At 42.2% G+C, this 144,179-nt stretch overlaps 7 protein-coding genes across 8 annotated transcripts; 1 reads left to right on the top strand and 6 right to left on the bottom strand.

Moving 5' to 3' along the window:
- Positions 1–5,796: 5,796 nt before the first annotated feature.
- On the bottom strand, positions 5,797–7,287 carry LOC308302376 (protein disulfide-isomerase-like; the record flags this gene model as incomplete). The annotated part of the gene is made up of 1 exon (XM_080746631.1): positions 5,797–7,287. The coding sequence occupies one exon, from the start codon at positions 7,285–7,287 to the stop codon at positions 5,797–5,799; it is 1,491 nt and encodes a 496-aa protein (XP_080602757.1).
- Positions 7,288–12,161: 4,874 nt separating this feature from the next.
- Positions 12,162–13,658, bottom strand: LOC308302375 (protein disulfide-isomerase-like; the record flags this gene model as incomplete). The annotated part of the gene is made up of 1 exon (XM_080746630.1): positions 12,162–13,658. The coding sequence occupies one exon, from the start codon at positions 13,656–13,658 to the stop codon at positions 12,162–12,164; it is 1,497 nt and encodes a 498-aa protein (XP_080602756.1).
- A 3,263-nt stretch (positions 13,659–16,921) lies between these two features.
- Positions 16,922–18,257, bottom strand: LOC308302374 (toll-like receptor 13; the record flags this gene model as incomplete). Its single annotated transcript, XM_080746629.1, has 3 exons — positions 16,922–17,132; positions 17,828–17,945; positions 18,107–18,257. The coding sequence occupies 3 exons, from the start codon at positions 18,255–18,257 to the stop codon at positions 16,922–16,924; spliced, it is 480 nt and encodes a 159-aa protein (XP_080602755.1).
- A 22,253-nt stretch (positions 18,258–40,510) lies between these two features.
- On the top strand, positions 40,511–75,419 carry st3gal5 (ST3 beta-galactoside alpha-2,3-sialyltransferase 5). Its single transcript, XM_080746427.1, has 8 exons — positions 40,511–40,625; positions 55,204–55,313; positions 63,720–63,852; positions 65,527–65,739; positions 66,439–66,575; positions 67,746–67,932; positions 68,924–69,082; positions 70,392–75,419. The coding sequence occupies exons 2-8, from the start codon at positions 55,282–55,284 to the stop codon at positions 70,656–70,658; spliced, it is 1,128 nt and encodes a 375-aa protein (XP_080602553.1). The 5' UTR covers positions 40,511–40,625; positions 55,204–55,281; the 3' UTR covers positions 70,659–75,419.
- A 13,667-nt stretch (positions 75,420–89,086) lies between these two features.
- Positions 89,087–114,350, bottom strand: ccdc142 (coiled-coil domain containing 142). Its single transcript, XM_080746628.1, has 20 exons — positions 114,256–114,350; positions 112,769–112,900; positions 111,451–111,491; positions 110,769–110,814; positions 109,096–109,355; positions 107,983–108,192; positions 106,250–106,345; positions 104,878–105,928; positions 102,484–102,685; positions 100,778–101,058; positions 100,226–100,312; positions 99,388–99,585; positions 98,581–98,747; positions 97,519–97,671; positions 96,656–96,773; positions 95,742–95,919; positions 95,251–95,361; positions 94,019–94,119; positions 90,419–90,593; positions 89,087–89,264 (listed from the first exon to the last, which is right to left on the bottom strand). Exons 2-20 carry the CDS (start codon positions 112,860–112,862, stop codon positions 89,156–89,158), a joined length of 3,678 nt encoding a protein of 1,225 aa, XP_080602754.1. The 5' UTR covers positions 112,863–112,900; positions 114,256–114,350; the 3' UTR covers positions 89,087–89,155.
- Positions 114,351–118,346: 3,996 nt separating this feature from the next.
- slbp (stem-loop histone mRNA binding protein) lies at positions 118,347–126,035 on the bottom strand. 2 transcript variants are annotated; one of them, XM_080745798.1, is made up of 9 exons: positions 125,950–126,035; positions 123,789–123,944; positions 122,527–122,577; positions 122,112–122,291; positions 121,473–121,535; positions 120,613–120,750; positions 119,823–119,984; positions 119,250–119,340; positions 118,347–118,661 (listed from the first exon to the last, which is right to left on the bottom strand). In XM_080745798.1, the coding sequence occupies exons 1-9, from the start codon at positions 126,009–126,011 to the stop codon at positions 118,602–118,604; spliced, it is 963 nt and encodes a 320-aa protein (XP_080601924.1). In that variant the 5' UTR covers positions 126,012–126,035; the 3' UTR covers positions 118,347–118,601. The 2 variants fall into 2 exon arrangements, with proteins under 2 accessions (XP_080601924.1, XP_080601925.1); XM_080745799.1 differs by lacking the exon at positions 122,527–122,577.
- A 1,077-nt stretch (positions 126,036–127,112) lies between these two features.
- Positions 127,113–137,475, bottom strand: LOC308301502 (caspase-3-like). The gene is made up of 7 exons (XM_080745501.1): positions 137,370–137,475; positions 134,634–134,759; positions 133,257–133,408; positions 132,801–132,929; positions 132,129–132,304; positions 131,344–131,482; positions 127,113–129,251 (listed from the first exon to the last, which is right to left on the bottom strand). Exons 2-7 carry the CDS (start codon positions 134,729–134,731, stop codon positions 129,025–129,027), a joined length of 921 nt encoding a protein of 306 aa, XP_080601627.1. The 5' UTR covers positions 134,732–134,759; positions 137,370–137,475; the 3' UTR covers positions 127,113–129,024.
- Positions 137,476–144,179: the final 6,704 nt, after the last annotated feature.

The following is a 144,179-nucleotide window of genomic DNA, read 5'->3' as shown; positions in this document are numbered from 1 at the left end:
AAAGACACAGTGACTGTGTCCCGTTATACTCATATAAGGTCATGTACACTACAGTACCCACAAGGTCTCCGTCTGGTAGAAATCAGACCTTATCAACTGCCTGGAGCCTGTACCGAAAACAATGAGAATTGTTTTGGTTTATAAGGCTCAGTGTCATCCAGACACCAGCAAGGACATCTCTCCTCCCAGGAACCCTGTATATGGACTCTTTGTCTTGTGTTGAAACGTCATCCATTGACTGATGAAATGACCATACTTATACTCATGTCAAAACATAATTTGTCAGAGAGAGCACGAACCATTGATTATTCTGTACTGTACCTGTCTTGAATACTCTCTCTCCATAGTAAACATTCCATTCTCACTCTGAATCACTCTCCTGTCTTATTTCTGTGTGATGGATTATTGTATCTCATATGGGAATAAGAAGGTGTTGTTGTTTACAAATAATATATCAATCACTGGTTCAGATAGGGATCTCCATATATGGGATTGTATGATGTGATGTCATGGGAACCACTCAAACAGAATCCTCTTTATGCCCATATATGGAGATCCCTGATGTCATCAATATTAAGCCCTGGGGCCCTATCTAACGGAACTTCATATGGGAATGCCCATATATGGAGGAAGACGGCCCATATTTCTGTGGCTGGTACAGACAGGGATCTATGGGCATAAAAAGGATCGTATGTATGATGTCAGATGTGATAGACGTCATAATTTTCACATAACGATTAAGCATGCTTGTAGACTGTCGTTCACTCAAATCTGTGCAGTGACAGCACACTGGTGTAAGAGCCTCATGGTTGCACCGTATGACTGCTATAATAGGCCTGGAAATGGAGTGAAATACCTTGGAGAAGTTTTGAAAAATCCATTGTTAAAAATATGTCACCAGTTGCATCGCTGGTGCCAAAAGGTTTTTAAAACTTGAATCCTCAAACTACTACCACTCCCCAGTGAAATAAATCAGTGGTTCTCAACCTGTGGGTCGAGACCCCCAGGGAGCCCCCAAATTATTTTGGGGGGTCCCCAGATGTTTAGCTTAATTAAATAACATACAGTATAAGTGTATACAGGATATCATGCACATTTCTAAAGTGGCTTTTAAGATATTTTTAGTACCTCTGGTTAAACTTTGGCAAAATTGTCAAATATTAAATTGTGAAAATAGCAGATCAACATGCTCTCAATGCCTCACAATGGAACAGATCAAAGTCAAACTAAATGTAATGCCAACTCCTACAATTCCAAGAGCTTAAGAAATTGGAATTGTAAGAGTTGGCATTACATTTCTTTTATCAGGGTGGGGGGGGGGGTCCCCAGTTGAAATCTGAAAAGGTTGAGAACTAAGGTTGAGAACTACTGAACTAAATAAAGATACAAGATGGACTGGAATCACACAATCAAGGTTTTTCAGGTTTTTCACTCAACTTCCCCTCTTAATTGCGACCGTCAGGGAGCAGTTTACTATGAAAACCTCCACCGGCCGTCCGTCCGTCACACGTCACACGTCACACCTTTGTTTGTGTACGGTGTGATGTCATATATCTTCAGTATGACATCACACCACATGTGTACACAAACCTTTGTGTACGTTGCTGTGGCAACAGTCTGTTGTTGCTGGTCTGTTAGTGTACGTTAGCAACCACCTTAGCAACCATGGTTTTACCCTAGCAACCAACTGTTTACCCTAGCAACCAACTGTTTACCATAGCAACCATGTTTTTTTACCCTAGCAACCAACTGGGCATAAAAGGGATTCTGTTTAGGGATCTCCATATATGGGCATAAAAGGGATTCTGTTAGGGATCTCCATATATGGGCATAAAAGGGATTCTGTTAGGGATCTCCATATATGGGCATAAAAGGGATTCTGTTAGGGATCTCCATATATGGGCATAAAAGGGATTCTGTTAGCTGTTAGTGATCTCCATATATGGGCATAAAAGGGATGCTGTTAGGGATCTCCATATATGGGCATGAAAGGGATTATGTTAGGGATCTCCATATATGGGCATAAAAGGGATTGTATCCCAGATCATGCCCTGTTAGGAGATCCACACTAACAGAATCCATATATGGTCCTACCGACAGCTGCTATAAGCCAACCCTGGCGATAAGGTCTGAGTCGAAGAAATGCTTCTTTCCTGGCAAGAATTGCCCCTTTATTCTGTAGGGCTCGTTTGTGTATTGTATGACATCACGCCACATCATCGGCTGAGGACTGTGTGATGTCATCATATCTCCATATATGGAGACATAAGTTGCTCATGCCCAAATATGGGCTGGTGAGGTCAGACTTAGTGTGATGCGTAGGTTATCTCCATATATGGAGATTCAACTTCAATGAGTAACCATGGCAAACTGTCAACTGCCCGTATGTCTTGATAATTGGTAAAACAAACTTTTGGCCTATTTGTGGAGATAAACGACCAACGGTCGCTTCTTCTTCTTCTTTCGTGTATCATCATCCTTGATGATTGGTTGACGACATTTTATTTCACAAGATTTCTTGTTACTTAGGGGAGGCCATGGGGCTGGCTGTCGTCTTCTCCCCTTGCTGACGTCGCTTATCTCCCGATTAGGGAGTCTTACTGGTTCCCGTCTTTCATGTCTTTGCCAGTGTTCCCTCGTTCTTGAAACCTGGGTAATGCAGATGGCTGTTCTCTTTGAACGATATTCTCTAAGAATTCACAAGTCTCTCTCTGTTCCTCTCTTATTCTTCAATCTTTTGGCAGTTCTTTTTGGCTTATCAACACAGTTTTTCACTCAATTTTTTCACTGTGTTTTTCAAGAGTTTCCCAATTGGATGACGTCACCGGATGCTGCTTCCTGATTGGCTATGATTTTACACAATGGTCTAGATCAGCGGTTCTCAACCTGTGGGTCGAGATCCCCAGGGGGGTCCCCAAATTATTTTAGGAGGTCCCCAGATGAGTAGCTCAATATGCAATGTTGTTTTCTTACTCAACAGTAAACAAACCAACATAAAGTTTAAGTGTATAGACTATAGAGGGTATCTGCACATTTCTAAAGTTACAATTTAAGGACTTTTTAATACCTCTAAAATGACAAATTAAACATTGTCCAAATTGTCAAATATTAGAGGCAGAAATTGTGACAATAGCAGATGTACATGCTCACAACGCTTCGCGTTGCGAGGCGGGGTCCCCAGTTAAAATATGATTATTTTGGGGGTCGCGGCCTGAAAAGGTTGAGAACCACTGGTCTAGATAGTACTATAATGTGCTGCACCTAGGCAACCACACTAATAAAACATCCTTAATTAGGCAGTAAAATAGTTAATACCGGTAGCCATATATGGAGATGTCTGGGTCAGTCCTTGTCCCTTTTATGCCCATATATGGAGATCCCTGATGTCATCAATATTAAGCCCATATTTTGGAATGTACATATACTGTATGCACATACTGTGTCAATCTCGTAGTCTATGACTTAAGACATCTATGATGTCAGAAGTCAGTCGTCCATATTTGGAGGGTGGGTCCAGGGAGAAGATCCGCCTAAAATGTGTGCCCAAATTGGAACAGTTGTGGACACAAAGCTACAATGATTATGGCTACACTTGGCTCACCAAATGTCAGCTAACCCCTGAACATTCATGAATGCAGTGTAAAACATCACATTTCTCTCACCAAATTGTCCTGCTGTGACCACTTACCCTGGAAAAGATGACTGAAAAAGACCTCCACCTATTCTGAGTAGTGAATGAGCCTCAAGACTCATATATAGTCAATTGAGAAAATGTCCACCAATGTGTCATCAATTGATAGGCAAAAATGTATGAATATATTCCAAACTGTAAACTCTACAGATGTTTTAGTGAGAGTAGTGCTGTAATATTAGTAATGTTAAAGTATAGTGTGAGAAATGATTAAAAAAACAAGTAACAATAAGGTAATAATAATGTAATCTTACAATAAATGCGAGAAGTCTCTGTGAGCGTGCGTGCATGTAATCCACGTACTTCGAGAACCGTTCGTCCCACCGGCTTCAGATTCGGCAAGCGCGTTGTGACATCACTTCTGCAGACTCATTCTGACATCAATCCTGCAAATAGTATGCGGAGCTGATGTCTGATATCTCCATACATGGGCATAAATGGACACAGGCAAACAGATGGTCAAAACGGTATTATGGGTTTTGCATTAAAGGGTGGGGCTTTCATTCCCTATTTACATCGTTCCTGAGTAGGCCGGTGCCTGACTAGACGCTCGGCCGCCCAACAGACAGATACAGAGATCTCCATATATGGATATAAAATATATATGGATATAAAATGGATGCAGACAGATGGATACAGATATCTCCATATATGGGCATAAATGGACACAGACAAACGGATGGTCAAAACAGGCCCTATGACAACAGGTATAATGGGGTTGCATTAATGTGCTGTCATAATTAAGCCCATTAAGAAAACTAGAAGCTTGCCCGCCCGAAGGGCAACCTGGCCAACTCGGGAACAATGTAAATAGGGAATGAATGCCCCGCCCTTTAATGCAAACCCCATTATACCTGTTGTCATAGGACCCGTTTTGACCATCTGTTTGCCTGTGTCCATTTATGCCCATATATGGAGATATCAAGCCCATATGTGGAGATTTATGTCTGTCTGCGTCCATTTTATGCCCATATATGGAGATCTCTGTATCTGTCTGTCTGTGTCCCTTTTATGCCCATATGGAGATCTCTGCCCTTCGGGCAGCCAATCGTCTAGTCGGGGACCGGCCTACTCGGGAACGATGTAAATAGAGCATCGCAGCGGAAGTGGTTTACTGGTGCCACTTAAAAATCGTCATTCATTTTCCCCATAGACTTTTACAAAAATATTTATAACAATTGTTGAGCCTAGAACCAAGCCATCCAGGATGGCAGTGAATCATGACCATACAACATTAGTTTCTATGAAAAGAACATTAGAAAATCGCTAAACAAAGGGTAGTTTTAAATGTAGTATATCAAATAATTTAATGCAGAGACTTTCGCATTTATTGTAAGATAATTTAAATGACTGAAATTGCAGCTAAAGTAGGCCTACATTCATTAATTTGTTAAAAGGTACATTTTTAATTATGGATGAAACTTTTGCCAAAGTTTACAAACGGTACATTTTAATTGCACGCTTTTACTTCATGAAAAATCCCATTGTTGGTTTAATGGTGTAACTATAATTTCATCCATTAAACCAGTGGTTCTCAACTTTTTCAGGATGTGAATCCAAATTTGGTACTCTAGACTGATGACTGATCATCATCAAAATTAAGTCAGAGATACTTATGCGACCAATGCCTTTATTGGACCCTGCCTTCTTTTTGTCCCACACATTTATATATTCTATGTAAGCTTTTTTCTTCTTTTTTTCCCCTTTTTTTATGTACAGTATATTTAACTGTTAGTTAAATCAATGGTAGTGGACCAACATTGAGTTATAGATACAAATCAATGATTGATTGACATAATGTGCTCGTCCAAGATCAACATGTAGCCATGACATTTTTAGACCCTGTCTTTTTTTAGACCCAACATGATGTAATTTTGCACCACGGAGGATTAGAACCCACAACCTCCACGGTAGTGGGCAGCTACTTTACTACTTTGCCAACCAAGGGTCTTCTTTTGATCTATTATGGTCCACATACTGTATATCTTCTGCGGAAGGTTGCTAAAGTACTGGTGGAGGTCCACAGAGACATGAAGGAGGTGTCGGTGACCAGGTTAAAGGTGCCTGAGGGTGGGCACGCCTTGACCTTTGTTTTCCCGCCCTCCTTATAAGTCGTCATGTTCGTTCTCTTCAGCCAGTACGCCACCCTCCTCGCCACCACTCTCCAAGAATCTGGTGAAGCCCTCAAGGGTTCTTTCTCCGTAGTAGTCGATGACCTTCCGGTCATCTCCCGCAGGGAAGAATTTAAGCATGGGGAAGCAGTGAACCTCAATCGACTGCAGTTCATTGGCTGTCATGTCGATCTTGGCCACTATGATATCCTCACTGTCCTTGTACTGCTCTCCCAGTTTGTTCCAGACGGGTTCCAGTTGTGTGCAGTGTTCACACCAGGGTACATAGAAATCCACAAAGACATTCTTGGTGGGGTCGAAGACGACTTCTTCGAAGTTCTTGCCCACCAGGACCTTGACAGGGTTTTTGTCCCAGTCTTTGGGGATGTCCTCGCTCTTGAGGTGGTCCTTGAGTGTTCCCTCGGTGAGTAGTGTGCAGAATTTGATAATGTTTTCAGTGGTGATGGCCACATTTTCGGGCATCTTGTATGCTATCTTCTCCTCTTCCAGCGCGAAGACAAGGATGGTGGGGCATTGCTCCTTCTTCAGGCCAAAGGTCTTCATCATTTTGTCATTCACGTCAGTGTCCATGAAGACAAACAGCATCTTGCCCTTGAAGCCTTCTGCTGCCTTCTTGAATTGGTCCATTTTGTCCTGAAAGTCAGTAGCAGCCTTTGACATGAACATGAAGGCGTGGGACTTGACTCCTCCATGGAAGATCCTAGGGACAGTCTGTCTTGAGAACTCAGTGACCAGAGGATGCTGGTTGGCCTTAACGAAGTCTAGGAGGTTGGCTTCGGTAAGCTCTCCGTCAAAGGTGTTATGACCTTCATCAAACTTCTTGAAGAGGACAACACCGTCCTTGGACACCTCAAACTTTGAGTACACTTCGTCATCAGAGGTAATCCCAAATGGGATGTCATCTACGCCTTCTGCTGCTTTAACGAAGACCTTAGCATCCTCAGATTCGGCATCCTTGAAGAAGCCAATGACCGCCACCTCATTTGCGACCATAAACTCTGCCTGCGCGACGTCGGCCAGGATGTCAACAGGGCTTGTGCGTTTCTTAAGCCACTTCACAATGTCATAAGCCTGCCTACCACCACGGTACTCAAGGTACTCGCTGCGTGACTCCTTGTCTCCTCCCTTGAAGAACACGATGGTCGGGATCATCGGGACATCGGAGCGGATCTTACAGCGGAGCTCCTTCTCCACTGTGACGTCTACCTTACCCAGGCGGATATCTGAGCCCACTGCCTTCAGCATGCCAGCTGCCTTTGCATACTCAGGGGCCAGCTCCTTGCAGGGGGCGCACCACGGGGCATAGAACTCCACCAGCAGGTTGGGATGGGCTTTCAGCGCCTCGTCGAAGTTACTCTTCTTCAGCACCAGGACGCCCTCTTCCTCTGGGATCGGATTCGGGGATGACCAACTGCTGGCCACCAGCAGTGTGCTGGACACCAGTAGTGCACAGACTAACTTCATAGTTACCAAAGCAAAGCTTTTGGTAAAGACCCTGGAAACAAGCATCTTTGCTTCAACCGTTAACTGCTAAAAAACACTGAACTTGAGTTCACTGAGTCAAGTCTAGAGCACGTCTATTTATACCCACAAACTCTCCAAGGCATCACAGCCTCACAGGTGACATCACCGTGACACATCCATATATGGGTTTTCCCAGAATCCCTTTTATGCACATATATTTGGGGATCCCTGATGTCATCGATATACATCACTGGCCAGATGGCCAAGACATGACCCATATCTGTGTGGCTGGTTCAGATAGGGATCTCCATATATGGGCATAAAAGGGATTGTATGCTGTGATGTCATGGGAACCACTCAAACAGAATCCTCTTTATGCCCATATATGGAGATCCCTGATGTCATCAATATAAGCCCTTATCTAACGGAACTTCATATGGGAATGCCCATATATGGAGGAAGACGGCCCATATTTCTGTGGCTGATACAGACAGGGATCTATGGGCATAAAAAGGATCGTATGTATGATGTCAGATGTGATAGACGTCATAATTTTCACATCTTCTTTCGTGTATCATCGTCCTTGATGATTGGTTGACAACATTGTATTTCACAAGATTTCTTGTTACTTAGGGGAGGCCATGGGGCTGGCTGTTGTCTTCCCCCCTTGCTGACGTCGGCTTAGGCAGGGTTTGAACCACTCACCTTCTGATAACGATTAAGCATGTTTGTAGATCTGTCGTTCACTCAAATCTGTGCAGTGACAGCACACTGGTGTAAGAGCCTCATGGTTGCACCGTATGACTGCTATAATAGGCCTGGAAATGGAGTGAAATACCTTGGAGAAGTTTTGAAAAATCCATTGTTAAAAATATGTCACCAGTTGCATCGCTGTCGCCAAAAGGTTTTTGAAACTTGAATCCTCAAACTACTACCACTCCCCAGTGAAATAAATCAGTGGTTCTCAACCTGTGGGTCGAGACCCCCAGGGAGCCCCCAAATTATTTTGGGGGGTCCCCAGATGTTTAGCTTAATTAAATAACATACAGTATAAGTGTATACAGGATATCATGCACATTTCTAAAGTGGCTTTTAAGATATTTTTAGTATCTCTGGTTAAACTTTGGCAAAATTGTCAAATATTAAATTGTGAAAATAGCAGATCAACATGCTCTCAATGCCTCACAATGGAACAGATCAAAGTCAAACTAAATGTAATGCCAACTCCTACAATTCCAAGAGCTTAAGAAATTGGAATTGTAAGAGTTGGCATTACATTTCTTTTATCAGGGTGGGGGGGGGGGGGGTCCCCAGTTGAAATCTGAAAAGGTTGAGAACTACTGAACTAAATAAAGATACAAGATGGACTGGAATCACACAATCAAGGTTTTTCAGGTTTTTCACTCAACTTCCCCTCTTTATTCCCCTCTTTCATGTCTTCGCCAGTGTTCCCTCGTTCTTGAAACCTGGGTAATGCAGATGGCTGTTCTCTTTGAACGATATTCTCTATGAATTCACAAGTCTCTCTCTGTTCCTCTCTTATTCTTCAATCTTTTGGCAGTTCTTTTTGGCTTATCAACACAGTTTCTCACTCAACTTTTTCACTGTGTTTTTCAAGAGTTTCCCAATTGGATGACGTCACCGAATGCTGCTTCCTGATTGGCTATGATTTTACACAATGGTCTAGATCAGCGGTTCTCAACCTGTGGGTCGAGATCCCCAGGGGGGTCCCCAAATTATTTTAGGAGGTCCCCAGATGATTAGCTCAATATGCAATGTTGTTTTCTTACTCAACAGTAAACAAACCAACATAAAGTTTAAGTGTATAGACTATAGAGGGTATCTGCACATTTCTAAAGTTACAATTTAAGGACTTTTTAATACCTCTAAAATGACAAATTAAACATTGTCCAAATTGTCAAATATTAGAGGCAGAAATTGTGACAATAGCAGATCTACATGCTCACAACGCTTCGCGTTGCGAGGCGGGGTCCCCAGTTAAAATATGATTATTTTGGGGGTCGCGGCCTGAAAAGGTTGAGAACCACTGGTCTAGATAGTACTATAATGTGCTGCACATAGGCAACCACACTAATAAAACATCCTTAATTGGGCAGTAAAATAGTTAATACCAGTAGCCATATATGGAGATGTCTGGGTCAGTCCTTGTCCCTTTTATGCCCATATATGGAGATCCCTGATGTCATCAATATTAAGCCCATATTTTGGAATGTCCATATACTGTATGCACATACTGTGTCAATCTCGTGGACATCTATGATGTCAGAAGTCAGTCATCCATATTTGGAGGGTGGGTCCAGGGAGAAGATCCGCCTAAAATGGGTGCCCAAATTGGAACAGTTGTGGACACAAAGCTACAATGATTATGGCTACACTTGGCTCACCAAATGTCAGCTAACCCCTGAACATTCATGAATGCAGTGTAAAACATCACATTTCTCTCACCAAATTGTCCTGCTGTGACCACTTACCCAGGAAAATTTGACTGAAAAAGACCTCCACCTATTCTGAGTAGTGAATGAGCCTCAAGACTCATATACTGTATAGTCAATTGAGAAAATGTCCACCAAGGTGTCATCAATTGATAGACAAAAATGTATGAATATATTCCAAACTGTAAACTCTACAGATGTTTTAGTGAGAGTAGTGCTGTAATATTAGTAATGTTAAAGTATAGTGTGAGAAATGATAAAAAACGAGTAACAATAAGGTAATAATAATGTAATCTTACAATAAATGCGAGAAGTCTCTGTGAGCGTGCGTGCATGTAATCCACGTACTTCGAGAGCCGTTCATCCCACTGGCTTCAGATTCGGCAAGCGCGTTGTGACATCACTTCTGCAGACTCATTCTGACATCAATCCTGTGCAAATAGTATGCGGAGCTGATGTCTGATGGGGCTGTTTGTGTTAAGTATGACATCATTTTGTAGGCAGAGGGGAATTTCTGCCCCCAGTTTCCGTGAATCTTTTTACTATTTTTACTATTTACACATTTTTCTTCTCTTTGTTGTTGAAAGGAAAGTGTTAGAATTATACTTTAGTCGTTATTTTTTAGTCGTTGTTTTTTTTAAATAGCGAGGGACAGAAAATGCTCTGGGGGCAGATTCTCCTCTGCCTACAAAATGATGTCACGGCTTAAAAGCCCCATATCTCCATACATGGGCATAAATGGACACAGGCAAACAGATGGTCAAAACGGTATTATGGGTTTTGCATTAAAGGGTGGGGCATTCATTCCCTATTTACATCGTTCCTGAGTAGGCCGGTGCCCGACTAGACGCTCGGCCGCCCAACAGACAGATACAGAGATCTCCATATATGGATATAAAATGGATGCAGACAGATGGATACAGATATCTCCATATATGGGCATAAATGGACACAGGCAAACAGATGGTCAAAACAGGCCCTATGACAACAGGTATAATGGGGTTGCATTAAAGGGCGGTGCATTCATTCCCTATTTACATCGTTCACGAATAGGCCGGCCCCTGAGCTTCTAGTATGAGTAATGTATGGATGAAAAATACAATGTCAATAAATCCTATTAGATTTATTGACATTTATTGACAGCTGTTCAGAGGTCGAAACCTATTGCCCTGGGGCTCAAGAGGCTAAATAGCAAGAAGGGCGTGGGCAGGCACATGCACACTGCACAGGCTCATTGGCAGAGGGCCATCATGAGAGGGGGGGGGGGGGGGTTGCTGTCATAATTAAGCCCATTAAGAAAACTAGAAGCTCGCCCGCCCAAAGGGCGACCTGGCCAAGTCGGGAACAATGTAAATAGGGAATGAATGCCCCGCCCTTTAATGCAAACCCCATTATACCTGTTGTCATAGGATCCGTTTTGATGATCTGTTTGCCTGTGTCCATTTATGCCCATACATGGAGATATCTGTCTTTCTGCGCCCATGTTATGCCCATATATGGAGATCTCTGTATCTGTTTGTCTGTGTCCCTTTTATGCCCATATATGGAGATATCTGCCCTTCGGGCGGCCAAGCGTATAGCCAGGTGCCAGCCTACTCGGGAACAAAAGGGTAGTTATTAAATGTAGTATATCAAATAATTTAATGCAGAGACTTTCGCATTTATTGTAAGATAATTTAAATGACTGAAATTGCAGCTAAAGTAGGCCTACATTCATAATTTGTTAAAAGGTACATTTCTAATTATGGATGAAACTTTTGCCAAAGTTTACAAACGATACATTTTAATTGCACGCTTTTACTTCATGAAAAATCCCATTGTTGGTTTAATGGTGTAACTATAATTTCATCCATTAAACCAGTGGTTCTCAACTTTTTCAGGATGTGAATCCAAATTTGGTACTCTAGACTGATGACTGATCATCATCAAAATTAAGTCAGAGATACTTATGCGACCAATGCCTTTATTGGACCCTGCCTTCTTTTTGTCCCACACATTTATATATTCTATGTAAGCTTTTTTCTTTTCTTTTTTTTTATGTACAGTATTTAACAGTTAGTTAAATCAATGGTAGTGGACCAAAATTGAGTTATAGATACAAATCAATGATTGATTGACATAATATGCTTGTCCAAGATCAATGACATTATTAGACCCTGCCTTTTTTAGACCCAACATGAATTTGTAATTTTGCACCACAGAGGATGTGAACCCACAACCTCCACGGTAGTGAGCAGCTACTTTACCACTTTCCCAACCAAGGGTCTTCTTTTGATCTATTATGGTCCACATACTGTATATCTTCTGCGGAAGGTTGCTAAAGTACTGGTGGAGGTCCACAGAGACATGAAGGAGGTGTCGGTGACCAGGTTAAGAGTGCCTGAGGGTGGGCACGCCTTGACCTTTGTTTTCCCGCCCTCCTTATAAGTCGTCATGTTCGTTCTCTTCAGCCAGTACGCCACCCTCCTCGCCACCACTCTCCAAGAATCTGGTGAAGCCCTCAAGGGTTCTTTCTCCGTAGTAGTCGATGACCTTGCGGTCATCTCCCGCAGGGAAGAATTTAAGCATGGGGAAGCAGTGAACCTCAATCGACTGCAGTTCATTGGCTGTCATGTCGATCTTGGCCACTATGATATCCTCACTGTCCTTGTATTGCTCTCCCAGTTTGTTCCAGACAGGTTCCAGTTGTGTGCAGTGTCCACACCAGGGTACATAGAAATCCACAAAGACATTCTTGGTGGGGTCGAAGATGACTTCTTCGAAGTTCTTGCCCACCAGGACCTTGACAGGGTTTTTGTCCCAGTCTTTGGGGATGTCCTCGCTCTTGAGGTGGTCCTTGAGTGTTCCCTCGGTGAGTAGTGTGCAGAATTTGATAATGTTTTCAGTGGTGATGGCCACATTTTCGGGCATCTTGTATGCTATCTTCTCCTCTTCCAGCGCGAAGACAAGGATGGTGGGGCATTCCTCCTTCTTCAGGCCAAAGGTCTTCATCATTTTGTCATTCACGTCAGTGTCCATGAAGACAAACAGCATCTTGCCCTTGAAGCCTTCTGCTGCCTTCTTGAATTGGTCCATTTTGTCCTGAAAGTCAGTAGCAGCCTTTGACATGAACATGAAGGCGTGGGACTTGACTCCTCCATGGAAGATCCTAGGGACAGTCTGCCTTGAGAACTCAGTGACCAGAGGACGCTGGTTGGCCTTAATGAAGTCTAGGAGGTTGGCTTCGGTAAGCTCTCCGTCAAAGGTGTTATGACCTTCATCAAACTTCTTGAAGAGGACAACACCGTCCTTGGACACCTCAAACTTTGAGTACACTTCGTCATCAGAGGTAATCCCAAATGGGATGTCATCTACGCCTTCTGCTGCTTTAACGAAGACCTTAGCGTCCTCAGATTCGGCATCCTTGAAGAAGCCAATTACCGCCACCTCATTTGCGACCATAAACTCTGCCTGCGCGACGTCGGCCAGGATGTCAACAGGGCTTGTGCGTTTCTTAAGCCACTTCACAATGTCATAAGCCTGCCTACCACCACGGTACTCAAGGTACTCGCTGCGTGACTCCTTGTCTCCTCCCTTGAAGAACACGATGGTCGGGATCATCGGGACATCGGATCGGATCTTACAGCGGAGCTCCTTCTCCACTGTGACGTCTACCTTACCCAGGCGCATATCTGAGCCCACTGCCTTCAGCATGCCAGCTGCCTTGGCATACTCAGGGGCCAGCTCCTTGCAGGGGGCGCACCACGGGGCATAGAACGCCACCAGCAGGTTGGGATGGGCTTTCAGCGCCTCGTCGAAGTTACTCTTCTTCAGCACCAGGACGCCCTCTTCCTCTGGGATCGAATTCGGGGATGACCAACTGCTGGCCACCAGCAGTGTGCTGGACACCAGTAGTGCACAGAGTAGGGCTAACTTCATAGTTACCAAAGCAAAGCTTTTGGTAAAGATCCTGGAAACAAGCAACTTTGCTTCAACTGTTAACTGCTAAAAAAACACTGAACTTGAGTTCACTGAGTCAAGTCTAGAGCACTTCTATTTATACCCACAAACTCTCCAAGGCATCACAGCCTTGTGACATCACAGGTGATATCACAGGTGACATCACCGTGACACATCCATATATGGATTTTCCCAGAATCCCTTTTATGCACATACTGTATACCAGTAAGACTCCCTAATCGGGAGATAAGCGACCGTTGGTCGCTTATCTCCACAAATAGGCCAAAAGTTTGTTTTACCAATTATTACACTCTATGTGAACATTTACATCAACAAATCCCAAGTACTATGCAGAACGACCCATTTCAAGTTTTTAATGTACAACAATATTTAGAAAATAGGTCTACAAGCTGACAGTCCTCGTCCCTTATATTCCCATAGGTTATATGGAGATCTCAGTGTTTGTCAGTCCTTGTTCATTTATGCCCATATATGGACATCTCTATATCTACTGTAACAGTCCTTGTCCCTTTATGCCCATATATGGAGATCTCTTAACTGTAAGTCCTTGTCCCTTTTATGCCCATATATGGATATTCCTGATGTCATCAGTATATGAACATATATGGGCTTTCTGATATGCCCATATATGGAGATCTCTTAACTGTAAGCCCTTGTCCCTTTTATGCCCATATATGGATATCCCTGATGTCATCCGTATATGCCCATATATGGGCTTTCTAATATGCCCATATATGGAGATCTCTGTATCTCCATATATGGGTATAAAAGGATACTTCAGGTCTGACATCAGGTTTGTTTATATTGGGTTGCTAGGTTTGACATCACAAACTCTATGGGCCATCTGACCTAGAAATCTATATTTGGGCATAGATGACTCATCGTGACCTCATCACACGTCGACCGCACGTGTGACGTGCGGTCGACCGCACGTGTGACCGACGGACGGCCGGTGGAGGTTTTCATACTAAACTGCGACCTTACGGTCGCAATTATGGAGATCCCTGATGTCATCGTCGATATACATCACTGGCCAGATGGCCAAGACATGACCCATATCTGTGTGGCTGGTTCAGATAGGGATCTCCATATACTGTATGGGCATAAAAGGTATTGTACAGTATGTTGTGATGTCATGGGAACCACTCGAACAGAATCCTCTTTATGCCCATATATGGAGATCCCTGATGTCATCAATATTAAGCCCATATCTAATGGAACTTCATATGGGAATGCCCATATATGGAGGAAGACAGCCCATATTGCTGTGGCTGGTTCAGACAGGGATCTCCATGTATGGGGATAAAAAGGATCGTATGTATGATGTCAGATGTGATAGACGTCATAATTTTCACATAACGAATAACTGATTAAGCATGTTTGTAGATCTGTCGTTCACTAAAGTCTGTGCAGTGACAGCATACTGGTAGTCGGGGACCCAGTCCCCAAAATGGGAGGGGACCTGTGATTTTCTGCCGTACTTTTTATTTCTGTTTTATCTATTAGTTTGGTCATTAAGGTCCACAGAATGAGAGGCCTGCTCTGCCGGAAACATCGCGAAAAAAAGTTATGGCCATTTGTATATTCACTGTCCCATTGACTCCACTAGAAATATTAAAAAAATAAAAAACATCTGCTTTAATTAGCATGTGAGGGGTCAAATTAGGGGTTCTTCATGATTCTGAATCCATTGCAAGCATTTGTTTTGCATAAAAAACATTGCTTGGGTTACTTTTCGGCAGCCCAAAACTGTGAAAAGTGGAAAAAAAGTGATGACTCATCACTTTTGACTGTTTTGGGGGGTTGATATCATGCCCAAGGAATGTTTTTCATGCAAAACAAATGCTTGCAATGGATTCAGAATCACAAAGAATCCCTCATTTGACCCCTCACGTGCTAATTAAAGCAGACTTTTCTTCTTTTTTTAATATTTCTAGTGGAGTCAATGGGACAGTGAATATACAAATGGCCATAACTTTTTTTCGCGATGTTTCCGGCAGAGCAGGCCTCTCATTCTGTGGACCTTAATGACCAACCTAATAGATAAAACTGAAATAAAAAGTACGGCAGAAAATCACAGGTACCCCTCTTTTCTTTGAGCTTTTGGCCATGTGGGTCCTCGACTATGGTGTAAGAGCCTCATGGTTGCACCGTATGACTGCTATAATAGGCCTGGAAATGGAGTGAAATACCTTGGAGAAGTTTTGAAAAATCCATTGTTAAAAATCTGTCACCAGTAGCATCGCTGTCGGACAGAATCCCTATAGGCCTATCTCAATTTTTCAACTTTTTGAACGTTTGTTTTTATTTTGTATTTCGTAAATTAACCCATTAAGACCTGAGGCCGATTCTACAAATACCTCAGTCAGTAATTCTCACTTTCAAGATCTTTCTATTTTTTTATTGTTTTTATTTTTCAAAAACAGCAGATGTACAGAACAAGCTCCCAGCTGAGCTTGTACATCTATTTTTGAATAGCCAGCGCAAAAACAGAATAATAAATGACACGGTATGCTTTCCCGGTTTTTAATGGATCCAACTAGAGTTTTGTGCAAAAAATTGCAAAGTTGTAAACTTGTAGATTGGCTATTTTTAAGTGTCTGTGGGTTTTTAGGTTAGCTTTTATTTCATAAAGCATATTATAAGATATGTTATTGCTCCATTGCAGAGCAATTCCAATTCAGGTCGGTTATGTTCAGAATGTAAATTAAAGAGAAAAGGTGTCTGCAAGTTGATGGTGCATAATACTTTGTTTTCATTTTTTTTTAGTATTATTGCAACCATTTTAGTTTTCATATTTTGAGTATTATTGCAACCATCTTGTCGCGACATTGTGTCTCGGCATTGATTCAGAATAGACAGATTTAGACGACATTGAAATATGACCCAAAAGTGGCTGTACTGTTTTGACACACACACACATGAGTTAAAAAAAATTAAACTGCATTCCTTGTATGTGATTCTCTTTTTATCATAGATTAGAAGTGGAAGAAGTTGGACAACTGATTGAGATTCGAAACCACTGCTTTTAGTGCTTTACAAACTACATCTCTGCTTTCAATAACTCTGTTTTGTTGAAATCACTCCACAGGAAGAATAACAATAATAGATACCTATTTCCTCCCGCAAGGGTTATGGTCCCTAACCATAACCATTAAGTTATCATCTGGGGACCCCCCCAAAAATAATTTGGGGACCCCCCTGCTGATGTCTCAGGGGGTTCAGGAGGCCAGGTCAGTGTGAGGTGTGTCCAGAGCTCTGCGTAGGTTCTGCCAGAACAGTCCAGGGTGCCGTCCAGTCTGGGACCAGCTCAGGTAGGTGTGTCTCTTCACCAGCCTCCTCATGTGATAGTAGGGAGACAACTGGTGGGCTGGAATGTCCTCCAGAAACACCAGGATCAATACGTCCTTCTGTTCATCAAACAGACGGAAGCTGCACACAGGAGACCAGAGGACATTTACACTCAGTCAAGCTGAATTTACATTAAAGGACCGGAGTAGTTCATCCCCAAAATGACTTTCAATCGATTACTCACCACCGCATGGAGAGTTGACTTCAATAAGATATGTCATACAATAGACAAAAAATAAGGAGACTCTTTGTAGGCCCATTGATTACAGATGGAGACCAAAATGCATTTGGGTCTCCATCCGGAATCAATGGGGGTATTTCATTATAATCAAATCATTGGCTTAGGAATGCGATAAAAACTAAAAGAATATATATTATTGAACTCAAGTCTCGATAGGGGAGCAATCGATAAAGTCATTTTAGGGGTGAACTTTGAGTAACACTTGAGTAACACTTTATTTACAATGAGACAAAATACTTGCATTTAAAAAAATAAAGCATTGTCTTTATTTTCTGTAATTAATGCTTTATTAATGCTAAATCGTAATTATTTATGTTTCAGGGACCATCAACAGCCAATGAGGGACCAGCATTCTTGGTGACATCACCATCAAAAAGTGCGACCTGATATCAATAAATAACATAACAAGGCATGCTCTGCTGGCTCGCAAGTAGGCTATGATACATGGCTACGAGTGCACAAGGCGTAAGTTGGCACCTGGACAGAGTGCAGTCTATGATTTTACAGTGAAACATAAGAGAAGTGGCAATCCCACCTGGCCATCTGGATCTCTCTAGAGCACCACTCACTCTCCAGGTAATGACGGCTGATCACACAGATGGTCTTTCTGCTGCCATAGATGGCATCTGTGATGTTCTCTATGATGGGTTTACCTGGAAACAAAACATTACAATATTATTCACACCTGATTCAAAACAATTTCACTTCTAAATCTATCGATGGATGGATGAATGGATAGCACCGATTTTGACGAAGAGGTTCCTACAGACATTTATATAAATACAGTATAACTTAGAGAAATAGAGGTTTGTACCTGGTAGGAAGTCTCGGTGGTGCAGACAGAGTCTCCAGCCCTGCTCTCCCTCCAGGACTGGAAGCATTTCTCTGCAAACCCAGAGCTCATCGTGAACGTTGTAGGAGATGAAGGCATCGTAGCACTGAGGAGACCCCCTCTTTCTGTTCATGGCTTCATAAAGGAAGGCCAGGAAGAGGTAGAAGCCATAGAGAAGATGCAACCTCAGGAAGTGGTAGGTGATGGATGTGAGCAGAGTTAGCACAATCACACAAGTGGAGGACATGAAGCAGATGAAGCTAGTGTCCACCAAACAGGAATGATAGTCAAAGTCCAGAAACCTGGTTCCCTTTTTAGCCAGAGGAAAGCCACACGAGTAGTTATGAGCAAATATTACCTGCGTCTGATTGTTGTTCAGCATCCACTGCCGAAAGTCATAATTAGAGCAATCACAAGTGAAAGGGTTGCCGGCCATGTTAACATATTTGAGAGCAAGGAGGAAACTGAACACAGAGACATTGATCACAGTCAAGTCGTTGTGGCTCAGGTCCAGCCAAGAGAGTTGGGTCAGGTTGGCTTGTGCCAGGAAATCCAGGGACTTCAATATATTGTTGGAGAGATCGAGAGACTCTAAGTTTTGTATTGGGTCAAATACCTCTGGGGACAGGTATGTCAGATAACCGTTCCAGGTAAGACTCTTCAGCTGTGGTACATTGTTAAATGTGTCTCGTTCTAGTAGTTCATCATTTGCGTTCTCAGCCAAAAAGTGTTCCAAATGTTTCATCGTCGAGAACATGTCTTTTATTATAATGGATGTAAATCGAGCTTGATCGGATTGTGGTGGGCTGAATTTTATTCTAAAGTTCTTCAGGCTCTTATGCTGAGCTGGACATATCAAAACTGCACTAGGGTTAAGATAAAAAATTAGACTAAGTGTTTCAAGTTCGACTAGTCCTTCCAAAAAGTTGTTTTGCCAGTAAGAGTCCCACAGGCCTAGTTCCATTTTTAAATGCCTGAGTGATTTCAGACTTGAAAAATCTCTTCTCCTGAGAATCGAGACAACGTTATTATTTAAATCAATTAATTGTAGTTTCTGTAGACCAGTCTTGAATGTGTCACCAAATGTCCATATGCGATTGTCACTCATAGTTAGAACCTTTAACTCATTTAAATGATGAAAAACACACGGTTTGAGTTCCAAGATGTGGTTGTAATCTAGATGGAGGTGTGTGAGTTTGGTTACATTGAAAAAGTCTGAGCAGCTTAAAGCTAGAATATTATTATTACTTATGTTTAGGATCTGAAGCATGGAGAGATTCTGAACATCGTCTGGCACTTTGGAAAGGTCGTTCCAGGCAAGGTTCAAATGACTCAGTTGATTCATTTGTTTTATTGAACCATTAGGCAGTTCATTCAGGCTATTATATGATAGGTCCAGGTAGGTTAGCTGAGTACAAGGTGACAGTATTTCACTTATGTTGGCAAAGTGGAGGTTATCGATTATATCAAGTTTCCTCATTGTGGGTATTTGACAGGCAATATCTAAGAGACCTCTGCCTGTCCATTCATTCAGCTGTAGATATTCTAGTGAATCAAGGCTCTGTAGAGCCTTTCTAGCTGTGTTATAAGACATATTAGAACCCAAATACACCTTAGTTATATTCCTTAGAAGATACTCTTCTGGTATGTCCCACTCCCATCCAGATTCACTACAACAGTCTGACAGGTCGATTGTCTTAAGATGTGGAAATACAGCTGTTGTGATACTGAACCTTTTTATGGACAGTGACCCTACGCTCAACTCCCTGAGCTCAAAGGTCATGTTTAATGGCAGATATTTTGTCTGAAAATCCACTAACTTATCATTTGTGATGTTCAGCACCTGTAAGTGTGGTAGTTGTAAGACCGGGATGATATCTGTCATTTGATTGGGTGTCAGACTTAGTTCCTGTAAGCTGGTGAGTGACTGGAAGGCAGCAGGGTTGATGGATATGATGTTATTCAATAACAAGTCCAGTATAAAGAGGTTAGACAGTCCCTGAAACATATTCTCTGTCAGTGTTGTTAGGTTGTTAGAGTTCATTCTGAGCACTTCAAGATGCACCAAAGGTACAAAAGCACCATCATCTACATGAGTTATTGAATTAGAACTCAGCTCCAAATCTGTGAGATTTGACAGATGGTAAAAATCTGTCATGTGTATCTTTTGAATATTATTGCCCCATAGTGATAATGAAATAACGTTGCTGGGAATGTCCTCTGGTATGCTAACAAGATCACGCTCTCTACAATCCACTGAAACACCAGCAGAGACATTGTCAGAGTAAAGAATAGTGCAACCTTTTGGGGCATAAGCCAGTATGGGATTAAGATGTAGCGTGAACAGCAGAAATAAGAAGGAGACACAATGGCAGCTTCCTGTCTGTAGCATCATGGCTGTCTTCAGGGTCAACTGTCAGGTACTTTTGGTGGAGTAATTCTGCTGTGGACACTGGTTGGTGACCACACTGTTCAGCATTGATGATCTAAAGAGGATACAAGAGTAAAACAGTTACAGTACACATGTGACCTTTTATTTGATCTTCAACTCTACATACATTCTCAGTACAGTATATATTCCACATGTCTCATGTTCCCTTTAAAGGGCTATATCATCATAATTTGTGAACAAACTTGTCCCATGTCATTGTGATTTGGGACTCACCAAAATAACTGAACAAGATATAAAAATAAATGCACTTTAAATATGTAGTAACAAAGAATGAAGAAACATTCCACTGTCAGCTACAATTTACAATTTACAATGTAGGCATTAGCAGACGTTTTTAATCCAAAGCGACTTACAATACGCAGATAATACATCAATATAATAAGTACATATAACATTATAATAAGTACATAAGTACATATATCAGTACATCAACAACAATATAACAAGACATAGGAATATCAATCTAGAAAAACAATTACATACTGTAGGTAGACCACGCACCTAATCAGTAAAAACGTTTCTAAAACCTAAAAAAATGCTATCTTCATGTATGATCATTGAGGGAAGGGGAGTGTTACAGTATTGCTATGGGTTTAGGTGGAGTCTGAAGAGGTGAGTCTTCAGTCCACGGCGGAAGCTAGGGAGTGAGTCTGTAGTTCTAAGTGCGACAGGCAGTTTGGGGGCCAGGAGTGCACATTTTCTATAGGACGAGAGGATTTTTGTCCTGGGGTTTTTAGTGAGGGTTCTGTCAGCATCCCTGTGTTGGCTGATCTGAGTGAATGGGTGGGGTTGTAGGGGTTGATCAGGTTCTGGAGGTATGGAGGAGCCGTACCTTTGGCTGCTTTGAAGGTCAGCATCAGTGTTTTGTATTCAGTGCAGGCCAGGAGCGAGTGGAGGGAGCGGAGAAGGGGGGAGACATGTGAGGATTTTGGCTGGTTGTAGACCAGTCATGCTGCGGCATTTTGGATCAGTTGGAGAGGCTTAAGTGCACAGTCAGTGCCGCTTTGTTTTATGGCTGTAGGAATGTGACGAATACAACAGTATGTAATTGAACTCAAGTCTCCTTGGCATGACTAATCAATAGAAAAAAAGTCACACACATACACTGATGCGCGTGCACTTATGTGTGCGTGTGCATGGAGATTGAGATTGGGGCTTGAGAGAAAACCTTCACCCACACGCGACCGAGTATTTCCCGGTGAATCTGTGCGCAACGGTGGGGGCTTGGGAGTGTGGGGGACACGCACCACTGACTATTGCTGATGATGGAGAGGTTATATAGCTCAGCTTTTATGTATTATGTTATGTAATGTAATCTTGCCGATTTAGTAAGAGACTCGTCGCCAATTGCAAGATATTTAAAAGTTATTTGCGGCCATGATGATATCCTTTTCTTCCCACAACTAGACTAAGGATTTACATTGTCTGTGTTATTGTTTACAACCACAATTATTCACGTGTGGCAAGATCGCGGTTCACTAGTTTTTAGTAGGCTATAGTGTAGGCTTAGAAGCCTTTTCAGAAGTTAATTTAATGTTTTCCATTTAATGATTTCGTTTATCCTCATAATCTTGCGCTAATGCACGCAACTGTTTTTGCCATGTTTTAAGGCCGTGTATGCTTTTCATAAGTTAATTTAATGTTTTCCATTAAATGATTTCCTTTATCATCATCTTCCGCTAATGCACGCGACTGTTTTCGCTAGGTTTTAAGGTCTTATTTTAGTTGTTTCTCATAAGCTCGCAACCCTCCGTGCCCATCAGCCCCCACCTTTGCGCACAGATTCACTGGGAAATACTCGGTCGCCACCCACACAACACCGCCCAGTACTGGGTACAGAAACCTGTCCTGAACATGCTGATAATAGAGCTCTGCATTGACCCTAGGGCAAGTTCATATCGTATTACATTTTCTGCTTATTTATTTCTATAAATGTTACAGAATGTACCTGGACATCTTTGGCGTTCGCTGCAACTCACTGTATCGTTAAAAGCCCTCCTCTTGAGTTTGAGCTTTTGTCCCCCTAAAGGCCCATTCCCACTGGGCCAGATGAGATAACAGATAAAAAAATCTCTTTCTCCAGATATTTTTCCATTCAAGTGGATGGTAGATACTGAAAATATCTGTCACAGATATTTGTTTTATCTGTGACAGATATTTTTGTTATCTGTATCTACCATCCACTTGTAAAAAATATCTGGAGAAAGAGATTTTTTTTAATCTGTTATCTGGCCCAGTGGGGATGGGCCTTTACTCTCTATACTGGTATATACTGTATTAACACTTATTTTACCCCAAAACAAAAGAAATAGGCCTAACCTATAAGTAAATAGAATATAACATTTTGGTGGGTCACCAATTTCATCCAATCAGGAGGGAGAGCACCACAACGCAGAATGTTTCATATTCTTGTGGTGTTTTTCCACATTTCGTTTCAATATTAACGGCAGTGAATTACGAAATCTAAAATAAGATGAGACTTTTATTGATCTCTGAGGGAAACGCAGGCTCCAAAGACCTCGATACACTTAGCCTATACAGCAGGGGTGGGCAATTATTCTTTCCATGGGGCCACATGAACAACAGAAAATATTGTGGAGGGCCAGGCCAAAAGATGTGCTCCTCGCAAACTAAACACACAGCTTTACCTCCAACTTCAGTAAATAAATACTTAGCAGTCAATTTTTTTTAAACTCGGCATTCGGCATCGACCTTTCTTTTTTTTAGCCACTTTAGCCTTTTTTGATGGGTAAGGTAAGGCAGGTCGTCTTGATGTGTGACCAGTTTGACCACCTGCTTGTTATTGAGACAACTGCTGATGTACGCATTGCGTCCATATGTACATGAATAAAACTTCAAAATAAAAGAAATGCAGCTTTAGTCCATGCATGAGGTAAAATTAAAAAAAAATGTTTATTTTTTAATTTGCCATTAACCCTACAAGGGCCGGTCAGAGTGAACCAAAGGGCCGCATACGGCCCCCGGGCTGCACAATGCCCAGTATACACACATTACACACAAAGAATTTCAAGAGCTAGAAGTTAAAACATTGACTGGTCCGGCTCTTTAACATAGAAAGGAATCTATTATATAAGATATAACGTCACGTCAGATATGTCACAATGAACAATACTTTTCAGGATGAAGGAATTGTAACATTGAATCCTACCTGAACTCCTAAACATCAGTGACAACCATCCTTTCAGGGTTTTACTCAGACAGGAATGAAGTCCATTTGACCACAGCTCAGCTGACACCACAGAAATATGATGGGGTGACAACAAGTAGTGAAAGAGGAAGCACCCTAAAAATGCAGAAATACAAAAATACTTCTGAGAGTTTCTTCACTTTAGTGCAGGGGTAGGTAACATAAAGCACGGGTGCCAACATTGGCACAGAGGGTGATCACTGGCACACTGGCAGAAGTGTGAGAGAGACACTTAGAAAAAAAATCTAATCTTTTTAAACGTGGTCAATTAGCCTAAATGAAGTCACCTAATTTACAGCAAAGTACATCCTGCAAACAATTCTACATTAATTAAAACTCTGAACGCTGACTGGGGAGGTCATCAGGGAGATAGGTGTATTATTGCTCTGAGTCTAATGATCATTATAACAATGTCCTGCCGCCAATCAAAATATGTCAGAATGTTTGATGGCGTGTCATTAAAATGTATGTTGACATGGCACACTGACTATCTATAAAATAATAAACATGGCACTTCATTTCAGAAAGGTTGCTGACCCCTGCTTTAGTGGAACTTGCACTTGTGAGATTCATCTGCACTATGAACTGAACTGTGACACATTAACTTTTTGTAATGCTGTTTTTAATGCTGCTGTTTTAGCGTCGTCCAATTCATCCCCTATGGAAGTCACATGGTTTCATGCCTCTAGCAAGCCTCTTGGCTTAAAGCAAGCTTGCTCACTTTAGTGGAACAAGGACCGAAATATCAATCTGTGTGAACAACACGTTTACAAGGTCATAGGTCGGACAGCAATGAAGTCCATTTGACCACAGCCAGGGTCCTCACAGTGTCCAGACATGGACAAATGAGTCTGTGGCAAGACTTGGCCTTGTCCGTGACAAATTCTAGATTTTTCGTTTTTTACATAACATTGCATGTTCTTATTTTGATCATAAGACCCAATTATTGAATATCACTCTCCAGGTTCTCCTCAGAATACGGTATGTATGACAATGATTTACTATGACACTGTCACTATGTATGGCACATTAGGAGTCCACTAGGACAGTGTACAAATGGAACCAAATTTACCCTACGGTTCCATTTGTACGCTCTCATTTATGGCTAGCTCTTTACCCCTTCTCCCTAAACGTTTGTTTTTAAATAGTTCAAATAGCAGATCTACAAGCTCACAACGTGTTGATGTTGTAGTTTGTCAAAATAGTAAAATATATGGCTAATAGGTTTAGGGTTAAGGGACGCACAAGATATGTGTGTTTGTCTATTCATTTTGTATGTCCATGAAAAAAAATATAATATTGACAAAAATATCCACCACAACCAGCATGGTGATGAACCATGACCACAGTTGACACCTCAGAAACATCCTGTGGTGACAAGTAGTGGGGAGAAGTGAAAGAGGAAGCACCCTAAAAATGCAGAACTAGGTCAGACTCAGTAACTATATCAATTTAAGTGTAAACAGCAAGGTTACAAGGTCAGAATTATCCTTGCAGTCTTATGCAAAGGTTAAAATGTAATTTAAATAGCATGTTATTTAGACAGCCGTCAGGTTCATTTGTTGACCTGACATCCTATAGTTTGTAGTTTCAATGTACGGTAGCCTACATTATAATATCTATTTATTTTTTAATATCATGGTCATCAAATTATTGGCATAGGAATGCGGCAAAAACAAAACAAATATCCATGAATTTAAGTCTCCATGGGGTGAGTAATCAGAAGCAAAAAAGTCATTTTGGGGGTGAACTATCCCAGTCAATGAATCCATAAATTCAACTCTTCAAATTCAGTATTTTCTATTTCTATTTATTATGTATTTTATCAATAAATCATACGATTAGCAAATCAATTGAAATCATGTGTCACACAGTACTCAAAAGATTGTCAAATATGTATTAGAAGTTATCAATACAAAATTAATAGGGTCAATCCATCTCATCAGACAATAATGACCAAAGACATATATTCAATACAAATTGTATATAATATTAAAGGAACATGATCTGTAAAATGTATATAAAAGAGTATAATGAAAATAATGCATGCTTTACATGAGCAAATTCCATTAATTCCATTAATTAAAATGATATATCATGCATGCATATCAAAGCTGATTAATGTGGTAATGAGAAATGAAGAAAGACATGAAAGTACATGTAAAGTTATGGAGAATAGAACCTCAGTTAGAGGTTGTATTCTGGAGTACAACCTTTGAATAAATCCACTTTTACATTTACACTAAATTGAATTAATACAGAGTACAACAAAATTAAATTACACATTCCAATCGAAGGTGAAATATGAAGTGAGATAAAAAATTAAAAAAAATGTAATTATAATAATAGAAATAGGGTTACGTAAAGAAACCAACAATTACAACAATTACTTCAAGAGGTGAGTCTTACGAAGTGCTTTAAAAGTTCACATTGAATAAATGTTAATGTTAACAGCAAACAACGAAAAAGAAAATGCTCTCCCATCCCCAACGGGACGGTTTCACCCTTAAATATCTATTAATTCCTCTCCAGATTCCCATTTAGTTCTCATTCACTGCAACATACACAGCAGATTATTCATTCAAAGCCAGTTCAGTGTGAGGTGTGTCCAGAGCTCTGCGTAGGCTCTGCCAGAACAGTCTGTAGTTGGTATCTGGGCAGTGAACCTCTGAGTTTCTTATCATTAAACTATTTGGGTCACTTGACTAAAAATATTCCATCATTCGTAACTATATGTTATTAATTTCCAGGTTACTGTGAGGTGTGTCCAGAGCTCTGCGTAGGTTCTGCCAGAACAGTCCAGGGTGCCGTCCAGCCTGGGACCAGCTCAGGTAGGTGTGTCTCTTCACCAGCCTCCTCATGTGATAGTAGGGAGACAACTGGTGGGCTGGAATGTCCTCCAGAAACACCAGGATCAACACGTCCTTCTGTTCATCAAACAGACGGTAGCTGCACACAGGAGACCAGAGGACATTTAGACTCAGTCAAGTTTAATTCACAAAGGGTTTGGTTAAAGAGATGATTGAATATTTGTTGTTGATGCTTACTGGTTATTATCAATCTATGCCATGAAAAATAAATAAGAATGAAAGTCAATTCAGCATAATAGGCCTCACAAATTGTGCTGCCTCTTTCATGTGTGTAAATGTGGCCCTCATATTATTCTTTTCATGAATTTTACAGTGAAACATCAGTGAAATGGCACTCCCACCTGGCCATCTGGATCTCTCTAGAACACCATTCACTCTCCAGGTAATGACGGCTTATCACACAGATGGTCTTTCTGCTGCCATAGATGGCATCTGCAATGTTCTCTACGATGGGTTTACCTGGAAAGAAAACATACCACACATACATTTTTGTCTCCGCCAGGCCGAAAGGCAAGACTATGTTTTGCACCCTGTGTGTGTGTGTGTGTGTGTGTGTGTGTGTGTGTGTGTGTGTGTGTGTGTGTGTGTGTGCGTGTGCGTGTGCGTGTGCGTGTGTGTGTGTGTGGGCTTGCAAAGCTATCTTTGTGGGGACCTCATGTCCCCACAAAGATAGTACAATCCCGGGAAAAAAACGTGTGGGGACAAATTAATACGTCCCCACAAGGTCTTTAGGGGTTAGGTTAAGGGTTAGGGTTAGGGTTAGGGTTTAGGGTTAGGGTTAAAATGAATGGAATGTCCCCACAAAGATAGTAGACTATGTGTAATGTCCCCACAAAGTAGCAATTGCAAACCTGTGTGTGTGTGTGTGTGTGTGTGTGTGTGTGTGTGTGTGTGTGTGTGTCCGTCCGTCCGTCCGTCCGTCCGTCCGTCCGTCCCTCTGTTACCAGCTAATCTCCGGCACCGTTGACCTGGTCGCTGCCAAATTGTGCACACACACTCCCTGGATGCCAATTCAGAACCTCTGCCCCACACCATGATTTGTTTTGCAAAACATTTTTATTTAATTTTTAAGGAAAGTACTCCTTTAGATATTGTCAAAATCTGGCAAATCAGTAGACAGCATCTCTATAGTCATGTGATCACGACAGATCTGTGCGATATTTCATATTACTTCCTAATTGGCTAACATTGGCTTCCAAAGGATTGGTCCAGTTTGAACAAAATACCTCAAATCATGAATTCAGTGTCAGATTGCTGTGAAAGACCGAAGAATATCCTTTTCAAACTGCCCCATTATAGAGTGACCGAGGCCACAATAACCTACAGTATACCTACCCTGGCGGAGACCTGTGCTTGGAAGAACACTAGCTGGTTCTAGTTCACACTAGATTCAAAACTATTTCACTTTTTGAGTGACAGAGAGATAGATATTATTAGCCTACATACTACCAGTGAGACTCCCCAATCGGGAGATAAGCGACCGTCAGGTCGCATGTAAAAATCGGCCTGATGGTGGCGCTAAATGGGACAGATCCATGTTGATGACATAACTCTATATACTGTGTACCACTTTTGTAATTTTAGGGCAAAATCTGTAGGAGCAGTGTCCAAAGATTTGTTTGAAAAAAATCAGCCTGATGGTGGCGCTAAATGGGACAGATCCATGTTGATGACATGACTGTAGACATACTGACTACCGCTTTGCATGATTTTATGGCAAAATCTGAAGGAGCAGTGTCCAAAGATGTGTTTGAAAAAATCGGCCTGATGGTGGCGCTATATGGGACAGATCCATGTTGATGACATGAGTCTAGACATACTGTGTACCGATTTGCTTGATTTTCCAAATATGTGTTTTGCAAGAATGGGTCTCATGCAGACACGTTTAGAAAAATACAGTATTACTGTATTACCTGGTAGGAAGTCTCGGTGGTGCAGACAGAGTCTCCAGCCCTGCTCTCCTTCCAGCACTGGAAGCATTTCTCTGCAAACCCAGAGCTCATCGTGAACGTTGTAGGAGATGAAGGCATCGTAGCATTGAGGAGACCCCCTCTTTCTTTCTTTGGCATCATAAAGGAAGGCCAGGAAGAGGTAGTAGCCATAGAGAAGATGCAACCTCAGGAAGTGGTAGGTGAAGGATGTGAGCAGAGTTAGCAAAACCACACAAGTGGAGGAAATGAAGCACATGAAGCTAGCGTCCACCCAACAGGAATGATAGTCAAAGTCCAGAAACCTGGTTCCCTTTTTAGCCAGAGGAAAGCCACAAGTGTAGCGGTGAGCATCAACTACCAGTGTTTGGTTGTTGTTCTGCATCCACTGCTGAAAGTCAGCATTAGAACAATCACAAGCTAAAGGGTTGTCATTCATTTGAATATACCTGAGAGCAGGGAGAGAACTGAAAACAGAGACATTGATCACCGTCAACTCATTGTGGTTGAGGTCCAGCCAGAAGAGTTGAGTCAGATTGGCTTGTGCCAGGAAATCCAGGGACGTCAGATTACAGCTAATTAAGGAAAGAGTCTTCAGATGTGGTACATGCTTAAATGAGTCTGGGTCCGGTTGTTTACCTCGCTCAACATACAAAAGTTCCAAATGTTTCATATCTGAGAGCATCTCCCATACGATAGATGTAAAGTCCGGGGAACGTAAAGAAACTACTGGACTGAATTGTATTGTGAAGCTCTTCAGGCTCTGCAGTGGGGTGGTATTATAGTTTTGCCATTGTAACTCATGGGGAGGTGAAGATGTCATTGTCAAGGGGTCATTATTAAAATTCAGATTAAGTGCTAGTGTTTCAAGTTCATCTAGTCCTTCAAAATAGTTGTTGTCCCATGGCTCCCAGACAAACATGGTATTGCAATCCATGCCTAAGTACTTGAGTGATTTCAATCTCATTTCTTCATCGTCAGTGGGCCATTGGATGTTATTAATTTCTAACGCCAAATACTCTAGTTTTTGTAGGCCGGTCGTGAATGTGTCACCATACGTCGTAATTAAATTGTGAATCACAGTTAGAACCTTTAACTCATTAAGTTGTTGAAAAACACACTGTTTGAGTTCATGTATGTCGTTGTGATCTAGATGAAGGTGTGTGAGTCTGGTTACATTTAAGAAGTCTGAGCAGCTTAAATCATTGATACGATTGTAACTCAGGTCGAGGATTTGAAGCATGGAGAGATTCTTAACATCGTCTGGCACTTTGGAGAGGTCATTCTTGCGGAGGTTCAGGTGACTCAATTGTTTCATTTCTTTTATTAAATCCTTAGGCAGTTCAGTCAGACCATTAACTGATAGATCCAGGTTGGTTAGCTGAGTACAATATGACAGTGTTTTACTAAGGCTGCCATGTCTGAAAGATTGCACACTGAGTGTCCTCAGTGTGGGTATTTTGCAGACAATATTTAAGAGATGTCTGTCTATCCACTCATCATGCAATCTCATCGTTAGGTTCTCCAGTGAAACAAGGCTCTGTAGAGCCTTTCTGGTGGTATTATAAAACACAATAGAACCATCCAAATATGCCGTCGTTATATTTCTTAGAAAATACTTGTCTGGTATGTCCCACTCCCATCCAGTATGATTACAACATCTTGACAGGTCAATTGTCTTAAGATGTGGAAATACAGCTGTTGTGATGCTAAACCTTTTTATCGACTGTGAATCAACACTCAACTCCCTGAGCTCAGAGGACATGTTTAATGGCAGGTCTTTGGACTGAAAAGACTCTATTTCATCAATTGAAAGTTTCAGCACCTGCAAGCTTGGTAGTTCTAAGATGGTGATGATATCTGTAATGTGATTCGATGTCAGACTTAGTTCCTGTAAGCTGGTGAGTGACTGGAAGGCAGCAGGGTTGATGATTTGGATATCATTATGATCCACATCCAGTTTCAAGAGGCTAGACAGTCCCTGAAACATGTTGTCTGTCAGTCTTGTTAGTTTGTTATTGTACATTCTGAGCTCTTTAAGTTGCACCAAAGGTACAAAAGCACCGTTATCTACATGAGTTATTGAATTCATAGCCAGATCCAAATCTGTAAGATTTGACAGATAGTAAAAATCTGTCCTGTGTATCTTTTGGATGTTATTTGCATATATTTTCAATGATATAACGTCTCTGGGAATGTAATCCGGTACACTATAGAGATCACACATGCTACAATCCACTAAAACACCAGCAGTGAAATTGTCAGAGTAAAGAATAGTGCAGTTTTTCAGGAAGTAAGCCACTATGGGATTAAGATGAAGCGTAAACAGCAGAAATAAGAAGGGGAAACAATGGCAGCTTCCTGTCTGTAGCATCATGGCTGTCTTCAGGGCCAACTGTAGACTGTGGACGCTGGTTGGTGATCTAAAGAGGATACAGTAAAAATGTTTGTACACCTTTTATCTGATCTTTTGTTTATTATTCTACTTAGATTCTCAGTTTATATTCCTCATGTCTTGTGCCCTTATAAGCATCATCTGGACAGACATGTCCCATGTCATTGTTATTTGGGACTCTCTTATCTTAAAAAAAAAAACAATATTATCATTTATTATTTTTTGAAATGCTGGACATTCAAATCAAAACTTTCAAACAAACATTTGAAACGATGCCAGGTAAACAATTGACCTTGCATCTGTCTTAATAACATGCTATCTAAAAATAACAATACATTTGGTGAAAGAGAAATACAAATCTAAACTAGAAGCAGTGCTCTTCCGAGCACAGGTCTCCACCAGGCCAGGCGTCCTGGTGGTGCTACTGTATAATAGGCCAGTGTAAAAAGGGTGGCATAATTATGTTCTTCACCTTAGCCCTGCAAGGCCCGAATACATTTCTACTGGCCAAAGAATTTTGAAAAAAATCAGATGGTGTTGTAGGAGTCCTAATCACAGGAAAATGTAATGTTAAAAAATTTATAATGTTTTTGTAAGGTTTTATAGCCATAAATCATAAATCATGCTCCAATTTGCATTTTGGGGATATTTTTCACAATAATAACACATGTACATGTTCTAGACATTCTAATGATCACGGAAAACAATATTACAGGCATTTTACTTTACTTTTTGTGAGGAATAGCTTCAGTTAAAAAGTGAGATGTTGTTCGTCCAGACGCTGGAATTTCAACTTCTCTGGGAAGTGTGAATGTCAGCCTCTGGGGCGTATTTATATGCAAATATCGTGGCCAATGGCATTGTAATACTAAACAATAGGATTTAATGATGATGTTAATGTGAAAAAAGAAGAGGAAAACTAATTATAACATTTTTAAAAAAATGATTTAAGAAACGTTGCCAAAAAGCAACGCTGGGCCTTGCATGGCAATCGGACGCTGCATGCATGATTTGAAGCATTGTGTTCCAAAAATGTGTTTTGCTAAAGTCTACCTGCTGGTGGCGCTATAACAGGCCAATGTGAAAAGGGTAGCATTTGTTCCTTGACATAGTGGGAATATGTGTGGCAAATTTCACGGTAATTGCAAGCTGCGTTGATGATTTGAGGCATTTAGTTAAAAAACTGAGCAATCCTCCAAACTTTGGAAGCTAATATTAGCCAATCAGGATGGAATATGAAATATCAGACGCATCAGACTTGATCACATGACTATAGAGATACAGTGTACTGATTTGTGTTATTTTTGGAGAAAATCTGAAGGAGTAATATCCAAAAATGTGTTTTATATAAGTCTGCCCAGAGGTGGCGCTATAAAAGGCTGACGTGAAAAATGCAGGGCAAAGATTTATCCTTAGCCTCTAGGGAGTGCGCTTACAAAGTTTGAAACTGATCGGTGGAGTTATAGGTAAAACCACAAATCGGCCTGTTATAGCGCCACCATGAGGCTGATTTAAAAAATTTGAAGTGGCATTTCTTCCTCGACCTAGTGGGAACGTGTGTGTGCGATTTCATGATAATTGCACTTTGCGTTTGGGATTTGAGGTATTTTGTTCAAAACGGCTCAATCCTACAAACTTTGGAAGCCAATCTTAGCCAATCAGGATGGAATATGCAAAATCGGACAGATCCGTGTCGATCACATGACTGTCGAGATGCTGCCTACCGATTTGTAGGATTTTTGGACAAAATCTGTAAGAGTAGTCCACAGAAATGTGTTTTGTGAACATCGGCCACTAGGTGGCGCTAGAAAAGGCCCATTTGAAAAATTTAGGGCAGAGGTTCTAGATTGGCATCCAGGGAATGTGTGCGCTCACTTTGGCAGCGACCGGACCAACGGCGACTGAGATTAGGTGCACACAAACTGCGAGGACGCACGCACGAACGCACGCACGCACGGACGGACGGACACACGGACGGACGAAGGGGAAAACATACTCTCCCCCATGCCTTCGGCTGGGGGAGACAATTATAAAAACATGAGAACAAGTAACCACGACATAAATGCATATTGGGACACAAGTGAACACTCCTACAGTATATGTATCTCTTTTTCTGTCCTGTTTCATAACTGCTGTACTGCCATTACAGCAGAATGTACTGCATGAATAAAGGTCTGTCTGTACAGTATGTCTGTCTGTGTCTGTGTAAAACTTACATTGATACAGTAAATAATAATATTCCACAGTCTCACATTGTGTTATATAGCGAAGATTATTGCTTCACCAGCGGGTGAAGCAGACATTTTTTCAATATTTAGCTGCTCGTTCAACAATCAGTCTTCTCTCACTCTTTTTGCCTTGCCTTTTGTTGCCCCCCCCCCCCCCCCCAGTCCTTGCATTAGTTGCAAGGAATTAAGCTACATAGCAACGATACTGTATGGTTAAAAGCCGTTCTCTTGAGTTTTTTGATTTTTTTTTTTACCTAACTCTCTATGGCAACAACTGTTACTGGCGGGCACCTATTTCAGCCAAATATAAAACAGATAGATAAGTTTATAGAAATATAATTTCATGGTCATGGATTTCATCCAATCTGACCAATCATCACCACAAAGCGAATTTTGATACGAATGTGCAATTTTGAATGGCTTGTTCTACTTGGGTACTAGGGTCGTTTTGATTACGTTGTGGATTTCACATTCTTGTAGTGTTTTTTCCACAGTATTTCAATGTGAACCGCAGTGAATTACGAGATCTAAGATAAGAGAAGACCTTTATCGATCCAACGGAGGAAATGCAGGTGCCAAAGACCTTGATACACTTACAGCCTACAGTATTTACACAAAAATAATTTCAAGAGCTAGAAGTTAAAACTTTGACTGGCTCAGCTCTTTAACATAGAAAGGACCTTATTCCTATATATTACTGTACATAATATATAACAGAGAAAAGTCATAATTAACAATACTTTCCAGGATGAAGAAATTGTAACATTGAATCCTACCTGAACTCCTAAACATCAGTGATAACCATCCTTTCAGTGTTTTACTCAGACAGGAATGAAGTACATTTGACCTACAGCTCAGCTGACACCTCAAAAAAATCATGGGGTGACACACAATGAAAGAGGAAGCAATACATTTCCATATGTTTTTCTTATGGTTCTCAGAAAGACTCTTGCTTGTTGAGTGAGATGGCTGTACACAAGTATAGCTACGTACAGAATGCAAGCATCTAACTTCCTGCCATCCTTTATTTAGGAGCCGTGCACTGTGGTTGCACGTCGCTCCGTCTCCTATTCAGCTTACCTTGTATTTGTGAACCACAGCAAGCATTTACGTATAAGGTTTAACCAATGTACCCTTTATGATGTTTCATAATATGTAACCTCCTTTTTAACCTTCCTTAACCCACGTGACTGCCACTGGGCTGCACTATACCGTACAATATCTTGTCTGAGTGAATAAAGACAGAACATATTGAACTCCAACAACTGTTTGTTGTTTCGGTCTGTTCTCCGACAATCCATTGTCTGTTTTTGTGAACCACAGCAAGCATTTACGTATAAGGTTTAACCAATGTACCCTTTATGATGTTTCATAATATGTAACCTCCTTTTTAACCTTCCTTAACCCACGTGACTGCCACTGTGCTGCACTATACCGTATAATATCTTGTCTGAGTGAATAAAGACAGAACATATTGAACTCCAACAACTGTTTGTTGTTTCGGTCTGTTCTCCGACAATCCATTGTCTGTTTTCCTGCTAGAGGTGACTTGTCACTCTGGGTTTTCATAATTTCTCTCATCCTCATCACCATAACAAACTCAAGGGATATAGCAGCGATTTTGCAACACACCCTAAAAATTCAGAAATGCTTCACTTTAGTGGAACCAGGACAGGGGAGGCTCTCTCCATTCCGACATGTCGCCACTCCGAAATTGACTTCTTATTGTCGGAGTGGCGACACTCCCATAGGCCTAAGGTTTAGGGTTAGGGTTAGAGATAGGGTTAGTGTCGGAATGGAGACATGTCGGAAAGGAGACATGTCGGAGTGGAGAGATGCACTCCCAGGACAGACACTTTCAGTGTTAACAACAAGACTCTTCAGGTCAAGTATGATAACTTACTTGCCCTCAATGCCCTGATGAAGACCAGTAGGTCGAAACATGTTGGCTTTTTATAATAAAAATTACGTTTAAAAAAAATAAAAACAGACTAAAAAATGTTGATATGTCAAAGACAGTTTGAGTTCCGTTCATGGCACAGAGTTCATAAGTAATTGCGACCGTCATGTCGCCTGACGGTCACTTATTTCCCGATTTAGGGAGTCTTACTGGTCTCACAAGTTCAAGTTCCACTAAAGTGAGGCAACTCTCAGAAACAATCAGTTTGCCTTTGTTTCTTGAAGTATTTCTGTATTTTTAGGGTGCTTCCTCTTTCACTGTGTGTCACCCCATGATTATGAGGTTTCAGCTGAGCTGTGGTCAAATCTACATCATTCCTGTGGTAAAACACTGATAGGATGGTTAACTTGTCACTGAGGTTTAGGAGTTCTGGTAGGATTCAATATTACAATTCCTTCATCCTGGAAAGTATTGTTCATTGTGACCTTTCTGTTTTATATCTTATTGCGACCGTAAGGTTACTATGAAAAGCTCCACCGGCTGTCCGTCTGTCCATCAGTCTGTCCGTCATGTCACGCTCTTATCTCTACCCTACTCTTATCCAGTGGCGTCAGTTCAGAAAAAGCTAAGGTATGGCAACATGACTGGTGTTGCACGCCCGCCTCCGCGCGCGTGCAAGACACCAGTCATGTTGCCAGCCTGGAAAGGTTGTTCAAGTGCAGCTAAACTGGGCATGTTAGTAAACGTGCCACAATTAACAATAATGCATTGCACCTGTGCAGCTGACCTGCGGAACCTGGGAATATACCATTTTGTCAAGATGGGGAGAGTAAAAGTGTGGAGAATATAATTATAATAAAGTGACCATTTTGTTAAATTTTGCATTTGTAGTTATTTTACTGTAATTTAACAACATAATAACCAGCACAGATAGACAAAGAGACATTCATGGATTTATATTTAAAAGTAACTTTTATTTTCCCCCTGGAACCCAGGGTATGGCAGCTGCATACCCCTGCCATACCCAATTGACGCCCCTGCTCTTATCTCCGCTCTGGCACCGTTGCCCCTATCCATGCCAAACTTTACACACCCACTCCTTGGATGGCAACTCACAACCTCCACCCCTCATTTCTCACATGGCCCTCTTCTAGCGCCACCATCAGGCAGATTTTTTGCAAAACACATTTTTGGACACTGCTCCTACAGATTTTGGCCTAGCATCACGTAAAGCGGTACACAGTTTCTCTAAAGTCATGTCATCAACATGGAGCATCAACATTTCCCATATTCCCTCCGATTGGCTAGGGTCTTCTCTTATTTTAGATTTTGTCATTCACTTCCGCTCATATTGAAACACTGTGGATAAACACTCTACAAGAATGTGAAAGCCACAAAGTAATGAAAAAAAGACTGTAGTGTTTACCTAGTACAAGACATTTAGTTAGTTACTACAAGGCTTTGTGGTGATCTCCCTCCTGGTTGGATAAAATTAGTGACCCACTTAAAATGTTATATTCTATTTACTTCTATTTACTATTTACTATTTACTATTTACTTCTTTCTTTTGTTTTTGTCTCAAATAATTGTTATACCAGTGGCAATTGTTGCTAGCGAGAGGAGGGCTTTTAATGATACGATTGCCAAAAGAATCCATGTACATTCTGTGATTCTGTGTGGGTGAAGGTTCTCTCTCTCTCTCTCTCTCTCTCTCTCTCTCTCTCTCTCTCTCTCTCTCTCTCTCTCTCTCTCTCTCTCTCTCTCTCTCTCTCTCTCTCTCTCTGTAAAACCATAGCTTAAATGTACAGTATTGTCTAGTATGACACACAGTCCAGTCCTGTTCTTTCATCTATACTCTACAGGCACTATACCTTTCTAATACGCTTCACACACACCTTTCAAAGTACATTTTAAGACCAATTCGCAAGTTTGTGTTCATAATACTAGACAATCCCTTTATCTCCATTATCCCTTCAGTTGTAGGCTACCACTTATAGCCAGTTCTCCATTAAACACAGAGGTTCTTTACTCTGGAATACACATCATATTACCTCACCTTCACCCAGTAACTTTTTTTTATGACTCAATGTTTATTTAGTTTTTTATATATTTTTCACAATAACATGGAACAAAGTACACAGCAACCATAGAACCGACAAAAACAAAACAAAACAAAACACAATACAATACAATAAACGCAACCACAAGACAAAAAAAAACAGCCACATACTGTACATAATACAGTATAATACAGTATAACAGTATATTGCGCCATAACCACGTCTCACATCCTATTGGTCATACACATTATAAAACCTCCCCATTTGCGGATGTATTTATCCATTCTATCAGTCCTCCTATAAATCATTTCCTCGTAAGCAGCCACCCTGCCAATCTCTCCATACCATTCTTCACCCAGTAACTTTAAACACACTTATTACCAACCTCTCATCTTCACTAGGGATGGGACGATGTGAAAATTTCATATCACGATTATTGTGACAAAAGAAATCGTGATTTACGATATTATCGCGATAATCAAAATCCATTATCCTTGAGTGGAACTTTTGCCAAAAAAATAGCAGATCTGCTATTTTTTGGCAAAGATATTTGATAGAGAGTGAAAAAAAGACTGTGTTAAGTACGTATATTATAGCCTAAGTACCTTTTACCAATTCTAGAGGGTTTAAGTGGTACCGGATATGCAGCTCAGCAAAAGGTGAATTGAATCCAGTGACAGAGGACGATATCACGATAAATGAAACCTCCACGATAAGATTATCGTTTTTTTATCAGGATATATGATAATATCGCTTATCGTCCCATCCCTAATCTTCACTCAGTAGTAACTTTAAACATAGATTGAGGGCCAGTGTCCTTACATCATTTATGGACTCCAGTCTAACAGTCTAGCAGAATGGAAACTCTCAAAAGATCAGCAAACCTTGACTCAGATATGATATTAAATGATAATAGAAAGATTGTATTTACTGCGCTTTAATAGTCACACAACGTATACACTTATGTCCTACATCAGCAAAGCACAGAGATTGACTGACCAGCTCTTCCCTGACTCTCAGTTCATCATTGGCTAAAGCAAAACAATAACACATTTGATTTTCTCCACTCTCTCCAGCTTGTTAGAGCTAAAACCTTATCTCCTTTGCACAGCCATAAAACAAAGGGTCACACCTTAAGCTGGCAGCTGAGACCTTCCATATACTCCCTACATTCTGACCTTAAATATGATCAGTGTTTTCTTTTTTTCTTTTTTTCTTTATTTTTTTAAGTGGAATGTTTCTTCATTCTTTGTTACTACATATCTAAAATGAATGTATTTTAATGTATATATATCCCAGCCTGAACTAAAACATATATAAAAATAACAGTACTACCCTCCTTTACAAAAAAAGGAAGTCAGACACGCAGTCTAGACAGACAGACAGACAGACAGACAGACAGACAGACAGACAGACAGACAGACAGACAGCAGTTATGAAACACAGAAAGAAAGAAAAAAATACAGAAAAAGAGGCTATAGAAGCGTTCCCTTTTTGTTCAAGATGCAGATATGTCTTGGTCACAGTTAGCCCCACAGCCCCACAGGACCCCCCCCCCCCCCAACCTGACGAGCACTAAGAGTTGAGGCATTACATACGGTTCTATTGTGAAAATAGCAGATCTACATGCTCACAACGCCTCGCAATGCGAGGCTTTGTGAGCAGGTAGATCACCTCTGTGAAGTTGGCACCCCATATGATGAAAACATATAAAAATGGTGTCATTCTTTAGTGCTGGATTTGTGCTGAATTGTGCCGTAATTTTATAATTTGTGCTGGTATCATTTTTATAGTTTTGCTGAGCCTAGCACCCCCAATTTTTGGCTCCAAATCGGGAAAAAGGGTCTCATTCTTTAGTGCTGGATGTGCTCTAATTTGTGCCATTGAAATCATCAATTGTGTTTTTATATAATATTTATTGCGACCGTAAGGTCGCAGTTTAGTATGAAAACCTCCACCGGCCGTCCGTCGGTCACACGTGCTGTCGACCGCACGTCACACGTGCGGTCGACGTGTGATGAGGTCACGATGAGTCATCTATGCCCAAATATAGATTTCTAGGTCAGATGGCCCATAGAGTTTGTGATGTCAAACCTAGCAACCCAATATAAACAAACCTGATGTCAGACCTGAAGTATCCTTTTATACCCATATATGGAGATACAGAGATCTCCATATATGGGCATATTAGAAAGCCCATATATGGGCATATACGGATGACATCAGGGATATCCATATATGGGCATAAAAGGGACAAGGGCTTACAGTTAAGAGATCTCCATATATGGGCATATCAGAAAGCCCATATATGTTCATATACTGATGACATCAGGAATATCCATATATGGGCATAAAAGGGACAAGGACTTACAGTTAAGAGATCTCCATATATGGGCATAAAGGGACAAGGACTGTTACAGTAGATATAGAGATGTCCATATATGGGCATAAATGAACAAGGACTGACAAACACTGAGATCTCCATATAACCTATGGGAATATAAGGGACGAGGACTGTCAGCTTGTAGACCTATTTTCTAAATATTGTTGTACATTAAAAACTTGAAATGGGTCGTTCTGCATAGTACTTGGGATTTGTTGATGTAAATGTTCACATAGAGTGTAATAATTGGTAAAACAAACTTTTGGCCTATTTGTGGAGATAAGCGACCAACGGTCGCTTATCTCCCGATTAGGGAGTCTTACTGGTATATATATATATATATATATATATATATATATATATATATATATATATATATATATATACATAGGCCTATATAAATATTGATATGGTTATGAATTAGCAGAATTTAGCAGCAGTACAGTCTATTGACCTACAGAGGGCGGTGTAGAACAGCAGTACTTAATAGTAGAACATAGCAGCAGTTGTGTGGTGTGTAGAATATCTAAACAATGATACCAGCACAAATTATAAAATGTATGGCACAATTCAGCACAAATTCAGCACTAAAGAATTACACTATTTTTATATATATTTTCATCATATGGGGTGCCACTGCCAACTTCACAGCTATTTTCACAATTTCTGCCAATGTTTAATTTGTCATTTTAGAGGTAGACCTATTAAAAGTCCTTTAAATTGTCACTTTAGAAATGTGCAGATACCCTCAATACACTTTAAACACGTTATGTTGGTTTGTTTACTGTTGAGAGAGAAAACAATGTTGCACAATAGGTTAATCATGGGGGTCCCGACCCACAGGCTGACTGTAGGCCTAGAGTATTGGAGCTTTTATTGTGAAGGCTGCGGAAGGGGCGTCCAGCTCAGTCCAGGCCGATTCAGAGATAAAACTGCTGCTGCAAAAAAAATACAGAGAGGCTGGGAGGCAGGCAGGCTGCTGCTGTGGAATAAAAAACACAGTCTGATCCGGACTAAATGAACGTCCGAACGGCCGAACGACCACCATGGCGGCTCATTATTCACACCTATAGACGGGTGAGTCAGAGGTTCATTCATTTAGTCAACTATCTAAAGCAAAGAAAAAAAGACAACGGACCAGAAAGAGACAGAGCTTTTAAATCTGACTGTTACTCATCGCGATCCGCTATCCCGCTACACCTATATGTGTGACCCGTTAAAGCCTGTGACCGACTCCGAGCAATTATAAGAGACTTATCTGGGCTTGTTTGTTGATTGATTGAAGTATCAATAGGCTGTTGCAATGTAGAAATACTCTGTTATTCCAACATGTAAAAGTAAAAGTAGCCTACAAAAGTATTGGCATCAAAATAAAAGTAAAAGTAGGCTACTCATAATGTAGAATGTCCCGTTTCAAGTTTTCTAATTTATAACAATCTTTTGAAAAGTAAAAATATTTAAGTAAATGTAGGCCTACTTAGTTAATTTACACCACTGAATGTCAAGGACACCTAAAAATGTAGGCTCTATATCAGAATCATTATTGCAGTGTTAATTTTGACAGCAAATTCTGATTTCGTGAATAACACGCCATTTAGTATTAGTCCTATTTTAAGTCATGCGAAATTAAATAGGCCTAGCACTGCTGGGGGGAGGGATGGGGGGGGGAGGGAGAGAGATCAATAAATAAAATAATGTAGCCTATGTGCCGTTTGTCTACAAGCACACAACAGTTGTGATTGATTGATTGATTGATTGATTGATTGATTGATTGATTGATTGAATAGGCCTACATCATTAACAGTTTGCAAAAAAAAAGGTAGGTAGGCCTACAAAAGGATGCTAAAAGCCAAAAAAGCCTATAGTTGGCATATAAGCTTTTTTATAGGACCTCAATGTGTAGGCCTATAATAGTATTATTGGCCTACACATTGAGCATTGAGGTCCTCCTACTATTCAATTCATCTAGCTCCTTGATAGAGAGGCTGGTGTGTGTGTGTGTGTGTGTGTGTGTGTGTGTGTGTGTGTGTGTGTGTGTGTGTGTGTGTGTGTGTGTGTGTGTGTGTGTGTGTGTGTGTGTGTGTGTGTGTGTGTGTCCGTCCTCATGTGCCCTCCTTTTGCGCTTGTTTTTGTAGTCAGTCACCAGGTCCAGTCCAGTCCGCTTGTTTCTTGTGTAAGATCTGGCAATGGCAACACTGATTGATTGTTGTGATTCTGAATCATCATCTTAATTGCTACTCTGTGTGACTTAAATGAATTCAACTAATTAACACACACCAAGCAGATCGTTTGAAGTCAGAAGGCTTGCTTCTCCATCCAAGCATGCCCTGAGCTGACTGCAGCCTTTTAGCCAACTTCGTGATGTCAGTTTCGTCGTCGGTCAGACGGTCACTTAATTCGATATGTCACCACAACCGGTGTAACCTAGCGTCGTTTTACATGCACTGTTAGGTTTTCTTGGCAATAACAGATTAACATGCACACACACAACGACAAAGCAACACCGTTCAGGCAGTTTAGTTAGTAAATTGTTATTCAGGTAGCTATTATTAGGTCAATTCTGTCTTTTTTATTATTTGTAATTTTTGTATTCCTTTTTCCTTCTTAAAGTAGCCTATGTGCAGGCTTGCCGTTTGTAGAATGCGTTGGCATCTGCCATCCCTGAAGAAAACAACCGCATTGTTATGTTGATTATTAAACATGATAATATGAAAAACACAAACATGCACAGCACAGACATGCATGGCATGCTCTCTGACTCTCTCAAAAAAGGGCTGCAACACTATCATCTTGTTAACGAGTAATCAAACAATCGAGAATGTGTTTATTAATGTTGTGTATGTACAAAAAATACATGTAGCCTACAAAATAGACGAAGCATTATTTCTCGTCCAAAAATAGCAGATCTTCAAGCTCTGAACGTGTTGTTGTGAGCTTGTGCACCTGCTATTTTCACGTTGTTTTAATTATTAGGCCTATATCACCACAAATTACATATGGCTACCCAAATAAACATAAGATAATTTATGAATCAATTATTTGATTAAATGAACTATGTATAGGCCTACAGGCTATAGGCCTATAGACTATATTTGTTTTATTTTCAAGGCAATGTCATTCCCAAAATAACGTTCAGTTAGATAATTGTTATTTTTTATTTTTTATAAGAAATTTTGCTGTTGCACAAGGTGTAAACAGCATGTGTGAACCACAAACCGAGCCACTGCTTACTGTTGCACCCTTTTGCTGTTGCACAAGGTGTAAACAGCATGTGTGAACCACAAACCGAGCCACTGCTTGGGAACCACTGATCAGACTTTTTCAAACGTGCAGTGTGAACATAACACATTTCCTGTCAGCCCCTATACTCTATCTATGGTCAGCCCCAAGTGTATTTCCTGTCATTGCTGCTGTGGTTTACAGTAGGCTCACGCTTGTAGATCGGCTACAAGCGTGAGCCTATGTGCAGGCTTGCCGTTTGTAGAATGCGTTGGCATCTGCCATCCCTGAAGAAAACAACCGCATTGTTATGTTGATTATTAAACATGATAATATGAAAAACACAAACATGCACAGCACAGACATGCATGGCATGCTCTCTGACTCTCTCAAAAAAGGGCTGCAACACTATCATCTTGTTAACGAGTAATCAAACAATCGAGAATGTGTTTATTAATGTTGTGTATGTACAAAAAATACATGTAGCCTACAAAATAGACGAAGCATTATTTCTCGTCCAAAAATAGCAGATCTTCAAGCTCTGAACGTGTTGTTGTGAGCTTGTGCACCTGCTATTTTCACGTTGTTTTAATTATTAGGCCTATATCACCACAAATTACATATGGCTACCCAAATAAACATAAGATAATTTATGAATCAATTATTTGATTAAATGAACTATGTATAGGCCTACAGGCTATATAGACTATATTTGTTTTATTTTCAAGGCAATGTCATTCCCAAAATAACGTTCAGTTAGATAATTGTTATTTTTTATTTTTTATAAGAAATTCAATTGATCAGGTTGATTTAACTGTTGCACCCTTTTGCTGTTGCACAAGGTGTAAACAGCATGTGTGAACCACAAACCGAGCCACTGCTTGGGAACCACTGATCAGACTTTTTCAAACGTGCAGTGTGAACATAACACATTTCCTGTCAGCCCCTATACTCTATCTATGGTCAGCCCCAAGTGTATTTCCTGTCATTGCTGCTGTGGTTTACAGTAGGCTCACGCTTGTAGATCGGCTGTACCTAGGCTATTTTCAAATAGCCTACTGTAGGTATAAAATAGGGCTAACATGGATTAATGTATGGGCAAGGTCACGCAGGACGGAATTCATTTGCAAGTGTGATTCGAGTTGCGGTTGGTTGTTTAAGTTGGACTGGTTAAACTGACACAATATGTCCATATATGGGCATTCCCAGATATGGGCTTAATATTGATGGCATAAAAGGAATTCTATTGCAGGCTTGCCGTTTGTAGAATGCGTTGGCATCTGCCATCCCTGAAGAAAACAACCGCATTGTTATGTTGATTATTAAACATGATAATATGAAAAACACAAACATGCACAGCACAGACATGCATGGCATGCTCTCTGACTCTCTCAAAAAAGGGCTGCAACACTATCATCTTGTTAACGAGTAATCAAACAATCGAGAATGTGTTTATTAATGTTGTGTATGTACAAAAAATACATGTAGCCTACAAAATAGACGAAGCATTATTTCTCGTCCAAAAATAGCAGATCTTCAAGCTCTGAACGTGTTGTTGTGAGCTTGTGCACCTGCTATTTTCACGTTGTTTTAATTATTAGGCCTATATCACCACAAATTACATATGGCTACCCAAATAAACATAAGATAATTTATGAATCAATTATTTGATTAAATGAACTATGTATAGGCCTACAGGCTATATAGACTATATTTGTTTTATTTTCAAGGCAATGTCATTCCCAAAATAACGTTCAGTTAGATAATTGTTATTTTTTATTTTTTATAAGAAATTCAATTGATCAGGTTGATTTAACTGTTGCACCCTTTTGCTGTTGCACAAGGTGTAAACAGCATGTGTGAACCACAAACCGAGCCACTGCTTGGGAACCACTGATCAGACTTTTTCAAACGTGCAGTGTGAACATAACACATTTCCTGTCAGCCCCTATACTCTATCTATGGTCAGCCCCAAGTGTATTTCCTGTCATTGCTGCTGTGGTTTACAGTAGGCTCACGCTTGTAGATCGGCTGTACCTAGGCTATTTTCAAATAGCCTACTGTAGGTATAAAATAGGGCTAACATGGATTAATGTATGGGCAAGGTCACGCAGGACGGAATTCATTTGCAAGTGTGATTCGAGTTGCGGTTGGTTGTTTAAGTTGGACTGGTTAAACTGACACAATATGTCCATATATGGGCATTCCCAGATATGGGCTTAATTAGGGATGTCCCGATACCACTTTTTTGCTGACTGAGTACAAGTACGAGTACTTCATTTTGAGTACTTGCCGATACCGAGTACCGATACGAGTACAATTAATAATACAAAATGTCTTTAAATTAAGTTTTTTTTTTTATTTATTTTTTATCAGATGTTCCTCACTTTCTGGCTGTATATAACACATTAAATTGCATTGCTTTCCTAGAACATGGCACAACTGCCACACATTTCACTTTTTTTTTCAGGTTTAGCCCATGGAAATTCCTGTACTGTGCATGATCTTCTAGATCTGCTATGCTCAAACATTTTGTATTTTTACTTTTGATACTTTAAGAGAGAGAGAGAAAGGCGAAGTGGCGGAACACACAGAGTACTCGGGCGCTTTGTGAGCAGTATCTGACGAGTACCGATACCGCAAAATAGGCCGGTATCGGGGCGAGTACCGATACCACGAGTACCGATACCGCATCCCTAGGCTTAATATTGATGGCATAAAAGGAATTCTATTAACACTTAAGTTGCAGTGATTTTTTCTCTTCAATGTCCCGCGATGCCATGGTCTCCATAGACTTCCATGTAATTTATAGTGCACGGATCGTGCACGCCCATGCCTAGATGATGCACCACGTGCATGTGTGCACACTGTTCACAGCTTTCAAACAAAAAGATCCGCTTGGAAATCCGTTCAGGCATTCTTGATTTATCAGCCATTATGTTTTCTTCAGATGTAAACAAACATGGCTGCCATGTTTGAAAGAATCGGTTGGTATGGGGGTTAAACATGCAATTTCGCGATCGCGATCATGCCTAATACATTTCTGGAGGTCCAAAAAAAAAAAAACGGCCCAAACTCGGGAAACTCTGGGTTGGCACAGGGGTGGTACCTTTTGATTGATTGATTGATTGATTGAAGACTTTATTAGAAGTTTGCATAGGAAAAGGTACAGTTTCATGACGGTACAGTTCACTGGTACAAGGTCTACTAAAAGGAGATCCATGAGCTTAAGCTTATTTCCACAGGAAACCATTTAAGTATCTCATATAACATTGAATGACAGACGAATAGAACACAGTACTATGCAGTAGATATGTAAAGAAAAGAAAAATGAGAGAACAAAAAAAAGAGTCTAAACAGTAAGTAAATAAGTATACAAAGAAGGGGCAGGGGAGGGTAGGGTTGGGCTAGGTTAGTTTTTTTTTTTTACCAGTTGCGAACGGCTGCTGCCTGTAAGTGGGATGCTAGTGATCCACACTCCTTTATGGCCTTCGGTAAGGCTTTCCACATTTTGGTGGTATAGCAGAAAAAAGAGTTTGACCCTTTGGGAAACTCGGGGTTGGCACCAGATGTGTTAATGTGGTTGCCCTAACAGGGCATCATCTGGGAATCAGATGTAGAGGGCAGGGATCTCCATATATGGGCATAAAAGGGACAAAGTGGTCAAACACATTCAATATTGTATCGCATCACATGAATGTCTTCTCTCTTTGTACACCAAACATTAAAGTGTTACTACAAGATGTTTAGTGATAACTGCTGATTTTACCATTGTATTTGTACTACAGTGGTTCTCAAATGTAGGTCAAATGTAGGTAAAAAAAATGTTTGCCTATAATAAAGACATGCCTAAAACAAGTAAAATAGGGACTGCAGGTTGAAAGTGGTCAACGAACTCAAGACAACACGTGATGATAGATAACATGTGATCAGTGGTGGAAAAAGTACTCACATGTTTTACTTAAAAAAGTATCAGTACTGCAATATAGAAAAACGAACCCTATACAAGTAAAAGTCCGGAATTCAAAATGTACTTGAGTAAAAGTACGAAAGTGTTGACATCAAAATGTACTTAAAGTACCAAAAGTAAAATGTTTGCACGACTATTTTCAAATAGCCTACTTTCTGGCCTGTACAGCTCATACATCCAAACAGAAAGGTCCTATCTGATTGCATTAAACAATGTTAACTTGTTGAGTGCCGATCCCGAACTAGTTCGGCTTTATTTCAATCCAATACAATTTTTGTTTTATTAATTGACTTACCCTGAGCTGCTTGTAGAGCCGTGGGTGGTCCTGGCTCGTCCTACGCTAGCCAGCTAGCCATTTTACATGGTCCGACGATATATTCCATTAAAAATGGTTTAAAATACATTTTTGAGACCCCCAATGTTCACCGAATGTTCAGCGCCGCTTCCGGAACGTAGTCCAGTGCACCGTCGGCGTGGCCGTCTGGAGAGGCGGGAGATTCCCCGGTGGGCCGCTAGGGGGAGTCGCCGGCCAGCGGCCGCTGCAGGTCACTGCAGTGTATATTATTATATGCATTTTATATGACGACGCCGGCCGTGATACCTTTTTGACTCTTTGAAGCACCCTTAGCATTGCTTCTAAGCCAATCACAGCATTTGGGGGGCGGGATGTTTTACACAACTGGTTTGGGATTCTGTAGACCTCTTTCTCATCCAATCATAGTGACTGTTTAACGTCTTCTGACAAGCCCGCTGACTATGTTTTCAGCTGTTCAAAGAGGGTGGATTTGTTGTTGTGTGTGGGTGGCTGTGCCTCTGTGGAATAACCAAGCCCAGGACAGTCTGGAAATCTGGGCACCTTGATATAAAATTGGATATTTTGGCGCAAGGTAAGACTTTATTTAACTGTTCCCTGTGGAATTAGCCAGCCTTGTGTGAGTGTGTGTGAGTTGTGCACTCTTCTCTCCAGGCTGTTTCAGGTACATATGGAGAAACGTTCATCCCATGGATACATAATGTTTCATGCTATTGCCCTGCAGTCTGTGTTTTATTGTGATTTGAAGAAGAGATGACATTATTAATGTTTGTAGTGTTTTCTCACTGTAAACACAAAATATTCACATGAGCTAAGCTAATGTAATGTTGCTGTCTCTAACTTGACTGGTTACAGTTGAGGGTTTGGAGGAAACATTTGGTGGATACTAAGCTAGTATGCACAACTCTAAAAGAACTGGTGCACTAATTGTGATGGAGCGCCTCCGTGAGGCCTCTGTGCGGCTATACGATGTATTGATGTTGATGTATTACCTTGCTTATTGTAAATCACTCTGGGTTAAGAGCATCTGCTAAATGCCTAAATTGTAAATTTTTAGTGTGTCAGGGTTGCCATGTCTGCTTGTCTGCAAAGCAACTTTGTGCTTATCTTTCTGGTGGCTTTCTGGTGGCATTTTTATGGTCTGATATTTGTTGAATTATACTGTAACTGTTAGTATCATGCAAATCTATGCTGCTTAGAGAGCCATAGTAAAATAAATATGTTGTGTGTGTCAGGGTTGCCATGTCTGCTTATTATAAGCAACTTTGGTCTTATTTTTCTGTAAAGTTGCTTAAATATTGGTTGTTGATAAATGCCTAAATTGTTCATTTTTTGTGTGTCAGGGTTGCCATGTCTGCTTGTCTGCAAAGCAACTTTGGGCTTATCTTTCTGGTGGCATTTTTATGGTCTGATATTTGTTGAATTTGTACTGTAACTGTTAGTATCATACAAATCTATGCTGCTTAGAGAGCCATAGTAAAATAAATATGTTGTGTGTGTCAGGGTTGCCATGTCTGCTTATTATAAGCAACTTTGGTCTTATTTTTCTGTAAAGTTGCTTAAATATTGGTAGTTGCTGGTTACGGTTATGTTCCATTATGGGGTGTGTGTGTGTGTGTGGGGGGGGGGGGGGGGGCACTTATATTTGAGGTCGCCCTGGGGCACTACACATGGTTAATCAGGCAAGTAGATGGGGAAAATAGCTGTTTGTTACTGTTTATATTAATAAATAATGCAAAGAAAATTTTGCTCGTGCGCCTTGCGCGCGCGTGCATGAGGGCTGGTCTGATTCAAATCCCAGGGCTGAAAATTGGTCCCACACCGAGCCTGGTCCCGTGTGCCGATCCCGAATTAGTTCGGCTTTTTTAATGAAATGAATAAAATGATCCGAGGCCTTCTGAAGCCTGAGCCTTAATTTAAAATCCAGTGGTCCAAATCCTGGGGAAGCCATGCCGACCGTGAGCCGCGAACGTGGCCGCGAATCGCCGCCGAATCCAATGAAACACCACATCTTTGAAGGGCCATATCTCTGGATTGTGTTTTTAGGGATGTGGCGCGAGGTTTATTTACGGCGAAATCGCCGAAAAATGATCTTTAAAATGACAAAATGGGAATAGCTATTCTGTTAGCATTATCATCCGGGACCTTTCCATGACGTGCACGAACGTGAGCACGCGCGTCACTGCAACGTGAGCCCCCGGATGCTAATGCAGTCCCCTATGGGAGAAAGTCTGGCATTCTATGGCGCCATCTAGGGGCTGGCACTGAACAACATTAAACTCACTTTGCCACTGGATTTGCCATCCACTTTATAGTCCTGCAGCAAGCCCTCAAAAAAGGCCTTAGTTTTTGAGATACCCCTACCCGAGGTATAACCAAACACAACCATGTTTTTTCTTATGTTTAGGGTCTCCCATTAATGAAATGGATTGTTGTGAAATTGTACTTTTGGTGGAAATGTGTTTTTTTTTGGGCTATTCTTTAGACCTACCCCAATCTCTGAAAAAGGCAAATCCGCCTAGGTCAAAGCTGACAAAAATGCCTATAACTTGAGAATGCTCACTCTTATCTTTATAAAATCTGCTGAGATGTGAACCAGGTGTTTACCCTACATCAGCAAACAGTCAGAATGCAATTTACCTAAAGAAATGCTGAAATATTAGTCTTTAAACACACCTTTAGTTTAGGTGGAAATTGTACTTTTGTGGTGGGGACTTTACTTTCTCTCATTTACAAGAAAAACATACATTTATGTCAAATAAGATGTTACTGCATTGCCTAAGATGCCACTAAACAATAACCAGTGGTTGTGTGGAGATAGCTTGTACAGTTTTATTGCAAATAAGATTTCTTTAGACCCCCTCCCCTGAAAAAGACAAATAATTCTGAATGGGAGTTAGGTGACATACTGTAAGTTTTTTTTGGGAGGTCCAGTTGGCTGTACTGTACCACAGAACCAAACTATCACAATATGAATAAACCAATAATGTATTTAATCTAAAATGACAACATTGATCAAAACACAGCAATGCCTTTTTCCCCCTACTACTCCCGTTCATAAAGTAATTGTTGTGGAAATGTATTTTAAGGCAAAAGGATAAAATTGTGCACTAAATTCAGAAAAAGTTGAAAGTGGTCTTTCTGGAGCGTACCAGGGCAACATAATGCTGTCTGGCTTTTCAAGACACTGTCTGAGTACACAAGTGATAATTTCACCTGTGTACTTTAAGCCTCTCTCTCTCTATATATAGGCGAAGATTTCCATGGATAAATAACACTCAACGTTTGGATATGTACCAAATTATAAGGTTTTCAAGTCAAGCCATGGGAATTAAGGAATGCACACACGGTCAACAACCAACCCATATAAACAAACATTATAGACTTGATTGAAGTTCTTGAACACCACCAAAGCCTTTTCAACTTTCCCAAAGTTGCATAACATGCGCATGGACACACTATGTGTCACCACTCAACCAGTGAGTAGTTGATTCATTGCTGGCCAAATTAATCTATCAACCTCATGAAATGATTGCTCAGACCTGACTTTTAGACTATATAAAGGCATAAAAGCCCCAAATCAATTATATAAAAAAAGACATGTGTTGGCATGAAACATGATGCAACAGAAACACCTTGTTGTGACCCTCTATTCTCTCAAGTTTTCCTCGTGTCATGAACTGTATCTTAAGGGGAAAGATTTACATATTTGTCATAAATGTAAGGTGCTGTAAAGTAGTGTAATCCAGGGGTGCCGTGGACGAAAAGGTGGTGACCTGAGGCAAAGGTGTTTGAGAACCACTGCTCAAGTAACACAATTTGATATACAATTACGATTAAGGCATTTAGCAGGCGCTCTCATCCAGAGTGACTTGTAAGGTGAGATCAGAATAAGCAGAGAAACATGAACTCTAGCAGACAAACAAGAAGGTGAATAGTCGCATAAGTAGAGTGAAGAGAGGACAATGTGGTGTCTCAAAGAAACCATAGGATACCAGGTAAACAATGGACCCGGCATCGGTCTAAACATGTCTAGAAATAACATTTACATTTTGCGGTTGAGAAAAAAACAAAACAAGAGAACGAGTAAAGGGGAACACACACCGGAGATGCCGATGGCGCGCGGCAAAACAGCCGCCCCCATTATTTTCAATGAATCTACCCACACCGGCGGCGTCAGACGCCCGCATGCGCGCGTTCACGGCACGCCCGCCGCTCCGATATCGCTCACGATGCACAGTTGTTCTTGCGTAGTGTGAAATGCCTGGTGATTATGTTGAAGTGGCTTTTTTACAACCCTCCCGACGGTAGAAAATATCGGACATATTTGAAAATCAGCGCACAGCGGAGTATAAATCCTGTAGTGGAAACGGGTAGTAAGATATTGCATGCGGGCAAATCTGTGAAGTCCCTCCTTTCTTCCCTCTCTCTTCCTGAGTGCAATGTCATTCTTTGTCGCTTTCTGATTGTCTATGACTCTATGGGCATGGACATGGTCTGTGATTGATTCCGGGTGTAAACATACTGTAGACCAGTGGTTCTCAACCTGTGGGTCGGGAGTCGGGACCCCCAGAGGGGTCCCCAAATCATTTTGGGGGGTCCCCAGATGATTAACTTAATGTGCAACATTGTTTTCTCACTCAACAGTAAACAAACCAACATAAAGTTAAAGTGAATAGAGGGTATCTGAACATTTCTAAAGTGACAATTTGAGGACTTTTTGCGGATTAAACATTGGACAAAATTGTCAAATATTAAAGGCAGAAATTGTGAAAATAGCCGGTCTATATGCTGTGAGCATGTAGATCTGCTATTTTCACAATAGAACCGTGTTATACATAATGTAATTCCTCAACTCTTAGTGCTCGTCAGGGTGGGGGGTCCCCAGTTAAAATATGATTATTTTGGGGTCGCAGCCTGAAAAGGTTGAGAACCACTGCTGTAGACAGAGAGACAGAGATTCCTGGAATTATAGATAAATGGATGTGAATGCTTGTCTTCAATTACAGAAAATAAATCACAGTGTTTTGAATGCTGGGTAAAACACAAATGTCACTTTATGATCTAAACTCTATTATTCACTTGATTTGTGATTAATTTAAAGAATGAAGGAGGAGGAACATACAAAATAGACAGAGAGAGAGAGAGAGAGAGAGAGAGAGAGAGAGAGAGAGAGAAAGAGAGAGAGAGAAAGAGAGAGAGAGAGAGATAGTTTCTCTATGTCTCTCTCCCACCTCTCTAACTCTTTCTCTCCTCTATCAGTTGTCCTGTCCACCTGCCTGAAACCTTTACTTCTCTTAACACATTTCCTTTTGGGAAATCCGCAGAATATGTGAATCTGAAAATAGCTGCAAATTCAGACCAATACATCTCCGTTATCTTGCAAAATCATCGTGCATTGCACAGATGGTGTGCGTCAGCTTCCGGCGCCGCAGCCGAGTGTGATCTACAAGCTCACAACGGTTGCATCTGCGAGTCTGCGACGCGATGTGAGCTTGTATGTCTGTTGTTAACCGGAAGTGCCACAGATAATGTCCCACAGATAATGCTACAGTAAGTTCTCGCGGAAACAGGTGGATAATGACATTCCTACAGTAGGGATCATTTAATAATTGGGCAAATCTTTAGTTTAAATATATATACTTTTAAACAAACTTTTGTAAATCTTTGCTTCTGGGGGGTCCCTGGAACAAAATATTTTGAGATGGGGGTCGGCGGTCAAATTCATATATTTCTAGGGGTTATTGACATAAAATAATGTGAACACCACCGATCATAGAAACTCATAGAAACTCAAATCAGATATACAAGCTCACAGCACGGCACAGAGTGCCGCGTTGCAAGCTTGTAGATCTGCTATTTTTGAAAAGTCGTGAAAATGTGTGCAAAACTTATTTAAGCAAACATTTGTAACTAAAATGTTGCTTCTGGGGGTTCCCTGGAGCTAAATATTTTGAGATGGGGGTCCGTGGCCAAATACATATCATTTTGGGGGTCCTTCACATCAAAAAGTATGAGCACCTCTGACATAGAAACATGGGTTTTTTTCAAAAAACCTTAGGAGGATTTGAAATATTCAAAGACATATTTTCACGATTTTTCAAAAATAGCAGATATACAAGCATGCAGTTTGTGAGCTTGTATATCTGTTATTTTTCAATAGTTAACCCATTTAGGCCTAACATTATTGGATGCTTTAACTACTGTATTAAAAAATAGCAGATATACAATCATCATCATGTGAAGGACCCCCAAAATGATATGTATTTGGCCACGGACCCCCATCTCAAAATAATTAGTTCCAGGGACCCCCCAGAAGCAAAATTTGAGTTACAAACGTTCGCTTTAAAAATACATATATTCAAAGATTTGCACACATTTTCACAACTTTTTCAAAAATAGCAGATCTACAAGCTTGCAGCGCGGCACTGTGAGCTTGTATGTCTGCTATTTTTCACTGGTTAAAGCATTCAATAATTCTAGGCCTAAATGGTTAAAGTACCCAGGGACCAGAATTTGGTGTGACACCCCTGCCTGTTGCATCCCATGGTTCAGAATCAGTGGGTTCAGGTCTTGTGTCACAGTGATGCTCCCTCCCTGGCCTCTGTTTCCAGTCAAGTCAATGGACCAATAACACACCACAGATGGTGTGAATAAGGTAACTCTTCAGGGAAGCCAAGTTGCTGGAGCATCAGAGTCTCGTAACACAGAAATCTCAACGATCTCTCTCTTTTGCGAGATCACGTTAATTCGGTTACATGATTTCCACTCTATAGCTGCGACATTTGACATTGTAAGGAAAATGTGAAAGGAAGTACAGTACATGTACAAATACAGTAGGCCTGTACAGTGTATCAACCTAATGCATATTTTGAGAACAGGCATAGACCACCTTTTTAGCGGTGAAATATCAGCGCTACAAGCTCGCAACACGTCACTACGCGCAGTGTCATGTATGTATGTCTGCTATTTTCGACACGCAACAGCAAGTCTGAAGAGTCGAGTGCTATGCTAGGGGGTGGGTGAGGTGGAGTCTGAAGAGGGGAGTAGTAGGTGGCGAGGTGGAGTCTGAAGAGGTGAGTCTTCAGATTACGGTGTAAGATTGGGAGTGAGCCTGCAGGTCTGAGTCCAATGGGGAGTTCATTCCACAGTTTGGGAGCCAGGAGGGAGAAGAGTCTAGGACGTGTGGAGCGCTTTCCAGGGCTCAACGCTACTAATTGTGTTTTCTGTTTTGTTATGTTATTTTGTTCCTTTGTGTTTGCTCACTGGCAAACTTGGCTTTCCTTCCAGGGTTAGTAAAGAATTTGGCTCAGCTGAAGTCTCTCCAATTCTTTATCTACTCTCTTGGCTGCTCATCGTCTCAATTCCTTTTAACAGTAACCAGACACCTGAATGGACGCAGTAATAAGGGCTTGTGTGTGCGTGCATGCATGTGCATTCTTGAATTGCTATACTTGTGAGGGGCAAATGTCCCCACAAATAGGTAGAATTTGAGAAATAATTATTAGAAAAGGATTAATGTCAGGATTATAGACATTTAGAGGCTTAAGGTTTAAGGGTTTGGGGATTCGTGCGGGGGATGTCATCATAGCAGCTTGGTTCATTTGCAGCTATTTTTAATGCTGTCCTAAAATGTTAACATCCTCTCAACATATGGTATTACATATTGTGCGTGCGTGCATGTGTTGTGGTGTAAATTAACTACAGTAAGTACACTTACCTTTACTTTTGGTACTTTAAGTACATTTTAATGCCAATGCTTTCGTACTTTTACTCAAGTACATTTTAAATTCCAGACTTTTACTTGTACAGAGTATTTCTACATTGCAGTATTGATACTTTTACTTAAGTAAAAAAAAATGTAGTACCTTTTCCACCACAGTCTGTGCGTGCGTTGTAAGAGAAGATAGCTGTGCAAGGATGCCATCATGATAGCCGCTCGGCTCATTTTCAGCTATTTTCAATGCCACCCTAAGATGTTGACGTCCTCTCAAATTAATACATATCTTGTGTGTGTGTGTGTGTGTGTGTGTGTGTGTGTGTGTGTGTGTGTGTGTGTGTGTGTGTGTGTGTGTGTGTGTGTGTGTGTGTGTGTGTGTGTGTGTGTGTGTGTGTGTGTGTGTGTGTGTGTGTGTGTGTGTGTGTGTGTGCAGGGCCAGTAGCATGAGAGGCAGGGTGCAGCAGAGAGCGTTGTGTCCCCACAAGAGCAGAACAACAACACCAACAACAACATGAGGCTGCCCAAAGGCTGCAGAGCCCACAGGTAATGATGACGTGTATGACTCTCCACTTCACGCACGCATGCACACACACAGATATTGTCTCCCTGCCCAGGGGTGTCGCACCAAATTATGGGCCCTGGGTACAAGGATTCACTATGGGCCCCCCATGAATGTTCTAACCCATTTAGAATGGGAACACATTATTACGCGTTATAAAAAAAATCTTTGAATATTTTTGACCAGATTCTATTCTAAATCCTTTTAGAAAAGGTTTTTTGAAAAACCTATGTTTCAATGTCAGTGGTGCTCAAACCTTTTCATGTGAAGGACCCCCAAATTGACATGTATTTGGCCACAGACCCCCATCTAAAAATATTTAGTTCCAGGGACCCCCCCCCCCCCCCCCCCAGAAGCCATATTTGAGTTAATGTTCGCTTGAAAAATACATATACCGGTATTCAAAGATTTGCACACATTTTCACGACTTTTCAAAAATAGCAGATCTACAAGCTTGTATATCTGCTATTTTTCAATAGTATAAAATAATTAAGGCCCCCTCCACCTTGGGCCCTAGTAACTCAGCCCCCCCCCCCCCCCTTGTGACGCCCCTGTCCCTGCCTACCCGTCTGCATGCCAAACTGTCTCACTCCGCCTCCTCCTCTTCCATGCCGTCTCACAGAAACGCACACCTCTGTAGTGTTAACCCATTAAGTCCGGGGAACGCATCTGTGTCACTCTACTAGATTTGAACCACTTTTACCATTATTTTATGCTTTAGCTATTATTAAAAAAAAGAAATAGCAGATATACAAGCTCACCGCGAGCAAATCAAGACTGTTGACTATCATCACCTGGATCTCCATATACCGTATGAAGATCACAACACTGACCTCATCAAAAACCCTGGATATCCATACATGGAGACGACTGGATGGAGACACCTAGATCTCCATATATGGAGCTGGTCAATACCTCTACGTCTGACCTCACGGACTCCATATATTAATATAGCTGACCTGTTCTGACATCACAGTGATGACTCGACCAGCTCAGCAGAAGTGTATGCCAAAGCACCCATGTGCGTGACCTCACCCTATTCTCGCCCTTAGGGTGTCTTACTCGCAATGATAATTATAATTTGGGATCCCCCTCTCCCCTGGGGGTCCCGACCCACAGGTTGAGAACCGCTGCATTAACAGGACCAAACTGGATGAATCTGCTTGTCCAGTCAGTCACAGTCTAATGACCAGGCCTTCGGTCATTGTTCCTGCATGTGAGCGACTCTGACCAAACATCATTTGCCTGATGTTTGGATGACCTGGATGCAAATGATCCCGATAATAATCATTCACGCTTTTCATATTGTTGGAATAAGAGAGCTCACAGCTCGCATTGTCATTGACAACAACAACTTTTACAACACATTTTCAAACCAGTGGTTCTCAAACTTCTTCCAAGTCAAGTTCTTTCAGTTCATTGTGTTTTCTGTTGCATGCAGCGCTTTCTCAAACACGTTCACGGCATAAGGACCCTCTAGGTCGATTCTGTATGATTTATGTAGTAGTATATCTGAAAATATTGTGGTCACAAAAGAGCTAAAATTTCAGAAAAAAGGTGAGCTTGAGGATAAAATAGTATTATTTCATACAGAAGGATGGTCTTCCCGCTAGGCCTTGGGCCTGTCGCACCTCCAACTGTGCCCATGGTGGTCTATAGTGGCGTTTCCATAAAGCCACTTTTTGCGGCTTATTCGCAAAATCTTTTTATGGAAACACTTCAAAATGCGAATAAACTTTCATTATCCGCAAAAAAAATTATCCGCTTGGAGGAGGTGGATTTTGAGCCTTTATCGAATAAACTAAATGCGCATTTGTGAATGGAAACGGGTCAGACAATAAATGCAAATAGATTTTGACGTTCTGGGTCCATATCGTCCTCCAATTTAACACTTTCCCCTGCCGCTTAACGTCCATTAGCCCACAAAACAAACCGGTTGTTTGTTACAAACGGAGTGACACGGTCCTCTCGTTTTCACGTCCCGGAATCAAGCCATCCGTGGCTAACCCTTCCTCATCACACGGTGTTGCGTCTTGCGTACCAAAAGTGGACGATCTACAAGCTCACAGCAGCTCGCATCCGCGTCTCCGCGCCGCGTTGTGAGCTTGCAGATCGGCCACCTTCCAGAGGATGCTGAAACTTGCAGGATGAGCACTGTGCAGCGACGCGACCGCGGTTTTTCCCGGTGAACCTGAGCGCAATGGTGGGGGCGCGGGAGTGTGGGGAACACACACCACTGACTATTGCCGATGATGGAGGTTATTAGGTTATATAGCTTTATGTATTGAGAGGAACTCTTGCCAATTTCGTAAGAGACTCGTCGCCAATTGTAAGATATTTAAAAGTTATTTGGGGCCATGATGATTGAAAAAATCAGCCCGATCAACTCATGCGACCGTCGCTAATTCGAATGACACCCGCAAATGGAAACGGCCTAAATTCGCTTTGTCTTAATGCGTATTTCTGATAATTCGCTTCCCTAATTCGAATAAGTTTATGGAAACACGGCTTATGCATGGCAGGGGCGTGCTCTTCCCTGAGCCAGGCCTAAACCTGACCGCATACCCCCCCAAAAAAAGCCAGAGCAAAGAGCTTTGCTGGCTCCCCGTAGCCTCATGTCCTTGAGCAATGAGCAGGCAGGCGTGACGTATAATAGCAGTAGTATAAAATAGTAGTAAGTATAAAATAGGGTTAACGTGGTGGTTTGATGCTATACTAGGTAACTCTACTAAAGTTTATTTTGCTGGGGACACCCTGGAATTTAAGCCCCTTGAGGACTCCAATCTCCAGTCCCAGGGCGGACAGCGGACACTCTAACCACAAGGCCAGTGAGCTGGTTGAGAGTTGTTGTTGTATTGTGTCCCATATAAAACGCCTCCTTAAAAACAGCCTGATGGTAGCTGGCAAATAACAACATGTTTAGCAGATCGTCTCTGGCGGGTGGAAACCTCATATTTGTCCAAAGCTGTTAGTTTTCAGGATTCAAATTCAAAAGTATCAAAAGTAGCAGATCTACAAGCTCCAAATAGCGCTGTGTTTCGACCTTGTGGATCTGCTACTTTTGATTCTCACGTGTGACGCTGTAGTGTGATCTAGTATAGGGCATTTGTTTACGAAACGCAAAAGGTTAGACTATGGAGGTACTGTAAAGGCTCTAACAGAGTCCAGGGTGAAGAGCTATTCACTTCACCGCGTTGTAGTTTCCTAGCTATCACCTAGGCTTTGTTATGTATTTTTAGGTGATAGCTAGAAAACTACACCGCGGTGAAGTGAATAGCCCTTCACCCTGGACTCTGATAGAGGCTTAAGAGGTTTCTGCCCGACAGCTACAGTGATATAGTGTAACATTAGACAGACACACAGACTGAAAGAATGTCAGCAGTTTGGCAATATTTTTACACTGGAAACTCCCCATTCTTACTATTCAGCCATGTGCACCAGGGCCTGTTGCTTGATGCTTGGGGCAGGTTCTCTGAGGGAGTGGCCGAGATCCAACTCCCCACTTTCTCTTTTGGATTTGTGTGTCAATGTGGGATCCATTCCTGACTTCCAACAGATCCACGTTGCTTAGAATGCTTACTTTGTCTCTCCACCAGATGTGTAGAGGTAGCTCTCCACCACACCGACGTTTGCGGCGGTAAGTGTTGGAAAGCATCTGTTGCTTAATCTGCCGTTGAATGGGCGGTGGGTACACTGTTAAATGTGCTGTTGAATGGGCGGTGGGTACACTGTTAAATCTGCTGTTGAATGGGCGGTGGGTACACTGTTAAATCTGCTGTTGAATGGGCGGTGGGTACACTGTTAAATCTGCTGTTGAATGGGCAGTGGGTACACTTTTAAATCTGCCGTTGAATGGGCAGTGGGTACACTGTTAAATCTGCTGTTGAATGGGCAGTGTACACTTTTAAATCTGCCGTTGAATGGGCAGTGCGTACACTTTTAAATCTGCCGTTTAAAAGTGGAACTAGATGGAACTAGATATTTTGAGATGGGGGTCTGTAGCCAAATAAATATCATTTTGGGGGTCCACATGAAAAGGTTTGAGCACCACTGACATAGTAGTCTCTCAAGAACAGACTAACTGAGCTCCAGTTAAGTGAAAAGGACCTTTTCTTTGACGATGGCTGGCCAGATTGCTGACATAGAAACATCGTTTTTTTTTTTTTTTTTCAAAAAATCTTAGAAGGATTCAAAAGACACTTATAGAATCGGGTCAAAAATTCTAATTTTCACGATTTTTCAAAAATAGCAGATCTACAAGCTCGCAGCGCGGCACTCGGTGCCGCGCTGTGAGCTTGTATATCTGCTATTTTTCAATAGTTAAAGTATAAAATGTGTTCAGGCCTAAATGGGTTAATATGTCAACTATATTAACCCTGATGCCAGTGGATATGGGTCGCAAGTTATTCATATGAATCATTAACTACAGTAAGTTCCTACTAGTGAATAGATCGATTTATATTGTAAAATGTCAATGTTAATTTAACTCAAGAGAGTCGGTTCCATTTGGTTCCATTTGTACACTCTCTGAGTTACAGACCCATTACCCATTCGTAACTATCATTTAGCTGGGGACCCCCTGGAACTCCTTCTCCCCACTTTGAGAACCAATGAACTATCAAACATATAATTATCCAAATGTCTGTCTGTCTGTCTGTCTGTCTGTCTGTCTGTCTGTCTGTCTGTCTGTCTGTCTGTCTGTCTGTCTGTCTGTCTGAGTGTCTGTCTGTGTCTGTCACATCGTTTCTCTTCGTGGCTGGACCAACTGAATCCGCATCACCATTATCATATGAACAGACCTGACATAACTGCAAAGCCCGTTTGTCACTTTCACAAATCGTATGCTGTATATTAGCATTTTTATGGTGTATCTATTCTGCATCTAGCATGAGGCATATCTATTCTGCATCTAGCATGAGGCAACATTTGTAACCAAAATCTTTGCTTCTGGGCCGGGGGGCCCCAGAAGAAAAAAATCTGATTGAGATGGCTTCTGCGGCCAAACACATATCTTTTTGGGGGTCCTCGACATGACACAGTTGGAATATGTTTTGTTGACTCAAGAATGCTGTGTCTGCTATGCTGGGAGGAATGTGTGTGTGTGTGTGTGTGTGTGTGTGTGTGTGTGTGTGTGTGTGTGTGTGTGTGTGTGTGTGTGTGTGTGTGTGTGTGTGTGTGTGTGTGTGTGTGTGTGTGTGTGTGTGTGCTTGCGTGTGTGTGTGTGGGGGGGGGGCTACACGGCTCTCTCTCTGTGTGTGTGTGTGTGTGTGTGTGTGTGTGTGTGTACTTTCAACACATTGTCATGTTATATTGTTTTTATTATATTACAAATTGATGCTTTTTACATTTTGCTGGGTTCTCCAACATTTCTTCTGTTATTCCTACATTTCCACATGCAAGCACTACTCATCCCTCATATAGTCTATTGTACACACCCCATCACCTACACTCTGCACATAATTTGAAGCACATATCTTTGAACGGGTAGGACTAGTACAACCACATTGAAGGAAAGATCAAATCATTGTAAAACATTATAATAATAAGAAGATAAGAACAGACTGCAAGGTGCCCTGTAGAGCACCCTGCATTCCATTTCTATTGCCTTACTGTATGTGTCATGTGAAAAGTATGCACTTCTTCCACTCACACAAACATCCCCTCTCTCTCTCCCCCTTCTTACCATACAGTTGTTTTCCTATGAATGTGTACAGAATCACATTTCTCTTCTTTTAAGATATACTGTATTCCCCCTGTGTAGACCTATATTTAAGCCCAAAATATCTGCAACTCCGTGGCAGCAGCAGGCTCTTGCCATGTGCGACACAACGTGTGGCAAAGTCAAGGTGCGCATGCTAAGAATATACTGTATATCCAAAACTGTTGGTTTTCAGGATTCAAATTCAACAACCCACAAAAGAAGCAGATCTACAGTACAAGCGTTTCGAGCTTGTGAATCTGCTACTTTTAATACTTTTGTGTGACGCTGTAGTATGATGAAGTGTAGGGCGTTAATTCAGGAAATAAATACAAAAAGCATATAAGAGCTTTCTGCCCGACAGCTGGTTGAGGTGGACACCTCAGAGGCTGCTCTGCTGGCAACACTCGACCTCGTTGGCTCCGCTCATTTGATGTTATTGTGGAAAGCCGCAGGCCACCAAGCCCCAGGGGAGGACAGATAGACACGGGCTAAGGGATAGGCTACAACTCAAAGGACACATGTGCACCGTGCAAAAACACATAGGCTAATCACAGGACCGCTGAGACCAGACAGGTAACAGCTGCAACAAAGGAGGGGAAACCATGATTACTACAAAATAAGGATTGTGACGTGTTCAAGCTACAGATGAGGAGTACCTGTATGTGGATATGGAGGATGTTGAGGGGGCTTTGGAGGATGAGGTAGGCCGGGGGCGTCGAGGAAGATGATTTTGAGGGTGCCGATTAAAGAAGAGCGACAACATGATGGGTACTTTCTCTCTCTCTCTCTGACCACTGACCCTGATTATGAGTGGGGAGCATACATATGTTTAATTTAGCAAAAGATACATTATTATGAATAATGTTGATCATGAAGTTGTCTCCATTCATTGTTCTCCCATGGGTCAAATTCCAACTTGACTTGGACTTTAGCTCCTGAGATTGATTGACCCGAAAAATAATAATGAATAATATCAGAAATGGATTCTACACATATGAAAACCGATGAAAATGAGATATTACTCATCAGTCTAGGTCAGTATAAGCGGTTCAGAAGTTGGATTTTTGAAATGGCGTTTGGCCATTTCAAAGCACCAGGGGAGTACAGATAGACTCACTGTAAGTAACTTTGTAACAGATCGTCGTGGACTCACTCTTGTGCACAAACACAAAACTGGATCAGGGGTGGAGTGTCACAGGCGTACGTCTGGTAAGGGATAGGCTACAACTCAAAGGACACAGATGCACCGTGCAAAAACATAGACTAATCACAGGACGGCTGAGACCAGACAGGTAACAGCTGCAACTAAGGAGGGAAACCAGGACACTAGGATCTTATATATACATTCCTCCTATTGCCGCATCCCACTTCCAAGCCATTAACGCCCCCTTTACATCGACTTCAACTCATAGGTAGTCGTTGTCTAGGACGTAAGGAATACAGCCCCTAACCCTATGCCGTCCGCTCATTCGCTAAGCACGAGAGAGAGGAGGCAACAGGAGAGGGGGGCGGGCAAGCGAGAGAGAACAACCCTTTGCCGTCCGCTCATTCGCTAGAGAGCAAGAGAGAGAGAGAGAGAGAGAGAGAGAGAGAGAGTCTCAGGTTACAAGAGGGAAGGGGGGGGGCCGCTGCACAGGGGAGAGAGAGAGAGAGAGAGAGAGAGAGAGAGAGAGAGAGAGAGAGAGAGAGAGAGAGAGAGAGAGAGAGAGAGAGACTCAATCGCTAGCCGAGAGCCTGTATCTTACAAGAAGTTCGCGGCCCTTCGGGCCACTCACCTCTAGAGTTCACAGCAAGATACTGTCTGTCTGTCTGTGTGTGTGTGTGTGTGTGTGTGTGTGTGTGTGTGTGTGTGTGTGTGTGTGTTGCTAAAATGGAAACATTGAAATAATGAAAATAAAACATTGGCAGGCCTATTACAGTAACAATAATAACACAATTAGGCCAAACCTTTTTTTTTTTCAAAAAACTTTTTTTTTTTTTCAAAAAAATTTTTTTTTTTTTTTTTTTTCCTTTTTTTTTTAATAAAAAAAAAAAAAAAGCGGGCGTGTTACTACAAAATACGGATTGTGACGTGTTCAAGCTACAGATGAGGAGTATGTGGATATGGAGGATGTTGAGGGGCTTTGGAGGATGAGGGGGGGGAGGAAGAGAGACAACGTGATGGGTACTAATACTAATACTAATAATATCAGAAATGGATTCTACACATATGAAAACCGATGAAAATTAGATATTACTCATCTGTCTAGATCAGGATAAGTGGTTCAACAGTTGGATTTTTAAAATGGCATTTGGCAGCCATCTTCAATTATGCACATTTCTAGACTTTCCCAGTTTGCCATTTGGGCAACCACGCTCAAATTGTTCCTGATTGTTAATGATTCCCAATGTCGCGGACATATTTTATTAATTCTTGTTTTCCTACATATTTGTTTTTCTAAGGCATAGTTTCATTAATAAATACAAAATAAAAACATTCCATAAATTAGAAAACAAGTGTTTAAGAAGTTGTGAAAATAGCCGATCAAGCTCACAATGCAAAGTGATCTGCTGTTTTCACTAGTTTGGGTCCCTCGCAAACGTCAAATTTCATTTTATTTGGGTCTTGAGCTAAAAAGTTTGGGAACCTCTAGACTAGACCATTTCTCTCTCTCTCTGTGTGTGTGTGCGTGCGTGCGTGCGTGTACAGGCGTGTCCTGGTTCCTCTGCTGGTGGTGGGTTTGGTGAGTTTGGCGATGTTCTCTCTGTCGCTCTTTGAGACGGAAGCGGAGACAACCAAAGCTCCGGCCCTGCATGTCGACGTGGACCCTAAACACCGACAGGTACAACTACAATAGAGTACGATTCTTGCAACTTGGGGTCACCTCTTAAGAATTCAAGAGGGTTCCCAGTAGTGATGCGCGGGTGAGGTTTTTTTCATAACCCGCACCGCCCATAGCCCGCACGGAACGTAACCCGCCCGCGCCCGCGCCCGCGCCGCAGGACAATATATAAATCAACGAATCCGCCCGCCCCGCAACCCGCATTTAAAAAAAAGATGGTATGTCATCTCCACAATAGCTCATCTTTATATATGGCTCTTCTAAGTACCCAAAGTCGCTTTACAGAAAGGTTTACAGTAGCACAATATTGTCATGGGCTAAATAAACAAACGTGGTGTTCAAATTGGCGTTTAGCCTAAAAGACATTCATTCAAAGACGTTCATTCTCTCTGGGGCATCGTCGGGGTAAGAATGGCGTTACAGGTTTTATGTCAATCATATTTATACAGCGCCTCGCACTTTAAACAGACAGCAAAAGACGGACAATATTAAATCCTGTTGGTTATTGATTAATCACCAGATTGGAGAGATGCATGGGAGCGACTGGAGTCTCGAGGTGAGCGTGGTTGGTTCATTCAGTCAAAAAATCCGTCTCATATGCGAAAGTTGTGTTTCAAATCGTATCCGTTGACTGGCTGGTTATATAACTTAACCGACACAAAGTATTTATAAACAGACTTGTGTGGATGACAGAGACATATAGGTCTAAGTGAAATCCTGATCAGCGACACGCGCTGAATTGTTTGTGCATCTTCTCTGCTGTGCTCACGTTGTGTCAAATGTTGGCAAAATGTGGTTCGCGGGCCCAACAGGAGCGGAATTGGGACGGTCCCCGCACCAAGGAGCGGAGGAGAAACCTCGCTCCTCTGGCGCATTTTAAAACTCACTCACTCGTGCTCGTATTCAAACGTTGTATTCTTATTCTTGTAGGCCTACTCTTATTAAGAATAAAAGGCAAATAAGAACAGGAGATTATTCTTATTTATTTTTTGCACATGAGAGTGGTGATAACCCGCCCGCCCGCCGCCCGCCAATTGAGTCTGAAAACCTCGACCCACCCACCCGCATGCGGGTGGGTTGGCGGGCGGGTGGGGGCACCGGGTTGATCCGCCCATCACTAGTTCCCAGTGTTATTACTTTGGCATATTTAGTTATTAACCCCTTTACTGCCCAAAACACCACAAATCCACTCAAGTTTTATGGTATTTCATGCAAAATACTTGCTCTAAATGCATCAAATTAACTTTCTGCAGTGTTTATCCATGAAAGTGGATATGTACAATGTATTTTATTTCAGATTTTAACATTTTTTGGATATTAACCCTGTCATGCTCAAAACAGCAAAATCCCATAAAATACAATAATGCTGAAACATGTTCAACAACTCTTATATGTGGTGTGGTGATGTAAGTATGTAAATGTTATTTGTATGGCACTTCTCAAAGAGACAACTCACAAAGTGCTTTACATACAACAGAGATAAAGACACAGCACGAAGCATTCAAATGATTAAAAACAACACAAAATGAAACATTTAAGCTTGTTTAAACATGCATGTTTTTAAGTGGTTAATATTTCCTCCCTTGGGGGAAAGAGCAGTTAGGGGTTAAGTGTCAGGGGTTAGGGGTTGGCATGTCAGCTCAGCGTGCATTGATCCTGTGCACATGTTTTCAGCTCGTGCACACGTACGTGCGCAGCGTGCTGCAGGCGGAGTGTCAGCCCAGCTACGCCAGGCGGAGCCTGTTGTCTCGACTTCCTGCGTCCAGCCTGGAGACCACACCCTTCCTGTCCAGCAAGGACACGCCCCTTCCCAACAACCTCTTCCTGTACCCGCCCCCTTTTGGATTCAGAGGACTGAGACGCAAACTGGAGGACCTGCTGAAGCTGGTGAATAATCCATTGATTGATTGAATAGAGGGTATGCGCGTGACATCAACATCATCATCATACCCGGAACTTATGTGGGAACGCCTACTGAGTGGCAAAAAAATACTTTCTGGCCTTGACAGCTCATACATCCAAACAGAAAAGTCCTATCTGATTGCATTAAACGACGTTATACAACGTTAAACTCACTTTGCCACTCGATTTGCCATTCACTTTATGCGTGCGCATACCCTCTATACTTTATTAACGGTTTTGGGGGGAAAAGCACAGTTATTCAATAATGCTAAAAGGATAACACAAAAAGCCCTGAGGACTTGTTTTCACTGTGGTCCTATGTTTCAATTCATCAAGACATACAGTATAAAGCCATCCAAGATCCTAATGAATCAATTATTTCTTTTACACAGAATTAAAGCTTTTATGGTCATGATTCACCAGGATCCTGGATGGCTTTATTCGAGGCTTAAAAGAATTTGATATAACGATATTTTCGTAAATCTCTATGGGGAAAAAATGTATGTCCAATTTATTTTGTGGCACCAGTAAACCATGCCCACTGCTATACTCAGCTGGAAAGCCCGGGTAGTACCGGGGCTAATCGGAATGGAATCTAAAAAATGTGACCGATGGATCCTGATAAAAATGACTACCGTTTAATTATTAATAATGTTTTGTCCTGTGATTGATTCCTGGTCTAAGCTGCCAGACTCGGACTCCACCGCACCTCAACTGGACACAAAGAAGGAGTGCCAGCGCTGCGTGGTGATGGGGAACGGAGGCATCCTGAGAGGCCTGGAGCTGGGTCCCCTCATCGACCGCTTCGACACCGTCATCAGGTCAGTTCAGAGCAGGGGTCACCAACATGTCCGTACACGGACAGACGCGTCCGTGGCAGGACATGGTTTAGTCTGTGGCAAATTCTAGATTTCCTTTTTTTACACGCCATTATAGTTTTCTTATTTTCATCATAAGACCCAATTACTGAATGTCAGTAATCAGGGTTTCTTCAGAATAGATATGACTCTTATTTACTAAGACACTATGGAATAATAGGAGTCCAACTAGTACCAGTGTTACTCAATTTCTTTATTTGCAAGGACACCCATAACACTGAGTGTGTACACATTTTACGGGTCCATTTGGTTCCATTTGTACACACTCATAGAACTGTTGGTCACTCAGGGCTAGCTCTTTATGTGTTTCTGGTTCATGGGTTAAACAGTGGTCCTCTCCTTTACTGTTTCTCAATGGGTTAAACAGCCGTCCTCTACTACTTTACTGTTTCTCAGGTTAAACAGCGGTCCTCTACTTTACTGTTTCTCCAGGTTAAACAGCTGTCCTCTACTTTACTGTTTCTCCAGGTTCTGTGCCAGATGCCAAAATGGCTCCAAGGTAGCTGTGCCGAGATTTTGTATGTTTTTCTTTACTATGCAATGAAAAAAAATGATTTTTTTTTTATATAATTTTTTTCCCCCACAGAAACAGACACAGTTGTTGTGATTCAGTGGCAAAAAGAATTTTGTCAATCGGACAAATGGTTCCAGAGATAGAGCTGTTTGAATGAAAAAAAGTGTCCATCCACTAGAATGGACACACATGAACACACATTTTCTCAATCAGCTAAACGAGGGAGCGAACACACAAACAGAGAAAAGCATCTCTCTGATCTCAGGTCATTTTGACATCTTTAAAAAAAAAAAAAAAAAAAATGATTTTTTTTTTTTTTTTTTTTTTTATGTAAAAAACACAAAAACCGTCATAAGCCGTCATTGGCACACAGGGCTATTGGAAAAAAAACGTCATAAGCAGTCATTGGCACAGAATGAGTTAAACAGCTGTCCTCTACTTTACTGTTTCTCCAGGTTAAACAGCCGTCCTCTACTTTACTGTTTCTCCAGGTTAAACAGCTGTCCTCTACTTTACTGTTTCTCCAGGTTAAACAGCCGTCCTCTACTTTACTGTCTCTCCAGGTTAAACAGCCGTCCTCTACTTTACTATCTCCCCAGGTTAAACAGCGGCCCGCTGGGGGAGTTCAGTGTGGACGTGGGGAACAGGACGAGCATCAGGATGAGCTACCCGGAGGGCACGCCCCACCAGTGGCCCGACACGGACCCCCACGCTCTGTTCGTAGCCGTGGTCTACAAGGCCGTGGACCTCAGCTGGATCTCTGCCATCATCAACCGACACGCTGTGGTGAGTGGAGTACAGCTCTGTGTGTGTGTGTGTGTGTGTGTGTGTGTGTGTGTGTGTGTGTGTGTACACACTATCTTCTTTACTCTGTAATAATACTAATAATTGCATAGCACTCACACACATACTATTATCTTGGCTCCAGTGACATGCTTGGCTCTGTGTGAAGACAGAGACTGTAGAAGACTGCACACAGCTCTCAGCTTTGCACTGTTATTTGCAATGAATGCTCAGGTCTCCATTTATAATAACTCAGTCCAAGCTAAAACGTAGCCCAAATTGCTATTTGCATAGATAAGGACCTGAATGCAAGGAGTACAGCACCAGCAGGTCACAGCTGCTGGGGAGGGAGTAACAGTAAGCCTTTGTTTTATGACAAATGTTTTATTGTTTTCCTTTAGCCATAGGAATGAGCCTGGCTGGAAGCATATCAATGGTCCCATTGTGTGACCTGCTGAGGGCCGTAGGTGTAGGCGTACGGTCTGTCAGATGTTCTGAAGCAGTCCACAGAGAACGTTTGGATAACAGTGGCTGATGGATGAAACTAAATAATTAACTAAATCAGTGGTCCTCAACCTTTTCAGGCAGTGACCCCCAAAATAATCATATTTGAACTGGGGACCCCCCACCCTGACGAGCACTTGGAAATGTAGGAGTTGGCATTACATTTAGTTTGACTCGATCTATTCCATTGTGAAAATAGCAGATCTACATGCTCACAACGCCTCTGGCCTCGCGTTGACCAGAGGTACTAGAAAGGGCTTTAAAGTCCTTAAATTTTAACTTAAGAAACATGCAGATACCCTCTATACACTTAAACCTTATGTTGGTTTGTTTACTGTTAAGTGAGAAAACAGTGTTGCACATTAACTTAATCATCTGGGGACCCCACAAAATAATTTGGGGACCCCCCTGGGGGTCCCGACCCACAGGTTGAGAACCACTGAACTAAATTACGGAGGTGTCTGTCTGTCTGTCTGTCTGTCTGTCTCAGCCCCTGTGGGACTGGCTGTTCTTCTGGCAGAAGGTTCCAGAGCAGCTGCCGCTGGAGCCCAAGAAGATCCGCGTTCTGAACCTGGAGGTGATCAGAGAGACGTCCGTGGACCTCCTGCAGTTCCCTCCACCCAAATTCCGCCTGTGGGGCTGGGACCAGGTACCTTACAGCACTGTTTAACCCTCCACCCTAACCTGGGACCAGGTACCTTACAGCACTGTTTAACCCTCCACCCTAACCTGGGACCAGGTACCTTACAGCACTGTTTAACCCTCCACCCTAACCTGGGACCAGGTACCTTACAGCACTGTTTAACCCTCCACCCTAACCTGGGACCAGGTACCTTACAGCACTGTTTAACCCTCCACCCTAACCTCCACCCTAACCTGGGACCAGGTACCTTACAGCACTGTTTAACCCTCCACCCTAACCTGGGACCAGGTACCTTACAGCACTGTTTAACCCTCCACCCTAACCTCCACCCTAACCTGGGACCAGGTACCTTACAGCATTGTTTAACCCTGATCCTAGCCCTCCACCCTAACCTGGGACCAGGTACCTTACAGCACTGTTTAACCCTCCACCCTAACCTGGGACCAGGTACCTTACAGCACTGTTTAACCCTGATCCTAACCCTCCACCCTAACCTGGGACCAGGTACCTTACAGCACTGTTTAACCCTGATCCTAGCCCTCCACCCTAACCTGGGACCAGGTACCTTACAGCACTGTTTAACCCTCCACCCTAACCTGGGACCAGGTACCTTACAGCACTGTTTAACCCTGATCCTAACCCTCCACCCTAACCTCGGACCAGGTACCTTACAGCACTGTTTAACCCTGATCCTAACCCTCCGCCCTAACCTGGGACCAGGTACCTTACAGCACTGTTAACCCTTTTTTTGATGTAATGTAAAGTAATGTTATCTGGGTTGGGCGACTGCACAACAGAAAAGTGAAGCTTTTGGTCATGCTTCACGTGACATCACAATATCTAATATAAATGGTAAGACGGAAATTCATTTCCCAGCGGGTTTCTTCGCGACTCACGTCACGGCGACCACACTTGCAATTTCCCCATAATTGCATCTTTCTAGCTGACATTTACCCATTTTTTCCTATCCCGATTGAGCTCATTTCTGTGTCCCCATCTGTAAAAAGTGCCCTCTCCAGACCAAGAATGCAGTTTTTACTATCGTGAACAACATGCAAATGCTCCCTTTCCATGCCATACCTGAAGGCAGCATTCAAGATAATTGCCTTTTCCAAACTCTCCTGAACTTGAATGCAGCATCTTATGTTGAAAGATATTTTGAAAGAATATTGTAACTAGCAGACCTCCAAGCTCACAGCGCGTCGCAGCGCTACACGTTGTGAGCTTGGAGGTCTGCTATTTTCCACCCTGCTATTTTCCACCCAAAAGGCCCTTTTAGAAATGTCAGCCCCTGCCTCTCTAACATTCTCTGCAGAACGTACCCACGCTGGGCGTGACGGCGCTCAACCTGGCCAGCCTGCTGTGCGACGAGGTCAGCCTGGCCGGCTTCGGCTACAACCTCTCGCAGCAGGGGGCGCCACTGCACTACTACGACCGGCAGCCCATGTCGGCCATGCTGGAGCAGACCATGCACGACGTGGACAGAGAGAGGGCGCTGCTGAGCGGCCTGGTGCAGGAGGGTGCCGTCACCGACCTCACGGGGGCGCTGCACTGCTCCTTCTGCACCCACCACCCCAGCTGAAGAAGAAAATACCACCAAACCACCACAGGGGGTCACCACTGCCCCAGCCCCTGCCCCGAGGAAACTCAAATTTAAGGAAAAAAAGTCACCAGCGTCATTTTCCCTAACGTGTCCAATTCCAGCCGGCAGATTCATCGCCACGGGGTGGCGAACTCACACCGGAAGTTTGGTGAAATGACATTGGTGTCTATGAGAGCCGGTTGGGCAGCTTGATGATGAGCTTGAATAATGATCATTATTTCCAGAAAGATTGAGACCTTTTGAAACACAAAGACATATCACACATTGTTTTCTGCTCTTCTGCTTTCCGATGTGTACTGTGTGCGCTGTATAATTTTATAGCTCGGTATCTAAAAAGCACAAAGTACATTTCTGAACTAGCTAGTATCGCGAGATCCTGTCTGGAAACCAAATCTCGCGATACCTCCAAGACAGAGACGATATCTGCCGCTGTTTAGATGCATCAATAAAATGATGTAGCGTGTACATCAAAAAACAAGTGATTATAAAACAACTGTGATATGTCTTCTTTTATATTCCTGAACCGATTATATGACAAAGGTCTCAATCGTTCATAAATAGTGTTTGTTCAAGAGCTGGTCCAGCCGGCTCCATTCACTCCCATGTATCTCATCGCACTTCCGGTGCAGGTTTTGCCGCCCATGAGTGTTATGGCGCATCCCCGGCAACCAGCGTGTCCTTTCCTTTCATTATCTTCCTTGTTCTGCCCCACCCCAGCTGAAGAAGAAAGACCACCCACCACCACAAGGGGGGTCCTTCTACCGTAGATATAAAAAGCTAGATATCTCATTCGCCGCTGCAGTTCATTGGAGCGACATCCGAACGCACCCTGGGTTACCTGCCTCCGATTGGCCTACCGAACTTCCGTTTCTGTGACGCACACGGAAGCGTGCTTCAGAATTCTGAACGCCCCAGAGCCGAAGGAGGCGTCTACCTTTGTATGTCTATGCTTCTGCCCCACCCTCCCCCCCAGCTGAAGAAGAAAGACCACCCACCTCCACAAGGGGGGCTCCACTGCTCCTTCTTCACCCCCACCTGTATATAAATAAGCTCAGCAACTTTGTGTTGATAGCATGATTGGTTATAGAGATTTAAACCTAACCTATGCATCCATATTGTATCCACTAATAACCACTCTATTGGTTGTCACTATTTGAAGCATGTCATTATTGGCAAACATTTGACAAAAACATCCTTATTATACTGTTTGAATAATTCATAAAATCTCCCGGCAATACATAGAAGACCTACAAGCTCACGACGCGTCACACGCCGACAAGTCCTGAGCTTGTAGATCGACTGTTTTAATTTTTTTTATGGAGGGGTCTACTGCCGGTGTCAGAGGAGATGCTGTGCACAAACCGTGCATGTGTATAATATATATATTATGTTTATTTTATTTTATTGTATTCCTTGGAGAGGTAGTGTAGTCTTGTATTGCTTGTAAATAGAAAAGAAAATGCTAATAAGGGTGAATCGTTGCTATTTTTGAAGAATTTGACAAAGATTTGAGAGTTTGTGATTTTTGTAAACACACTGTTTTCAGTTGGTTATTTTATTGTATTTTATTTATTTATCAGTTAACTCTACTTGATTGCCATTTTGATTGCCTGATGACCAAAATAGCCTAATAACTCCCCCTGCTGGCCATAGAGTTCTATGGCACCGCAGCATTCTGGAAGGAAACTGGGCCCCTTCCTTCCTTCCCAGGTCCTTACCCTTACTACTAATGAAAGCTCTGCTCCATTCTGGTCAAACCTGTTGGCTCACTGGAAACTCAAAATGTGTTCCAGGTACCCTTCCAAATGGCCCCTTTATAGGTGTGTAACTCTGAGAGTAGGCTATACAAATGGAATCAAATGGGCCCTTACCATTTGGTTCTATTTGTACCCTCTCAGAGTTATGGAGGTCCTTGAAATTAAAAGGTTTGAGAACCACTCGGCTGCACTAAATGGAACAGAGCCTTAATTAGTATAATTGGTAAGGGAGTAAGGAAGAGGCCCAATTTCTTTACAATATGGCTGCTGTGACATAGAGCGTATTCCCCTTCAGGCCAGAGGTTAAGATGTTGGCTTTCCACGCTGGAGAAAACCCAAGATGATTCTGGGGCGTTACACCATCTCATTTCCTGACTTATTTTTGTATTACTGTGAATGTCTCTGTTCCTCTCTCTGTCCAGCTAGCTAGCGTCTAGTTTTCATACTACATGAACATGAGTCATGTCATATTTCAGTTATCTCCTTTCTCACGCTCTTCATCAGGAAAGAAAAATGTAAACTGGAAATGTAGTCAGCTTAATTACCTATTTAATTGCCTACATCATCACCTTAATTACTTAAATTACTTACTCACCGTAACTCCACAAGGCTTCCGTCAGATTTGATGTTATTAACTAACCACTTAAACAAGTTCATTCATTCCCTGGTATGCCGTCCGTTCCACTTGGGTTAAGCCCAATTTGTTGTTGCGGTCGTTAACTTTTTTTATGTTCTTTTTTGTAAATGAATGCCTTACATCGTCTTGGAAGAGTGTCTCGCAAAAGTAGTGAGAATAGCATATCTACAAGCTCACAATGCATCGCACGTTGACGCGTTGTGCTGTTCTAGATCGACTGTTTTCACTATTTTAAGTTTTTTAAGAAGAATTATAATAAAAAGCGATTTTGGTCATGCAAATAAACAGGACCTGCTCTGCTGAATTGAGACGGAAGTTGGTGCTAAAACTCTTTTTTGATGAGAAATGTTTATATTATATGGGCATTGGGCACACATTGGACTCTTTATTTTTGGGGGTCTTTTAGTCAGAGTGCAATAAAATAAAAGTTCTGACTGCCATTAAAAAAAAATCCGTCCGGTTGGCGAATAGGTTTTATTTCTGGCCGGAATGTTAGTCACATTAACCCTGGCGTCCCAATTTTGGGCAAAATCTGAGATAATGTATCCAAACTTTTTTTTTTTTTTGACAAAAAGTATAAAACATTGCTGTCGAGCAGAATTATTGGCCTACTGCCCTACTTCATCATACAAGACAAATTTGTGAAGCTACATGTTTTGAGCTTGTAGATCTGCTGCTTTTGCCGTTGTTTTAATTTGAATCCTGAAAGGTTACAGTTTTGGACATACTGTAATTATGAGGCTTCCACCCGACAGAGACGATTATTTCTCTTACAGTTTTAGTTTTTTTTTGTTTTGTTTGTTCCGCCGTTACATTTCGCACTGTAATAATGATTGAGTTGCATTGCGTTTTGAATTGAACGAAGACTCTCTGTTAAACCACTTAGGCCGCGCTCACACATGTGCGTCACGCATCATCATCTTAACGTCTGAGAATGGCCACTGGGGGCGCCGTACTAATGCATTGTCAATGGAAGGTTGTTTGGTTTTTTGTCGTTGCCGTGTCTCTAGCTCAACCGCAGCCTGTACGCTCTTGAAGAGACACAGCAACGACAAAACACCAAACAACCTTGCATTGAGAATGCATTAGTACGGCGCCCCCAGTGGCCATTCTCAGACGATAAGATGATGATGCGTGACGCAGATGTCTGTACGGCGCCTTAAAGGTTTCAAGAGGAAGTAAGAAAATAAAAAAAAAATAATAATAATAATCATGACCTCAACTGCACCCCAAAAGAAACAGAACTTTGAACATTCAGTGGATTTTCTGTGGTCTGGGGTTTTCTGAATAACCAGGCTCAGAAAAGCGGAGCAGAGGCTACAGACAAATATACTGTATTATGTAAGCCTGAGAACACAAAGAAAAAACTGCCATGGCTCACTGGAGTGGATTATTATTGTTTTGTTTTATGTTATTTTATTTTTTCAAAACGTTTTAATACGCGTTTGAAGGACCATGATAAAGACTTTGAATGTTTTTTTTTTTAAACCAGCATGTCATGTAACCTTTAAACACTCTATTCTTAATGAAACAGACCTAACTTTAACGACTTGTACGTGAACCGCTTTCTTTTCCCGCCTATGCCAAAAATAGCAGATATAGGCTACAAGCTTTTGTGAGCTTGTAGATTGGCTATTTATGGAATGTCCCCCTGCCCCCAGAAAAGGCATGCTGCATGTGTTCAAGTGGTCAAACCGATGGAGTGATACACAGTTGGGAACAATTTGCCTCAGTTTCTTTTGCTCTTGTTTTTAACGTGGCTTGCTTGCAGTGGTGTAAAGTAAATAAGTACATTTACTTAAGTACTGTACTTAAGTACATTTTTTAGGTATTTGTACTTTACTTGAGTATTTCCAATACTTTTACTTCTACTCCACTACATCTCGGATCCAAATATTGCACCTTTACTCCACTACATTCATTTGAACACTTTAGTTACTAGATACTTTGCAGATATAAATCATTATATTATAAAACATACACCATTTTAGTCCTATTTTATACCTAGGTTATTTGAGAATAGCCGATCTACATGCTCACGCAATGTGCGTGAGCTTGTAGATCTGCTATTTTCAAACATTTTGTACCTTTACTTTTGATTCTTTAAGTACACTTTCATACTTTTACTCGAAGTACATTTTGAATTCCGGACTTGTAGTTGTAACGGAGTATTTCTATTTTGCAGTATTGATACTACTTAAGTAAAACATGTGAGTATGTTTTCCACTGCTTGCTTGCTGCTTTATGAAGACATACTGCATCTCCTGTCCACACTGCTATCTTAATTTTTCTGCCTTTGTACAATAGATGTGTTGACTGATTTTACAACAACGATTCCTTATTATTGTGTACAGACAATTATGATGAGTTGACTAATTTTACAATGATGTTTTCTTTATTGTGTACAGATTATAAATATTGTTTAAACACAAACATCAAAGTGATTCGTCTATATTCGTATCCACTCCTGTTACGAATTATCATCAATGAGTCTGTGGCATGGATCTATCTTCTCCGCTGCACCACCATGGCTCATACAGTGATGGTTCTCTTGCACAATTCGTCTCGACGAGCTATACAACATACCAAAAGATAGGCACTATCGGAAATTTAAGACTTAAAATCTATGTTTTGACGCCTTACTTATAGTCTTATGTAATTTTGGGGGTTCAGAAGACAATCTGAAAAAAATGAATTAATTTCATATCCAAGTGTTCGTTTGGAAGAGCTATACAACATACTAAAAGACGGGCGCTTAAAACCTATTGGTTTCCGAGTTATCGCACTTTGAAAAATCTAGGATTGCATTTGTCGGAAAGAAAGTAGGGTTCCAGGGGTCGCACAGCAATGTGTTACACATCCACACGTTCGTCTCGACGAGCTATACAACATACCAAAAGATAGGCACTATCGGAAATTTAAGACTTAAAATCTATGTTTTGACGCCTTACTTATGTAATTTTGGGGGTTCTGAAGACAATCTGGAAAAAAAAATTAATTTCATATCCACGTGTTCGTCTCGAAGAGCTATACAACATACTAAGAGACAGGTGCTTAAAACCTATTGATTTCCGAGTTATCACACTTTGAAAAATCTAGGATTGCATTTGTCGAAAAAATTAGGGTTCCAGGGGTCGCACAGCAATGTGTCACACATCCACACGTTCGTCTCAACGAGCTATACAACATACCAAAAGATAGGCACTATCGGAAATGTAAGACTTAAACTCTATGTTTTGACGCCTTATTATAGTCTTATGTAATTTTGGGGGTTTTGAAGGCAATCTGAAAAAAAATAATTAATTTCATATCCACGCGTTCGTCTCGAAGAGCTATACAACATACTAAGAGACAGGCGCTTAAAAACCTATTGGTTTCCGAGTTATCGCACTTTGAAAAATCTAGGATTGCATTTGTCGAAAAAAAGTAGGGTTCCAGGGGTCGCACAGCAATGTGTCACACATCCACACGTTCGTCTCGACGAGCTATACAACATACCAAAAGATAGGCACTATCGGAAATGTAAGACTTAAAATCTATGTTTTGACGCCTTACTATAGTCTTATGTAATTTTGGGGGGTCTGAAGACAATCTGAAAAAAATTAATTAATTTCATATCCTCGCGTTCGTCTCGAAGAGCTATACAACATACTAAGAGACAGGTGCTTAAAACCTATTCGTTTCCGAGTTATCAAACTTTGAAAAATCTAGGATTGCATTTGTCAAAAAAAATTAGGGTTCCAGGGGTCGCACAGCAATGTGTCACACATCCACACGTTTGTCTCAACGAGCTATACAACATACCAAAAGATAGGCACTATCGTAAATGTAAGACTTAAAATCTATGTTTTGACGCCTTACTATATAATCTTATGTAACTTTGGGGGTTTTGAAGACAATCTGAAAAAACAGACATTTTTTTAAGTGTGCCTGCAGCTCCCTATTAAAGTGTGTGATGTGCTGGTGTTGATTTAGGCAGCGTTTTACTGATATCAGACACTGGTATCTAATGCAAAATATCAATACGACCAGTATATGTATAGAACTACAATTATACTCCACCCCCAAATCAACATTCCTGTAAGTGCAATCAGCAGGACACCACAGGGAATTGAACCCCATCCTAGTAAACCAGGAGTGCCACACCAGTGTCTTTTGCTTCTTGATGTATTTACAGGTTGAAGACAAACTCAACAATTTTCCTTTCATAACGACACTACACACTGAACTAAGAACACATTTACCTAGGATTACCTGTGCAATTTCAGTGTATTACAAATAACCGTTACCTTAACTAATGTTTAGTGCCGATCCCAAAGTATTTTGGGAAATACATATGCGTTACACGTGGTTTCATACACTGCAACTTTTCATCATCCTCCGCAACACATGGTCTCACACATGGACGGATTAACCCCTGCGAGGGCCCCTGGCCAATAATTTTTTAGGGCCCCCCACCCTCCATCATAACCCCGATCCCTCCCGATGCAGTCTACCCAGCTCGTATTTTAAGCCATGATTATCATCTGTGGGCCAATAAAGCACCTGTAGACAACAGAGGAGGGGCCCACACATTAGATTTGTAATTAATGTATACATTTCATTTGAGTAAATTGTCAATGACCACGCTGCCCAGTTCTCCCAAGGGCCCCTGAGAGCCAAGGGCCCCTGGCAACGGCCCCACCGGCCCAATGGTTAATACAGCCCTGTTGACAACCCTGTGTGAGAGATGGTGTAGTTGTATAAAGATCTGACAGTGCAGAGGTCCCATGTTCAAATCTCAGTCCTCCCACATTGCTGTAATACATTTTCAACATTAAAATACAAAAGAACTGTATTGGCATATGCTTTAGCGGACTGGTGATTGGACTCTTAGTTCAAAGGATCCATGTTCTAATCCGAGTCCTACTAGGAATAAAGTTAATACCTCTGATAGATGGTCTACCTTGTCAACCCTGTTACATTAGAGTCAACCCTGTTACATCAACCCTGTTACATTAGAGTCAACCCTGTTACATCAACCCTGTTACATTAGAGTCAACCCTGTTACATCAACCCTGTTACATTAGTGTCAACCCTGTTACATTATAGTCAACCCTGTTACATCAACCATGTTACATTAGAGTCAACCCTGTTACATCAACCCTGTTGCATTAGAGTCAACCCTGTTACATTAGTGTCAACCCTGTTAGATCAACCCTGTTACATTAGAGTCAACCCTGTTACATTAGAGTCAACCCTGTTACATTAGTGTCAACCCTGTTACATTAGAGTCAACCCTGTTACATTAGAGTCAACCCTGTTACATTAGTGTCAACCCTGTTACATTAGAGTCAACCCTGTTACATTAGTGTCAACCCTGTTAGATCAACCCTGTTACATTACAGTCAACCATGTTACATTAGAGTCAACCCTGTTACATTAGAGTCAACCCTGTTACATTAGAGTCAACCCTGTTACATCAACCCTGTTACATTAGCATCCCTGTACATTCATTGTAATTTCTGGATTCATATAAAGAATTAAAATGTCTGTGAGTGTACGTGTGTGTGTGTGTGTGTGTGAGTGTGTGTGTGTGTGTGTGTGTGTGTGTGTGTGTGTGTGTGTGTGTGTGTGTGTGCGTGCGTGCGTGCGTGCGTGCGTGCGTGCGCGCGGGTTCAAATCTCACTCCTCCTATGTTGCTCTTTTATTTTAACATTTCTTTCAAGGTTAAAATATAAAAGAGTAAGTCAAAAGCACTGGAAAATGAATCTAGTGGTCTAAAGATCAGACCCTCAGTTCAGAGGTCTCATTTTCAAATCCGAGTTCTCGTACAGATCATTGTTGTTGCTTTTCAAGGTAGAGTCAACCCTGTTACATCAACCCTGTTACATTAGCATCCCTGTACATTCATTGTAATTTCTGGATTCATATAAAGAATTAAAATGTCTGTGAGTGTACGTGTGTGTGTGTGTGTGTGAGTGTGTGTGTGTGTGTGTGTGTGTGTGTGTGTGTGTGTGTGTGTGTGTGTGTGTGTGTGTGCGTGCGTGCGTGCGTGCGTGCGTGCGTGCGTGCGTGCGCGCGGGTTCAAATCTCACTCCTCCTATGTTGCTCTTTTATTTTAACATTTCTTTCAAGGTTAAAATATAAAAGAGTAAGTCAAAAGCACTGGAAAATGAATCTAGTGGTCTAAAGATCAGACCCTCAGTTCAGAGGTCTCATTTTCAAATCCGAGTTCTCGTACAGATCATTGTTGTTGCTTTTCAAGGTTAAAATACAAAAGAAGTATTCAAAGCACCAGATATAGTCTGCTATGGGAGATGGTGTAGTGGTTTAAACATCAGACTCTCAATGCAGAGGTCACATGTTCAAATCCATTCCTGTAGTGCTTTGACCTTTTCAAGGCTAAAATAGAAGAGAACAACTCAAAAGCACCAGGAGATACCTGTTGAGGGCCCAAAGGTGCCTTGGCTCAATGGTATGGTCGCTTGATCGGTTGTCCCTGTTACAGGCAGGTTTCAGACAGGTTCAAGTCCCATGCCCAAGGTACACGGAGGACCATCGTGGAGGGGTGTCCCTCCCCCTGTTTCCTGAGAGCTAAAGGTGAGGGGTTATATCTGAAAGAACTATGTCCAACAGAACTTTTATAGAATAAATTCTCATCTACATGCCTCGAGAGCAACTGAAGAATCTGCGAAAATTGAGACAATTTTAGCCTTAAAAAGGTCAATATACTCGACAGATGGACTGTAGGTTGAGTGGGATTTGAACATGCAACCTCTTAACTGAGAGTCTGAGCAGTGGACCATTAGGCCATCTTTTGCTGTAAATGTGATCCGGTGCTTTTGAGTACTTATGTTGTATTTTAACCCTGAAAAGATCCAAGTAATAGAGCAGCAATTAGTAGGGTGACTGGGTTTTGAACACAGAACCTATGCACCTTAAGTCTGATCTTTAGACCACTATACCATCTCCAACCTAAAAAACATCAGGTGCTTTTGAGCAATTATGGTGTATTTTAACCTTGAAAAGATCCAAGTGTTAGAGCAGCAATTAGTAGGGTGACTGGGTTTTGAACAGAGAACCTCTGCATCTAAAGTCTAATCTTTAGACCACTACACCATCTCCAACCTAAATAACATCTTTTGCTTTTGAGTAATTATATTGTACTTTACCCATGAAAATGTCAAAGTAAAACAGCAATGTAGGAGGATTGAGATTTGTACATGGAACATCAGCAATGAGAGTCTGATCTTTAGACCACTACTCCATCTCTCACTACCTTCTGAGTGCTCTTGAGTAATCCTTTTGTATTGGAACCTTGAAAAGCTTAAAATACAAAATAATTACTCAAAAGCACCAGGAGCCATCTACGTTGAGAGATGGTGTAGTGGTCTAGACATTTGCCTCTTGTTGCAGAGCTTCTGTGTTCAAATCTCACTCCTCCTATATTGCTGTTTTACTTTTACATTTCTTTCAAGGTTAAAATACAAAAGAGTTAGTCAAAAGCACTAGAAAATGCATCTAGTGGTCTAAAAATCAGAGTTCTCGTACAGATCATTGTTGTTGCTTTTCAAGGTTAAAATACAAAAGAAGTATTCAAAGCACCAGATACAGTCTGCTGTGGGAGATGGTGCAGTGGTTTAAACATCAGACTCTGAATACAGAGGTCACATGTTCAAATCCATTCCTGTAGTGCTTTGACCTTTTCAAGGCTAAAATAGAAGAGAACAACTCAAAAGCACCAGGAGATACCTGTTGAGGGCCCAAAGGTGCCTTGGCTCAATGGTATGGTCGCTTGATCGGTTGTCCCTGTTACAGGCAGGTTTCAGACAGGTTCAAGTCCCATGCCCAAGGTACACGGAGGACCATCGTGGAGGGGTGTCCCTCCCCCTGTTTCCTGAGAGCTAAAAGTGGGGGGTTATATCTGAAAGAACTCTGTCCAACAGAACTTTTACAGAATAAATTCCCATCTACATGCCTCGAGAGCACTGGAAGAATTTGAGAAAATTGAGACAACTTTAGCCTTAAAAAGGTCAATGTACTCCAGAGATGGACTGTAGGTTGAGTGGGATTTGAACATGGAACCTCTTAGCTGAGAGTCTGAGCATTAGACCATCAGGCCTCCTCTCACTGTAAATGTGTTCTGGTGCTTTTGAGCACTTAATGTTGTATTTTAACCTTGAAAAGATCCAAGTATTAGAGCAGCAATTAGTAGGGTGACTGGGTTTTGAACACAGAACCTCTGCATCTAAAGTCTAATCTTTAGACCACTACACCATCTCCAACCTACAAAATGTCACATGCTTTTGAGTAATTATTTTGTACTTTACCCCATGAAAATGTCAAAGTAAAACAGCAATGTACAGTAGGAGGATTGAGATTTGTACATGGAACATCAGCAATGAGAGTCTGATCTTTAGACCACTACTCCATCTCTCACTACCTTTTGAGTGCTCTTAAGTAATCCGTTTGTATTGGAACCTTGAAAAGCTTAAAATACAAAATAATTACTCAAAAGCACCAGGAGCCATCTACGTTGAGAGATGGTGTAGTGGTCTAGACATTTGACTCTTGGTGCAGAGCTTCTGTGTTCAAATCTCACTCCTCCTATATTGCTGTTTTACTTTTACATTTCTTTCAAGGTTAAAATACAAAAGAGTTAGTCAAAAGCACTAGAAAATGCATCTAGTGGTCTAAAAATCAGAGTTCTTGTACAGATCATTGTTGTTGCTTTTCAAGGTTAAAATACAAAAGAAGTATTCAAAGCACCAGATACAGTCTGCTGTGGGAGATGGTGCAGTGGTTTAAACATCAGACTCTGAATACAGAGGTCACATGTTCAAATCCATTCCTGTAGTGCTTTGACCTTTTCAAGGCTAAAATAGAAGAGAACAACTCAAAAGCACCAGGAGATACCTGTTGAGGGCCCAAAGGTGCCTTGGCTCAATGGTATGGTCGCTTGATCGGTTGTCCCTGTTACAGGCAGGTTTCAGACAGGTTCAAGTCCCATGCCCAAGGTACACGGAGGACCATCGTGGAGGGGTGTCCCTCCCCCTGTTTCCTGAGAGCTAAAAGTGGGGGGTTATATCTGAAAGAACTCTGTCCAACAGAACTTTTATAGAATAAATTCTCATCTACATGCCTCGAGAGCACTGGAAGAATTTGAGAAAATTGAGACAACTTTAGCCTTAAAAAGGTCAATGTACTCCAGAGATGGACTGTAGGTTGAGTGGGATTTGAACATGGAACCTCTTAGCTGAGAGTCTGAGCATAAGACCATCAGGCCACCTCTCACTGTAAATGTGTTCTGGTGCTTTTGAGCACTTAATGTTGTATTTTAACCTTGAAAAGATCCAAGTATTAGAGCAGCAATTAGTAGGGTGACTGGGTTTTGAACACAGAACCTCTGCATCTAAAGTCTAATCTTTAGACCACTACACCATCTCCAACCTACAAAATGTCACATGCTTTTGAGTAATTATTTTGTACTTTACCCCATGAAAATGTCAAAGTAAAACAGCAATGTACAGTAGGAGGATTGAGATTTGTACATGGAACATCAGCAATGAGAGTCTGATCTTTAGACCACTACTCCATCTCTCACTACCTTTTGAGTGCTCTTAAGTAATCCTTTTGTATTGGAACCTTGAAAAGCTTAAAATACAAAATAATTACTCAAAAGCACCAGGAGCCATCTACGTCGAGAGATGGTGTAGTGGTCTAGACATTTGACTCTCGGTGCAGAGCTTCTGTGTTCAAATCTCACTCCTCCTATATTGCTGTTTTACTTTTACATTTCTTTCAAGGTTAAAATACAAAAGAGTTAGTCAAAAGCACTAGAAAATGCATCTAGTGGTCTAAAAATCAGAGTTCTCGTACAGATCATTGTTGTTGCTTTTCAAGGTTAAAATACAAAAGAAGTATTCAAAGCACCAGATACAGTCTGCTGTGGGAGATGGTGTAGTGGTTTAAACATCAGACTCTGAATGCAGAGGTCACATGTTCAAATTCATTCCTGTAGTGCTTTGACCTTTTCAAGGCTAAAATAGAAGAGAACAACTCAAAAGCACCAGGAGATACCTGTTGAGGGCCCAAAGGTGCCTTGGCTCAATGGTATGGTCGCTTGATCGGTTGTCCCTGTTACAGGCAGGTTTCAGACAGGTTCAAGTCCCATGCCCAAGGTACACGGAGGACCATCGTGGAGGGGTGTCCCTCCCCCTGTTTCCTGAGAGCTAAAAGTGGGGGGTTATATCTGAAAGAACTCTGTCCAACAGAACTTTTATAGAATAAATTCTCATCTACATGCCTCGAGAGCACTGGAAGAATTTGAGAAAATTGAGACAACTTTAGCCTTAAAAAGGTCAATGTACTCCAGAGATGGACTGTAGGTTGAGTGGGATTTGAACATGGAACCTCATAGCTGAGAGTCTGAGCATTAGACCATCAGGCCACCTCTCACTGTAAATGTGTTCTGGTGCTTTTGAGCACTTAATGTTGTATTTTAACCTTGAAAAGATCCAAGTGTTAGAGCAGCAATTGGTAGGGTGACTGGGTTTTGAACAGAGAACCTCTGCATCTAAAGTCTAATCTTTAGACCACTACACCATCTCCAACCTAAAAAAACATCTTTTGCTTTTGAGTAATTATATTGTACTTTACCCATGAAAATGTCAAAGTAAAACAGCAATGTAGGAGGATTGAGATTTGTACATAGAACTCCTTGCAACAACACTGTTCTAAGGTCAACCGCACCAAAGCAACTCTTTGCAACTGCCTTAATGGTTGCATGACGTTGCAAATCATTGGTGTCAGGGCATAACATTAAGAGTTAGCCTGTTGTCCGGGACAACTAATACATATTTAAACGCAGCCTACTGGCTTGTGGTTTCATCTCTAAAGTGAGTCCCATTAAGGCGAAACACCGGAGAAAAGTGAGTCCCATCAAGGCGAAACCTGGTGAAACAACTGGAAAAAAGTGAGTCCCATTAAGGCGAAACACCCAGAGAAAAGTGAGTCCCAAAATCCCCCAAAAAGTGAGTCCCAAAATCAAGGCGAAACACCGGGAAAGAAGTGAGTCCCATCAAGGCGAAACACCCGGAGAAAAGTGAGTCCCATCAAGGCGAAACACCCGGAGAAAAGTGAGTCCCATCAAGGCGAAACACCCGGAGAAAAGTGAGTCCCATCAAGGCGAAAAACCCAGAGAAAAGTGAGTCCCATCAAGGCGAAACACCCGGAGGAAAGTGAGTTCCATCAAGGCGAAACACCTGGAGAAAAGTGAGTCCCAAAATCCCCAAAAATCCCCCAAAAAGTGAGTCCCAAGATCAAGACGAAACACCTGGAAAAAAGTGAGTCCCATCAAGGCGAAACACCCAGAGAAAAGTGAGTCCCAAAATACCAAAAAACACCCAAAAAAGTGAGCTCCAAAATCAAGGCAAAACACCTGGAAAAAGGTGAGACCCATCAAGACGAAACACCCGGAGAAAAGTGAGTCCCATCAAGGCGAAACACCCAGAGGAAAAAAAAAACTCATGCAAATGAGGTCCAAGGCAGACCTCTAGAAGGCCAATCTGTCTGTAATCGAGAGATTCTAGGCTGACTTGGACCTCATTTGCATGAGTTTTTTTTTCCAGGTGTTTCGCCTTGATTTTAGAGAGAGAGCTAGATCTCACACCTTTCAACAAAAAGAACAATCAAATACATTCCGTGGGTTGACACGCTTTGAGATGATTTCCTTTAGCCAGAAGTACTTGGCACCTGCCCACAGAGCCAAAACTACAGTCTACTACTCACTATATTCTAGTGAGGCAAAAGTGGAGGAATTCCATCCTGAACGCTGAGCCATACAGCACGTTCAGCTCTGTTGGCTCTGATCACCGTGTGGTCTCCATGAGGGTGCGACTGAGCCTCAGGGTCCCCAAGCCAAGCCCCAAGATTCGGCATGACTGGAAGGCATTCACGACCAATCCGGGCCTTCAAACCAGGTACACGGAGGAAGTCAGGAAGCGCTTTCGGCAGCTTGATAGGGGAGAGGAGCCTAGCCGTGAATATGGGAGATTCATCACAGCAAATGAGGAGGCGACCAGACTTTGCGTACCAGTGCTGAACAGAGTAAGAGCACCACCACGGTCCAGACATCCGAAGGTTGTAGCAGCACGAGGCAGGATGGAGGAAGCACGACTCAACTTTGAGCGTGAACCAACAGAGGAGGGTCGCGAGACACTGAACGAAGCCAAACAGTCTCTCTTCAGCACCTACGACACCATCAAAGGGGAGGAAGTGATGGAAAGTGTGCGAAGAGTACAGGCAGCGCAAGGTGAAAGGCAATACGGGGAGGCCTGGAAGGTAATAAATGAGATGACAGGGCGGAAGAGGGCCAAGGAGGGCCAGGTTGAGGGACACAGCCCAGAAGAGAGAGTGGCAACATGGTTCGACCACTTCCAAAGGCTCCTGGGAACATCAGTGGAAGAGGGAGAAGAGGAAAATATACCAGCAGTCCTCCAGGGCCTGAACATCGACGATGGACCCTTCACAGTCAGCGAGCTCGCCAGGGCTAAATCCACCCTGAGAGAGGGAAAAAGCGCTGGGCCGGATGGCATACCCCCAGAGGTCTTGAAGAACTGCGACCTAGACAACCTCATCCTAGACTTTTGCAACAATGCTCTACAGCACAACAAGCAACCTGAAATATGGTCTCTGTCTAACATCATCCCGGTGCCTAAAGCTGGGGACCTCTCAAAGCCAGACAACTACAGAGGCATCAGCCTGACATGTATCACAGCTAAGGTCTTCAACCGAATGATACTGAACAGGATACGGCATGCCATCGACCCTCACCTGAGAGAGAACCAAAATGGTTTTCGAGAGGAGAGAACAACTGTAGCACAGATCCTGGCATTAAGGAGATTAATAGAGGAGGTGAAAAAGGACAACCTAGCAGCTGTACTGTGCTTCATTGACTTCAAAAAGGCTTTTGATTCTATCCACAGAAGCAAGATGGTGAAGATCCTTGAGGCCTACAATGTCCCTCCCAACATTCTCCGGGCTATCGAGACCATGTACGCAAGAACAAGGGCCAAAGTGGTGACCCCAGACGGCAGCAGTGAGGTGTTTGACATCCGAGCTGGTGTAATGCAAGGAGACACCCTAGCCCCCTACCTCTTCATCATAGTTCTGGATTATGCGCTCAGGAAAGCCATAGGTGGACGAGAACAAGAGCTTGGCTTCACGCTAACACCAAGGAGGTCAAGGCGGCATCCCACAGTAGTTCTGACAGACCTGGACTATGCGGACGACATCAGCCTGCTCTCCGACAGCATGGAACAAGCACAAGAACTCCTGAACAGGGTGGAGATAGAGTGTGCCAAAGTTGGTCTCAGGCTAAATGCTAAGAAAACTGAGGTTATCACCTATAACCTACCTGATCACTCACCTCTGACAACAACAGAAGGAGCTGTGTTGAAGGAAGTCAAGGACTTCAAGTACCTGGGTGCATGGGTCGACTCAACTGAGAAAGACCTCAAAGTAAGGAAGGCACTCGTTTGGAGGGCCCTGAACGGCATGAACAGTGTATGGAACTCTAGCCTCCCCCGCCAAATCAAACTTAGCTTCTTCTTTGCAACAGTGGAGTCTGTTCTCCTCTATGGCAGTGAATGCTGGACCCTGAAGCCAACCCTGCAGAAGTCTCTAAATGGGTGCTACACTAGAATGTTGCGTGCAGTACTCAACATCAACAGGAGCGCACATGTTACCAACAGGAGCCTGTATGAGGGAATACCAAGGGTAAGCGAGAAAATTGCCACCAGAAGAATGAGACTAGCAGGACACTGCCAAAGACACCAGGAGCTTCCAGCCAGCAAATTGGTACTGTGGGAGCCAACACATGGGCACCGGTCGCGAGGACGTCCCACAAGAACATACGTGGACATACTCAAGGAAGACGTAGGGACACAGAACACCAATGAGCTGGCCAGATGTATGGAGAACCGAGATGACTGGAAACAACGATGGAGGGCTCGTCTGAGGACGACCTAGATAGTGTACTGGCCTGAACCCCAAAGAAAATCTGTGGTGTTGTCAAGAGGAGATGAGACACCAGACTCAACCACAAAGATGAGCCTAAGGCCTCTATCAAAGCAAACCTGGGCTTCCAGAACACCTCAGCAGTACCACAGGCACCTTCATGCCACACCCCATTGATGAAGACATTGTGGAATAGTTGTCTGGCTACGCGAGACTAGGAACACATTGGATGGACCGTTTCCGTATCCGTTCCAGATCTTCAACCTGCAGAGTGAACTGACTGACCATCAACACTGAATCACTTCCACCTGCGTGGAGGCAAACACACCGTGTGCTGGCGCCCTCATGTGGTGGAAAATATAAAAAATAAAAAATAAAAATAAAACGTTTTATTCAACTACAAGGTAGCCAACATGAAAATAGCTTACTCAGTTACAAGTAAAAGTCTATTCTCATTTTGATTGAGTAATACTTATATATAAATAATAACATATTACTGGATTGATATCTATTACTGGACAATATGATATAGGGGTTGACATGATCTCATATCTTTTAAGGGGAAATATCTATCCATTTCTCTTCTGTAATAGGCTATATGACATAAATGTAGGCCTACTGTAAAGTATCATTATCACTGTAATTCAGGACCTGCAGACAAAAAGCTTTGATAAACATCAAATGCAAACATGAGAGCCAGCTACATTTTATTAGCTCAAACAAAGGGTCAAATGTGTTTTCCTGCTATACTGTGGTATATAACCTTAACCTACCCCTGACCCTTCTATTGTAAATACATTTTATTTTGCACAGTTTTTCTGATGATATCTTCTGCATTGTACTGTCTTCTATCCGTCTCGTTCAATGTTATGAGTTACCAGTGATCTGTCATGAAACTGTACCTTTCCCATAAAAACTTCTAATACATTTTTCAATCAATCAAGCAAGCAAAACAATGTTTTATCATATTATTATTATCACTTTCCTTGGTATCATTTATCATTTTTATAAAGGAATGTGGAAAAGACAAATGACAGCTCAATGTCCAAGAATAACATGGCATTTTCCCCTCATCATTTTCATCAGACAGAATAACACTGAACACTGGTTGTGTTGGTTGTGTTAAGCCCGCCTAGGACTGAGGAGGTTGCAGGTACGATTCCAGCTCTCAGCAATGTGTCGACGTGTCCCTGAGCAAGACATCAGCACTCAGCTGGGTGAAGCTGGAACTGAGGTTCCCTCCTGGGATGTGATAGCTATACATACAACATAAAAACAAATAAACGCAATATACATATACTGTACATGCACAGTTCAATGATCATGCCCATTTTGCAGTCACAAGGTGATTTGAGACTGCTGTAGTAAATTTAACAATGCAAAGACTATGACAGGGATGCTATGACAGCATCCCTGTGTTAGTTGATCTGAGTGAGGGGTTGTAGGGGGTTGATCAGGTTTTGTAGGTATGGAGGAGCCGTACCTTTGGCTGCTTTGAAGGCCAGTATTGGTGTTTTGTATTCAGTGCGGGCACTTTTTTTGTATTCAGATTCTCCGACATGTACAGTACATCCGTACTGTACATGTGAGTGAAAAATGAATGTGGTGTCCCCAAGACCAAGCACCTGGTGGTCGTCAAGTCCAAGCACTGAACCTGGGGCGATTTCTTTCTGTTGCCTCATCCCATGTGGAATGAAACTCCCCACCACTATAAAAGAAGCCGCCAGCATTTTCTTTTTCCTTCTTTCTTTTTCAACGCAAGAAAAGAATAGCCCTCGTTTGTAAAAACAAGAATATTTTATTGCTTCCTTGTGGAAGAACATTCTTTCATTGTCTACATCTTCCTGGCTAAACTATAAATATATATATCTATATGTATACAAAAAAGGATAAGCAATAAGTCATTGTTTTTGGTTCCAGACAAATTCAGGTCTGGATGGATTTGGTATGGAGTTCGGAGTTCCAGCAAGTCCATTTAAAAGGTGCAACTTGTAGTTTTAAAGGTAGATGTCCTGGGTTGATTTAAAGGTGCAACATGTAGTTTTAAGGTGGACATCCTGAGTTGAAGATGCGGTGTTGTTTCAAGGTTCAGACTTGGACAGACACTGCAGTCCCGGTAACCTCCAGCGCGGGGCGCTGCTGTGTGCTCGGAGGTCTAACCACTCCTGCTGAGCGGCACCCAGAGCTGAGCTGCAAAACACAAGCCAGGGAGGAAACAAATAAACCACACAATGTTTCAATAAACACATACTTTTCACTGATGTCAATGTCCCTATTGTAGAGCTGCTAAAATGGCAAGCAGGGTGAACATTTTTAATATTGTGTAAAAGTTAATTTTCTTCTGTAATTTATTTTTATTTTTATTAACTTTCATATTTTCTAGGTTCATGGTGCATGCAGTGAAATATCCCTAAGCTTTTTCTTTTTTTTATTTGGATTTTTATGGCACAGCTCATGAAAATATAAAAGTCCATATCTCAAAATATTATATGAATATTACACAACGCCAACAAATTATTCATCGATTATATTGTTTATTTTTAGCACCTCAGTATCTCTGTGAAGAGGCTTATAACCTCTATGCTATGGGTCACAAGGAAGACAAAATTAAAGCCTTTTCTGCCATAGCCCCCACACGATGGAATGCACTCCCCTCTCATGTTAAACTGGCAGTGAACACTTATCCATTGCAGCTTATGAGCAGTGGGGTTCATTTGGTGCCGACCTGCGCGTGCATACTGGTTCTTATCAGCGTGACGTTGTCTGATAATGTTTATCCTTGGGTAGGGCGCTTCTGGTACAGTCCCCAAGTCTATAGACTATACCTATACCAGATGCTACTTTATATGTTGATGAATTCAATACCAAGGACCTCCAAAGGAAACAAGACCACAAGTGTTTTGACTGCACTTTGTGCTGTACTACATTTCTTGTTTGACTGTACTTGCACTGTTCTGCATTTTTGTCTAATAAAATATTCACTCAATCAATCAAATCGCCATGAGGCTTTTGCAGTCTGGGAGCACAATGCCCTGCCCTGTCTTCTTTCAAATCACTTCTGAAGATATGCTTTTATGTTATGTTATGTCAGTTTTACCAAGTAGAGGGATTACAATTTAAATGTAGGCAGTGTCTGGAGTGACATTAAGCAAGGTAAACAGTACGCTAAAACACAGTGCCTCATAAGAACCCAGCATCAGTCGAAACAATATACTATCAAAAATAATAATCTAGAGAACATCAGGTAAGCAATGCAACTAGCATAAATAAATACCATGATATCGAAATTACATTTCAACCCTTAGGTGGGAAAATGTGATATAAATTAATTTGCTATTGGATACCTTGGAGCGAGGTAGGGCGCTCCCGGGGGCGTGGCCGCAGTGAGGGCGGGGTCAGAGCTTAACGAGGCGGGAGGGACAGACTGGGTGAGACCCTCCCCCTCCATGCTCTCCAGGTTGGTGATGCTGCCCCCTACTGCCGCCTCCATGCTACTGATGCTGCTGTCGGTGCCAGGGCCTGCACATACGCACACGCACACGCACACGCACACACACACACACACACACACACACACACACACACACACACACACACACACACACACACACACACACTTAACAGTTTATTCATGTCCATTGTCCACACAAGGGAAAGGGGCACTGTCTCTTCTCGAGTGAGGGAGCGCGAGAGAGAGCGAGAGATGATGGCAGGATAGTCAAAGATATTTAATTAATGAAGATAGCTCATCCTCATTGGATCCACTAGAGTGCGACATGGTACACAAATCCTACAAATAGACTCCTAAGTGGGCGCCGGCTCTGACGGCAAATCTCGCGCACGTCCTGTTAACTGGTGCTATAGATCCCGCGAGAGTGTGTGGGTGCTATTGGCTGGGACAGCTAAAGAGCAATAATAAAGTTGATTTTCTCAGTTGTTGTGTCGCTGAAAAAAGCCACTTTAGTATGACAATTTTGTTAATATTATGTGGCTTGTGATGATCTGGTCCAATATTTAGTTCAGTGACTATAGCTTCTGAACTATTATTTTGCTCTGTGTTCACGTTAGCTCTCTCATTGTAAATGAATAGACTCCAAACATGCTTCCGCCTCCTAAAAAGGTATCTACCTACGTCACACAGAAACGGGAAGTACAGGTCTTTTGCACCCTCTTGCTATCGCCCTCTTGGGGATAGTAACCAGGATGTGAGGGGGACCAGGAAGGAGGAAGTGAGGGCAGCTATGAAGGCGTGGTTCCTAAACTCACCAGGCTTGAGTGAAGACCCGTCTCGCGGAAAGTAAACGCGAGAATTTCTAGGAGTGGCTGAAATCCTTGCCGGACACATGGAGGGTGGATAGTCAGTAAAGGCATGAAGACAATCTTAAAACTACTGAGAAAAGCCTGCATTTGCACAATGCACAGCTATTAATTTGTCACTACAGTGCTCAAAATAAACTGTGCTAAACAAAAAACCTGAAGCTTACTTTGTACTGTGCTTAAAAAAATGACACTTTTTAACTTTGCAAAAGAGAAAAGCGTACTGAGAAAGCTATTAATTTGTCACTACTGTGCTCAAAATAAAAACTCTTACTGATTATCAGTTACATTGATTGTTATAGTTTGGATATGGCTTTGGGCGTATTATGCTGCGTGTATTATTGTAATGGATCAGTAAGTATTAGGTACAGTATTGATTTGCACTAAGAGCACTAACATTCATATAGGTATGCACTTTCATACTTAAGATTATTGAGAGGGGCGTTTCCACGAGGCGGGTCTTAACTCAAGCCTGGTGGGTTTAGGAAACACGCGCTATGAAGAGGATGAAAAAAGGCAGTTGGCCCAGACCACATACCGGTGGAGCCGTGGAAATGTTTAGGAGAGACTGCAGTGGAGTTCCTCACTAGACTGTTAACAACAATCTTGGAAGGCGAGAAGATGCCTGAACACAAGTGAAGAAACAGTAATACTGGTACCGAGTTTCAAGAACACACAGTGATGTGCAGAGCTGTAGCAACTGCAGGGGTAAAAAGCTGGTGAGCCACAGCATGAAGCTCTGGGAAAGAGTAGTGGAAGCTACAGCCTACGGGGAGAGGTGAAAGTTTGGCGAGCAGCAGTATTATATTGGTTTATGCCAAGGAAGAGGGTAACCAGATCACTCGCTCCTAAACACGCTCGCCTTATTCTTCCCCCCGCCCAGTGGGGCGGTTCTTGTATTCTTGTACTGGTTTACTATCAGAACCGTCACATCTTGTCCGTGTCTGTCTGTCCTTCCGTCCGGCTGGGCGGGTAACGATTGTCTTTTTTGTTGATTGACTCACGATCACGCTCTGTCATCACTGTGATATCATGGGAACCAAATCCCTTTTATTGACATATATGGAGATCCCTGTGATGCCAGGGGAACCAAATCCCTTTTATGCCCATACATGGAGAAATGGAGATACCTGTGATGCCAGGGGAACCAAATCCCTTTTATGCCCATATATGGAGATCCCTGATGTCATCAATATTAAGCCCATATCTGTGAATACCAATATATAATCACTGTGATGTCAGGGGAACCAAATCCCATTTATTGCCATATATGGAGATCCCTGTGATGCCAGAGGAACAAAATCCCTTTGTTTGGACAGATGGGCAAGACGTGGGCCGACCTCGCCCTTTAGTCACTGTTCACTCTTAGGTGTCTTACTGGTTTTACTGATGATAAGGTTAGAAATAACTTTAGGGTTAGGCATAGTTTTACTGAGGTCAATATTAGGAATAGGGTAAGGTTTTGGCACAGATTTTACTGAGGTTACGGTTAGGAATAAGGTTCGGTTTAACCGTTAAGGCATAGTTTATCTAGGTAACACTTAAGTTTAGGAATACCAGGTATCGTTCTGCCGCATAGATGCCAGAGGCGACAGTGTTTTGGGGGCGAGCATTCTGGTATTCAGGAAGAGCACCACAGACGCTCTGTTCATCCTGAGAGTGTTGATAGAGAAGTATAGAGAAACCAGAAGGAGCTACACTTCGTTTGAGGACCTAGGAAAAGCAGGGTCCCAAGAGAGGAAGTGGATATATGTCTGTACGATTACAGCGTGGCAGTGGTGAGGAAAGGTGTTTTAGTTTTTTAGGTTATTTTTCACTCACTCTATCCTGGACAGGCTCCTTTTATGGACATGGTAGTCTTTGAAATAGCCATTCCTATTGTGATCTAATCTTAATCAACAAAGTCTAGATCAAGCGGGCTTTTGCCCTTCTGCTCCACGGGAGGTTTCTGTTTTCCCTGAGCCCGCCTAAGGACACCTGCGTTACCGTTTAACAGGTGTACCAACCGAGTCAAACTCCCCACATGTCACTGTCCCCGGAGCGGGTTGCGCGCCGCTTGGTACAAGTGACGGACAGGTTGGAGGCGGGCGGCTCAGTGCCGAGCCCTTTCTAGTTTGCATTGGTTATGGACAGGTTGACAGCTCTGTGGATTATAGCGATATTAGGTGACTCGACTTCTTTCTTCCTCACGGACCTACTTGCGGATTCTACTTTCTTTCTGGCACCTTAACTAAAATAAATAAAGCTGATTCTGAGTCACCGTGGACTATGGTTATTATATGATTTCTTATGATTTTGTACCTTTTTAAAGTGGTCGCAGCGTGTCGTGCGATCGTGCACAGGATCGGTGTGCACGTCGCGGTCCACGGCCGTACAGAAAAGGCTGTGTCTTTGTGTGATGAAGCATAACTGAGCTACAAGCAAACTAGATAGCATTAATTTCAATGAAGAGAGAGGCTGGATAAGGAAACAGAGCAGCCCTTTACGCCAAAACGGGTTTTCAGATTTCACTGCTCTTGGCCGCCATATACGCCAAGACACGTAAAATCATAAAAACCGCTGGCGGAGTTGCATTTCTGAATTATAAAAACTGCCCGGCGGGAAACGTGTGCGTGTTGAGTACTCACAGCATCGTGTCAGAGCGGCCCAGCCTCTCGGCCGCACGTACACCTTATTCTGAGGCTGCTGGAGCAAACACACTACTGCAGAGTCCACCTGCTGAAACACCCTGACACACGCACGCACACGCACACACAAGCACACACAGAGGACATCGACATTATTAAAGCACTGAAATAGCTGAAAATCACCAAGAAATTGACGATCTACTTTTTGGTGACTGATAAGTATAAAATAGGGAAAGCTCAGAACCCAATCACTAAACCTAACCCTTATAAGGCCCGATCCAAACTGAATCTTTTTCCTCTCAATGTTCTATTCAGGGGTCATCAACATGTCCATAAACGGCCAAACGTGTCCGTGACAAGACTTGGTCTTGTCCACGGCAAATAGATTTTTTTTTTACACACCATTATAATCATCTTATTTTCATCATTAGACTCAATTACTGAATGTCAAGACTCCAGGTTTTCTTCAGAATATATATGACACTTATCTACTATGACACTATGGCATAATAGGAGTCCAAACAAGTACTAGTGGTTCTCAAATGTTTTATTTTTGAAAGGAACTGAATAAAAAGGTACAATCCGCACTCTCATAGAGTCTCAAGAGTCTTTTTTTAGTGAAAAACTTGAGCAGCAGCGTAGTCTCAGACAGACACGTTTCGGCTAGGCCGTCATCAGTGTCACTGACTATACATAGCGGAAGTCACTTCCACTATGTATAGTCAGTACTGCGGGTGAGAGGGCTGTCACAATTACCGGTATTACATAATCGTCTAATCGCAATTATTTGACATAATCGCAATTATTTTGTGATAATCGTCATAATCGTTTACATGTTGAAAGATGTTTATATATGTTCAAACATTCAAAAAGTAGTGGAAATAGCAGATCTACAAGCTCACAACGCGTCGCGATGCGACGTGCTGTGAGCTTGTAGATCGGCTATTTCCACTATCAATGTTCTTTTCAAAGTGTAAAGTTGTGAAATATGTCCTTCATTTCTTTGTATTTTTAGGTTACGCGTCATATCTGCCATGTGCAATTTCAAAGCCTACAAGCCAAACAGAAATGTAATTGTCAACGACAAAAACACAATTAAATCGTTAATCGCAATTATTTGAGAGACAATTAATCGTCATGTAAAATGACATATCGTGACAGCCCTAGGTGAGACTCGCGTGTCCTGCATAAACTGCTTATACTAGTGGGGACACAACAGCACAGACAGATACCTGAGGTTCAGCAGCCTCTGGTGGAGCTCAGACGACAGCCTGTACTGGTCTGACTGGAGCAGATCTCTGATGGAGTCAAAGTCCTGCTTCAGTTGGAGCGCCCCCTGGAGGCTGAGGAGACGCACGCACATGCACACACGCACACACACACACACGCGCACACACACACACAAAAGGCTTGAGAAAATCATTGTGTGCTAAAAGCCACACAGCAGCTACAGTCTCAACTTGAGTTCTGAAATTATCGCAGACATCTCTGTTAGAAACTAAACTAAACTACCTGAGCGTGCATGACAGAATCTGCGCTGGATGCTTAGGACACGCACGCACGCACACGGAAACGCACACGATTGTGCTTCCTAATATAGTTTAAACCAGTGGTTCTTATACATTGTCAACACGGACAAGGCAAACAAATGTACCAAAAACACTTACACACATTAATAGCAATATTTGTTTTTGTGGGGAGAAGTTAATCGTAAAAACCTTACCTGAATCTGATCTTGTGTGTGAGTATGTGCTCCATCCAGGCCTCCATGAAAGCGGTGGTGGTGACGCTCAGAGCCTGGCTGCGAGCGTCGTCCGGGAACGGAGCTACGGCCTCCACCACCTGACCAATCACACTCTCCGCTGCCACGGCCGCGTACTCACTGGGGCTGCCGCCAGCGTCTATAGGACACAGTGGTGGAAACGGCATTAAGTAACTGGTTTGGCTGCTATAGGCAACCAGACTATTGTTCTAGGGCCGAGAACAATCCTTCTTTGTTTAAGCCCGTAGCCCAATCAGGGACAAGCATTTCTGGCAACGTCATCATTAACAGACAATGAGGGACCAGCATTCCTGGTGATGCCAGTGGTGTTGTCAATGGTGATGCCAGTGGTGAACGCACCTCATGGCACGCTCTGCTGGCGCACAAATAGGCCATACATGGCCTATTTGTGCACAAGCCGCAAGTTGGCACCTCGACAGAGTGCAGTTCTAGTTAATTATGTTCTACTTTACTTGAGTTTGTCCATGTTTCAATATGTTATGCCTCTACTCCTTCCGCTACATCTCAGAGGCAAATAGTACTTTTTACTCCACTACAATTATTTGAAAACTTAAAAGGGATATTTCACTTCAAAAACAGTTTGGGGTTTTAATGTCTACTCTGGTCTTTGTGAGTACCCTAGACATTTAGATTCCGAAGATGTTTTGCCCTAATGCCCAAATTAGGCATGCCAGGTTGAAAGGTGATTACAGCAATGTGGACATAAAAATGGAAATATGACATTCCTGTTCATTTCATCCAGCAAAGACAACTGCGTTTATCTCAAATAATTGGTTATCAGGTGACCATGCCATAACTGTGACAGACCTTAATTGAAACGATCGCAAAATTCTGTTCTGTTGGTTTTGAGTTACCGCTGTTGTAGTTGAGCGCCTTCCAGTGTCTGCCGGAGGGCATGGTCTGTTCAAAGATCTCCTCTGACATCTTCTTGCAGTCGCTGGAGAAGATCTTCAGCGCCAGGGCAGAGAAAGCCTGAAGGACAGAGGCCCAGTTGTTACACACAATGGTAGCCTAGTTTACCGGCCTTTTTGTTTCATAACTTTAGTTATATTATACACACAATGGGAACATTCAGAGCTGAGTGATTAGGGATGGGATCCGGGACCGGAGGAACTGGATCAAACATTGAGGTACAGGAATCGGTTCGATCACATTTGGAACCGTTTCTGGCACCGGTTTGTTATCACACTGTCAGAGCTGGTTATGTGGACTTCACATCTGCTATACAATTCAATTACAATACTTCTCGCATTTCAAGTAACACCATGACCTTTCTTTTGCAAAACATCAGTAATCAGTGGCCCCATGGTCATTTTTGGTGGACAATTTTTCCATGGACATACATAATGAGTGGACCATAACAGGTATGTAACTCTGAGTGTACAAATGGAAAAAAAACTGACCCATTGGGTCCATTTGCACACTGTCAGAGTTATGCGGGTCCTTGCAAATAAAACGTTTGAGAACCACTCATACTAGTGGACTCATAATGTGCCATAGTGTCATAGTATATCAGTGTCATACATATTCTCAAGAAAACCTGGAGACTAAGACTAGACCAAAATAAGAACATGGTGTGTAAAACAGAACATCTAAAATGTACCACGGGCACAAATTGTCCGTGTACGGACGGACATATTGAGGCTACCAATGTAGGGATTGTGGTCACATGTCCCTAGCGAGTATGGGCAGATAACGTACTTTAATGAATGCTCACCTGTAACTCAGAGACAGCCCTGCCAAGTGCTTCAATCTGCTGCCTCAACAACACCTGATGATGGTGATGATGATGATGATGAAAGGAGTCGTCGCCGTTCATCGCCAGGGTTTCTGTCTGCTGTAGGAGCTTCTCTAGACACACCCTGAGCACCTGTACATGCACACGTTATGAACACACACAATACTCAGACAAACAAAACCATGATGATTACAAGTTACAATGCAGGCATGCAGCACAGTGGTTCTCAAACGTAGTTAAACCAATAACCCCAGATAATGGCAATCTGTATAATTTGCATATTGTTGCTGTTGGGCATATATAAACTTTGTGTTTTTTCGTAAATTAATGTCCTACTTGAGCTTAATACAGCGTCACACAAAAGCATCCAAAATAGTAGATCCACAAGCTCGAAACAGGGCGTGGAGCGACGCGTTTTGAGCTTGTTGATCTGCTATTTTTGAATTAGAATCCTGAAAAGTAACAGTTTTAGGTTTCCCCCCGACAGAGAGGATATTATTTATATTGCTGTATCGTAGGGCATTCACCAAATATTCGAATATCAAAGTCATTTTTTTATTTTTTTATCTTTAAAAAAAGATATATAGTTTATAAAGCTTGGCTAGATAGGAAGTCATAAGAATGAGTTGTCAATGCCCCTGGTGGATGAATTTGTTAATGCTCTATACCAGGGCTTCTCAAACCTTTTTAGGCCGTGACCCCCAAAATAAACATATTTGAACTGGGGACCTCCCCACCCTGACAAGCACTTGGAATTGTAGGTATTACATGTAATGTGACTCGATTCCGCAGATAAATATTGTGAAAATAGCAGATCTACATGCTCACAACGCCTCCTAACGCGAGGCGTTGTGAGCATGTAGATCGGCTATTTTCACAATGTTCGACTTTTGCTTACTTAATACTTGACAGTTTTTCCGGTTTGGCCAGTCCTATCGAATATTCGACTATTCGAATACTTTGAGGTCGAATAATTCGAATACTAAAAATCACTATTCGTGAATGCCCTACTGTATGGATGTACATGTGACTCTCCCTGACCTTGAGGTCTCCGTGGGAGATGAGGAGGAACTTGTGGACGCTCCAGGCAGAGAGGAACTGGTAGGCCTTGGACATGACCCAGCTGCTGGAAGACTGCACCGAGGCTAGCGCTCTGCTGACTGTAGCGCTGTGGACCGTGGACCTGGACGGACAGCCACCAACAGCACCTGAGAGACACAGAGACACAGAGACACAGAGATACAGAGACACAGAGACACAGAGACACAGAGACACAGAGACACAGAGATACAGAGACACAGAGATACAGAGACACAGAGACACAGAGACAGAGGAGGAGTGAAACAGAGTGAGAGACATATGAATAGGGCTGTCTGTCACGATTATGACATTTTACATGCCGATTAATTGTCACTCAGATAATTGCGATTAACGATTTAATTGTGTTTTCGTTGTTGACAATTACATTTCCGTTTGGCTTGTAGGCTTCGAAGTTGCACATGGCAGATATGACACACACATATACAAAGAAATGACTGACATATTTTACAACTTTATCCTTAAAAAAGAACATTAATAGCGTGTTGCATCGCGTCTGCTATTTCCACAATTTTTTTAAACGTCTGAAAATATATGAACATTTTTCAACATGGAAACGATTGTGACGATTATGACAAAATAATTGCGACTATGTCAAATAATTGCGATTACACGATTATGTAATAATTGTGACAGGCCTACATATGAACACTGGCAAAGTGCAGCTCGCTGTCTACAATTACTAAAGTAGTAAAGATACGTTTTTGTAGTTTTTTTCTACTTTTGAGCCATTGATCATGGAAGTTCTACCTGTCTCCATGCTCTGTGCGGAGGTGAGACAGCGCAGGCAGGACAGCAGCGGAGGGAAGAGACACAGGAAGTGCCCCATCGTCGCCGTCATCACCGTGCTCCCGTCCCGCCCTGATGATGTCACTGCGGCGCTGCAGTCCTGGGGCGGCCCCGGGAGACACTTGTCTTTCAGACCTGAACCCAAAGCTCTGCAGCACACTGGAGAGAGAGAAATGTCATTTAATTAAACATTATTGATTCGTTTTAAATATACTATATCCTGAGAAAAAGCATAGCGATCTTGGGGCGGCAGTAGCTTAGGGGTAGAGTTGCCGTTTAAGAACATGGCGGGTTCCTGAAGGGTTCCCAGTTCGATACCGGGCTCCCCCAGAATGTACAATTAAACAAAACAATAATTTAATGCTATGACGCGAATTACATCATAGTACATCCATTATAAACCTTCCGGCCGAAACACAGACTTACAAATAGTTCCACGGTGCAGTGTACTTATGAGTGTAGTAGGCCTACTGTGTCCCCTGGTGGCAGGGACAGTGTAGTGCAGACTAACCCTTATGTTGATCAAATATAGAGCAGTCCTGCCTGAGCGCCCGGAGGGCGCGAAGTCCTAGGAATGGAGCGGCCGCGCAGCGGCCGTGAATTTCTAGTCTCTGTAAAGCGCCTTGGATAAAGGCACTATACAAATGCACCATTTACCAATCTAGTTGACGGTTTTATTAAAGATCTATGTCATAATAATAAACAGATTTTATTAAATTGTGTGTGTGTGTGTGTGTGTGTGTGTGTGTGTGTGTGTGTGTGTGTGTGTGTGCGTGTGTGTGTGTGTGTGCGTACTAACCATGGTCCCAGTGTGTGTGTGCTGTGTCGACCAACAGGTGTAGAAACAGGTTGTCCAGCATTGCCCTGCATTCCTTTGGAAACACTTCTACAACAAACACACACCAGGGGCGCCATATGTCACAACACAGCAACACATGCAGAGAAAACCAATAAGACCTTGAAGTCAAAACGAAATAAAAACTAAAGATAAATTAAAGCTATTATAATTTATTTAGTTATTATAGTTAACTAAAACTAACTGCATTGAGTGTTTACAAAATTAAGTAAAATCATAGAGAAAATGTCCTTAGTTTTAATATCCAATAGTGAAAATAGCCGATCTACAAGCTCACAAGTTTGCAGCCTGTAGATCGGAATTTGACTCATAGAGGTTTTTCACTCTTGCCGCTGACAAGAAAAGAAAAAAGAAAACTTAAACCTTTTAACAAAATGAAAATTAAACTTAACTAGCAAACCTGCATAAAATAAAGAATGAAAACTAAACTGTAATTGAAAACAAAAAGTAAAATAAAATAAAAACTAACAACAAATTCACAGCTATGATAATAACCTTGCTTTGAGGCCTGACAAAGTTCGTGTAGGAGTCGGAACCTCGCGCCGTCGCTCCACAGGTGGATGCTGCCTACAGCGCAGTCTGCTGGCGGGTGGTGGAAGTGCAGCCGTAAGGCGCGTCCGCAGTGGCTCCACAGCATGGCTCGGTACTGTCCCAAGAGACGGGCGTGCGCGTCCGGCCGGCCCTGGTCCCGCCATTGCACCGAGCGAGGGCGGGAGAACGAGTCCTGCTGTTCATCCCGAGAACACTCCTGATCTGCTTCACTCACACCTGAAGGGCTGGAGGGGAATGAATCGCAATCACAATTAACTTTAACATCACAGGCAGCGTTGATTTCGTAGACTAAAACTATGACGAAAAATTTGGCTCGACACAAATTGCGAGCACCATCGTTTTAGTTGTTTTCAGGAAGAAAAAAATACAAAGAAAAGGGGAGATAACTAGAACTGCACTCTGTCGAGGTGCCAACTTGCGCCTTGTGCGCCAGCAGAGCACATCATGAGGTGCGCTCACCACTGGCATCAACAGGAATGCTAGTCCCTCACTGGCTGTTAATGATGACGTTACCAGAAATGCTGGTCCCTGATTGGGCTACAGGCTTAAATACACACAGCTACGTATCTACCTACCTACCTACCTAACTACATACGCAGCCGAAGGCAGTACTTGTACGCTTGGCGCAGTAAATATAGAAAAAGTGCTCCTCAGAGCACAGGTCTCCACCAGGTCAGGTACTGTAGGTTATTATGGTCCAGAAATGTTTGGAATTCGCTAATCAGGATGGCATATAAAAAATAAATAAACGCACAGATCCGTCTTGATCACTTGACTATAGAGATAATGTGTACCGATTTGCGTGATGTTTGGACAACATTTAATAAAAAATCACACCCGTGTGAAGTGGAGCTGTGTGTGTGTGTGTGTGTGTGTGTGTGTGTGTGTGTGTGTGTGTGTAGATCATGTGTACCGATTTTTGTGACATTTGAAGAAAATATGTAGGAAAAGGAGCAAAAAGTGTGTTTTGGAGAAAATTCAAGATGGCGGAAAATCTATCCTGGCGCAAATGGGCGTGGCCTATATGGGGAGATGCGTCTTGACCCAAGGAATCCAGGGAAAAAAGAATTTTAATTTTCCGATCTACGGTTCAAGAGTTACGGGGCAAAACGTAAAGTGGGCCGTTATAGCGCCACCATGAGGCCGAGTGATGTAATTATTTTTCGATTAATTCTTAAAATCATTATGAATCTCCTCTCCGAGGTTTGAAACTGTAGCTCCTATGGTTTACGAGAGAAAAATACTTGAAAGTGATTTCTTGCATTGTCCCATTATAAGTCAATGGGGACAATTCAGCGTCGTTTTTTGCCGATTACGTCGGCATGGTAAGGCGGATCGGAACGAAAGGTAATAGAACACCATTCCCGGCCGAGCCGCACATTTTGATGTATATATTGCGCGAGTGGCGTAAATGGTGCGGCACTAGTTACGCGCCGAAGTCAGGCTACATACACACACACACACACACAGACAGACCCACACAGCCACGTATAGGGAGCTGCACACAGCTCCAAAAAAGCTAATACCGACATGATGACCGATTAATCGTTCATCCCTAATAGAAATCATAGAGTTTTTTTGTTTTGTTTTTTGTTTTTTATTTCGTCCCAGATTGAGAATGGCCGGGCCTAGTTGACTCATCAGAATACCTGGGGCTGGGATGCGGGTCGGTCGCCATTTCCTGTTCGGTCCGTTGCTGCTGGCTCCTGTCCAGGCTTTGGTTGTGGTTCTGGGATGGATGGGGTTCTGGTGTCACTCTGTTCACTGTTCTTTTTGGTACAACAACTCCGTGGTCCGGGCCAGGTTTTGGTGACATCAACGGGTCACCACCACTCCTGCTTGCATCTAGAGCTGTCACCATCATGACATTTTAGTTGAAGGTTAACACTTAACCATTTAATTGTGTTTTGTCTATATAAAAATACCGTACACAGCCAAAATAAATAAATTAAATTTGCTTTACATTCCTTTTAAACAGAAAATTGCAAATGGCAGATATAACAAATAACTCAAATAACGTACAAAGAGAGTACGGACCACGACAAAATAAATACTGTACAAAGGCCAAAACAGGCCATGTATTAGGTATGCGATAACGTCTCGCTGCACGGTCATTATGGCTTATATGGACACGACAGGCTATCAGCCTGAAGTGTCCATATAAGCCATAATGACCAAGAAGCAAGGCGTTATAGCACTTATTACCCGGCTAATAAATAAAATGAATATATAATAATAATAATAATTTGACTCAAAACTAAAAACAAAATTAACCTAACATAAAACTTGTATCTCCATAGTTCATCATACAAGAGTATAGCACAACACAAAAGTAGCTTGTAGCCAATCTATAAGCTCACAACCTGTCACAATGTGCCACGTTGTGAGCTTGTAGATTGACTATTGGCTATTATAATAAAGACCCACCCGACACCAACGATGATCTCAATGGACGACTACCGGCTCCGCCCCCTCCAAAAGCTGCCTCCGCCACTATCACAGCGCGCCGCTATTGGCTTCATTCACTTCAATGGGAAATACGGCGGATTGTACACACATTTTACACATTAAATATTAATTCCGTTTTGGACCCAGAGCTTCGAAATCTCTTCCAATCCATCAACAAGGCCTGGATCTGCATTGGAAAAAATATTTAGACCTTTACACTTTTAAAACAATACGACATAGGAATATATAAGGTTGCAGCAGAGGAATAAGGAACATGTCCATGGTTGCTGGACCACAGAAAGCCGTTTCAAACCAATTTAAATATGAATGGACTGTATTGGCCTAAACGACAATAACCCATGACTACAAACGCCTTATTTGTTATGTTAAATAGCAACTGATATGTAATGTACGTCTGTGAATGTCTGAATGAACAGGGGTAGCGACGCGAAGTGTTGTATTTCAACTCTGCTTTCGACTGCAGGCTGTGGGTAGGGGCGTCACAAGGGGGGGAAAAGTGGGACTGACTTACCAGGGCCCACGGTGGAAGGGCCTTAATTATTTTAGACTTTATCGATTGAAAAATAGCAGATATACAAGCTCATAGCGCGGCACTGAGTGCCACGCTGCGAGCTTGTAGATTTGCTATTTTTGAAATCCCACGATGAAGAACATTCATGTGGGCCCACAGCGAATCCTTGTACCCAGGGCCCAGAATTTGATGCGACACCCTCTCCCTCTGCGGCTCGGCAGCTAAACTTGTCAGGAATCGCGAACATTTCACGCCAGAGATATCAAATGTTATAGATAAGATTTATAAGCAATCGGCATGATAAGAAACATGTAGCCTACATTTGAAGCAGTTTATTCTGGTTGGTTGTTTGTGTAATGGAGAGTAATAGCCTCTAAACTAATCAGTGAAAAGTGAAAACGGCTCTGTATAGGTCCAGCAGACAGGCGATTTCCTCATTCTGCTGTTGCGTCCTTATATATTCCTTTGTCGTATTGTTTTAAAAGTTTAAAGGTCTACATATTTTTCCAATGCATATCCAGGCCTTTGTTGACGGATTGGACGAGATTTCGAAGCTCTGGGTCCAAAACGGAATTAATATTTAATGTGTAAAATCCGCTGTATATCCATTCAAGTGAATGGTGGGGCTGTGATTCTCGTCGGAGGTCTCGGCGGAGAGGTGGGGGCGGAGCTCCCGGTAGTCATGAATTAACTCATTAAAAGTGGGAAAGCGTCCGTGTCATGTTAGATTTTAGATATAGCAACATAGGTTTTTCAGAACGCCCTTAAGATTTAGAAGAGTGGTCAGATTATATGGGTGGTCTCTTCTGGGGGTCCCTGGCACAAAGAAATTCAGATGGAGGGTCCGTGGCGGCGTGGCCAAATACATAATCATTGGGGGTCCTTACTTGGCACAAAAAAAGTTTGAGAAATACTGATTTAGAAGGTGTTTGTAGAACCGGCCTCAGGTCTTAATGGGTTGGGTTCATCACAATCAGGCGATTACTGTATGTGTAATGACTGTTGACAAGCTTACTTGTATCTGTTGTGGGTATACTGGGTAGTGGTGGTGGATGGGTCTTACTTGTATCTGTTTTGGTTATACTGGGTAGCGGTGGTGGATGGGTCGGGCCCGCTGGCGCTGAGCGGGCTCTGGGCGTGTGCGGCGGTGCCAGGAGGTCACCGGACGACACCAGGGCCTGAAGCAGCATCCCTACGGACGCCCGGTCCTGTTGGCAGAACTCTGAGATGGGGCAGGGTGAAGGGCTGGGCGAGGGGGCCCGCTGACACCCTTCTGCGTTAGTCAGGACCGGATTACGCTCTCTCGACACATGGGTTTTTTGGCTTGGAACCTGCCCTTCCTGGAAGGTTCGGACTGAAGGGAAATTGTCCTTAGCGGTCGCGGCTGTCGGCCCGCCGCGGGCTGGACGGGATTGGCACTGGCCGGAGGGAGGTTCGAGGCCCGGTCGAGCTCCGAAATCGGGGTCAGAGGGGTGGACGGAGGGGTAGGCGAGGAGGGACGGAGACTGTTCCGAGGACGAGGAACTTGGGGAATTGTGCATTGTGTAGCTACGCTCCAACTGCTCCCAAGTCCATTCGGGTGTGCGGCCACAGGCCCCACCGCGGAGCTGGGGATCCTGGTGAGCCTCCTCGCGACTGAGGTGGTGGTGGGCCTCGTGACGCAGGCAGCTCCGCTCAGAAGCCCAGCGGTGCAGCTGCTTGGCAGCCATATTGCCGTGATGCGCGGCTACAATCCTGAGCAGCTCCGTGACAGGAAAGGCAGCAGGGTGATGACACCCCGACTCCTCGCCGCTGCCGCTAGTGGACCTAAACGGCAGTCCGCCGCAATCCGCCCGCTGCAGTAGCGCAGTCCTCCACCGGGTGGCGGCGTGCTGGGCTCGGTGCTCCTCCGCGGCCTGGTTGTACAGCTCCGTTGCGGCTAGGATCTCTTCCAGAGCTTCGTGGGGCACAGCGTCCAGCGGTATCCTCTGGGCCAGGGCTGACAGGTCCGCGTACACGCATCGCTCCATCAGAACCAGGGCCTGGAGAGCCAGCAGGGCCAGGGTGTCCCTCATTTTTGCCAGCAGGGGGCTCCACTGAGCCAGGACGGGCCTCAGGTAGGCGTCGGAGCGGGCCTTGAATGACAGAAAAATGTGTTATAGTTGACGTAAAAAAAAGTTATAGTTAAATAAAACAAAACTAAAAATTGACGAGACATTATTTTCGTTAACTGAAATAAAAGTATGAATGAGGCTTTACAGAAGATATATAATAATACCCATAACTGATTGTAAAAACTTCGCGGACTATGTGTCCCTCACTCAAAAAAAATTATAATAATAATAAAAATAAATAAAAACTATTAAAAAAAAAAGAAAAAAAGAAACTTAAACTAAGCCTTAAAACGAGTCTAAACTAATACAAAAACATGAATGAAAAGAACTATTTTACTGAACCTTGGTTGCCAGACATGACCAGTGGTTGAGATGGAGCCTCAGTTCCTGGGCCAGTGAACCCAAAGCAGCAGCAGAGCAGGGACAGTCCCCTGGGTTCTGGAGTGACAAACACATTCATCTCTGTCACATTAGAAACATCGTCACAACGAATGAGATCAATACAAATCACTCATTTACTTTAAGGACGGACCACTTCACCCATGTTCGACCTTATCTGGTCCTCACATAACTTGGGATCAATATCATTTTCGGGTTTCCGATTCGGTCGGAAACGGAAATAACTTCACGTCACGTTGGAGTCGTCTTCAGGCGGCCGGAAACCAATGACCGGAACAACCGGTGTCGCACACCTCCAAAATGATTCCCCAAACTTAAGTCTAAAATTGGTTTAAATTGGTATGACGTTTCTTTTGGTGTATGTTCATCAAGGTCAAGGTAATGTTGTCCACTTGTTGTCCACAAGGGAAATTTGTCTTTGACTTCCACCCCTGCTGCAGCCACACAGAAAACATCAGTGACAAAAGACATAATAGAAATACCGGTACATACAGGGGGGACACAACATTACACAAGTGCACAGATAGTGGTTAATCTAATCTCTCACAGTCAGTGCTGTTTCAGAGCCTCGTTCAGTATTTTTGTTGACACTGGTACAAACAATTTTTTAAACCTATCGTATTCTAACTCGTAGCTCGACTAGCGAGAGAATAAACTCATTGATTCACATTATGTGGGGAACAAAAAACAACCAGAACCTAAACCGGATCACACAGGCCAGTTTAGAACAAATACCAGGCTTTCTTCTGAGGTGGAATGGTGACGGGAGGTAAGCTCCTCACTAAGACTAATTTTATGGCATAATTTCTGGCTCACTCTGCGTCTCAGAGAAGGACTGTGGACAGTTCAGAAACAAGTAGCTAGCTACATTTCTAGCGTAACGGAAGTTTGCTACATTTCTCTGGGGATAGCATGTAGTGTATGTAGTTTAGCTATATTTAATCAGAGTAACTAGTAATGTAGCTTACTACATTTTCCAAATAGCTTGACCATCATGGTTGGGAAAAATAAATAAATAAATAGACCAGTCAATTGCAATAGTGTCCCCAATAGTGGACATTGAAGACTGTCTGACCCCCCTCCCCAGGGGGATCCCCAGATGACAGTGAAGTGACGATTTAAGGACATTTTAATACAGAAAGAAATTAAATAAAAGTAGTATCGATTTGGCTAGTTACTTTTGCCATGTAACTTGTAGCTTAGGTAATTACATTTTCCTAGTAGCTTTCCCATCCCAAACCTGTCTGTGTCTACTAGTGACATCATCGGTAGGCAGCTTTGTTATTTAAAAAAAATTGAAAAATAGTGAAAATGTGTGCAAATCCATTTTCAAAGCAAATCTTTGCTACTGGGGGTCCCTGGGACAACATATTTTGAGATGGTGGTCCGTGGCCAAATACCGTACCTATAATTTTGGGGGTCTTTGACATGAAAAGGTTTGAGAACCACTGATGATAGAAACATGAGTTTTACAAAAACCTTTTAGAAGACATTTATAGAATCGGGTCAATATATTCAAAGATTTAAAAAAAATAGCAGAGCGTGGCACCGAGTGCCGCGCTGCGAGCTTGTAGATCTGCTATTTTGTCTATATTGAAAGCATAAAATAATGCATAATAACTAATAATGCGTACCCGGTCTAAATGGGTTAATACTAAGATAATGTTACTGATTACCTCATTGTTTGCTGGTCTCTCCAGCAGGCTGTGCAGGGTGGATATGTACGTGGTGGCAGAGCGGACCCTCCTGCCGTACTCGTGTACGAAGAGCAGCTGAGCGCGCTGTTCCAGCAGCCTCGCCACGGCTCGGTAGCGCCCCCGCATGGAGGGCGAGGAGGAGTGAATCACAACGCCGCCCTCGGGCTGGGACTGGCCTCTGACACACACCTGCTGGGACCAGGGTTATTAGAGTAAACTAAATGGAATAACTGTCTACCGCTTCTTTCCAAATAGTAGCCCTGCCGCAAACAGCCACTGCCTACTACTACTACTAGCCTAATACTGGCTGGGAAAGAGGGAATCTCTTGACACCATTTTGCATATTAAATGCCCGGGCTACTATTTGGAAGTATACAGTAAATGCATCTTCCCCTCTTTTTTCCCCCCATTTAAACAATTTATGCTTTTGCTTGAAAGAAAATGTGATGTTGTTTTGTAATGTTTTTTCTTTTTCAGCAATCCAAACATTTCCTACCAATTTAATTGTTATGCCAATTCTCCCTTGTACTGTACTTCCTTGCCAATGCTGACCCCTAGTGGTTGGTTTGTTACATGTCCGTATGTGAAATGTTTTGTTAAAATAGTTTTTTGAGCGGTGGTCACACCGTCTCCATAGCGTGGCCGTGTGTGTCTGTGTGTGTGTCTGTGTGTGTGTCTGTCTGTCTGTATGTAGCCTCTGGTGTAGCCTGAGTACCCTGGGTGACCAGAGAGGTGCTGTTGAGTCTAGCCTGCCCTGAGCATCAACTGCAATACACACACACCCCCACCCCACACACACAGGCACCCCTCCCCCCCCCCCCCCCCCCCCACAGGCACCCCCACCCCACACACAGGCACCCCTCCCTCCCCCCCCCCCCCCCCCCCACGACCACCGCTCAGTTCACACGGGTGTGATTTTTTTTTATTGTGTGAAAAAGTTAAAGATTGTGATAGCAATTACTGCTGTAGAGAGTTTCATCAGCAGTGTTGAGCATTACTTAGTAATATATTACTTTACGGTTTTAACCAAAGAAGTATAATAATCTCACTCGCACCCAGCGCATTACAAAGTGAAACAGAGTTCCCTCTCACCTGAGGAGAGCTCCGCTGCGTGGCGCCGACCAGCTGCCAGTGAGGCGCCACTCCCAGCATGCCTTGCTGCAGGCGCAGGAGGCGTGCCGAGGAGCGGGAGACCAGGTTGTGAGCGGCGACAAAGCTCCCCTCCTCCTCCTCCTCCTCCTCCTCATGGCTGCGCGTGCGGAGCAGCCACTTCAGACCAGGGTTGAAGGTGGTTCTGAGGAGGGCCTCGGCCCGCTGCAGGGAGCGAGACAGAGAGCTCTGAGGCCACGACCCTGGACAGGAGGGAGGGGGGGAAACCATTCATGAGGAAAATAATCGGGCACAGAGCCATTTTGATCATTTCAAAAAATAATAAACAAACAACTTCTTAACGGTGTTGGCAGTGGTGCTTTGGGATTTTCTTTTCAGGGCGGACGGTCATTTTTATTGACGTCACGTGCATGCGCGCGCACGCGCCTCTACTCTAGAGGCTATTTTAGAAAGAAAGGATGTCAGCAGATCTAATGGTGGGAAAACAAAAACGATGTTTTCTAGTCTTAATTACATATGCATTGTTACTTAATATTTTATCTTAGTTTCATTTAATTCATTAAGAAAATACAGCGCTGCAGTAGAGAAACAAAGTTTGCCTTGAACGAATCTCAAACAGTAGCCTAAATACCACAGTAATGGAGCCATGTAAGAGGACGCACATGCAGTCACCGCTGGAAACCTAGGTGTTAAAGTAGGCTATGTCCATATGAATAGGCTTGTGTCCTGCTTTATACAGTGGATGAGGACGCTCACACATTCACCACTAGAAACCTGTTATGCAAATTAGTAGCCATTGATTAAAGTACTGAGCTTGCAGTTGTCGCGGCTCTCGCGGGGTGGGGGGTACTAGCATGCACGCGTTTACATGCTCGTGCACCGTTAGGTGCCGTCCTGTGCCGTGCATGTGGGAAATATATGGACCACACGGCGTCCGGTCGCGTCCGGCCTCGAAAGCGCTACTGGATGTTGGTGTAAGTAAGTAAGTTATTTGAAGGAGTATATATAGATATATTGCTGAGATTAATAGTTTCAGAAACACTGCCCAATGGGCATTTCTCCAGGTCAGGAAGAGCCACTCTTGTCTCACGTTTCTCCCCGTGCTGAGAGCGATCTTTGCAGAAAGCATTAATCTTAGCTCTTATTTTTATTTTTTTATTACAATACATTTACCCAAATGTGGGTCCCCATCCGGAATCAATAGGGGTAAATTTACTATAGTGTACTTACTATTTACTATTAGTGAAAAAAGCTGATTTAGCAGTTCACAACATCACTTCTAAATTGATGTTGCTAGTAGGCTATTCAATAATGTACAGACAGGAAACAGCATGCTTAATAAAATATTTGTACTTATGTAATTCATGATTCAGGTTTTTTTTTAGGATGAATCTTTCAAACTGAAATTGATGGCTAGAATGAGTGATTTGTATGTATGCTGCTGTTGCATCTATGATTTGTTTCCAGAATGCTATTTTCTGACACTTCATAATTTATAGTTTACAATAGTGAAAACATATGATTTATGACATGCCAAAAAACAGGGATTGATTATCAATCGATTATTTGATTAACTTTTAACTTTAGTCCATTAGTTGAAAATCTGGGGTTAACTGTTGCACCTACAAAGTAATTGTAAAGACAAGGAAACCTACCATTTGATCCAAGCTCTTCAGTCTCTGTGCAGAGACTGGGTCTTTTCTGCAACAAGAAAAAGGTGAAAGATCAGATAGTATAAAATCTCTGTTGCGTGGAAACCATTGTATGTTCAAAACTATTACTTTCCAAGAAATGGGGAAAAAAACAGAACCTGTGTTCCAAATGATCCACTGTAGTTATTATCTAGATCAGCGTTTCTCAAACTTTTACATTTCAACGTCTCCCCTTAATTCTGACAGTATACAAATGGAACCAAATGGCTGTTACAGAGTTACACACTCATAATGGGTCAATTTAGACCCCCATAAAGGAACCCACAGAGTCCCTGGAATCCACTCTGAGAACCACTGATCTAGATAGATTTTTCAAACATTTAAGTTCCAAAGACCCTGCTTAACTTTAGGGTCCATTTCGTTCCATTTGCATACATTCAGAGTTAAAGAATTGTGTCAATTTAGAACCTGCTCAAGGAACCCTGGGAATCCCTGGAACCACTGATCTAGATCACATTTACCAGACGCTTGTGTAAATGCGTCCCGTGCTTTCTGACTCATTGTCAGAAAGTCATGATCCATGATACTCGTAGAGCATAATAGGTTTTGATCACATGGCTGTCAACTGCTGGCACGTTTGTACAGTAGTTCCATGTCAAGGGTTTACGTTTCAAATACTACAAACCTGATCATCTGCTAACGGCAACACCTCTGAATGCTCACAGTCTGAGAGAGAGAGAGACACAGGGACAAACACAGAGTGTGTGAAAAAAAGTTAATTTATGTGACAAAAACAACATATTTCAGAAATAAAATGTTTTTCACTTTTATACTTTTAGGCATGTTCCCAAAGGACGCGGACAGGCTGCAACTGAGCATTATTCACTTCCATGACAACTGACTTACTATTGGAAAGACATTGGGCCTCTTCCATACTTCCTTCATAGGTCTTACCAATTATACTAATTAAGGCTACGTACGGACACATAGTGAGGAAGGAAGATAATGATTGGGTGAAGAAAGTAATGTCGTTTAACGTAGAGGGGACAAGACCCAGTGGCCGGCCTAAGAAGACCACGAGGGCACTCGGCATCGACCATGAGGTGGCCATGGTCATGGACCGTTCCCGGTGGAGGAAAGCCATAGCGAGAAGCCAGTCCAACCCAGCGGTGCCTGGATAGCGGACTTAAAACAGATGATGAAGGCTCTGTTCCATTTAATGTAGCACAGTGGTTCACAAACCTTTTTAATTTCAAGGACATCTATAACTCTAAGAGCGTACTACAAATGTTTTTTTTTGTTTTTGTTTTTGTACACTATCAGAGTTACTTACACACCCGTAAATGGGCCATGATTTGAAACCCCTTCAAGGAAACATGAGGGTCCCTAGACCAAACTTTGAGACCCACCAGGTGTAGCAGAGTGTTTACAGTGAGCCAGCACCCTGACTCAGTCTGACCAGAATGGAACAGACTCAACAGAGCCTTCATATTAATTGCTAAGACCTGTGAAGGTAGTAAGGAAGAGATGTCTTTAAAACCAGATCGCTCACCCCAAAACACGCTCACCCTCATTTCTTTTTTCCACCAACCTCAAGCCGACCGCTCGGTGGGGCGGTTCTTGTATTTGTCTTATTTGTTTTTTTATTGAGGATAAGGTTAGAAATAAGTTTAGGGTTAGGCATAGTTTTACTGAGGTTAAGATTAAGACCAGGGTTAGGTTTTGGCACCATTTTACTGAGGTTAATGCTAGGAATAAGGTTAGGTTTAATCGTTTAGGCATATAGTTTACCAAAGTCTACATTTATGAATACCACTGAGGAATACCAGGCAGAGAACATTCCACCGTTGTGTGTGTGTGTGTGTGTGTGTGTGTGTGTGTGTGTGTGTGTGTGTGTGTGTGTGTGTGTGTGTGTGTGTACGTACGCTGTGTGTGTGTGTGTGTGTGTGTGTGTGTGTGTGTGTGTGTGTGTGTGTGTGTGTGTGTGTGTGTGTGTGTGTCACCTGTGCCCAGGTCAGCACCCCTGTGTCCTTCCAGAACCATGGCGGCAGGAGGCTCCCTGTGTGTCTCCAGGTTGCTAAGGTAACACTGGGCCATCCCAGAATAAGCAGGCCAGCATGGCTGACATCACAGGACTGTGTGGTGGTGGTGGTGGACACACATGTTGGTTCAGACATTACATTATTATTCTACATCACAGGACTGTGTGGTGGTGGTGGACAGACTGGACACACGTTTGTTCGTCTATCACGGTGGTTTTCAACCTTTTTCACATCAAGGTCCATTAGTTATTCAGTATTTTAACCATGGACCACCATTTGATGATATTTAGCCTCTCAGACCCAAGACTCATGTTGTGTTATCAATTGAGTCCATGCTGTATTGATGTGGTACCATAGGAAAGATTGGACTAGGATAGGACAGGACTAACGTTAGCTAACGATAGGACTAACGTTGATAAAAAATATACATTTTTTTCTACATTCTTCTCCAATTGTGTAGATTTCTTGTAAATTAAGTGATGCAGATGTTTAACAATAATTTAACTCTTGACCACTGATCTATCACATTATTATCAATCACCATGACAGTATACACACGACTGTGATTAATGATTTAATTGTATTTGTGTCTTTGTTGGCCTCTTGGATCAAGACTATCATAGGCCACGACATTGTTTATAACCGTTTTATTAATCGTAATCATCAATCATAGACATATTTGATCAAGGCTTACTTGTACTAAGTATGAACATGTCAAAATTGATCAAATCTATGATCTATGATAGTCTTTTTCCAAGCAGACAGAAATAAATCACTGTAGCTTCACTCTTTTTATCGTCTCAGTACTATAGCTTCTAATGTTTATTTACAGAAACGTCTAAATAGTACAACTAGTAATATTCCTGTTGTCTTGTAATTTACAAGACAACAGGAATTAACAGTGTTTAAATAAATAATTCAAAGTTAAAAACAATATAATAAATACAGTAATTCCTCATAGCCGTTTTGCCTTGATGGCTTTTCTATAGGACCAATAAGTCCCCAGGACTTTATTGTGTTATCCTTTTAGCCTAAATCTTGTCTGGCAGCATCTCTTGCCGTTTACATTTCTGACTGATAAAGTATTCAATCGGTCAATAAAAAAGAAAATACTTCCAGAAATCAAAACATAACAATAATAAGGTATCTGATAAGCACACGTTGATTGACTGATAGATTGAATACTTCATTAGCAGTTCACACTGATTGACTGATTGATTGATTGATTGATTGATTGAATACTTTATTAGCAGTTCGCATAATTATGAAAAGCACAGGACAAATACAATTTTAGATACAAGGTCTACCTTGGATTTATCCAGCAAAGCACAATGGCTTGTTTACAATGGGAGTCCTTTTGTAGTCGAATCATAGACATTAATGACAGACAAGTATACACACAAGACTGCAATGGATGTGATTTAAAACTTGAGAGAAGCTAGGCTTACCTGATCATCATCATCATGTCTTAATAAGCCAACAGGATTAATACTGCTAGCATGAGGCGTTCAGCCAGCTCATACATAACAGTACACCATGTGAATGTAGTGGTCATGTATCCCTTCCAGACAACTAGTCACCAGTGTCATGTTATTACCAGTTGGGTTTGAACATGGTGTGTGAGTGTGTGTGGTTAATCCACTCTGAGGTTTAAAATAGCATCGGAGGCTAACTAGCTGATTGAAAAGCTAACAATAACAGAGGAGTCCACACAGAGCCAGACAGCCAATCAGCGAACGCGTCCCCTCGTCGTTATGGGAGCAGAGGGCGGGGCGACGTGAAGTGCATGGGGTAATTTTGTGTCTTTTGGGATGCATGCAAATAGGCTACATGGGGTACTTTTATGCCTTTTGAGGTACTTCCGTTTCCATTTTGGTACACATGAATGCATATCTATCACACAAACACACACACGTATGTATGTATGTAGGCCTATGTATGTATGTATGTATGTATGTATGTATATATATGTGTTAACTCAATACTGCAATACACTCTTTTACAAGTAAAAGTCCGGATTTCAACATTTACTTGTAAAAAAACTTGTGTAAAAAAAAGTACAAAAGTATTAGCAACAAAATGTCTTATACAAAAGTAGAAACAGCCTCTCTCCCTGCATGTCTCTCTAGCTCTGGTCCATCGCGTCTCAGGAGACGCGATGGACCAGAGCTAATATCTCTCCAGCTCTTCAGTAAAGCAGAAAATACATTTTCACGTGGGTTACAAATGTCATCCAATCAGGAGATGTTCATTTAATTATACTAGAAGCTGGGCCGCCCTTCGGGCGGCCCAGCGTCTAGTCGGCGACCTGGCCAACTCGGAACAATGTAAATAGGGAATGAATGCCCCGCCCTTTAATGCAAACCCCATTATACCTGTTTTCATAGGACCCGTTTTGACCATTTGTCTGCCTGTGTCCATTTATGCCCATATATGGAGATATCTGTATCTGTCTGTCTGTCGGTGTCCATTTTATGTCCATATATGGAGATCACTGCAGTTATAGTTCTGGGTCCATTTTATGCCCATATATGCCCATATATGGAGATATCTGTCTATCTGCGTCCATTTTATGCCCATATATGGAGATCTCTGTATCTGTCTGTCTGTGTCCCTTTTATGCCCGTATATGGAGATCTTTGTGATTCTGCATCCATTGTATGCCCATATATGCCATATATGGAGATATCTGTTTATCTGCGTCCATTTTATGCCCATATATGAGATTTCTGTCGCTTTTTCAAACAGATGGTCAAAACGGGTCCTATGACAACAGGTATAATGGGGTTTGCATTAAAGGGGGAACCGGCACTGTGTCTGCAACACAGTCGGAGGCACAGACAGATACAGAGATCTCCATAATGGGAATAAAGGGACACAGACAAACAGATGGAGGAGGAGACAAACTTAATGCAAACCCCATTATACCTGTTGTCATAGGACCCGTTTTGACCATCTGTTTGCCTGTGTCCATTTATGCCCATATATGGAGATATCTGTATCTGTCTGTCTGCGTCCACTTTATGCCCATATATGGAGATCTTTGACCATCTGTTTGCCTGTGTCCATTTATGCCCATATATGGAGATATCTGTATTTGTCTGTCTGCATCCATTTTATGCCCATATATGGAGATCTATGCAGACACAGTGCCAGTTCCGGAAAATCCTGATGTCAGACATCAGAATCCGAACCTTTCGTGCTGGTTCCAGAAAATCGTGTATCGGGTCGGGTCGAGGCCGAGCACTGCACTACCTGCTGCGGTGGGGAACGCACGTGCCGAATTTGAAATAGGGAATGAATGCCCCACCCTTTAATGCAAACCCCATGAATGCCCCACCCTTTAATGCAAACCCCAATATACCAGTTGTCATAGGACCCGTTTTGACCATCTGTTTGTCTTTGTCCACTTATGCCCATATATGAAGATCTCTGCACACACAGTACCGGTTGCGGAAAACTCTGATGTCAGACTTTATGCCCATATCTGGAGAACGCGCGTGCCGGTGGGAAGAAGGGTTCTCGAGATACGCGGATTACATACATACATACACATTCACAGAGATTTTGTGTTGACTCATGTGGCGTACGTGATGTCAGAGCCTTTTATGAAGTGATGTCACAATGACTCAGCGCTTGCGCCGATTTCCTCCGGAACAGCCTGATGTCAACAATCAGCTCCGCATAAGGAGATTCCGAACGTTTCGTGCCGGTTTCGGAAAACCGCGAGTCGGGTCGAGGCCCGGCACTGCACTCCGCGCGGCGGCGGGGAACGCGCGTGCCGAATCTGAAGCCGGTGGGACGAATGGTTCTCGAGATACGCGGATTACAAACAAACAGACAGAGATTTGTCGCATTTATAGATAGATAAACAAAAATATAATTATGTAATTAATAATAATAATGATGGCACTACATTCGACCGAAATGTACATTTGTAGCCTAATTATTGTATTTACCAGTAAGACTCCCTAATCGGGAGATAAGCGACCGTAGGTGGCTTATCTCCACAAATAGGGCAAAAATGTGTTTTTCCAAAATCTTCCTGATCCATGTTGATGACATGAGTGTAGACATGCTGTGTAGTGATATTCGTGATTTTAGGGCAAAAACTGTAGGAGCAGTGTCCAAAAATGTGTTTTAAAAATCGGCCTGAAGGTGGCGCTAGAATAGGGCCATGTGAGAAATGAGGGGTGGGGTCTCCGCATTGCCTTGGCGGACGAATAGGTACCGGCCCCGGCTCTCCCGGACGCTCCTAGCCGAGTTACGGCATTTTATGTGCGCAGCAGTGGCAGGGGGTCCTCCACTGGGGGCGCCACCACTTTTGCATCCGTTCTGGAGCACCAGGAGTCGGTGGTCCCCGGGAATTCCCCGTGAGCAGCCCCGTTGGGGTGGTCATTTTTGCACATTTGGTAATTTTTTTACATCTGGGGGTCCCCCAGGGACCTGGGGGTCCCTGGGGCTCCGGGGGTCCTTGGAGGTTGTAGTTTGGCAGGCAAGGAGTGTGTGTGTAAAATCTGGCAAGTAACTGAATAAACAGATGTTTATATTAGGACATCCAAGACAGCTTACCTGTTTTAATAGGATCAACAGTTGATATGAACGTGAACGGCATGAAGAGAACAGCTGGAACAACTGCATGCACATCACACACAAACCTGTTGAAAAAAGACTCAAGGCCCTATAGTTCAGGGGTCTTCAACATTTTTCAGACCAAGGATCCCTTATTAGCTGAGAGATGTAGCTTAAGGGATCTCCCCCCCACGCACACACACGTACACACACACACACACACACACACACACACACACACACTCTATATTGCTTGAAAGTGTTGCAGATTAAACTTTTTAATAGATTTCATAGTTATACTTATGTTAACCTTATTAACTTAAATACAAATAACATTGGACAAAGGACAATAAAATTATATAGCAATATTCCAATGTTAACCTGGGGGGGCATTAAGTGAACATGCCGCCAGTTGCCCATGTATCTCCTAATCTATATCAAATTGGGGGTCCTTGAAATGCAAAGGTCTGAGAATCAATGGTGAACATTACTAGACAATAGTTTCCTTCATATCGTCTGTCACTGTCGGGTGGAAACCTCATGTCCGAAACTTACTTTTCAGGATTCAAAAGTGGCAAAAATTGCCGATCTACAAGCTTAAAATGTGTCGCTTCGAGCTGCTTTTCGAGCTTATAGATCTGCTACTTTTGATGCTTTGGTGTGACGCTGTAGTAAGATCAAGTAGAGCGTTAATCTAATAAGAAACACAAAAAGTTAGAGATGATTGCTGCCTCGACAGCAACGAAATCTACTACCGCTATCAGCCAAACTAAGTCACACAAAAGGCATACATAAAAAAGAATTAGTCGTAATCTATACATGTTATGGTTCATTTTTTTATTATTTCAAAAAATGCTCACATATAAAACACTCAATTTGCCAAACAATCTTTACAAACAAAAAAGGTAAATTACAACAGCATATAATCTATTCCCAAAGTACTCTTAAAACCAAAACAAGCAACCGATAGAACAAATGAAAAACAACTGCACATCTATTCCCAAAGAACTCTTTAAAACAAAACAAAAGCAACCGAAAACAAGCAAACCAATAGAACAAATGTCTTTTCTCTCCACAGACACACTGTGGAGTGCAACGTGGTTACATTTCCAACTTAAATCTATACATTTGTAAATAGAAAAATAAAGACCTCAAACATCGGGGTTCCCCCAGAACAGAACAGATCGTGGGGTGCTAGGGTTCAGAGGAACAGAAGAGGGCGCTATGCCATGTCTGGCTCCGTCTTCTGCATCTTCACAGGAGTCCCCATGTACTCTTCATCCTAGAAGGGCCAAGAAGAAGGAGGTTAGGGGTGTAACAGTTTCTCCAACCAAAGACAGTGGATTTGGAAAGATACACCATCCCAATTGATGCCACTAGAGCAGGGGTCTTCAACGTTTTCAGGCCAAGGACCCCTTAGTCGAGAGAGAGATGAAGCAGGGACCCCCACAAGTTCTTTGCCAAAAATAGCTGATCTACAAGCTCACAACGCCTTGCAGCGCGAGGCGTTGTGAGCTTGTAGATCTGCTATTTTTGGCTAAAGTTCTCAGAATATGGACGCCAGGGTTCAAGTGGTTAATATAAAAAATTAGAAAAAAGGTTGCCATCACTCAAAAGATTTGGAGGACCCCCTGCAGTAACCCTGAGGACCCCCTGTTGAAGACCCCTGCACTAGAGGTGAAATGGTGGGCGTTGTCTGGCGGCAGTGTGAGATAGGAAACCTTCTCCACAGATCTGCTATTTTCACTGTTTTTGCAAGACAACATTGTGCGACAAAGTATAATATAAGGTTTGAGTGGTTAATCAATTGTTAATAATAAAACAATGCTTATATGCCATATCTCAATGACAACTCGCTCAAGAAACTCACCTCGAGCAACACTGGATATCCATTGGATGAGCCAGTAGAATTCTGAGAGTCCTCCTCGAAATCCATGATATCCTCAACTCCCAGCTGTTCACTAGTGGACACAGATAGAATCAAATGAAATTAATGATGCGAAACATCCCTGCTCACAGCAACTTCTTCTTTTGCTGCTGCTTTTGCTCCCACCACCACCCCAGCATCCACCTGTGGGCTCAGTTTCTATGATTTTCCCGTATGGTGGTCTAATTAATTGTGTTCCGTCAAATAATTTATTATAAGTCATGCTTACAAGGAATTAATGAAATGAGACAGAGCTGTCACACCAAATATGCTTATAAATAAAAAAGTCTGACTGAACTACTTGTATTACTTAGAGCATGGTGCAGTATTGTTCCTCCTTCTGTCAAAGTACAAAACATCAACCAGTATACATCATTGGTAAAGGTAGTGCCACTGATCTTTTTTCGTTATCGTTTGGTTCAAGTTCTATAATTGTATATAATTTGGTCCCCAGTCCTTGGGGTGTTTTAGTGTCCCTGTATATTTGCACATCATCCTCTCCAAGTCTCCATTTACCCATCATCCTCTTCCTTCTCCTGTCCGTCCTTCTTGGGGTGAGGGTCCCAGCCTGCGTGCAGCTTGACCTTCCACAGCTTGATCTGCTGGTCCCAGGAGCGCCGGCTGTACTTCTTGAACTTGTTGGGGGTTTTGGGGTGAACTCCGGGCTCCCGCGAGTGCCTGGAGGAGGGGCAAAGATAGACAGAGACATGGATTAACCCTCAGTTAGATTTTAACCACTTTAACCATTATTTTATGCTTTAACTATTGAAAAATAGCAGATATACAAGCTCACAGCGTGGCACCGAGTGCTGCACTGCGAGCTTGTAGAAAATGTGTGCAAGTCTTTGAATATCTTTGACCCGATCTTTGACCCGACTTCTAAATCCTTCCTCTAAATCAGCGGTTCTCAAACCTTTTCATGTCAAGGACCCCCAAAATTACATTTATTTGGCCGCAGACCCCCATCTCAAAATATGTTGTTCCAGGGACCTCCCAGAAGCAGAGATTTGAGTCAAATAAAAAGTCTGCTTTGAAAAATATATATTGAAATATTTGCACACATTTTCACGATTTTTCAAAAATAGCAGATCTACAAGCTCGCAGCGCGGCACTCTGCAATTTGTGTCAGACGCCATTTATCCACTAAGCAAGCAGGTAGGCTCTAGTATCAATGTTAAAACATTTCGGTACTTAGGGTGCAGAAAACCTGTGTTCAAATCCGGGGTAGAAGAGGAAAGTTACAGTAAGCTTCAAGTAATACATCCTAGTAGTTCCTCCCTGCAGGCGTGTGCGTTTAGGGACTCACTTGGGCACCTCCTTGCTGTATCTGTCGTAGGCCAGTGTGTTCTTGCCGTAGTTGATCTGTTTCTGTCTGCGGAACAACACCGCCTCGTCTGTCTCCATCTCTCCTGCCGCAGGGACCTCCGACTCTCTGGAGTCAGAGCTACACAGTACACACACAGCGGAAGGGAAACAGAGTTATTTCAGGGGACTTGTGGGTTTTTCAAGCCAAGGACCCCTTAGCCGAGAGAAAAACCAAGCGGGGACACCCCTCTATATTTATTATATTAATGTCTGTTGGATGTAGAGCTAGATGTAGAGCAGTGGTTCTCAAAGTGGGCAAATGTGTTTAATACAAAAGATGTGTTAATACAGCATCACACTCATTTTAACCACTTTATCCATATATGTTGGCTATTAAAACTAACCCTATGTACAAGCTCATTGTGAGCTTGTACAACTGCTATTTTTTAACTTTTTTAATATTTAAAATATTATAACGTCTTGCATAATTTAGAATTCTTTTAAACAAACTTTTCTAGGGGTCCCTGTTTTGTTTTAACACAGGGAAGACATTTTTGCCTAGTATAACCACACCTGGGGATCTATTGGAGTAATGTTAACTCCATAGACACATCACATAACAAACAGAAATAGTACAACGGCACCACCTCTTTAAACTTAAATATGTATATTTTTTGGAAATTATTAGATTTTATTTTTTTATATATACGATTTATGAAATACTTTTGAAAAATGTCGGAACTGAAGCAATTTCTTTTTTTGTTAACATATTATATTTCAAAATATATATTTTTTAATGTGTAGGAAACCAAAGCATGGGGATATATCCTCAGTGAACTACATGGTAACTGGATGTCTTACCTTCCAGAAGAGTTCTTCCTCTCTCTCCGAGTGTACTCTGGAGCCAGTATTCTTCTCCTATAACTAAACACACACCAAGGTTAAGATAGTTATTTAACCAAAACTAACCAAATAACCTAAACTAGAATTGAAACAACATTATCGTTAACTGAACTAAATGAAAAGTAGAATAAAAAAAAGAAACAATAACTAACTGAATCTGTATTGTGTGTTTTCAAAATAACTAAAACTCACTGGAAATGCCCATTTTCTCGTTGAATGTCCAACAGTAACGGAATATTAATTGTATTTTTGTTGAATTTTTATTACACTTTCTGACCTTTTTGAATCCTGCACTTGACAAATTATAACCCAAAGTATGGAAATCTAAACACTAAAACAAATAAAAACGATATTAAAACTAAGCTAAGCAAAAATAAAAACTAGCTAACTTGCCCAACTAATTAAAACTAACTGAAAAAGAAAAGAATGTATCAAAACAAACAAAAACTAACTTGTAAAAAAAAAAACTATAACCTTGACAGACACACAGAGTTGGCATCACCAAAATGTAAAGTACCGCATCTAGGTCTTGAGCGGTGAAGCATTGAGAAAGAAAAAGAGAACGTAGTTATCATTATTATTTATTATTATCATTACCGTTGCGCGTCTCTGCGCACGTCCCTCCTCAGCTCATTGCTCTCCACCTGGCTGCCCCAGTCAGCCTCTCTGTCCCCGACGTCTGTCTCTCCGTCTCTGACGTCTGTCTCTCCGTCTCTGTCCATCTCTCTGCGTCTGTCCCGCCGAGACACAGACCCTTCGCTCTCTGGAGTGGTGAAACTGCAGGAATTCCGACATTGAATTTTAAAGGCCAACATCAGCCGATACAGATTATATATATGATATGATTATCGATGAATTGCCCATCCCTACTTTTCATTGATTCAATATTCGTAAAGCCAACACATACTTTCACCTTTTTCCACCCGGAAAATGTGAATTTGTACGTCTACAAGCTCACAACGTGCTGCGATGATTAGTAAGCAAATGAAAATGTGAAAACTATAATAATAACCTTGGTGTGGGCCCATCATGGCTGACCACTAAGCCTCCTCTTTTGGCCTTTCTGCAATGGAAGATCAGGTACCAAAGTTCGTCAAACCACAACTGAAGTCCCAGCCTTCACGCACGTGAATTAGCGGATGTTTAATGTATTGCTAAGCTTGATTGAAGTAATACAGTGGTTCTCAAACTTTTTCATGTCAAGGACCCCCAAATTGACACCCATTTGAAAATATGTGCCAGGGACCCCCATAAGAGAAGATCCAATTGGTTCCATTAGCTGGGGACAACCTGGAACTCCCTCATGGACCCCTGGGGGTCCCCGGACCCCACTTTGAGAACCAACGCTTTAATAAACAGAACAGAAATTTCAGGCCAGGGGTTGCAAATGTTCAACCAGTTAAGGGTTTTAATTGTGTCCGATCATGTCTCTGTGTCAACACTTCGAATTTCACTTGTTATCCTGTATCCCGTGTGAGTTCTCTCTCCTGATTGGATACATACAGGTATCCCGACCTGAAAATGTGTTTTCCGTTTTACCCAAAGAGCTGGAAAAGACATGGAGACTCCTGTTACTGAACACTCCGTAGCAATATCAGAATAGAGAGCCACTTAACACCTATTTTAACAAACACATTAGACAAGACTTACCCCTAGCTGTAACCCATTTAGGACTGAGGCTGATTCTAAAAACGCCTTCTAAATCCTGACCTATGTTTTCTGAAAAACTTTTAATATTTATTCAAAAGAAATAAAATAAATTAATATGTTGCAATATACTGTACATCACTGGTTCCAAAACACTGGGTCGATTTGTGGATCCCTTATTTTATTTTTCAATAATTTCAAAATATTTTTAAAAAACATTCCCTAAAAAGCTAAGATGTTCATGAATAAAAGTAAAATGCAATGATGTTTATAAGTAATTTCATTAATAAATAAAAGAAAAATCTAAGAAATTCCATAAATTAGTAAACAAATATTTAAGAAGTAGTGAAAATAGCCGATCCACAAGCTCACAAATGCAACACTTTGCCGTGTGAGCTTGTAGATCTGCTGCTTTCACTAGTTTAGGTCCCGGGCAAACGTTCAACTTCTCTTTTTTGGTCTCGAACCTGAAAAGTTTGGGAACCACTGCTGTACATAGCAATAAGAACCCAAAAAGGGGTTCACAATCACATCTTGAAAGGTAATAGTCCCAAAAGGGGTTCCTGTGACCCCTTCCTAAAAGTAAATGTGTTAATTACATTGACTGGCTGTTGCAGCGCTACTCACTTGGCATGTCTGTTGTCAGAGTGGTAGTAACGGTCTCTGTCTCGGTCCCTGTGGTGGTGCTTCTCATCTGGGCTGTGGGTGGTCGCTTCGTCAGGCCTCAGGCTGCCGTCAGCCCCTCTCTTCCTACAGCTGGACCACCGAGATGGACCGCTGTTCCTACACACACGGCGAGAGGGAGGACAACATCTTTAATATGGAGGGCTCAGTACACAGCAGGACACCAGGAGTTGAACAGGGCTTAAAGCAAACGCAACTCTCTTGACCAGGTATCATCAACGCGTCCGTACACGGACACATGTGTCTGTGGCAAAGACTTGGCCTTGTCTGAGGCAAATTTTAGATTATGTTTAACACACCATACTTAGTTCTCATTTGTATCACTTGACGTCAACCACTGTACCTAACCCTAACCATAACCTCAGTGAGGGAACATAGGGCTGAGGGAACTTGAGCATGACCCCGTCCACCAGTACTAGTGGTTCTCAAACGTCTTATTTGCAAGAACCCCCATAACTCTGAGAGTGTACAAATGGAACCAACAACCGTACTAGTGGTTCTCAAATGTTTTATTTGCTAGGTCCCACTGACTCCCCCATAACACTGAGTGTGCACAAATGGAACCAAATGGACCCTTTGGTTCACTCTCTTTCCGAGTAACAGACCTGTTATGGTCATTTAGGGCCATCTCTTAATATGCATTTCTGGTAATATTATTGTCTGCACATTTTTATGCCCATGGCAAAAAAGAAAATGTCTCAATAATCTGTGCTTCTGTGGTTTATGAAAACAGTGTGAAAGGAGTCCTACACACTTAGTGCTTCTGTTTCCTAAACAGTTAGTAGCCTACAATATGTGGAATTGTGTTTTTAGGTATTATGATATCATTCTAAAGTTTAGAATGATGTAATACCTAATTTAATCTAAAAAGTTACTGAAATCAATCGTGGTGACTGACACCTTTAATCCATGAGTAGGACAGATAAGGTTAACCAAAGACACACATATACACATACAGCAGAGAATATATACTTAACAAGTGTTTCACTTGTTAGTCAAGTGCATGGTTCAAATGAATCATAAGTTACTTTGTTGACCAAGAGCAAGTTAGCCAGATAACACACATAGCCTTAATTATTTCCCCTTTGCAATGAAAGAAAGCTTAAGCTAACAAGCTAACAGACGGTTCATTTGTAATTTCAGGGATAGAACGTTAACGTCATGCAACGTAACATAACGTTAAATCACGTATGCAACGTGAACACTGTGTGTAAAAGTAAAACCATGAAACATAACTTTAAAATCTCCAAGCGAACAGGCAAATGTTAATTAGCTAGCATTTGTTAGCTGCTGCTGCCTGTTACACCCAAATCAGTGACCCCACAAATTCTGCGACCATATGTCCCGGTTTTTAACTGGTTTGGATGACAATTTATTAGGAAAAGCACTAAAACATTTTATTTTTATTTTGAATCCCCAAAACTAACGTTATATTTACTCTAAAACTCACTTTAAAGTCCGATATTGTAACATTCGATAGGTCACCAATGCTGGTGTAGCAGCAGCACTGTTATGGTTCAACTCGGTGTCGCAACTAGCCAGGTTCACCCGCTAAAATGTTGTTTGGGGGGAAATATTCTCCCCAAAAATGGCTCAAGGTGATCAAAGGAGACGCCGTGCGTCATTTGCGATTCAAAAGAATGCATTTGTGTGGCTCATTATCACTTAATAATTGGATTAACGCGACCCTCTCTCACAAAAGGGGTCGGTGGTTTCGCGGGAGAAGAGTGGCGCCAGATGCTACAATTTATTATTACACACTTTGTGTTGGCGCGGAAAATGGGGTTTATTTCCTTCTTAGAATCACAAGTGACATTCAGCAGTGTTTAATTACTGATCCAATTACTGTACTATAGTTTTATTTAGCAGTTGTTTGCTGTATTTTGACCCGAGTTATCTGTAGCCCATTGCACAAATGAAAGCTCCCAGAGGAAAATAAGAGTAATTTTTTATCGATTCTCACCTCTAAATGAAACCATTACAAGGCACTGTTAACTCTGACTCTTAACGGGTCCATTTGGTTCCACTTGCTCTCAGAGTTATAGAAATCGGGGGGATCTGATCTCTTGAAATGTAAAAGTGTGAATACAAATAGATCTCTCACCTGTACTCCTTCGTGTCGTGTTGTATTTCTTCTCGCCTTCTGTGTCGGTGCTGCTGAGACATGCTGAGTCTGAAGATGATGATCACAGTTTAAAGAGAGAAAGATGATGAACAACAGTCTTTCTTTATGGAACTGTCTCTAGTCTAGTCCGTAGTCTGCTGTCTCCTGCTCTGCTCAAACCCGCGCCAACTGACTGGAAACAAACTGTACAACAAAGACCATGTGACCGGAAGGGGCGGGATGCTTTTCTGACCGTCACCATGGAGACGGGTTATGTTCCAAATCAGAAGGACCTTTGGCGCCGACTAGTGTCTGTTCTGTTCAGAATCATTTACAACAGCATCTGTGCAGTTTGAAACAGCAGTGAGTGGGTGAAATTAAAATATATAAGTGTTTTAACCCATTTTACCTTGTGTACCCTGCTTAATGAGTACTTTTACGTTACTTTTACGTTATATTTTGTACTTTTACTCAAGTACAAAATTTGATTACTGGACTTTGACTTTCACTTGGAGCCGAGTATTTCTACATTGCAGTATTGATACTTGAGTAGCCTACTTCTTTCTACCACTACTTTTGGTGTGAGAACAACAATGATACTGTAGATCAGATGATGAACAGTGTTTATGAATCTGTCTCTACTGTGGGGTCTGGGAACCCTCCAGGGGTCCTTGAGGAGGTTCCAGGGGGGTACAGAGTCAAATGCTCGATATTTAGGACCCAATTGTGGGTCTGTAACTCTGAGAGTTGACAAATTATTAAAACTGGGGGTCCTTGAAATTAGCCACAAATGTCTTCTCTTACATAGGGGTCCCTCAGTGGAGGGGTTATAAGGTTGACAGAGTATGCCATTTTATTCTGTTGCCATAGTTTTACGGAGCACACATTTTGTTTTGATAAGCGATTGCAGATCATATTGTATTGTTGATGAATGTAAGATTCTAAGATGCTTGTATTTTGGTGTGGGGAATGTAGGGATGCGAACCCCACACCTTCCATTAACAGAGCCATCAAGCCATATTCAAAATAATAGACCCCTCCTTGAATCATGAAGTTTAGGTGTTTATGTGTGTTGAAAATAAAATAAATAGGATTTGCCACCCAAACCTTTATACCATCCAGACAGATTTAAAAAACTGTAGTCAATGATAAATGCAGATTTTTATTCTTATAGCATCATGCAGCGACTTAAGTTCATTTCAGAAGACAATTATGAATGTAAGCCTTCATGATTTGCCATATTATCTGTGAAGTACATCCATTTCATACATTTCCTTTTCAACATTCTGCTAGAAGTAGATTGTGACAAACATCATACAATGACAGAACTGCAGTTTCCTGAAGGCACGGTTAGTATTTCAATGTTCTGAAGTAAACAAAATGCCCAAAGAATATTCTCAGGATTTTAACCGCACATTTTTTTCCTCTAGCAACCCAAGCCCTACAATCATCTAACACACACAAAAATTGGCTCAGCACATTACCCAATAAAGCTCTTCCTTTTTATCCTCAGACAGAAAGTGCAAAGTGTTCCTTATGAACTCAATAATGATGTTGTCCAGTTCACATGGACTGTAGTATACCCTGAGTATAAGGGATAGTTCCCATGGAGACTTGAAAATCAATAGAAAAAAATCATTTTGGGGATGAACTATCCCTTTAAACTGAGATTAGAAAACGGAATAAAAACATGCAGTATTAGAAACCAGCGAACATCATAGGAATGTTTTTATTTTTTTCCATTCTAGGCCTAGGGCATGGTTACGCCACACTTTTATTCTATCTGTGAGGGCTTATTCTGCATTCTTTTAGCAGAAATCAGCAAATGGCAGCAAACCACTCCATTCCCATTGAAATGCATTGGCAGAATCCGCACTCATAGGTAGAATAAGTGACCGTGTCCTAAAGAAGTAAAAGCAACGTGACTCTACACTGGCTCTGTCGATTTCAAAACTATTCCTGTGGGGAAAAACACAGGAAGTATTTTTTTCTTTATCTGCAAGGGAAGGAGCAGCAATTTTAGTATAGTTAAAGAGTAGAGTAGAGAGACCAGGGTAAACATCATAATATTCTACTTTAGCTCATCTTCTTCCTCACTACCTCTAGATTATGTTCAGTGTAAAACTCCCAATGTGTATTAGAACACATACTGTATTCCAAAACGAAACTCAACCCGATATGGGTTCGTTTACGTGTTGTCGTTGCCATTAGACTGGCCTCTTTCACATTTAATGAATGATATGTTGATGAATTGAATTACATGATTAAGAGAAGTGGTCACACAATGCCGTCAGGCGGAATGGTTATACTAAAACATATCCAAGTGAAGAATATATTTGAATTATTTGTTCTAAAGAAGAGTAGAATATCTGCAAACCTTAATTAAAAAAGGTACTGCAAGTGATGGTTTGAGGGGGTAAAAAGTTAAATTACTATATTCTAATCATTGTCACCAGTAATCATTGCTATAGAGTGTTTGTTCAGTAACAAAAGACTCTACACTCTCCAGCTCTTTAATAAACCAAAACAATTCAGGTTGCCAATTTCATCCAATCAGGAGAAAGTACCCATTTATCAGCTTAGATTTGAGTGTTCCAGTTCAAATTCAGTCTGCTCATTTAAAATGTATATTTACTAAAGAGCTAGAGATAGGGCCTCTGTTACTGAACAAACAGTAATACAGCAATGATTACTATCAAGAAAATAGAGCTATTTAACACATAGTTTAGCAAGCATCACTTACTGCACCTTTGATATCAAAAATCTGGTTCTCAAAGTAGGGTCCTTGGGCTGGCCAGGTGTCCCCAGCAAAAGTAGTTAATGTCCCGTCACATTCATCTTAACCACTTCATCCATTTACGTATAGGTTGGCTGTTAAAAAATAGCAGATCTACAATCTCACAGTGTGTCACTCCGTGCCACACTGCAGGCTTGTATATCTGCTATTTTTGAAAATATTCAAAAAGAAAATATCAAATAAAGGTTCTCTCCTGGGTATCCCTGCACAAAGCCTTTTCCAGTCCACGGCCAAATGTATAAATAAATTGGCACGAAAACCTTTGGAGAACCACTGATCTAGGGAAAGTAGAGCTCTTTGGTCAACATGGAGACGATGCACGGGATCTGCTTCTGGCCGTCGAAGCCGGGCAGGTTGGAGTTGGACTTGAAGTCCAGCGCTACCTTTCGGTTGACCCGGATCATGATCCGCATCAGCTCCAGCTCCTTGCTGTGGCGCTGGAACATCTCACACAGAGCCTGCATGAACCAGGAGCCACAGGCACTGTTCCTCCACGAGTAGTACCCTGGAGAAGAATGACATGCAGCTTGAGAACATTGTGCTTTTTGGTTGACTGAGTAAAGCACTGGCTGCAGAATCTTGTTTTGTAAAACTTTAAAGGACAACTTTGGTTTTTACAAGGGTTCACATTTTAGATTGTCATTAGAGAAAAGAAAAGATGTGTTAAAATGTTTTCATTTACTAATTTCTATCGTTTTAGCTATTTAATGATTTTGACTTCAGTGGGTGGGGGGCATGCGTGCAAGTGGCTAAATATATCTTTTTAGACACAATAAGCCCATTACCAAGATGCACCGCATTCACGGGCAGATGTGACTTATGGGGGCTAGTAGTGTTACTGTAAATAGTAATAAAGAAATCACTGGCTTATTATGTATATAAAAATACACATTTAGCCAGTACGCATGCCCCCACCCACTGAAATCAAAATCACTAAACTGGCTAAAACGATAGAAAGCAGTAAATGAAAACATTTTAACACTCATCTTTTCTTTCCTTTAATTACGATCTAAAATATGAACCCTTGTTGTAAAATAACAAAGTTGTCCTTTAACCCTCACCTACTGTAAAAGCATTTCATGTTTTTTCATGGCCTAACTTGAATACAGAGATAGGTAGAAGAGGCACCTCTTCAGACTGCACCTCACCCCTTAGCACTCACCTCGACTCCACCTCACCACCACTAGCACTCGCCTCTTCAGAATCCACCTCACCCCTTAGCACTTCAGTCTCCCTGCACCCCTTACTGCCACCTTCAATTGATTCCCGCCACTGACCAGGCTACAATCTAGACAAATTGTGGTCACTTGTTCTCATGGCTACCGTTTCAGATTTGTTTTTCTCAACGTTATTTAGACAGATGCTAGGTTAATACATAGTTTCAAATGTAGCATACAGTCAACCAGAACAAGATTGTTGTACAGGATCTCCTCACTGGCCAGTAAGAATACATTGAGGACTCTAGCAGGAGCACTCATCCAAAGTCACTTCGACTACACATGCACCGCATGTTACCATAGCACCACAAAGGCTTTAATAACAAGGTTCCAGACATCCCAAAACAAACTGGTTAGGCTGGTAAGGCTTACATCTACAACTCATTTACTGGTCTACAAGATACTCTACACCACAAAGACACCCATGTACCTGTCAAACTACTTTAAAAAACGGCTAGGACGTCCACAATCATAACGCTCTGGATAATCATGAAAAGTGTCTGCTAGGGCGCCCGCTGGCCTAGTGGTCAAGGCGCATACCATATACTAGGCTATGACACCTGCTGGCGTCGCCGGTTCGAATCCCGATCCGGACGACCTTTGCCACATGTCATTCCCCATCTCTCTCCCCATTTCCTGTCAGTCTACTATCCTATCAAATATAGTAATAGTCGGTGTTGTATTGGTGATTCAATGTTTGGGGGGGGACACAATTTTAATGACATCAGGAGTTAACAGGTCAGACAATGGTCTATTGATATGCATACAGGCTCGTTCCTTTGTTAAACCACCCTGGTGTGACACTAGAGCTTCATCTGTAAACGTTGTCGAGGTGTGAACTTAAAGGTTGTTTTACAACCTCGATGCATGTCCGTGCACATGAGAGGCGTGACACGGCTCAGAAAAGATAGGGGACGGAGTCTAAACGTGTGACCGGACCAATACAACACTGGTCCAGGGTTCCCACGGTCATGAAATTCCTGGAAATATTTTGAAATTAGAAAAATATTTTTCCAGTACTGGAAAAGTTTTGGAATTGATCAAGGGTCCTGGAAGGTCCTGGAAAAAAATAGCTATGCATTGTCTTTGGTTATTGATTTTGTTAATACCTCTGAAATGACAAATTAAACATTGGCCAAATTGTCAAATATTAGAGGCAGAAATTGTGAAAATAGCCGATCTACATGCTCACTGTGAGCATGTAGATCGGCTATTTTCACAATAGAAACGTGTTATACAAAATTCCTCAACTCTTAGTGCTCGTCAGGGTGCCGGGTCCCCAGTTCCCACTGGCATACACTACCTGTCTTTGGGCATTGCGCATAGGAGTAAGCGACTTGTTATTGAGCTGAATTATTGTTATATAGTCCTGGAAATTACCTGGTGCAGTGGAGTAAGCATACAGGAAGTCTGCCTCCACTGGAATCCTGCATTCTTCTGACGGCGTGACACTCACACTGTCCGTCTCAATGCCAGTGTCTGCCTCTATGCCAGGGTCCAGGTCGTTGCCACGACACGCCTGGTAAAAACACAGGGGCACACACATGGTTTAAAAGTGAAAACCTTGCCAAGCACCTCAATTCTGTGGAAAACGTGACGATAGAAATGACCACTAAAGTTCGTGACCACTATCAACACAGCAGTGTTGATTTTTTTCCAGACTAAAACGAAATAAAAACTTCCCAAGCTATGATGACTAAAACTAAGACTAAATATAGACAATTTTGTCAACAAATAAAAACTAGACAAAAAAGTTATAGGGAAGGACTAGTGGAGAAAAGATCATTTATGTTTGTTTGCGCTCGGGTGTTGCGCTCTGAAAATAGCGATCTAGAAGCTCAGAGCTTGTTGATTGGCTATTTTCCACGCAACCAAGTGTAAAATCAGAGTCTTTACGACGCCATAAAGGCCTGCCAAATTACATTTTTGTCAACAAAATCAACTGTAGATTTAGTCGACTAAAAACATACGATATTTAGTAGAAAACTAGACTAAAGCATGACTAAAACTGAATTACATTTTATTCAAAAGACTGACGAAAACGAAATCAAACGTTGCTGTCAAAATCAACACTGCAAGGACATGGTGCCAACAGTGGCATGGCATCACAAATGATTACACTCTCACAATCCAGAGCTAGATCTGTGCGTGCGTGCACGACTGACCTGTATGAAGAAGAGTTTGGGTTTCCCCACCAGGGTCCTACAGCGGTCTCCTCTGAACATCGACGTCAGCTCTTTCAGTTCCACGTGGTCGTCTGTTCCATAGATCTTCCCCTCGTCTCCATGGCTCAACATCACACACACAAACGATGCACTGCGACTGTGGTCCTCCTGAGATACTGTATCGAGGAACGGAGGACAGACAGAGAGACATCGTTTACATGTGTCCAGTGCTTTTCTTTCAAGCTCTGATTTAGACTAGTCTTTGGGATCTTTGAGTCTTTATTGGGATCGTTAATTCTGACCGATATCGATTCAATTTTAATAATGATCCAAGTCTTTATTAAAGACCACTATTGATACTTTCCTATTAGCTGGTGGAAAATGGGACATTTTGGAGGTGAACTACTTCTTTAAATCCCCCAATACTAAATTTGACCGTTTGCTCTGTACTCGGTCGCCCCCTCCTCTACACAGCAAACCGCTTTAGCAAAAATAGCTGAACTTTTATTTTCTGCAAATGTTCCACCCAGCATAGGGATGCTAGGATTCAAGTGGTTGATGTAAGCAACAGTTCCTAGTCAGTCAAAGATTTGGCACTTACTACGCTGTAGTAACTCTGTAGAGTGTAGACCCCAGAGTTTTCTTATCTGTGATATAGTCAAACCAACATACTGCTCCATAAGAGGCTTTTCATCTGTTGTGTGGTCTGGTCGTTGGCCACTCTGGTATTGTAGCCGAGCCCACGGAAGGTCTTCATGGCATTGCCAGCATCAAGATCTGTACCGTTACGGACATTCATTCCTGTACACAAACACACACATGTTGACGTCACCAAGAACGCTGGTCCCTGATTGGCTACCAAAAGCAGTTCTTGCGCACTCTGCTGGCACAAATAACTAAATATTTTAGTTTCCATTTAGTTAATCTGAGTTCCCAGAAGTTCTTTCTTTCCCCACTAGGGAGGCGAGAAGAACTTCTGGACAAAAACTATGATATCCCTGGCCAGGAAGTTGTCCCAGGCTCAGAATCTGAGCTGGGACAATACCGGATGTAGAGCCCTGTACAAACATTCACACAATTCAGAATAGAAACCAAACAACAACACTACAACAATTTAGCTGACATTACCCGTGTTCCTGTGGAAGTTCTTGTTGTTGATGATGACGCAGGTGCCCATGCTGGGGTAGTCCATGTTGTAGCGGTACTGGTCTGAGGAGGGCGCTGCGTCAGACTCAATCCCACCGTCTGTCTTGCTACTGGCCTTGGGTGCTTCTGCTTCCCTGCATGGACACACGTTTCAATAATTGCGACCGTCAGGGAGCATTTAGTATCAAAACTCTGACTGTCAGTCAGTAACGCTAATCAACAACTGCTTAGCCAGTTGTGTCTGTTTACCGCTGTGTTAGCGAGAGGCGGATCACGTTACCGCTGTGTTAGCGAGAGGCGGATCACGTTACCGCCGAGTTAGCGAGAGGCGGATCACGTTTGGAACCATCTGCTATTTTTGACGATTATGACAAAATAATTGCAATTATGTCAAATAATTGCAATTAGACGATTATGAAATAATTGTGGCAGGCCTAGCTTTGAGATGGTATGTAGGAGTGGTCATTATCTATAATGATCTTTGTCATAAAGGCCTCCTCTTGGCTAGGCTAGGGTCAAAGCTGTAGGGCTGTAGACTACCTCAGTCAACCAGAGAAGGCTGCCTAATTACAATCCTTGCATATTCACAAACTCCCCCAAGGGGTAAACAAACCAAACCAGAAACTCCATGGGGCTTGTGCAAGAATAAGCATACAATATCACGACGAAAACCTTTAGGAACGTAACAACATACCAACAACGCAATGGTGTGTAACACCATGACCGATGTAGCATAGGGCTGGGCCAATAACTGATACCTACTGTAGCTTATTACAACAACAAATACGTGCATCTGTTGAATTGACTGGGTTTCATATGCTTGAGTTATACTTTAGTAAGTTATACGTTATACTGTATATACTATGACTCTGGGATTGACACTAATGTCTCATAGGCACTTGCCTGTCAGGCAAGTACAGGTCATGTTCTGCTTGCCCAAAGGTCATGCCCACTTGCCCGAAAAGTAATTTTTCAGGTACATTTTGTGCTTCTATCAATAAATAATGTTAAATCGAAATCGATAACTGGCGAGTGGCGACAGTCACTCTGAAAAAACAGAATTGAGTGCAAACGCTAGAAGACGAAAGCAAGCTCCACTCGCCCAAATGTTTTATTTACTTTCCACGGGCAGTCGGGCAACCGTTGGTGTCAAACACCTCCCGTTATTCAGTGATAACGGTGATATCCCCTCTGCCCAACCCGCCCTCCCAGTGATATAAAACTAATATGATACTACCCCCCCCCCCCTCTTTAAACATCCATCTAATTTTATTTGAGCGATCTACTGACACTTGTATCAGCTCACTTATTACGAATATTTGTGTTTTGTTCAGTGTGTGTGTGTTTAGGAAGGCGTACTTCTTCCTTAGTGAGAATCCAAAGGCGTCGACAGCATCTCCATTGTTTCCAGCATCTCCGTTGTTTCCAGCAGTATCTGCGTCACAGTCGGACGACATGATGATCCTACAGCTTTACGCAAACAAACTGCGGAGACGTGGAGGAAACGATAAACATGGACGGTCAAATAAACAAACAATGGCGTAGATGAAGAATGTATGACAGTAAATCGATTCTGTTGGGGGGAAAACCTCATAATTCAACAACAGCGAAAGTAGCAGACCGTGTGTTGCTGACTGTAGTATGATCAAGTAAGGGGCATTAATTTACTGGGAAAGAAAAAGAAGATTATGGAGATAAGGTTTATAACGAAATATAGTAGGTGTAAATGGTAAATGGTGCACTTACATAGCGCCTTTATCAAAAGTCGCTTTACAATGTGCATTACATTCACACACACACACACACACACACACACACACACACACACACACACACACACACACACACACACACACACACACACACACACACACACACACACACACACACACACACACACACACACACACACACACACACACACACACACACACACACACACACACACAGCGGAGGAAACCATTGCTCAACCTGCTCATTAGGAGCAATAGGCTATATGCACAGTAGCCAGTAGACCTGCAGGAAGTGAGAAGACTCAAATTCTCTCCAAAATGGTTGCTGTTCATAGAGCCTATTAGGGGTTCAGAGTCTTGCTCAAGGAAACTTCTGTGGGAGACTGGGATCTTACTGGGAACCTTCCGGGTTCCAAGCGGCCCCTCTACCCCTGAGCCACTGCCATCCTGTACTCAAGATCAGCAATATTAAGGACATATGGATGAAGACTAAACGCCTCCCAGCGGCAGACGAAACTGGACGAGGAATGGAGATGGACCGGGCACACACTGGACACACAAAACCAGTGTCAAATACCACCAGACAGGTTCTGACTTGGAAGCCTCAGGGGAAGAGAGACAGAGGCCGGCCCCAAAACACCTGGCGGCGGGGATCTCCAGGCAGACACCAAGAGACTAACCTCACATAACCAGGCTTACTCATCTGTGTAGAGAAAAGCCTGGGGCGAGATATGAGGCAGAGAAGGGTTTGAACTGCAACGCATGACGTAACTTCCCTTAAACGCAGCACTTGCACCATTTCCCTTAGAACAACGCACAGTGCAGGGATACTGGGATGCAGATTCCAGAAATGTTTATTTTTATAGCCGATCTACAAGTACAAGCTTATCAATACCGGTGTCCAAAATCTACCAGTCATGAATGATACATTCCCAAATTCATATGTTCCTAGGAAACGCATACAAGTTCCTACAGGAAAGAGCAACCATGCAGTAACGTCACTCTGCATTTCAGTAACTGCGTTTAAATGGACACCTTTTCTTCCAATCTGATTAAAATAAACCAGATTGAGGGTTTTGGTTTTGGATCAAGTGTTTACACGTGGTGAGATCAATACGATCTGGTGTTTGATCGGGTTGTGAAAAGGTGAAGACCACACCTCTGCACCCGATTAGAAATTAAATCGGGTTGGTCTTGATCGGGTTCATTTATACATGGAGAATTTTAATCAGGTTTATTTATTTTTTTATCTTGTTTTAACCTGATTGAAAGTGTCCATGTAAACGCAGCCAGTGTCAGTAGTGAGTTCCACAGTTACACAGTCATTAATGTACCAACAGAATGAACTCAGCTGCTGAACAAACACTCTGAAGTTAGCTCAACTGAAAGTGAAAGCAAGATAATTGGTAGCCTATGACTATGTGTCCTTGTGACTTAAGTCATGGTTTAAAGGCTCTGCATTTGTGTTAGGCCAAGAATGGCTGTGATATGGTATTACATACTATACAGAAGTATATGTATGATATAGTGTATGATATTACATACATATGCATGTAACAGCAAAGCCATTCTGGGGCCAGCCAAGATCCACATGGACTGTTTACATTCATTACATGACAACAACAGAAAAAAGATAGTGGAACCATTGGCATACCTGTCTGTCTGTATGTACAAAACTGAACATGGTGGAAGTATATTTATTGTATTTCCTCTTTTTTTCTTGTTTTATTATTATATAGGGGTTTTACTGTGATATGGATAATACTAAATTGTATTTATAACGCACTTTACATTCTTGCGAATCTCAAAGTGCTACAACAGGGTTTAAAGCATGGCATAAAACAGCATATGTAGGCAGACAATCAATTACAGGGGAAAAGAAACAGGGCAAAAACAAAAGACAAGGCCCAGGAATAATTAAAAATCTTTTTTTTCCCCTTCTCCCTCTCTCTATTTGCTGTGCAAAGGCTACAGAAGAGGATCAGCAGTAGCCACAGTCAGTAATACACATTAGTTTTTTTTTAACAATGCCACCAACTGTCCACTACAATGACAAGTTCATTTTAAGTAGGAGACAGATACAAGTATCCATGTCAGACTGAAAAGAGCCGATCTACAAGCCCAGAACCCGTCGCGATTAAGCGAGGCGTTGTGTGCTTGTAGATTTGCTCTTTTAGTTTGAGGCATAACGTTGAAGCGTTCCTGTTGCCTGTTCTGTTCCTGGACTGTAGCATGCAATCACATGCAATGCAACCCATGTCAACTTTTATCCACAAAGTAAAGAAAACAAACACTACAAAATATACATTACTGTCACATGCAATGTACAGACATATATTTAAGAACATTTAAGAGAACCAACCTGGCACAGCAGAGATAAATAGCAGCTGGGCAAAGCGTCCTCTCAGTCACTGAACTCACGTCTCTACCCACTACCACAACTTCCTTGCAACTTATAAGGAAGTGCTTTTATGTGTCCCTCCGGCCTAAAGGATATATGTATAGCTATATATATATCCCATAGACTGGAGGGACACTCTGCGCTGTGATTGGCCAGTTGTTGGCATACCTGGCAACCTAGTCGTCATGGAAACGGGGGAGGGGGTTGTTAAACCTGTAGCAACCTGTGGAATCTGTGGCGTGTACTTTGGACAGGGGTGTAGTCATGAGGGGGAGGAGTACTCAATTAATTCAATTCAAAGGGCTTTATTGGCATGAGAAAACATACGTTTACATTGCCAAAGCAGAAGTGTACACAATACAATACAATCAGAACAACATATGTACAGGTGAAAACAGTTTTCATGCATCACGGTAACGTGCAGGCAGAGCAGGGATATATACAATGGTTTTTAAGGTGGTTGGGTTCCATTTGATATCCTTCTCTTATCACAGCAGCTCACGAATCTTGCTGCTGTGTTTGCACATTCTTTTACTTCACCCAGCAGGTATGGGAGTTTTTCATCATTGGTCATATTTTCAAACTCTCCTTGGGTGGTTATGATCTGTGGGAAGTATGTGTCTCTGATGTCTTGGTACAGCGGACAGGTGGTTAGAAAGTGTAGCTCAGTCACATATGATGACATATCCACCTCTTTCCGCGGGAGTTTACTGGAGAATGTTTTGCACCACACGGCACCACACTTCCGGTTAACAGATTGATTGATTGATTGAAGACTTTATTAGAAGTTTGCATAGGAAAGTCTTCAATCACGTCACGTCGCAGACTCGCAGATGCAGCCGAGCTTGTAGATCACACTCGGCTGCGGCGCCGGAAGCTCCGTCCAATTTCTGCGCAATGCACGATGGGATGTTGGAAACTTGTGGATAGAAACTAAATTGATTGATTGAAGAGTTTATATGAAGTTTGTTTCACGCTTAGAACGTGATAGAGTAAACCCAAACCCCAAAAGTTCATTAAGTTTAATGGAGAAGTGGTGCAAGACTTTAGAGTAGGCTAAAGGTGGTTGCACACTGCACTGCGTGTTTTCGTTGCGTTTTGGGAATCCGAAAGCCGTAGGCCAGGGAGAGAGAGAGGAAAGAGAAGGGACTGCGAAAATCGAAAAAAATCAACGTGGTCCGAAAATAAATACGAAACGGGCGGCAGTGTGCAAACGTGATTGACATAACGTGAGGTTGATTTTTTTATTCACACGCTCCGAAATTCACTCCGATATTCGGCCCGAAAAACGCAGCAGTGTGCAAAGACCTTAACCCCAAAACCCCCAAATTCCATTGAATTTTCAATTAAATTCATTTCAAATGAGCTTTATTGGCATGTAGGCCATGCATGCACACGTCAGAGCCCTGGACAACAAACTTTGGGTGCTTTGTGTCAAAATGTAGGCCATGCAGATTCAGAGCCCGGACAAAGCCAGATGTTGGAGCTTATAATAAAAAGAATAGGCATATATCAGGACTCAGGAGGAGACCAAAAGGGGAGGTAAATGTAATTTCCCCATCTCTTTGTGCAATGTTTCTATTTGGTGATGACATGTATTAGGCCTATTGTGTTAATTGTTATGCCGGGACCACAATGGACAGTCCCCAGGGGAAGAAAAAAAGGTGTTATCCTTTCATGCCGCAGCGTTTACATTTCTGAAGCATTTATTGTATTTCAATTTAATTTTCGAATTTGCCATTTCATTTTATTTATGTCAGCTATTCGCTTCCATAATAAAGTATTCAATGCAACGCGCTTTGGATAAAATGCACCAAATGAATCAAAATGCAAATCATCAATCTGCCACTAGGTGGGGCCAAAAGACCGTTTTGAGAAGCTGTGAGGTGCTTTGAAACGTTCCTCAGGTCGTAATGCTGTCATAATGAATGGCTCTATTCACACCCAGTGTTTATGTTGCTCTGGCTTTTCCAGGGGCAGTCAGTCCAACTCACTAAAATCACATTCCACCAATAAAACACTGTAAGGTTGAAATGAATGATACGTAAAGACGTTTTATGCTTGAAATAATAATTACAGGGCGAAATTCTGCAGCTATAATTCTGTAATTCCAAAAAAAACTGTATTTCCCACAAGCCACAATGCAAACTATTTACAATTATATTTACATAAGACATCTGGCCCCTGGTAAAATGTATGCTCTTAAATGCACCTTGGTATATGAAGCACAATGTGTATGAATTCAATTGACAATGACAGGTGTTATTGTGCACATCCAGTCGTCACTGCTGGTGCGCAAGACAAAATAAGTATACTAGGTCTAACAGTGGAGATTGGAGAAAGGAGAAAAGTCTGCACACCGCTGTGCAGCTCCCAAAAAAGTATAGGCTAGGCCAGGTTCTCAAAGTGGGGTCCGAGGACCCCCAGCCCCAGGGGTCCCCGAGGGGGCCCCTGGGTGTCCTCAGCTAAATGTGTTAATATAGAAAATAATCCCACCCAGTGTGAAGTGAGCAGTGCTATGTATGAGTTCATTTCATTACGCGTCCCGTGAAGCTTGGCCAATGTGACTCTGGCCAAACGTACAAACAGACACTAATTGACCAATGACAGTCCGGACAGGCACAGGACAAACAGACAAAGCCACATGTAGGCACCGCTCAAAAACATTTTTTTAGACCTCACACCTGGGACTCATGCACCTAACCCCCTCACTTGTAATGGGATAGGAAAGATAGCAACTTGCAATGGGCCTGCTTTTCAAGATAGGGACCAGTGCCCTCATACCTGTCAAACTGCTTCAAAAGCATGAGAAACGTCCACTGGCACAACACCAGAGGGAGCTCCACTGATCTCGTTCTCCCCACATTCATTCTGCTACTATGCCACCAAAATGTGGAATGTCTTATCAACAAAAAAGTGTGACTCCCTAGTCTCATTCACCTTCCTTCAAAACATCCATAAAAGCACATCTGTCTGCAATTTGCAAATAATTCTTCTAGCTTGCCAAAATAAATGACCCCCCTACACCGTTTTCCTGTGAATATACTTTTATTTCTCCTGTATTGTATAGTATTGCATGCACATCAAGAATTTCAGGGAGGCAACGAAGGCCATGTCTGTCGTTGCCCATCAGTTTGGCCGTGTGCCCCTCAGAAAAGTGGCATGCCCTGGGGCCACAGTGGCCTCAATGCCCCAGCTGACTGTACCACTTTCTCCTCTGCCTCTTTCTTGTCAATATGTAGACACCAGTGTCTCTTTCTTGTCAATATGTAGACACCAGTGTTCCTTGTCAATATGTAGACACCAGTGTCTCTTTCTTGTCATGTAGACACCGGTGTCTCTTTCTTGTCAATATGTAGACACCAGTGTTCCTTGTCAATATGTAGACACCAGTGTCTCTTTCTTGTCAATATGTAGACACCAGTGTCTCTTTCTTGTCAATATGTAGACACCAGTGTTCCTTGTCAATATGTAGACACCAGTGTCTCTTTCTTGTCATGTAGACACCGGTGTCTCTTTTTTGTCAATATGTAGACACCAGTGTCTCTTGTCATGTAGACATCAGTGTCTTGTGTTGAGATTCTGAATGGTTAACTCCCTTGAGTCCCCATCTTTAAACTAATCCAGTAACTTTGATTGGTGCAGAGATGAGCATGGATCAGATAGTAAATACCATCATCTATTTATTTCATTTTATTGCAGACAGTCTACATATTACATTTAAAATGATTAACCCTTAAATTCAATTAATTCTTTCAATGGAATAAAATATTTAGTTTGATTTGATGGCCTTCCTGCCCCAGCATTTGGCCTTTGTGCCCTCAACACCAAAGACCAAGTGGCCTTGCCCCTACAATGACGAAATTCCATGCCTGATTGCATGTCTTTATATGTCTTGATGAATTGAATACACAGGACCACAATGGAAACAAGCCCCCAGGGCTTTTTGTGATATCCTTTTTAGCATCATTGTAGTACCATACTTTTAGCAAACTGTTGATAAAGTATTCAATTAATCAATGAGGTACTGGGGTTGATTACTGGGGGTGAACTTCGGGGCACCGGGGAGTGAATACTCTGTCCACTACAGTTTACACAGCCACAAATCTGAGAGATATAAAAATAATATTTTCTGTTCTCGCGGCAAACGCGGCCAACCAAAGAATCCAGCCAAAATGTCCGTCTGCACCCTTTCATCACTTCAGCAAAAGCTCAGAAAACTGAAATTCAAAAGGTACCAAAAGTTATTCTCCATCCAAAAAAATATGTTGTTTCTTTTGGCTTGGATTCGATTTTATCCACTTAAACCCCCCAGCAGACGTATTGTGGGGGAAAACCTTCGCAGAACTATAACCTTGTAGATCGGCCATTCATTTTCAGCGAGGATATTTAATGTAGAAAGAAAACTGAAAAGGGATTCCAGTCAACCAAGTGTAGGGATTAAAGGGATCATTCACCCAATAACTTTTTGGGTGAATGGAGACTTGAATTCATGGATATTTTTTTAAGTTTTTTTATCGCATTCTTAAGCCAATAATTTGAGCAGTGGTAACATACCTATGGAGACAAAAAAGAGACTGCTTTGTTCCCTATGGCCTCCGACAGACATTGGCCTTCTGCTAGCCCTTGGGGGAGGTGGGGGGAAAGCTGCATCCATTTCATTCCCTATGGAAGTCACATGTTTTGAAGAAGCAAGCTGGCCTCTAGCTTGCCTCTAGCTTTAAGGCAAGCTGCAGTCTTCCATAGGGAATGAATTGGACGCTGCCCTTACCCCCTCCTCCCCCAAGGGCAAACACAGGGCATGTGCTTTAACTGTGTGTCTGGGGCCAAATAGTCTCCTCAAATGATTGGCTTTGTGGCAAAAACGAAAGAATATCCATGAATTCAAGTCTCCATTCGAGTAATCAATAGAAAAAAAGTAATTTTGGGGGTGAACTATTTAAGTGATTACACTGAGTTTACAATGAGTTTCACATAACTTTATTTTAAGTGCACTTTTGAGGTATTTTATTCATTTTAACTTGACTCGAGTATTTCCAATTTTCAATACTTTCACTTCTACTCCACTACAGCTCAGAGGCAAATATTGTACTTTTTATTCCGCTGCGATTATTTAAAAACTTTAGTTACTAGTTACGTTGCAGATTTGGATTATTACAAAACACGCTTCAACCACTTCATCCCTATATACTGTATATTGTGTACTTCGGCTATTTGAAATTAGCCGATCTACAAGCTCACAGCGCTTGTAGATCTGCTATTTTCTATTAAAGATTTAATACATTTTGAAAACGTATTAAATGGGACATTCTGCGTAATGAGTATTTTAACTTTTTGTAGCCTACTATAAGTACATTTTGATTGACAATACTTTTTTTTATTTTTTACTGAAAGAAATCTTTTTGAAGTAAACTTTACATGTAACAGAGTACACTGGTGTTTAGTTAATCATGTCCCGGAAAGGGGAGAAAGGCTGTGTGCGTGCACACGTGCGCACGTGTGCACATATACACATGTGAACACATGAAAGGGAGAGACAGAGAGCCTCGGTGGTGCACGCTCCCTCACACAACAATGGCTTGTGGCTGGTTTGTGTTTATTTGCTCTGAAAACACTGTCCACTTGTTTCCTGCGGAGATTTGTTTCGTGGAAATAGTTTGAGCAAACAGTCTAGAGGCCACGCAGGCCAGCAAAACAGACAGACGGACGGACGGTAGTAAAGTTTGTTTTTATTACAAAAATATCATTGTACACATTCTTCAGCACACTGACTGACACACACCGCCCCACGGGAGATGTCAGATGTCTGTGCACGCACGCACACACGCACCCACGCACGCACGCACGCACGCACACATGCACGCACACACACAAACACGCACGCATGCACGCACGCACGCACACACACACACACACACACAAACACACACACACACACAAGTTTGCTCAGGCTGAAGACACGTTTATACTTCGTCGCGTGACGGAACGTGTCGTCGGTGTCGGCCATTGTCTGTCCTGATGAAGGTCCAAATGACCGAAACGAAATAAAGCTTTTCTTCCTTGACAGTTTGCGGTCCTCTTCTTTGATTTGATCAGAGATCCCTTCTTGAATATATGCACTTTTGTCCTACACACAGGTCACCAACCTTTGAGGTGTGCATCAGCCTTGCTTTTAAAAGTCAGTGTCGGCCTGCCCTGAAACCTTGTTGTATGTCCAAAACTGGATGCTACTTCTCAGGAATTGGAAAAAAAGAACCTGTGTTCCAATGGCGACCAATGTAATTATTATTTAGTCAGTGTTTAGTCAACAAGCTCGCGTAAATACTTTACATTGGTTCGATATTTACAAAACCCACAGTTTGATATCGTCCCCCTTGGTTGAGTGGTAGAGGTCTGGTGTCCCGCATTGGGAGACTAAATAGGGTTCGGTATTCCAGGTGGTTGCATTGATTGGAGGGCTCGTCCGGGATGGGGTTCAATTCCGACTGAATGTAGCAGGGAAGCCCAGCCCGAAGCCCACACAAGCCTAATGTCGGTTGCCCTTTTGGCTGATCGGCAGAGTTCTAACCCAAGGGGTTACATGACGGTGGAGCAGCCAGCCATGGAGCAGGACAGAGGCTAAAAGTGATCAAGTATATGCATGTCTGTGCATGTGTGTGTGTGTGTGCGCGTACGCGTGCTTGTGTGTGTGTGTGTGTGTGTGTGTGTGTGTGTGTGTGTGTGTGTGTGTGTGTGTGTGTGTGTGTGTGCGTTTGCGTGTGCGTGTGTGTG

This window comes from Nannobrachium achirus, assembly GCF_963921795.1.
Source record: "Nannobrachium achirus genome assembly, chromosome: 17".
NCBI lineage: Eukaryota > Metazoa > Chordata > Actinopteri > Myctophiformes > Myctophidae > Nannobrachium > Nannobrachium achirus.
The sequence above is the reverse complement of the archived record's forward strand: the minus strand, read 5'-3'. Positions and strand labels throughout refer to the sequence as shown.

Bases quoted from the DNA above. Each gene is read 5' to 3' on its own strand.
- LOC308301502 (XM_080745501.1), bottom strand. From the start codon at position 134,731: ATGTCGTCCGACTGTGACGCAGATACTGCTGGAAACAACGGAGATGCT. The intron at 132,930-133,256 runs GTAATGTCAGCT...GTTTGTGTACAG, and splicing joins GAACTTCCACAGGAACACGG to GAATGAATGTCCGTAACGGT. The intron at 131,483-132,128 runs GTCAGTCGTGCA...TGTTTTTACCAG, and splicing joins CCAAACTCTTCTTCATACAG to GCGTGTCGTGGCAACGACCT.
- st3gal5 (XM_080746427.1), top strand. From the start codon at position 55,282: ATGAGGCTGCCCAAAGGCTGCAGAGCCCACAG. The intron at 66,576-67,745 runs GTCAGTTCAGAG...CTATCTCCCCAG, and splicing joins CGCTTCGACACCGTCATCAG to GTTAAACAGCGGCCCGCTGG. The intron at 67,933-68,923 runs GTGAGTGGAGTA...TGTCTGTCTCAG, and splicing joins TCATCAACCGACACGCTGTG to CCCCTGTGGGACTGGCTGTT.
- ccdc142 (XM_080746628.1), bottom strand. From the start codon at position 112,862: ATGGCCCAGTGTTACCTTAGCAACCTGGAGACACACAGGGAGCCTCCT. The intron at 111,492-112,768 runs GTGACACACACA...TCTCTCTCTCAG, and splicing joins GGGTGCTGACCTGGGCACAG to ACTGTGAGCATTCAGAGGTG. The intron at 110,815-111,450 runs GTTTGTAGTATT...TTCTTGTTGCAG, and splicing joins TGCCGTTAGCAGATGATCAG to AAAAGACCCAGTCTCTGCAC.
- slbp (XM_080745798.1), bottom strand. From the start codon at position 126,011: ATGTCTCAGCAGCACCGACACAGAAGGCGAGAAGAAATACAACACGAC. The intron at 122,578-123,788 runs GTGAGTAGCGCT...CTTCCATTGCAG, and splicing joins TCTGACAACAGACATGCCAA to AAAGGCCAAAAGAGGAGGCT. The intron at 121,536-122,111 runs GTAATGATAATA...GTGTGTGTTTAG, and splicing joins GTGCGCAGAGACGCGCAACG to TTATAGGAGAAGAATACTGG.